The 142808-nt window shown below is 39.5% G+C and overlaps 3 protein-coding genes and 2 pseudogenes across 6 annotated transcripts; 3 read left to right on the forward strand and 2 right to left on the reverse strand.

Moving 5' to 3' along the window:
• The first annotated feature begins 1983 nt into the window (after nucleotides 1–1983).
• LOC139477694 (uncharacterized) lies at nucleotides 1984–2986 on the forward strand (annotated as a pseudogene).
• Nucleotides 2987–10797: 7811 nt separating this feature from the next.
• On the forward strand, nucleotides 10798–95588 carry LOC139477703 (prolyl 3-hydroxylase 2-like). 4 transcript variants are annotated; one of them, XM_071260083.1, is made up of 19 exons: nucleotides 10798–11302; nucleotides 22833–22985; nucleotides 53562–53733; nucleotides 55750–55875; nucleotides 56179–56312; nucleotides 60577–60669; nucleotides 62571–62762; nucleotides 65875–65931; nucleotides 67029–67188; nucleotides 69025–69109; nucleotides 69928–70006; nucleotides 73264–73501; nucleotides 74795–74901; nucleotides 76650–76745; nucleotides 77813–77926; nucleotides 79998–80148; nucleotides 82582–82696; nucleotides 83110–83182; nucleotides 88643–95588. In XM_071260083.1, the coding sequence occupies exons 1-19, from the start codon at nucleotides 10817–10819 to the stop codon at nucleotides 88865–88867; spliced, it is 2856 nt and encodes a 951-aa protein (XP_071116184.1). In that variant the 5' UTR covers nucleotides 10798–10816; the 3' UTR covers nucleotides 88868–95588. The 4 variants fall into 4 exon arrangements, with proteins under 4 accessions (XP_071116184.1, XP_071116186.1, XP_071116185.1 ...); XM_071260085.1 differs by lacking the exon at nucleotides 77813–77926; XM_071260084.1 differs by lacking the exon at nucleotides 76650–76745.
• A 4189-nt stretch (nucleotides 95589–99777) lies between these two features.
• Nucleotides 99778–103191, forward strand: LOC139477681 (uncharacterized). The gene is made up of 2 exons (XM_071260059.1): nucleotides 99778–100297; nucleotides 101039–103191. Exon 2 carries the CDS (start codon nucleotides 101109–101111, stop codon nucleotides 102015–102017), a length of 909 nt encoding a protein of 302 aa, XP_071116160.1. The 5' UTR covers nucleotides 99778–100297; nucleotides 101039–101108; the 3' UTR covers nucleotides 102018–103191.
• Nucleotides 103192–109753: 6562 nt separating this feature from the next.
• On the reverse strand, nucleotides 109754–110896 carry LOC139477657 (uncharacterized). The gene is made up of 2 exons (XM_071260034.1): nucleotides 110594–110896; nucleotides 109754–110359 (listed from the first exon to the last, which is right to left on the reverse strand). The coding sequence occupies exons 1-2, from the start codon at nucleotides 110894–110896 to the stop codon at nucleotides 109754–109756; spliced, it is 909 nt and encodes a 302-aa protein (XP_071116135.1).
• Nucleotides 110897–111042: 146 nt separating this feature from the next.
• LOC139477673 (uncharacterized) lies at nucleotides 111043–115314 on the reverse strand (annotated as a pseudogene).
• Nucleotides 115315–142808: the final 27494 nt, after the last annotated feature.

The raw sequence follows: 142808 nt of genomic DNA on the forward strand, positions 1-142808 counted from the left end.
TGGACCAAACAGAATCTAATCAGTTCGGAGAAGGGGGTCTGCAAACTGAATGGATTGGACCAAACAGAATCTGATCAGTATCGGAGAAGGGGGTCTGCAAACTGACTGGATTGGACCAGACAGAATCTAATCAGTTTCGAAAAAGGGGACGACCAAATGCACACCGGGACCAACCGAGTGGCCACTGTTCCAGTTATGGAGACTCGCTCTGTCACTTACGCACAGATTCTTCATCGTCGACGTGGTCGCTGGTGAGGTGATGGACCATGTCAGTCAGGTTTTGTAGGTAAAGTAATCACGCCATGTTGTGCAAGGTTCGTGACCATGGTACATGTACATACGTAAGGACACGTAAGGAGGTGTTAAAGGACATTTTGTGATAGCTCTGGGGACTAAGGGTCCTCCCCGGAGGGGGCTTATGGTGAGAGGGGATACGCCGAAGGTTTGCTGAATATATTAAACAGACAAAGGAGATGTAACTTCGGTGCACTTTGGAGTCATATTGAAACATTTAGATGTTTTGAATAAATGAAGTAATAAAGAAACTATTGAAGTGGTTTGCACAAAACAAGCATACCATAATGACACACATGTACCGGAATAATAAGCTTTTCCTTCAAGAGAGTTCATAAAAGTAATGTGTACTTGGATATCCTGTCCTACCCGACAGATACTAAAAATCCAATAGACAAACACGAAAAGTGTAGAAACCCAGCCACTTCGATCTATCTGCATAAGATCAGTTCCCGTGAAGATCCAGATTAGAATAGGTCTTTAGCAACCCATACTTGCCGTAAAAGGCGACTATGCTTGTCGTAAGAGGCGACTTACGGGCTCGCTGATTTGATTTGAGTTTTACAGACCGCCGTCATATAGCTGGAATATTGCTGAGTGTGGCGTTAAACTACAAACAAATTTTGAAGTAAATGTAACGAATGTGATTAAAAAGCCTTACGAAACGAAATAAACCCAAATGCATCTCCATTTGTAGTCGCCTTCAGTAAAGCTGGGTTTCAGTACACGCTGCCTGCACTATGACATATACACACCTTACATTAATTGTGGACTAGTCCAAAGAAGATTGTATGTTATTATTACTTTACTCTCTGTTGAAAAACATGTGAGTTATTTTGAAACATGTTGTTTTTTATATATTTCCTCTCAACACCCAGTAGATGCATGAAAGGGGAACTCTGTGCGTTTTCTGAAGTTCTTACTCTTTTGAAGAAAATAGTTGTGTTCATAGTCAGGCTATTGTTATCTAATGTTGTTGTTTCAATGCTCCGGAAAAAAATCGGAAATTGTGGGAAGAGAAGAAAGGTTTTCCAAACAAACGGAGGTGCATATGCTGTCTAAGTGTATGGTGATTCCGCAAATCAGTTATGGGGATAGATATTAGTATTTGGAGAGTTAGAATAAGACTTTTTTGTCCACGAGGTCGACGAGTCAGCGCTAGATACCCCGGTATAAAACTACTACTCTAAAAACAAACGTTTTCTAGAGACATGTTGAAGTGCTTGTTCCTAAACGCTAGTGTATATCTTACGTCACTGGTGCCTAATAATCACCACAGTTTGCCATACAACCAACACACACATGTGTATTCATAAATGCACACCCGTTTGTTCTTTTTCGCACCACATACAAGTTTTTAGTACAGACATGTTGAAGTGTTTGTTCCTGGACGCAAATGCATATTTTACGTCACTGGTGTAAAACAAGTTTGAGATACAAGATACACACACACGTATTTTTAAGTGTACATCCGTTTACAAAATTGCGTAAGTAGTATTGCAAAACTGAAGTGAAATTTTATTATATTAACTAGTGGAAAACACAATATCAGAGTTCACGCAGGTCTTGTTTGAATCTAGATTGGTATATAGGCCTACCTAGATTGTTGTTGTGTATATCCTTAATTTTCTAAACAACTGCAGGTTCACCTTCCGTCTTCAGTGAAGGCAGGTCTACTGTCATGTGGGTATGTCTCCCTTCACACAATATTTCCGATACAGAGAAGTCACTGTTTCTAATGACGATCTCTTGTCTGAAGAAGAATATTCTGTCAATCTCAAAGAACTTCAAGCTGAATGGGACAAGGCCAAACCAAGCAACACTCACATCAAGCTGCTTCTCCGGCACCTACGTCAGTACAGAAAAAGGTGGATGACTTCTCTACCAGACGGAACGATCCAGCCCATAATTGAGGCGTATCCCTGTGTCTCAGAAGGACAACATGTGAGTACTGAGAAGTGACAGAGGATAGGAACATGCTGTTGGTAGTCCACGATGTCTCCAAATATTATTATCAAAACACTGTACAGTTTCAGAGAACAATTGTAAACTTCATGTGCAAATGAAGGAATGGATTATATTCAATAGATTACCTGTAAAATGACTAGACTTTTGTCATTTCATACTCTGTTATTCATTCACAGGTGCTGTCGGAATTCTTTGCTAGGGTGTACCCAGAAAAGGAGGAGGAACAGGCCAGACAAGATGTCTGCCAGAAGGTGGAATGGCTCCTGCGGCATGTAGCGAATACAAAGAAGGCTAACGTGAGCACTCTTATTATCAGTTAAATAATGTCTTCTGAATAGCTTCACATATCAAAAGTACCATATATATGGAAAAGGCTGTGGCAGTCGAAAAAGGACGAGCTAAGAAGTCCAAGTCAATCATTAGTGTCCATAAGGTTCGTCTCTCAATCCCTCAAACAGTATGCTGAATAATAAGGTAGTCTGGGGCCTTGAGGATTTTTCTCCACATGTGGTTAAAGTATGCTGTGACCCCTTAAATTTTAGCTTTTAATGTTATGCTATATGGAAATGACCAACTGACTTTCATCCTTAGTTAAAGATCATATCATTTTTTTTAAATGCAGACGTTTTTACAATTTTATCAAAGCTTTTTATACCCAAACTTAAATCTAATGTTTAACTTTCAGGTTGATGGTGTGGCTTCTGTCAAAGAAGCATTTTTTTAATCCAAGGAATTCACCTCGCCACGCCTCATCATTGTCGTCAATAAGGACGACAACAGTTTCATGACAGCCTACATTGTGGTGGACAGGACGAAGATAGTTTGCCAAGCTGCATCTATCTTGGATGCAGCAGTTGTGCTACTGGAAGCGTATTATGTATTTGATCTGAGCTACCCAGACATATACACGCATGCGCTTGGATTGCTGCAGCAGTTTGTGGTGGGAGACGCCTACTGTGGACCTAAAGGAACAAAATGGTTCACTTTCGTGAAACGTCTCACCCAGGACTCACCCTAGTCTTACTGACTCAGTCATTGGTGTTTATCACTGAACATGTATTCTAACATAAACATGTATAAGTGTCTATAAAGTGTTGCAAGAGTATAAACATGTTTTTGTGTTTATTTATAAACGTCTCAATGTGCATTAAATTTTAAGCGGCCCTGTATCTACATAAACACGTATGTTTATATACACGTGAACGTGTCTATAAAGTGTTGCATCATCAGTGTTTATTTCTGTGTTTAAACAGAAACACTTGTTTTTAGAGTGCAGGGGGTACCCGGCTGGGACTTAGACTGTTGCTTTTGTCTATTACCCTTTTACTTGTCGCCGGAGATGTCGAGTCGAACCCCGGTCCCCTGAAACAACAACCTGAAGGTGTACAGACCAGACTTTCTTCTCGCAACGTCTCTGGTCAAGTAATTACCCCATCGAATTCTGACAGTGCATCCATTACCCTCATTGATCTCGCTATTACACTGACAACAATACCATCACAAATTGCTCGGCTCAATCAGAAAATAGACGATTTCATACAGGTCTAAGATGAAAGGTTATGCGATTTGGAAAAAGAAAATGACTTTTTTAAGAAGAAAGTGTTTGATTTGGAGACCAAGACGGATAATATGGAGGCCCAATCACGTGGAAATAATTTGATTTTTTCAAGGCATACCCGCCAAGAAAGGTGAGACTTGGGCAGAGAGTGAGAAGGCAGTTGGAGATTTTATGGCCTCAGCACTCCATCTTGACTCAGCTGATTCTATCAACATTGAAAGAGCACATGGATTACACTCAAAGTCAACAAACAGGCCCATAATAGTGAGCTTTTCTTTTTATAAGGATAAATCTCAGGTTTTCGATGTGGCAAGGAAAGAGTTAAAAATGAATAAGGACTTTAGAGTAGCTGATGATTTTACGCAGAGAGTTCGAAATATGCGATCAAAATTGTTTCCCTTCATGAAGCAGGCCAGAGACGATGGTAAAACTGCCTATCTGAGCTATGATAAGCTGGTGATCGAGGGATCTGTGTTTGTGTTGGATGAGGAAGAGGAGGGCCTCTGTAATGTGGGACAAAGACGTCCCTGGGTGTCACGCAGACAGCCTATCGCAGAAACAGCTTCAGTAGGGAGTGCTTATACCCAGGCCGAGAGAGACTAGGGATGCGGCCATGGCTACAGTCATAAATAGAGTACTACTAGTAAAAATCACCATGATGGGAAAAACGCTTGCTTTACATTCCTAGGTCATAGTTTTGTTGGTACTTCTGACAAGTGTACAAACATTACTACAAATGTTACCGGTACGTCAGGTACTGTTAATAATGTGATAGTTACAGTAGCAACAGATAGAGTACTTGACAGTACTACCAAGTCTCAGAACACAGAGTATCAATCTGACCCCAGTGTTTCAGCCAGGAATGGTCAAGCCGATGATGTACATGTGGACATCACAACTGGCATCTGTACTTGGAATATTCACGGCTTGAGATCAAAAGCTGAATGTTCTGATTTTACTTCATTTTGTAAAACGTTTGATATAATTTGTCTCTTGGAAACTATGATGATGCTATATCTTTGTTAAACAACAATTTCAGTAATTACAACATTTTCGAATGTAAGGCTAAGCGATCTGTAAACCGTTGTCGGTTCTCAGGTGGCATTTCCGTTTGTATTAAACATCACTTGTCACAATATTTTGAACGAGTTTCCTCCCTTTGGGATGACGCTCTGGTTTTCAGAATGAAGGATGAATTATCTCCCTTTCCAACATTTCTGGTTTACATCCACCCTGAGGATTCTCCTGTATATTCTTATGAGGAGGACAGTGGTGTAGACAAGTTAGAACGCCAGTTAATACATATTATCCATGATTATGGTGACTTGTGTAAATTCATCCTAAGTGGAGATTTTAATGCAAGGACTGGTCAGGAATTAGATTATTTGATAGATGATGAAATAGATTATCTACCTATTGATAACGAATAAACTTCCGATGAATTTTACCAACAACGATGTGTCAGTGATTTTCATATAAATAACTATGGTAGAGCCTTACTTGACCTGTGTAAGTTACTTGGGGTTCACATCGGTAATGGTAGGACAAAATCAGATAGTCCAGGCAATCTTACTTTCATTTCTCACACAGGAAGCAGTACTGTAGATTATTAAATTGTTTCATAGAGTTTATTTGAATCTATTACAGATATGTCAGTGGTTGAACGAACCAACTCAGAACACTTGCCTAGTGTCTGTCACTTCAAAGATTTTACTCCTTGTTCTTTTCAACAAAACGATAGTGTCAACGCTGCATCTGCCTCATTAACCCCTGTACCAAAATATAGACTTCCTCCTGATCCAGTTGTTTCCTACCACCTCCATCTCGGTAATACGTTAAGTGGAGAAATGTTTAATGAGTTTGCAGTTATTTTGATTGATAACCTTAACGCAGCAGTTACTAAGCTCATTATCAAGCGAGTGTCAGAATATGAAATCTAGAAAGTATTTATATCTCAACAACTTCAGAAATCATAAGTGTGATTTGAACCTGCACAAATATGTAACTGCAAAAGCAGAATTTAAAAAGATTTGTGAACGTAAGAAGAAACTGAATGACATAAAAGTGAATGAAGAAATTAAGTTAGCAGCGCATCATGAGATTGTAAAACGTTTTGGAAAATACTTAAAAAGTCGTTTCGTAAAAAATCACCAGACAGTTATATAACTCCTAATTTATGGCTTTCATATTTTCATAATTTATTGAATCCGATGTGCATGACGGCCAAAACAGAATTTGATCTATCAATATCTGATTTTTTAGATACTCATATGTGTGATGCATGTAATGATCTTCCATTCACGGAGGAATTGTTATCTGGTGAGATCACAGAACAAGAAGTGAGAGAAGCATTACAAAGTCTTAATAATGGTAAGGCGTCAGGCGTTGATGGAGTCCCACCAGAATTTTACAAAATATCAGGAGATTTTTTAATACCATATTTGTTGCTTTTATTCAATAAAATCCTTGATACGGGTATTTTCCCCGATGCACGGAATATTGGAATGATAATGTCTTTATACAAATCAGGAAATGTCAGTCAACCAAACAATTACAGAAGTATATCTCTTTTAAATGTCATGGGAAAACTATTTGCATTTATTATTGAAAAACGACTTAGAATTTGGCTTGAAATAAATGATATGACATCTGAAGCTCAAGCAGGGTATTCTACAGTTGACAATATCTTTGTTCTACAGTCACTTTGCTCCAAATATTTTATGTAAACCTAGAGGTCGTTTTTATTGCGCCTTTGTTGATTTCCGCAAAGCTTTTGATTACGTTGATAAAACCCTGCTGTACCTTTTGATCACTAGTAATGTCGTGGAAAACTGTCAATAGCTCTTAAGAATATGTATTCCTCATTCAACTCCTTGCTTTACTACTTCCAGTGGTGTTCGTCAAGGATGCATCTTCAGTCCAGTCTTATTCATCTTTTTTATAAACGAACTTGTTCTGAAATTTACAAAGAATGTCATCATGGTGTGTTTGTGACACAAGACATTATGCTACTGTTGTTCGCGGATGATGTTGCTCTGGTGGCCTACTATGTAGTAGGCTTGCAGAAACAGCTTAATGTATTGCAGTCCTTTTGTTTTAAGTGGGGTTTAGAAGTAAACCTTGACAAAACAAATGTTATTGTTTTTAGAAATGGTGGAATTGTATCGAAGCATGAAAATTGGATACATGGTGATAAACATTTAAAAGTTGCAAGTTATTATAAGTATTTAGGACTATTAATGTCCTCAAGATTAAATTGGTCCAAGGCTTGTAAGACATTAGCGCTACAGGCATCTAAGGCAATGTTTCCTATTTATAAATTATTCAAGGAAAATAAATATATCTCATTTTCAACAGCAAATTCGATATTTGATGGTAAAATTCTACCCATTTTGTTGTACGGCTCGGAAATATGGGGCATTAAATATTTTGAATCTATTGAGAAAGTTCACACTTTCTAGTATAAGCAGTTTTTATGCATTGGTAAATTTGCTTCAAATAAGGCAGTACTTGGTGAAACTGGTCGCTGTAGTATATACGTACATAGCCAGCTGCGTGTTGTTAAATATTGGATAAAATTATTAAAAATGGAAGCTCACAGGTACCCATTTCAATGTTACAAAATGCTAAAACAATTAGATGATGAAGGGAAAACGAATTGGGTGTCTGGTGTAAAAAGCATATTATTTGATACTGGATTTTCTTTTGTATGGATCTCACAAGACACCGGTAATGAAAACTATTTTTGCTCAAATTTAAACACAGATTATTAGACATATTTCAGCAAAACTGGCACCAACAAGTTTCCTCTTCACACTTTCTCAAGCATTATGCTGGTATTAAATCATTGTTTCAACCGGAAACATATTTAAGCATATTACAAGATAAAACTCAATTGAGAGCTATTTGTAAATTTAGAATATCTCTCTGTAACTTCCTTGACAATAAATATCGTAGAACCAAGGATAGTGATTTTGAAAATTATATATGTTCTAACTGTACCAACCAGGAGATTGAAGACGAGTTTCATGTTCTTTTTATATGTGAAAAATATAAAACGTTGAGATTAAAGTTTCTACCTAATTTAGATATTACACACAAAGACAAGCAATTGATGATCAATTTGTTGAATTCGAACAATGAAAAAGTTATTAAATCTTTAGCAATGTATTTGTAACATGTATTTAGACTCAGGTGACTATATTATACTATGATTAAGATCACGTTGATTTTTAACCACTAGGCTACCCGACCGCCCCCCAGTTATGGAAAAGGCTGAACAAGAATAAGAGGAAGTCCACAGTTAGTAAGATATATGAGTGAGTGAGTGAGTTTGGTTTTACGCCGCTTTTAGCAATATTCCAGCAATATCACGGCGGGGGAAACCAGAAATGGGCTTCACACATTGTACCCATGTCGGGAATCGAACCCGGGTCTTCGGCGTGACGAGCGAACGCTTTAACCACTAGGCTACCCGACCGCCCCAGTAATATATATCAATAAACATATATATTTAAAAAAAATAAAAATTAGTAAGTATTGTGTTTGATAAGTTAAGAGTTTTGAAAAAGAAATATAGGTGCGTTGATTCATTGTTCTCCTATTGTTATCTAATCTCCATGAGCAGCTGGTGAGCAAGCCAATTATGTAAAAGATTGAAACAAACAACAATTTTTCAAATGAAAGATAAACTGCCAGATGATGACCTTCCCGTACATTGGACAGTTACTATAGGACATAACAGAACTGTCCCAAGTGATCAAGACCCTGCAACTACTGGAGAAAACAGAACGAAACAAGCTGGCTCCGAACCTGCATGGCGCCCGACCCCCACCAGGAAAGATCTCCCGTGAACTGGAGCAACGTATCCGCAGACTCAGGGAACGTAGTAAGCCCGCTCCTTGATGCTGCTGGGTGACATGTATATGTGTGTGCGTGTGTGTGTGTGTGTGTGTGTTTGTATGTATGTATAATAAGATTATTTGGGGATCGAATCTTGTCATTCTGATCAAATGTCAATTATAAAGATTTTACATTGTGAGAAGTGTCAAATATGCGTTATCAATTTATATTATGTCATAATAAACTACTCGTCTAAAATTATTCCTTGTTTGTTGACAATGGCATTGCATGGATGAGTTCATTACGGTATAGGGGTGAAGGTTTTTGCACACGTATTGTCGCCCGCAGTTCCTCGGTGGATTGTAAACACGTGATAAAAACTCAAAGACGATGTATATCGCTAAGACAATGGATATTTCTTGAAATGCACACTTTGCAATTAATCAATATTTCGTGATTCTATTTTAAGTGGCGGGGACTACAATCCGAGCTTCAGCGTGTCTTTTAGTTAAATAGTGTAATTAACGCCGAGCGTAAATGTATAATACACCACGGTGGGTCATAACTCGGTCTTGTCGGTGAAAGGAAAAGAGACATTGGGGATACTAGTTGTGACATACTGTATGTGTTTGGTTATAAATACGGACATCGAGCATCTGTAAGTAGTATGATGTGTCGTCGGCGAGATTTGTTGCCTGATTCATAAATAACGGAAGTAGACATATCTTGAATATTCTATAAATTATTAATATTCTATCAATTTCAACATTTATTCCGCTTCCGATTTCCCGAGTTTACCCCAGAATGTTCTGTGTATGTTGGCCCGGAATTAAGTCCGTGATATGGGGCAATATGATTTGCAATATTGCACACATATATTTTTAACTATTAAAACGTGTCAATCAAACATCTATGGATTGGAGTAGATAAGTGGGGAAAATTACAGTCAGTCCTGCCAAATTACGTTAGAGAGTATATCTTCTTGTTGTGTGGGAGTAGTAAGGGTCAGGTAAAAGAGGGCTCTTTTGTATCAACGTGTACAGGAAACATGCCACGTTGACTTAGAAACCAATACCGGTTCCTCGCGGTTCCTATGTTATATCGCTCGTAGTTAATATGGTGATGCCACACCCTTTAGCAATTTCCGAGTTCCATTAATTTCAGAATTGTTTACCATACAATACAGCTTTTGTTTGATACTCGGCATTCTTTGGGAAATAGCAGCTGGTACAAATTCTAGAAATAGTAACAAAAACTTTGGGAGATCCCATGCCCCGGTGTTATAATAATTTGTTCCTTGTGGTTTCTGACATCGGTATGTGCATGTCACTCATTACGTTCTCACAATGTAGCTTGTTGCTTTGTGGATTGCTCATCCCACCTTCTCTCCCAGATCCTGTTCGGTTGTACATGGGCCAATATTGTGAACACGATGATGACGATGGACATGCCGACAAAACTGAAGAACTGTATATATGAACATATGTACTTATCTGTGAAAACAGGAAATACAATGTAAATACATCACATACATCCAATAACATGTAAATACATCAAATACAATGTAAATAAACCATATATATTAAAAATCGTTGTTATCGTTATCAAAATTAGAGGTGCCGTTTTCGCCCTACACATAGTAGCCGTTTTCGCCAGAGAAATCGGTGCACATTCAAAGCAAACGATTGAAAATTGAACCTGTGTATTTTAATCGCAGTAACTTTGATTGGAAAGCCACACGAATACCACTGAACAGAAATGAAGAGCATCTTGTGAAACGGCAGGGTGCACAACAGGTATGCATAAGGTTGGCTTATCCTCATCCCATTGAGATGATTATATAATTGACATTCTACAGTTTAACATGATATCCCACTCAGACACACACACTGGAATTGCAATTCCAAAAGCAACCCCTCCAAAAAAAACCCCCAAAAAACAAAACAACAACCCCCCCCCAAAAACAAAAACAAAAACACAAACTCCAAACAATTACCCATGTATGCTACGAGGCCGCTATGCCGAGGCGTAGCGCAATGTAGTATACAAACTCGCACAACAGACTTGCAGCTAAGTCTTGGTGGATCCTTTATTCGGTGGAAACACACGTGACTGTTCACCGGTTAGACGGTGAAGTTGCGGGAAGTTTCCAAAATGGCATCCCTTCGTGTCACGTACGCATCGGGGAAGGAGCGTCGTCTCAGCTGCAACATAAGTATGGCAAGGAAAATCATTTTTTTGATATTTTTGCCATTCATCCTAGCGACAGAGAAAACTGTGTATATCAAACCCAAGAAAACTTTTGCTACTCTGTACTCCACGGGTGTTGATGCCTACAATGACCAGACGTGGTTCTTGTGTGCGAGTTCCTTGGAAGACGCAATTAAAGATTACACGTTTTATAAAGATACTGTTATCGACTGTCGGATTCAGTGCAAAAAGAGTACAACGATTCGAGAAGTGACCCCAGAAATGGTGGAATTTTCTGTGTTTGAGAGAATAATAGAAAATTCCGATTGTATAAGAAGATGCAAAAGGCATAAGTTCGGTGACAGAATTTACCCAGACCCAAGGGATAGGATATTCTCTACATTCCAGAAGAGGAAACCATACGAATACTTGCAGTTTTGTTGGTTTCAGGTAATTATACATTTCTATATTTCTTTGGATATCTCCCCATTTCTTGTCACTAGAGATGTTTATCATGTTTATAATGCAGCTAGGGCTAGAAAGTCGCAGGTTTGCAATATTGTTACAAAATTTGGATAATAGTACTACTCTATTATGAAGGGTGGGTCACTACACTAGTGTAATCCAACAATATTGGTTTACACAGATTTCCTTAAGAGGATAATTTGTGTAACATTTAATCAATATTGTTGAAGATTACTGCTTTGTATCTCCAGGTTCACACAGGGTAGACTGGCCTTTTGTTTGTTTTGAATGGTGGTGGCATACAGAAGTTGGTTACATTTTATTGACTAATTTTTCGTGTTGCGTGGTGCACACCCTGTGTGTTATTTGTATAATATAGCATGATCATCACTGGTGATGTTTGTTTTCATGCTGTCAGGGCAAGAACAAGAAGTAAAGTAATTTGGAAACATTGATGAAGAAAAATGAAATGATCTTTGTCGTGGAATTAATAATGAAATGTAGGCATTTTCGTGGATTCACATCATTGGTGTTGACAACAAGTTTACACTTTTTTTACTTGTAACACAACTAGTAGCGTTGCTTATTCTAACGTGTGTTATCACCTATATAAACAAAAAGGTTATGTTGTAACAATTGATTGTCTTGCATAGAAGAAATCTACCAAGATTACTTAAAGAAATTTGAGTGGTTCTGTTAAGTGCCACATCAAATGAATGAAAATAAAAAGCATGTATCGTAATTACAACTGATAAAAGATATATGCATAATATTAGGCACTTGTCGTGTTTGAGGAGTTATTAATGTATCTGTGTGTCCTGTAAATCTGCTGCTATGGTAAGACACTTGTTCAATGTAACAAACTAATATTAAAAAAACAAACTAATTTAAAGGGGCACTGATCTAAAGCAATTCCCCGGGACTGGTTGTTGCCTTTGTTATTGTTTTTTCCCGTGAGTACCCGGATGATATAGCAGAAACCTAGACTAGTTCGCGACCTGTGCTGAGCAATTCGCAAGCGCATTTGTCACTTTTATTGATAGTATAAGGGCGTATGGTCACATTGATCAACAAAATGAAATACAGTTTTTGGAAAAAATAAGGAAATGTAGGTATCTTTGTGGGTAGCATTGGTCATGGTGACGAAATTTTGAAAAGTCACTTGCTTGGTAATTGTGCTATTTTCCTTTACACTATTTTGACTTGCAACACAAAGTAAATATTTCTCCTGAGCATTGCTTATTTTATCATGTTTATATTTTTACAGTCAAAATGTACAAAATTTTCACTAAGGAAATTTATTAAACGCCTCAATATTCAAATTGACTGAAAAATATGTCCATCTGTATTATGACAACGAATTCCAAACAATTTTATGTTTAAAATCATCACCAAGAGACTAAAAATGTTATGATGAAAAGTACATTTCCATATTCTTTGGCTTCTAATCCTACATAATAATCTATTGTGATCGTTAACACATTTTATAAATTGCCAGAGAGAATCACATTTTACAAATTGACTGTAATATATGCACGGTTACAAAGGAAAAGATTTGTGAAAACAACGTCTATCGCTCATTGAAGAACTTCCCAACCGAGACGTAGAGGAACAAGAATGAATCTGTCCATTGCTACAGCAAATGACGACAAATAAAATGCAAATATCATAATTACAACCTTCCAAATTTATGTGTATAATTTTAGGCAGCTTCCTTGTTCGAGGAATGAATCCGTGAATATTCACACAAAGGAACAATATCCCACAAGTCTGCAGCTGTACAAAGAAACTTACTGTCTCTGTAACGATCAAATATTTTTAAATATATATATCGTTTCAGGATATTATAACCCGTGTTCGTTTCTCAACTGATCACTAAGATTGTTTCAGGTGTTTCACATGGGTGTTAAGTCTCAAAGGTCGGCTGAGAAAGCCCATGTGACAACTATTTTCATAACGTCCACGGTTCCTAAAAAATCCATTGAGTTGGATAACGATAAGCAATCAATCAACGTGTTATCTGTTAACCCTTTGAACGAAGTATGTTGTTTTTACATCGGCACTTCGCGCCATGATATGAGTGTATTTCCTTTCTTTTAGTAAACCTAGACATGTAAACACTCGCTTTTGACATATCCATTGTGCAAGATAACAGTGATTAATCAATCAATGTATTTTCTTTTAATCCTTTGATGACTACGAACGATCCGTTGATTTACAAAAAGGTAAATCAACTGATCATTCATCTCAACACAACACACATTTCACCTCACTTCAAATCTTGATTTCGATTGAATAATTACCCTATACAAAATAAATGCCAAATGGGAACCTTTGTCAGGTGTTCTGAGTGGTGCTACCACTAATTGTACCTGTAATAAATTCATTGCCTGAGCATCAAGTGAATGACGACAAATACACACGTGTAGGGTTACACCAGAAAACGTGGATGACAGTACAAGGGATGACAAAGGAGTAATAATTGTATTATCAACGCAGTCAGAAATCCGAAAATACTTTCACTGCATGGATACTTTTTTTTCATCATTAAACTATAAAAATCAGGGGGATTTCCAAATGACGACATCCGATGAGCTATGCCATTCTTTTTGTCTGTTTGTCTAGGCTGAAGAAATTAATTAACATGAGCCCTTTGTCGAAATCTTTATAGATCATGGTTAACCAATCAGTGTTCAAAAATGAGTAAAACACATATTGCCCCCGAGTGTATTTAGCTGTCCTTGCAGACGGTAGCCCAGTCTTTTGTCACGCTCAGTTGCGTTGCGTAGCATTCGGGAACTCACAGGAAAAAACAATAACAAAGGCAACAACCAGTCCCGGGGAATTGCTTTAGATCAGTGTCCCTTTAAATTAGTTTGGTTTTTTAACATTAGTTTGTTACATTGAACAAGTGTCTTACCATAGCAGCAGATATGAAAAATTAGACATTATGGCTTGTGCCTTTTCTCAACTGGTCAGACAAGTTGTTTGTCTTGAATGTTTCAGACAGTGTCAAGTCTGATTGGTCAACTGAGATAGCACATGTTTATCGTACAATAAAACACTGCTGGAAGAATAAACCATGAGGGGCACAAAGAGAAAAAACATTGGGTGACATGGAAGACTCTAACTGTATATTAAACTTAGTTAAAATGAGAATGATATGTTTTGGGGCAAAAAGACTCTCTGGGAAATCATCTAAATTAACCTTCCTTGTTTACAAGTTATTGTTTAAAAGACAACCTACTTGGAAAGAGTAAACAAATAGATTACATATATCAAACGTTTTTTATATTCAGTTTGTGTCTGATACAAGTTTACAATAACCATGCAATGGAAAAACAGGGTTTTATTTAATGGTCTCAAAGTTGCCACACACATGTATATTTTGAATGTTATCGGTCTGTACACAGGATAGATAGATATCAAGGTATGAATTACAGAATTGGAGTCCCAATCAGTGTCCGTCACCTTATCTTCCACACAATCAGAACCTGATTTCACTGCAGGAATCTCTACTCTTTTCCCCCTCCGAACATCAGCAGTATTTTCCAGTAACAGGATCCGACACACCTCCACCATTCTGTTCATGTTGGAAGAAATGAATTATCATGCACACTTTGTAATATCGAAATCTTCACAGATCATGCGGTAACCAATAATTGTTCAGGCATTGAGTCAAAGTCTGTTTCCACTGTTCACATATGTCCTTGCACACTATCCCAGTCTCGTCATGCACAGTTGCCTCAACCAGCAAATCAACTCATGCAGCTGAATAAGGAGACTTAACATATAGTCCCACAAATAAAGTTTCCTTATTTAAAAATATATATCTACCAAATAAAAAGTAACATGCAACTGGAGCACCAGCTTCCCGAGGCTGGAATTAGGAGTTATATTTCAGCTGGACAAGCGAGTCTATGCATAGTCCAATCAAAATGGCGTAACGAAATCGACCGTCGGTTTGTCATCTGCTGTGCACATTTCGGTCGATTGCAGGATTTGCAAAAGATGTGTGCCGTCTTCACTGTGTCAAGTAGCATTGTGAGGATAATGAGGTACATTGATGATGCAAGGTATTTATGTACAGTTGAACACACCTTTCACTCAAATTCACAAGATGTTTCTCAGTAATTAATCCTTGATCAATCAGTGTCAACTCAGTTTATTGCCTATTACAGTGATTGACCGATTGGACTATCATGTAGGTACGATGTATTTACAGCAATCAGCACAAACAAAGCTTGTCAGTGTAGATAATCTTCATTGTGTTACAACTGCAGACAGAAACTGCTCAGTCCTAACTGTTGATCATGTCCGGTCAAAATTTAAGAATGTCCGGACAATACTTTTTAAAATGTCCGGACAGAAAAATTTAAATGTCCGGTAAGCAATATCTTAAACCGGACATTTGAGATTCACAATCGGACATGTCCGGCGCATATGACGGTTTCCGGACCCCTGGTGTCAACAGATATTTTCCAAATCTCTTAATGTTTTTAATCATGTTAATCAAGGTGGTCACATCATTTGATGCACTTCTCAAAGTAAGACCCGTTTTATTACAATATAGATTTTGATTATCGATAGATCGTCTTGACTGGGAACAGCTATTTTGTTTGAAGCAAATGCAAGTGATATGATAGATGGAATTTGATTGGTCAGTAGGAGGGACAAAGGAGGGAAATAACTCAGTTAACAGTCCCGTCCATCTCCCTCGTGATCAGTCATTAATGGGGCAGTATGTTGCCGGTTCTGTGTGTTTTTAAATCATGCAAGAAATATTTTTCGAGTGTGATGTTACACCTATAGTTCATGCCCGATTCAATTCTCAAACCAAAATACACAAATGGTGTTCAGAGTAGACTCGCTTCAGTCATGATTTTTTTTAGAGACAAATTGAAGAGAAAAATGTGTGTTTTTCTTATGGAAGAGGTATAAGATACCAATTGTCAGTTTGATTAGATTAGAAGCCAGTATTTATCAAAGCCAAGATTACAATATAAGTATGCCTCGGTCGTATGAAGCCAGTTACCCTCTTACTCAGAGTTCCATGCTGCCAGTCTAGTACCTCTGTCACATTGTCACATCTCAGATAGTCCATTCAAGTGTTTTTCATCTGTTTCATTTTGAGTCTACACATTTAGATAATAATATGTGGTAAACTTTCATTGAGAAAAGTTTGCATTAGACCTGTCTGTGTCAGAATAAGTGAGTTTGTTTACAAACAAGATAAAAGTCTGGTCACACGATAAGCCTACACACTGGAGCAGAAAACTTCTCTCGCAGAGTAATGTGAGCAGAATCGAGTAAGCTTTGGGGGTATAGGCTATTTACAAACAATGCTTCAGAACGGTTGACATACTGTCCCAATTTGATCATTATTTTCTTCAGAAACTTTACATATTGAATGATCCCATAAGCATCTTTTGTTTGTTTTTCTTTACTGGGGCCACGGGTGGCCCAGTTGCATCCCTTGAGCACACCAGAAACCTAAGATTGTGATTTCGAATCCCAGTTTGCCCCCATTATGTTTCTGGTAGTGCCAGCACCATACCCATGCTCGTGGGTTTCATCGAAGTGGTAAACGTCGCAGACCTGCATCATTTCTACCTTTCTTCCCACGTTAAGCTAACACGTTGTGATATTATTGGAATACTGTTCAAAGCAGTGTTAAACACAACTCACTCACTCTCTCTTCTTTACGCTCTGTTCAGATATATTATTCCAGAAGAATTCAACTATGACACAAGGATCTGTAATGTCTTATCGTCTGATAACTTGGCTCACTCTAAAGATATGAAGGTGGAAGAAATGCCAAATTTCTGTGCCCATCTAAATAAGAGTGGTGCATGAATTGATGATCAACATGATTAAACTACAAGATTGACAAAACCGACTTAACTAGCTCTGATCGCATGACAAAATTGTCAAATATGTTTTGAAGAACAAAATTATCCCCAACACTGTATATGCTGATATTCATTTTGCTTTAGTCTTGCAAGAGAGATTACTGACTTTCCTGTACAGCCAAAATGCCATTTCCACCAGATGCCCAGGATCTGACCACTTGATCATGCTGATTGGGTCAGGGTGTGACCCCTGCTGTGTTGCATGCTGGTTAGACAAAAGGACGAAGGGCTTGGTTCAAACTTTCCACTTCTGTCATATTTCTTCTATACACTGTTACAGTGTTTATTGAAAAGGGTGTTAGATTTTGATGGTTGTAATTTAAAAAAAGTGTAAGTGGTCACAGGTCAATAGTGGGTTAGGGGTATTGTAACCTGACAAGTGGACAGGAGATGAGTTTGAAGGCTGATGGTATATCTGGCTGAAGGAGTCATAGGCACGGTTTCAATATATATGTACCCTAGATATGTTTCAGTATACAGAAATGTACCCTAGCCCAAATCAGAATAATTGGACTGTACCCGGTACCCTAGGAAGGGGATGGGTCCATATTCCTGACCCCAAAACCAAACCAGGTTCATGCTGTAGATCCCTTTGACCTGATTAGGCAACAACATTTTTTTTATTTCATGGTTTATGGATTTCAAACTCATTTTAAAAGTGAGATAGACCAATTTAAAAAAAAAGTTTTAAAGATTTTTTACCTGAATTTTTTCCTAAAAAGTTAGGTAGGTATAATAAAAATATTCTGGAGTAACAAAATTAAAACAACTAAATTTTTCAAGAACATTTTATCATATCCCTGGCACTCAGCTTGTGCACAAATGGCAATATAACAATATTCAGGTCATGGGTGGAATTGCATGATAGATGCTGCTATTCAACACCAGCCAACCAGAAGATTACTGCTGTGACACCAAGTTCCCAGAGACTCTTGTGTGATAGATGAAGCCAACATTTATCAAGGAAATTATCTGCTTGTAAAACATCTTTGCAACTACATGTTTGGCTATACACTATTTGAAAGGTCTAATTAATCCTGTTGTTTATAAATATTTTCGGCAAATATAAGATTTCATAAAACCCAAATACCTATTTATTTTTTATTTTTCCTTAGTCGAACATTATTTTAAAAAGAATTACAAATAATATCTGTCATCAGCCATTTCCCGATGATAGTGACTGTCCGTTCACTAACATGATACCTCTGTTTTTGAAGCTTCGTATGAATAACACATGCCATGTCAGTATACATTTTTTCGCTGACATAATCTGCTACAAGGTTTGTGATTGGTCAAATTTAAGCCTGTGACCTAAGGCAGCCAATCTATTCTAATCACAGCAACTGCACTGTCCATGTGTATGATCATTCTCAGACGAAAGGTTTGGGTTAAATCACGTTATTATGAATGTTTTAAGTATGAAATTGAGATCTATATTAAAAATATGGAACTTCATGGATGCATGGTGCTAGGTTACGAGCTGTGACAAAGATTTCTTATGCATATATTTTGGCATTAAAGACATCGTGTCCGAGCCAAGAAATCAAGGCGACGAAAGCCGAGATGTCATTTGACTTGCATTCCACGCGATCTCAAGAAAACATGGTAATAATAACTAAGATGTCAGTTTGGCAACTTTTAGATATATTTTTGTTGGTTTCATTGCTTTATATGATATATTTAAAGATTTGCTTGAAACGTCTTTATTTTGCTGTTTGACATGTTCGATGAGGACCCGTTGTCAAAGTGTGTCTGAGAATTTTATTTTCAATAACATTGCGGGAAATAGTAAATAATTTTTTAATCTATTGATAAAAAATGATAAAATCAAGTGAAATAAGTATTTCAGACATTGTGAAATGTGATAGATTTAATAAATGAATGATATGACAAGTAGGTTAATAGAATTATAAACTATTTTGATGTGACTTGGACGGTCTACTCTGCGGTGTCTGGTTACTTGTGGCTTCTTGGCCGGTGTACCGGCCAACAGTGTTGAAAGAGTTAAACTGGTCACCACTGCGCTTTGCGTTGACAAGCTTTGATGGTATTAGAGAAGGATCCCAGTGAGAAATATCAGAGTGACTTCCCTTTGCTTTACGCTCGACAAGGAAATGAAATCTTTTTTTGTTTGAACTTTTTGACGAAAAGATCGGCAGTAATAGAAAAAGGGTAATTTTCATTTTTATGTTTTTTTTAACATTTGGACTTTGAAAGAGCAGGGCATCTATAAACCAAGAAATAAAAAAAATGTCGCCTTACTAGTGTGTGCTGGATAACGCTGTGCATTGCAAAAGATTGGAGTACTGTACGTATGTCACTGTGTTTGTTCTATTTTATATAGCATGCTGGAATGCATCGCGTACAACAGTATCACTGTTATAATCCAGAAACTGAAGAAAATCTTCAATGTTCAGAGTCAAAGACTGAAAGAATCGGTTAAGCTCACTGCGGAATGGACTCATCTGAGGCAACCGTTTTGTATTCTGATTTTACCTAGGGTACATTTCAGTATACAGAAAAGTACCTGGGGTGCATATCTGTAGTATCCTTGCTGACAATGTCCCCTATAGCATCAATATGCCTGACTTTGACCTTATGACAGAAGACACTGCCACTTGAGTTCTGTAACTATGCTTTTATCATGATCACACATAACTGTATGTTGCCAATATATCTGCTGATCTGCCTACATGACCAAGAAACTGAGTCAGTTATAGCCCTGAAGGGGTTGTTGTCCACACAGATACTACACATATGTACCCCAGGTACTTTTCTGTATGCAGAAATGTACCCTAACCAAAATCAGAATACAGAATGGTACCCTGGGATAAGTCTTTTTATCTCAAATTCGTGTTTGCAGGCAAATTTTTATGTATTTATATAGTGAGATGGTCAGGACGGGGTTGAGGTATCAGTACTTTCAAGATAAAGGTTCCTTTGAGGTAACAGGGTTCGACTGTACATGCTGTATGCAGGAATGTTTTGTCAGGGGAAAAGAATTTCTTCTTGTGCACATTATTGGATGTAGAGTACCAATCGGCAATGAGCTTATCGGCCAAATTTGATACCACTGACAGGTATCATCAGCTGATCATGCATCATTGATCTACTTGCAATAACTATTTTGTGCCAAACCTATATGCCACTCACGATATAAGTAAATATGCTTTAGTTTATTAAATAAGCTACAAAAGAGATAATCAGCCAGACTATGGACCCTGCCTGTTTTAAAAGTTGAATGTCTTGGATGGTCGAGCAGGTTTACATTATACCATTATACATCAATACAATAATTGCTTAATTCTTCCTGTTTTGCTGAATGATAATTTAGAGTTTTAAAAATGTTATACAGTAGAACACGGATATAACGAACACGGATATAGCGAACAAACGGATACAACGAACTGTTAAAAAGTCCCCGATTGATCTCCTATATACATGATATAATATCATATAAAATTTGCGTACATAACAAACTCTCTACAGCGAAATTAAGGGATACAGCGAACTGATATCTGATCACTGACAAGCCCATCTATCACGAATTAGTGACATGTATAGCGAGCTGAGAAATCTCACTCACTGTCAAGTGTCACTGACAATTGGCTGTGCGTAATCAGCGGCGAATCAACACAATGGCGGCAAATCAATAGGCGGTGACGGATCAACCTTGTTAAATTTGCATTGTGTTAATCTTACCTGTACATGATATATTGTCTGTAAAATATTATGTCTGTCATTGGAAAATCTGTGTTTTGTCTTATCCAAGATGGCAGACGTTTCCAAGCGAAAACGTGTATAACGAACAACGAATATAACAAACTGATTTCTCTGGTCCCTTGTAGTTCGTTATATCCATGTTCTACTGTATGTGACATTGCTATCAAATGAAAAGTTTTGTCTATTATCATAACTAATTCACATCCCTGGAAGGTATCAAAAGCATTCAAAGAATAGAGGGAATCATTCGGTTAAGTAATCAATCATAAAGTAAGTTATTGTCACAAGCTTTAGGATCACCTTCTTTTAGTATAATGAGATATGTGTGATATTAATATAATTTTATGATTGTTGCCCATATTTCAAATGGTGGAGGAAATCAATGACTGTCTTCTTGTTTTATTTACATTCATTTCTAGTCGTGATGTAGTGAAACTGAAGTATATTGAAACCATAAAAAGAATTATGTTGAAATTAAATAAAGAGAAAGTAAACTGATTTAAGCATGACTGTTATTTATATTTTATATGAATCTAGCAACTCTAGTCTTGTCAGACACTACTAATTTCTTTCTAAAGTTGTAAGAACAAGTGATACTCTATTCAAGTTTGCTAATAAATAATGCAAAGTTTCTTCAAGTAGAATGAAACATTATTTGCACGGTCTGTTAACGTGTGAAGAGTCTACTCAGTGTTTTCTTGTTGCGAATATTATGCTATTAGCAAGGTTAGTGAACATTATGCCCAACTTCTGACTACATCATATTTGCATGAAAAAGATCAACATTATTCTTCTGGGCTTCTGTGGAAGGGCCTTGTATGTTATTTCTGTTTGACCTCATTTGTACATACAATTGGTAGTTCACATGAACACACATTCAACCTCTTTATAATTGGACTGTTGTAACGAGATGCAGGTTTGGCTTGACCTCCAATAAACCATGTTTCAAAAAGCAAAAATAGCAGAATATAGGCAGTTGCACAACCGATGCAAATTCTTAGCATGTTGTGATACACACATTGTTTTAATCACTAACAGCATGTTTCACTTGTCAGCAAGAAGTCTATGAAGTATGTGTGCATGGTCAAAAGCTACTGCTACATTGTCAGAGTTGACGAAGCCATAGGTTCACACAGTGCTAAAAGCTTATGGAAGTGAATTCTTCCTTTCTCATTTCCATTTATGAACAGGTGGTATAACAAAGTGACATACTTCATGTTCTTTGAAAAGTCATTGTGTATTATAGTATGCGGAACAGCAATGTGGTTGCATATTGTTCTAGTTCCTGATCTACTCCAATTATTGCCAATTTTACTGTCAATGAAATAAATAAACTTTGATATTAAATTTTTGGAGCAGAGATTTCCTATTGCCCTGACTACTAGTAAATGCTTGTTATTTTGAAAAGGTTAGTTTTCTTTAGAATATTGGACTTCAGCATGATTAGGGTAAGCAGGGAGCTTAAAGTGTATTTTCATCGGTTACCAAAATGTCAGATGGAAATGTCTTATGTCTGCCATTAAGTTAATAATGTACAGCCCAGGTTTTGTGGAAACCACAAAATAGGAAAAACATTATTTGTTAGGCATGTGCCAACAATTGGAAAAAAAACCCACTATTTTGGTTCAAGTACAATTTATTTATTTACAATCTTCAGGCTACCCAAAGTATTGTGTAATATGGTATTTGGATGTCAGTGGTTACAACTAAGGTTGTGAACAAAAACTGTACTTAATGAAAGATTTGTCAAGGTTTAAAATTACAAATCATCTTTCCACTATTTTTGGTATCTATTGACCAGCAAATGATAAAAGCCATTTACTGGGCTGCCTCTTTGTCTTTGACTTGATATCTTCCTAAACTGTGTGGATATTTTTCAGTTGGATCGCCTCCAGGATGCTGCATCTGCTGCCTACACATTTTACCTGGTCAACCCTGACCATGAGGACATGATCAGCAACATCCGCTACTACAAGGATAAGGCTGGCATCCACGAGAACGACTTCCTTGATCTGGAACTCAGGCCATACAAGGTAGAAATACAGGCAATAACAGAGAGCTCAATGACATCTGGCGCTCCTCTATGATGCACATCCTGTGACATCCAGCTCACACCCTCATTATGCTACTGCTCCCAGTCTGCAGATCAACATGTGCAGGATAACACATGACTCAGAGGTTATGCTTGGGATTGTAAAACTATAGATAAGAGAGGCAAGAGATAGTAAGTCTTAATCCCAAGGCTCTTTTCTCGAGGGCTTACAATCCCAAGCATTTCCAGCATTTACAAAGCAGATTTTAATAAACTTCTCCTTCAATACACTGGGCCTCAGTTGCAGAAATGGTAGCAAGCTTATGAACAGTGTAATGCTATGTGGTGAAGAGGTTGAAGTCCCAGGGTCAGGGAAATATTTAAAGAAATATGAATGCAGGTATGACAGATTACTTTATTGGAGGAACAGGTTTGTAGGGACTATCAGGAGAAGAAGCCAATTACTGTTATGTTGATAAGGACTTATTTTTGCACAAATCAGATTGTTTGGAAAGGCCTTATCAAGCTAGTGTACAGGTTATTATAGGGCTAGGACTAGAGTATAATCTAATCTTGTTTCAAACTCTGATATGCAACATGCGAGGTGAGGTTATAGTGGTGCTGATCGTGTTAGGTAGGCCAAGCATGTACTGTTTTTACCTTCTCCAACTCAACCTCAGTAAATAGTCCGATAATATGTAATACTCATCACTTATTTTGCACCCCAAAGGTAACATTGTAGTGAGGGATCACTGTACTGAGAAAAGTCAGTATTTGAATGGCCTACAGGTACGATTTGTGTGAAAGTGCTTTCGTGTAAAGCCAGGTTTTCAGATTTTTAGCTCACCTTACTGAAAGTTACATGGTTTGGTTGTCCAGCATTCATCAGCGGTGTCATCTGTAAACCTCTTCTCAGAAACTACTTGACCTGTGAAGCTTCGACTTCACTGGTTTGTGGGGGGGAATTGATACATCAGTGCACCGCTGCATCGTGAGGTTAACTATGACGATGTGATACACGATACATTTTTTTCTGTATCGATACAAGACGATACACTTGCTGACAATGATATGACGGCACCTGAATTGTATCAAGGTTCGAATAAGAATTTCAGTAAAGCTTTCTGATCAGGAGGCAGAAGCCTTCAAACCCAGCATGCTGAAACCTGTGTCATGCCCAGTTCCTTCCTCAGAAAGTTCTCAACTCATGAGCATGATGAGAGATGCCTACTAGATTGGCTAGGTGACATGTGATGAGTCATGTATCGTCCATAATCATTATGGAAATTAATATACTGTCTTTGTTGACATGTTAAGCTGTTAACTACATATGCAAGTGAGCTGCAGTGCTGTGGCACTATTTTTCTGCTGTTTCTATTTTAGATGAGTCCAATATAATAAACTACTTTAAACACTGAATTACAGATTATCTGTCCGTCATGAATGCTGTTAGGCCCGAGCCAGAAGCTACTGTTCATTCGCTAGGGACAATGTCACAACTAATACATATTTCCGCGTAGCTTCTTGGTAATTCTCTATATATAGTCCACATGTTCATATTTCAGCTAGACCATTTACAATGAGCGACAGCTATTAACACTAGGGATGATGGTTGAATATGCAAGATTGTAAAATGAACAAGGTGGTCAAAAAGATTGTGTTGACACAAGGTGTTACTGATGCTAGTTACAGACTGAGACATGCTGCCTCAATGTGGGAGTGCCTTTCAGTAATACACAGGTCAACACCAGGCCCACTGGGAAATGGGGACCTTCATATGATGCTTTTGTGTTTGTCGTGTAGGACTATTGTGTTTCTTTTTGATGACTGATGTTTTTTTCTACTTCTGTGACCAGTTTATAGTGCAGGGGGATATAGTGGACACCTTATCTGTCTGTCCATCCGTCAGTCCGTCCGTTGGTCATTTCATTTCCGGAGTGTAACTGTTAAAACGTTATAGATATATCAAACAGGTCCTGAAGTTGTGCCTTTTGCTATTTACAGATTTTTGTCATTTTCGCTTTTTTCAATTTCCATGGAAACAATTTCTACTTAGTCTCATAAGGGTGCAGATTTCATCTCCGGAGCACAACTCAAAAAAACGTTCAATATGTTTCAACAAAACTTGGCAGATATATCAAGCAGATCCTGAAGTGGTCCTTTACTATTTGCAGATTTTGGGCATTTGTATTGATCTTGAGTTCCATGGAAACGATTTGGACTTAATCTCAAAAGGGTGGGGATAGAAGTCGTGTCCGGAACACAACCTGAAAACTAAAAAGCTATTCAACATTTTTCATCCAAACATGGTACATGTATTATTCAAGGGCTGAAGTAATGCCTTTTGCTATTTTGGAGTTTAAGAAATGTTCATTTTTCCTGTTTCCATAGCAACAAGTTTGACTTTGACTCTGTTCATAGTGGTGTGTTTGTCCGGGCCATATCTCTAATACTGATAGGTATTCTTTCTTGAAACTGCGCACACACAAAGACCAGGTTGAAACACAAATTTCTGATTCCCTATTACCATGATTACTTGGTATTGTTTTGATAGCTCAATAACTACTTTTGTATATGGAATGACAGATTAGATAGAAATTCTCTCATCAAGTTGGACTTTAAGTAACAGTCATATGATTTGTTCTTTCAAATTTTTGTCATTTTTACTTTGGGGATTTGTCATCCTCTGATGACTCATGCTTTTATTTATGATACATTGTACCTGTGTAAGGGAAGAAAGAGACATGTATGGATGCTTGAGTTCAGTTAAAGATTAGACATTTCTAACATCATCATACAGATTTCCCGGACAAATTAATCAAAGTAGTAAGATATAGAAATTGTGCAAGTAGTACACTTTCAGAATAATTGTTTTTTTTTCACTTTGTACTGTACTCCCAGATTGGTTTACAATTGCTTCAGAACCCTCTTGTGAGCACTACTTTGTTGTATTCACAAAGTGTCAGTCACAGAATGAGCTAGAGGTGGCTGAGAAGCCTGGTCTATTGCATGTAGATTTCTTGTTTATTCACCAGGAATTGTGGCTCTGGTTAAGATTTTTTGCTCACACAATGCTTTCAAGCTGCACTGATTTTATTGGAGGTGGCAGTTTTGCCCAAGTGTATGTTTTTTTAACCTTTATAATTTGGTACAGAAGTTCCTGGTTTCTCAAGAGGTTTCCCAAACTGTGTAATGTCTCTGTGAGATTATTTGTCAGTAGTTTGTTGTGTAAGGTGTGGCATGTGATTGATGTTGAATGTATTGTTTAATGTGTTTTGTTGGAGGAGTAACAATGAGTTAGAATTTCACACAGCCTGGCTATGAAGTACTTTTTCTGGTTTCATGTGTTTTTATTTCTCAGTGACATGTATTCTCAGGATTTCAGCTGAGACTGAGCAAGACTTTCCGTTTGTGATATACAGTCACCTGGCATAAAAAATAATTATGAGATTTTCATTGTCTTGTAACCTCACATTTCACTTTGCATTTCATGGTGCTGGCTTATATAACCCTGTAGCATGTCTAACTGTACCTGCAATGAAAATGTGATTTGATGATCTTTAGTTTTGTTTTAGTGTTTGGATAACTTCAAAATACCTGTCTTTGAAAGATCAGACAAGTGGAGTCTATGGCAGATTAAATTTTATGAAAGGTTTCTTTTATTTGAATGAACAAATTGCTCCAATCTGAAATCTACAATACATACAAAGTTACTCCTTCTTTCAGCTCTTGCTTAGAAATATTGCTGTATTTTATAGTTTTGGACATGATCGTTATGATGGGCAAGGTAGGGCATTTTAAACAGTTCATCTGGCATGGACATGCTTGGAGCATGCGGAGGATACTAGTTACATGGGACTGTTTCTCTAGATGAGTGTTCGGGAAACCCACTCTTCCACTCCCAGAAATAATGAATTACAGGTGTTCTTTTAGGTCTCTCAATGCATGTAATTAATCAAAGCACATTTTAATGGTGCTTTATCTTAGCAACAGCAACAGCTGTGTATGAAGACCTTGCAACATAATTTTTTCATTTACATGAAAGTGACATGAATAATTTCCGGCTGGAAGTTCATGTAACTGACATTCTTGTATGTGTATGTGTGTCAGTGTAACTCCGTACACCCTCTTCCCAAACAGGAAGCTGGCGTGACATGCAAACTCACCCCACCCCCACAGGATCCTGTCTACAACAACCCACAGCAATATGGGGCTGATAAGTGACCATGTGCAAAGTGTTGCCTATGTCAATACTAGATCAGCTGATTGGAAAGACACACTGTTGTATATATGATAAAAAGTCAATGTGTTGCTGTTAGAGAGTATGGATGGATCAATTTGAACACATGTAAAGAAAACATCTGCAGGCATAACTGCACTAGTAATTTCGAGGCGTGCTGTTAGTGCTGACTGCCTACTCTATACTGGGCGACATTTCTTTAATATTTGGTTTACGGATTTCAAACTCATTTAGTAAGGTAGGCCAGTTTAAAACAAAGTTTTCAAGAACATTTAATCATATCCCTGGCACTCAGCTTGTGCACAAACGGCAATATAACAATATTCATGTCATGGGTGGAAATGCATGAAAGATGCTGGTATTTTGGCAGCAGTGACGACATTTAGCTCTTTCAACACCAGCCAACCAGAAGATTACTGCTGTGACACCAAGTTCCCAGAGACTCTTGTGTGATAGATGAAGCCAACATTTATCAAGGAAATTATCTGCTTGTAAAATATCTTTTCTACTACATGTTTGGCTATACACTATTTGAAAGGTCTAATTAATCCTATTGTTTATAAATATGAAAGTTATGTGTATTACATTATTTAAATAATTCATTAACAACTTAATAAAGTTCATTTTAAATATAAATAATGTAAGCTAAAACATTCCTAACGTCCAGATTAAGGACCAATGAAGCGAAAATTTAACAATTTTCGGCAAATATAAGATTTCATAAAATCCACTTACCTATTTCTTTCTTTATTTTCATTTGTTTACGTAGTCGAACATTATTTTAAAAAGAAATACAATAGTATCTGTCATCAGCCATTTTCCGATCATAGTGGCTGTCAGCTTACTAACATGAGGAAATACCTCTGTTTTCAAAGCTTCGTATGAATAACAGGCTGCCATGTCAGTATATATATATTAAAAAACCTTGTATTGTTTCACTGACATTATCTGCTACAAGGTTCGTGATTGGTCAAATTTAAGCCTGTGACCTAAGGCAGCCAATCAAATTAAAGCTGTACTGTCCTCGTGTATGATAATTTTCAGACTTTGACGAAAGGTTTGGGTTAAATCATGTTATTCTGAACCTTTTAAGTATCATGGTATTACATTTATACTAAGTTATCTTATAATAATTAGATCTACATCAAGTGCTTTTATGAGTTATCATGGTGTAAAATTTATACACCATTTCATATAATTATAGTTTAGCAAGTAATAATTATCATCAGGTAAAATGCATATATAAAATATCAGTAGTTTCAGTTATAGCTTTTTAGATGGGATCTTGATACCTTAGGCTAGCAACCATCTAAAAAGCTATAACTGAAACTTGAGGTGAAATTCTCTCCGAATGGAGTCTGGAATGCTGCTGCCATACTCCCATGTGTTTCCTCTTTCCTGATCCTTCCATTTCACTCTGTAGTAGATTTTGCCGTTTGCTCTCTTGGAACTTACTATTGAGTGGATGTCTTCCGGATTGAAAACCTGAGGGATATCCTTGGTTTGATTACCTGATGTTGGACTTGGAGGTTGTACCTGGCTGTCGTCAGGCTGTTTTCTGGATTTGGGCTGGTGATGCTTACTATTCACTCCTCTTTTCCCTTTGTTTACCTTTTCATTTACCTTGGTTGGAGCACTAGGACCTGGTGTGGCATGATTTTCCTTCATTGTTGCCGTGGGACTGGTAGGTTTTTCTGTTGTACTTGAAACAGGGTTTTTCTTCTTTGTTGGGGTCTTTTGCTTTGGACTCTTGTTGCTGGAAGTACCTGCCTTTGTTTTGGAATTGACCTTCTTACCTTTCTGTTGTGGAGGGGATTGATCAGCCGCTTGGTAAGTTGAACTTGTTAATGGGGAATTGTTGCCGTCAAGCTGTGAATCATTGACTGGTTCCTCATTGTCATCCATGACTCCTGAATCTATGTTACTGGTGTCATTGAGGTATGGTTCTGGAGGATACTGTGGACGATCAGCAGGATCAAAATATGGCTTCAGACGGTTGGCATGGACCAGTGGTTTGTGTATTTTGTCGTCAGAACTTCGGCGCAGTTTGTAGGTATAATTTGGACCTGTATGGATGATATAATAGCTACCATACCACTTTTTGGTTAATTTGTTGGAAAGGCCTTTTTCAACTTTTTGACAGTAAAGCCGAACTCTTTGACCTGGGGCGAATTCTGGTTCTTTAGCCTTTCTATCATATTGTTCTGAATACACCTCCTTAGCCCGAGCAGTGTTTTCAGCTGCAATTGTTCTAGTGATTTCCAGCTCCTCAAGTAAATTTGAAAGATAACTTTTGTTATTGTGGCCTAAATTTTCTTTTGGAATTAATGCTACATCTTGTGGAGCTCTCATTTCTTGACCAAAAAGCATAACGTATGGGGATTTTTGTGTTGATGAATTTGGGGCCATCCGATAGGCCATCATGATGCCAGGAATAAAACGGGGCCAATCATTTTGAGACTTGTTACAATAGGCTCTTAGTGATTGATTGATGTAAGAGTTGAGCCTTTCTACACAGCTGTTTGTTTGAGGATGGTATGGGCTGGTATGGGTAAATTTAATTGCCAAGAGTTCACAAATTGCTTTGATAAGTTTTGACATGAAGTTCTGACCTCTGTCTGAAATTAAGGTCCTTGGAGCGCCATACCGACAAAATATTTCCCTGACGAGAACATGTGCTACTTCTTTGGCTTCTTGGGTCCGAAGTGGAAAGGCTTCACACCATCTGGATGATGCATCTGTGATAACCAAAATGTACTTGTGCTTATCTGGTGTTATTGGCAGGGGACCGAGAATGTCAACGTGCCATCGGGTGAAGACCTCTTCTACAGGTAGTGGACGAAGTGGTGCCTTCTTGCCATGGTAGTGCCTCTTGGTCTGTTGACATACCTCACATGTCTGGACATAAGTAGCAATATCGCTGTACATTTTGGGCCAGTAGTACTTAGGTCTCATGGTGTTGTGCATCCTTTCTTTCCCATGGTGGCAACCGCCAAACTCTGAGTCATGATAGGATTGCAGGACTTGATTTCTGAGGGTTCTTGGGACTGCCAGCTGTTTAATGAACTTGTCTGCATGGCCTTTCTGTCTTTGTGGAACGAATCTGTATAGGATGCCTTCATCAATTTCAAAAGTATTGGCTTCGATAAGAATCTTTTGACGATCCTTTTCATTTTGTGGAAGGACATCATCCTCTTTGTAGTGAAAGATTTGGATGAAATCTGGACAAATCCTTTGTAGGTGACGTAAATTTGGATGTTCTTTTATACTTACTTCAACCAATGCGTCTTGGGTAACATCAGCATTTGTAGCATGTAATGCTGCGACAACATTAACTGGTACTGACTGATAATCCTCTTCATATTCAAAGGTGACTGACCAATGTGTTGTCTGTGTGTCTGATTCTAAGTGATTGACAATAGGTGTGCAAATATCCTCAGTCTGAGTTGTCTGTGTGACTTGTGTGGATGAATGGGTGTTTGGCAAGATTGTGGTACTGCTAGTTGATTTGCTTTGCTGAGTTGAAGTTACTGAGAAGACTGTTTTCTCAGCATCTTCTTCTGTCTGATCATTACAGTTAATATTTTCCTCATATTCCCTACGTGAGAGAGCATCGGCATTCCCATTGGCTTTGCCGCTGCGGTGAACAATGTCAAAAGTGTAGGTAGAAAGTTCCAAAGACCATCGCCCTAACCTACCTTGATGGATTTCAGCCATTTCAATGCTATATGACCAGTGTAGACTGTGAATTTGGAATTTGCAAGGTATGGACGAAAGGATCTAATGGCTTCAACTAGAGCTAAGCCTTCCTTTTCTGTAATGCTCCAGTTCTTTTTGCTGCCATGTAGAGCTCTACCACCAAAAGTTATTGGATGTTCATTATTTTTCTCATCTTTTTGACTGAAAACAAAACCTATGCTCATATCACTGGCATCAGTTGCGAGAAGAAATTCTTTGTCAAAATTTGGATAAGCCAGAACAGGTGTATTACACATGGCATGTTTGAGTATGTTTGAGTGTGTTGAATGCCTGATCACACTCAAGTGACCATTGGAACTTTGGTTTCTTTCCTACTTCTGCCTCTGAATGCTTCTTTAGCAAGGCATTCAGTGGAAGCGCTATGTGAGCGTAATTTTTCACATACTTCCTGTAGAAGTTCGTGAGACCTAAGAAGGAGATTTGGGCACTGGAAAGGTTCTAATTGCTTCAATCTTTTTGTCATCAACTTGAACACCTCCACATGATAAAACATGACCCAGGAAAGAAACTTTGTCCGTTGCAAAATTGCATTTGGATGGCTTTAGTGTCAATTTTGCCTGTTTCAGATAGTAAAATACTTGCTCCAAATGTTGGAGATGCTCTTCAAAGTTTTTGCTGTAAATTATCAAATCATCAATGTAAATCAGCGCAACCTTAAAAAGCAATTTTCTTAGCACCTTGCTCATGAGCTGTTGAAAACAAAGTGGAGAATTTGTCAAACCTTGGGGTAAACGTTTGAACTGATAAAGGCCTTGATGGGTGATGAAAGCAGTTTTATGCTTTGAATCTTCATGTAATGGCACTTGGAAGAAGCCATTAGCAAGGTGTTAAGTTGAGAAGATCTTAGCTTGTGCATTGGCGATGTTATCAACAACATCATCAAAACAGGAAGAGGCCATGACATTGGTAAAGTGACAGAATTCAACTTTCTGTAGTCACAAACAAATCTATATGAGCCATCGCGTTTCTTGACTAGGATAATGGGAGCTGAATACATAGAAGTAGACTCCTCGATCAAATCATACTTCAGAAAATCATCTGTAAGCTCTTCAGTGACTTTTTGGAGATGAGGGGATTGGCGATATGGTCTACACTTAACGGGTGGGTGGTCGCCAGTGTCAATGATATGCTGGTGCAAGTCAGTCTTTCCTAAATCTGCAAGACCCGTTGAAAACATGTTTCTATTTTGTCCCAAAAATCTAAGTAGTCGGTGTCGTTGGTCTGGAGTCAGTTGTATCAAATCCTAACTCTTGTGCAATTTTAACATAATCCATGGTGTCATTGTCTCTGTTCTCATTGTCGGTGTTAACGGTACTGATGAATGGTTGGTCAGAGCCGATTTCAAAAACAGAGTCTTTATCAATGTAACTAAATTTGCCTACAACTGTACCCTTGTCAAGAACCTTTTCTTCTTGGGAGGGATTCATAAGCCTAAATGTAGCAGTTTTGCTTTTCACTTTGGAAAGAGTTCTACCACCTGCTACTTCAGAATGAGCAGTGAGGGAAGCAATGGGTTCAATGAGGATGAGGGAATCCTCTTTGGTCTCTGATAGTCTGACCTTGAAATGAATTTCACTCTGAGGGGGGATGTAAATCTGATCTATTGTTTTTGCTAATCCACTAATCTCTTGTACTGAATTGGCTATGAAATTGATATATTGCCTATCTGAGGTGCTGTTGTTAAGTATCAAGGAATGACAGCTATAATCTAAGACTGCATTATTGTCATCAAGGAAGTTTTCACCTAGTATCACTGCCTCTGGAAGTGTAGGCAGAATATGGAATCTTTGAGAAAATTCCTGATCCTCAATGACAAAATCTAACACAACTGAACCTAACACTTTGTGCAATTCGCCGCCAACACCTTTAACCTGTGGAAAGGGTGAGTTTCCAAGAGTAAGGTTTTCAAAAGCTGTGCTTAGAAAAGCAGACGAAATACAACAAATGGATGCCCCTGTATCTACTAAACAATTTGTTTTTGTGCCAAATTTTGCCTGAATTACACTTTTGGCAAGGGGCGTAACTAAAAACACTGTTGGAATTTCACTTTCAAAGTTACTTTCCATACCAGACTCCATATTTGCCATGACACCTATTAGTATGTACCGTACTAAATGAAAGAAAGACAAGTAATCAACAATGTAGTACTTACAATATTTGAAGACTTTTTCTTCCTTTGTTGGTGTCTTTGCAGGAGTTGGTTGTCTTTAATCCAGTGTTGAGGTCAGAGGTAGATGCAGCTTGCTTGTTATTCCATCAGATGATCATGGTTGGACATGTCCTCCAATGGTTTCTTGTAGCTGGTTGTAGTTAGTTCCTGGACTCCGTGGTTCCGAAAACGATGATTCTCCGCCAAATTATCATGGAACTGTTCTGGGTGAACAATACCTTCCAAATGACGTGCTGGTTTTCTTGGGGAATTAGTCAGCAAAGAGCCAGAGTCACAGGAGACTAATCACAATTTTATTTACAAGAACAATTAACAATTTACAATATACTTAGATAATAATTGAGGGTGCCACAGAGAGTCGGTACACACACTGGGCTGTGGGAGAGAGGTCTGCTTGGTAAGAGAGTCAAACCCCTTCTCTGCTAGAACTTGGCTACAGTATGTATTTAATGAAAGTTTGAACAATAGAAAGGAATGTGATTGGTTGATACACGATTGGTTGTGTCCTATGCTAAATGGATGGCTAGACAGAGGGGAATACTAAATCCTGTTAATCCTGTTGGACTGGCACTAATCTTGTTGACATATTTACTGGATGCTTTGAAAGAGATTAGGGTGTCACTATAGATGAGCTTGTGTGGGGGCTAATCCTTAATGCCCTATAGACGAGCTTGTATGGGGGCTAATCCTTAATGCACTATAGACGAGCTTGTATGGGGGCTAATCCTTAATGAGTCTTAATTGAAGTAATGTTATTCTAATATACCCCGGTAAGTGATGACAGATATACTTAAATAAATATCCTTTGTCTGGGAGATGGGATCTTGATACCTTAGGCTAGCAACCATCTAAAAAGCTATAACTGAAACTACTGATATTTTATATATGCATTTTACCTGATGATAATTATTACTTGCTAAACTATAATTATATGAAATGGTGTATAAATATTACACCATGATAACTCATAAAAGCACTTGATGTAGATCTAATTATTATAAGATAACTTAGTATAAATGTTATACCAGTTTTGTGAACCATATGCCAGCCTCTTGCATATACGAGTATGCAAATTGTTCATTAATCAACGTCAACACCGCCACGCGTTGTTATAAGCATGAAATAGCGATCTATATTAAAAATATGGAACTTCATGGATGCATAGTGCTTGGTTATGAGCTGTGACAAAGATTTCTTATGCATTTATTTTGGCATTAAAGACATCGTGTCTGATCCGAGAAATCGAGACGACGAAAGCCGAGATGTCATTTGACTTTCATTACCATGATTACTCACTATCGCAAGAAAAGATGAAAATAATAACTTGGATGTCAGTTTGGCAACTTTTGGAAATATATTTGTGTTGGTTTATTAGTTTGTATAATATATTTAAAGATTTGCTTGAAACGTTTTTATTTTTTTGTTTGGCATGTTCAATGAGGACATGAAGTGTGTCCGAGATTTGTATTTTCAAAAACATTGCGGGAAATAAAGATCTAGTGAATAATTTTTTAATCGAGGCTATTGATAAAAAATGATAAAATCAAATGGAATATGTATTTTAGACATTGGGAATTGTGATAGATTTAATAAATGAATGATATGACAAGTATGTTAATAATATTATAAACTATTTTGATGTAACTTGGCCGGTCTACCCTGCGGTGTCTGGTGATTCGTGGCTTCTTGGCCGGTGTACCGGCCAACAGTGTTGAAAGGGTTACACTGTTCACCACTGCGCTTTGCGTTGACAAGCTTTGAAGGTATTAGAGAAGGATCCCAGTGAGAAATATCAGAGTGACTTCCCTTTGCTTTACGCTCGACAAGGAAATGAAATCTTTTTTTGTTTGAACTTTTTGACGAAAAGATCATCTTCCCGAGGCAAGAAAGTTAGTTAACTGACTTTAAAAGTCCAGTTTCCACCCTTGCCGAACTAGGCTGGAATTCCTGGTCTCGATCGTAGTGCCACCAGTGGCTGTTACGAGTTATGTCCCTTCTATGCCTCTCCTGTGGACCAATCAGTTTCCACCTCTCATATCACTTGCATTTGCTTCAAACAAAATGGCGGCGCCCAGACAAGACGATCTGATCAACAATCATGATCTATATTGTGATAAAACGTGTCTTACATTGCAAAGTGCATCAAATCATGTGAGCACCTTGATTAAAAACTTGAAAAGATTTGGAAAATATCTGTTGACAATGAGTTGGTGGTGCACATGCCTAGCAAATACGGTTTACGAACCGGATTTCGATTTTGGTGCATGATTTTGATTGACTCGTTAGTCCAGCCAAAAGGTAACTCCATAATACCAGCCTAGTACGGCAATGGTGACTTTCATAGTCAATTAACTCTCTTACCTTGGGTAGATGCGAATTGATCGGCAGTAATAAAAAAAGGGTAATTTTCATTTGGACTTTGAAAGAGCGGTGAAAGATTGCATGTGATACTCATGCTTAAGTCAATATTGGCCAACATGATGTGTCCTTTAAAATTTCTATATTTATCCTGCTGATACATCAATTTGTGGTACTCACCAATCAGTGGTATTTTTTTATGACGTCAGTTCTCGTGCACCTCGCTCGGTTTTGCGCCCCCTAGCGGTTGTTTACATTTACAACTCGATTGTGACAGCTCCGAGTGAAAAATGTTCAGAATTGCATCTATTTGCGTAAGTACAGCTTTATAATTATGATAAACTAATTAAAACTAACCTTCTGCACGTAATGCACTTTTTGTACCATTATTAAAAATGAGATCTTAAAAAAATATTCAACTCGTAAGTTCAGCAAGAGAAACAGTAATGTGTATCACATGACTACTAAGGGGAATTCCTGCTCAATTTTAAAAACTATGGAAGCGGAGTGGGGCCACATCTTATATCGTTTATCGTGGTTTGTAGGATAATCCTGCGAGACGTAAACGACAGTACCAGCCTTATAGTCCAACACAACTGAAAGAAGCCTATCTGGAAGTAGTTGAACGAGGTTCATCTGTCTACAAAGCAGCCAGGAAGTACTCTGTGCCTGACCAGACTCTGAGGGACAGAACTGAAGGCATAACTTCCCTAGAATGTATGTCCTCTGGACCAGGCCCATTATTTTCCCAAGAAGAAGAAGCACGCCTTGTCGACCTTATAACATTATGGCCTCAGTAGGGTATGGATATACCAGGGCGCAGGTTATCTGTCTTGGAACTGACTATGCCATAAATCTCAAGATACGTAGTAATGATTCCAAATCACTATCACTACAGTGGTTTTATGGGTTGATGGGAAGATGGCTTGAACTGAAGTTGCAACGACCAAGGGGATTGTCTCAATTACGAGCCACTGCCACATCTGAGGAGAGCATTAACAAGTATTTTCCTCAACTTGAAGCAGTTCTTGACAAGTATGACCTAAAATCAAGTCCAAAGCTGATCTACAACCTCGATGAGAAGGTAATTAATCTCACACATTCTTCACCGCAAATCATTGGATCTGCAGACGAGGTTCCAATTGAAATCTACCCAGAGACATCCTCTACAGGAAAAAGGATCAGAAATTTCAGTTTCATGTCCTGACATTGTTGAACAGCCATCAGATTCAAGATTTTTTGAAGATCATCTACCTGTTGTTACCATTAAGAAATCGAAGCCAAGACGTTCTATCCATAAGGTCGTTGGTGGACAAGCAATTACTGAACCAGATATATCACGGCTTACTTCATCCAGTCCAAACAGTCAACAAACAAAAAAAGCAAGGCATCAAAGTCAACTGCGAAGCCAAAGACAACTAAAGTGACAACAGATACCATGACTAGCAAGTCTACAGGAGACAAGGATAAGCTGGACAGTATAAGGAAATCAGCTACATGTCCCACTGTTGTGTCATCCCAACAACCTGGACCATCTGGGATTGATAAGCTCCTTATCTCAAGCGACGATCAATCAGATTCTTAATCTATCAACGATATTGACGCCAAGTGTGTATGCGGAAAGTTTCAGCCAGATGAACTGAGGCGATGTCCTCATGTTGAGTTCACTAAGTGGGGACAGTGCATGCATGGGAATTTGTGAACACTGGATGCATTTAAAATACTGTTGTGACATCTCCTTTCTTCGCCGACATAATGTGTTTTTCTGTGCGTGTCTCGGTCTACCTTGCAGACATCAAGAAGAATAACGAAATTTGTGATGATTATGATCATAAACAGTAAATAATCTGAAAATTCGTGTTAAAGTGACAGTTATTTCATATTTCATAATTAAGTACAGAGTTATCTGTATTTTGTTACGTTTGGAAGTGCCTTGGGAAAATTACTTTCGATTCAAAAGCACTTTGACATTGTGGCATGTGCTAATCACATGTAGCTTGACCCGATGAACTTTACCACGGAAACATGTGACGTCACTACTAGTTGTGTAGAAATGGCCGCTATTGTACAGCAGCCGATACGGAGGCATTTGTGGACAAAATGATGTTTCCTTATTATTAAATTGTGTAATGGTGAGTGTTCTAAAGTTTTATTTCACATTTATTGCTTTTCGAAGTCAGCAGTTTGGTTTATCGTAATGCTTTTCTTAATACCAAGGAAACACGTGTCGCGAGGGTAATGCTTATAAATATTATGTTAACACAACTTTTTCTTGATGCACCTGTTCAAAATGCTCTCTACTGTGCTAACATGAACATACTATTGTAGATCGTCATCTGTCAGCATGGTTAGCCTGAGAGGAAAAAGGAAATGGTAAAATCATGAAGTCAAGTCAATTATATTTGTTGGCAATGAACACTTACCTGTAATCTTGAAGGACATTTTGAGGATACTATATTCTCCATGTTCTCTTGAACTTTGGTGTCAAAATAAGCAGCCCCTTGTTAGTGTTACTGAACTGAATAAGTTTTAAGAGACCTGCATAAGGTCAAGGTTACGGTACTGTTAAAGTTTTGTGTGCACCTTTGCTATAGTCTGGTATTGTGATGTTATAAATTCAAATGCTATATATTCATACCGCACTCTTCAAAGTTGGCATGGGACTAAGAAATAACTATACATAAATTGAAATTTAATTTCTGAATTGTTGATCTTGCAAGGGGAATGACTTAGGCCTTTATTTACCTGCAGACAAATTGAAAACTTTTGCATGTAATGGTTTTGTGATTTTAATACTTACGTGTAACACACACTCAAAAGTGTATTCTGCTCATCATAGCATGATAGGTGTTTACTGAAGGAGAATTAAACTTGGTACTTATCAAGCCCTAGCCGCATGGAAGTGGTAAGCATAGTTACACTTGTACCCAAGTTGACAACTAAAGATCAAGCTTGTGATTGGCTGTAATTGAGGGTAAAGATCATTGGACTGGATTCTAGTGACAGACATTCTTATTAAGGCAGCTAGAGATATGGGACTTGTAAAGTTGTGCTGTATTGTGCATGTGTTTTCCAGGACTGGAAGTGATGTCATGTAACTAGAAGCACATACTAACTTTCTAAATAAGGTAGCTAGAGGAATGATGCCTTCTTTTTTAAGGTAGCACTGCATAAGACTAAATACTAAATGCATACCAAACCAGATGTGATGGTGTTGAACTGAAAGTGCATTTCATATTCTTATTAAGCTTAGCTAGAGATGTTAGAAGATGAGAAATTACATGGGAGATTCATATTTAAGTATTGTGTTTTCAATGCAGGTGTTGCTACAGGAGTACTAGGTAGGTGTAGCTACAGGAGTACTAGGTAGGTGTAGCTACAGGAGTACTAGGTAGGTGTTGCTACAGGAGTACTAGGTAGGTGTAGCTACATGAGTACTAGGTAGGTGTAGCTACAGGAGTACTAGGTAGGTGTTGCTACATGAGTACTAGGTAGGTATAGCTACAGGAGTACTAGGTAGGTGTAGCTACATGAGTACTAGGTAGGTGTAGCTACATGAGTACTAGGTAGGTATAGCTACAGGAGTACTAGGTAGGTGTAGCTACATGAGTACTAGGTAGGTGTAGCTACATGAGTACTAGGTAGGTATAGCTACAGGAGTACTAGGTAGGTGTAGCTACATGAGTACTAGGTAGGTGTAGCGACAGGAGAACTAGGTAGGTGTAGTTACATGAGTACTAGGTAGGTGTTGCTACAGGAGTACTAGGTAGGTGTAGCGACAGGAGAACTAGGTAGTTGTAGCTACATGAGTACTAGGTAGGTATAGCGACAGGAGAACTAGGTAGGTGTAGCTACATGAGTACTAGGTAGGTGTAGCGACAGGAGAACTAGGTAGGTGTAGCTACAGGTGTACTAGGTAGGTATAGCGACAGGAGAACTAGGTAGGTGTAGCTACATGAGTACTAGGTAGGTATAGCGACAGGAGAACTAGGTAGGTGTAGCTACATGAGTACTAGGTAGGTATAGCGACAGGAGAACTAGGTAGGTGTAGCTACATGAGTACTAGGTAGGTATAGCGACAGGAGAACTAGGTAGGTGTAGCTACATGAGTACTAGGTAGGTATAGCGACAGAAGAACTAGGTAGGTGTAGCTACATGAGTACTAGGTAGGTATAGCGACAGGAGAACTAGGTAGGTGTAGCTACATGAGTACTAGGTAGGTATAGCGACAGGAGAACTAGGTAGGTGTAGCGACAGGAGTACTAGGTAGGTATAGCGACAGGAGAACTAGGTAGGTGTAGCTACATGAGTACTAGGTCGGTATAGCGACAGGAGTACTAGGTAGGTGTAGCTACAGGAGTACTAGGTAGGTGTAGCTACAGGAGTACTAGGTAGGTGTAGCTACATGAGTACTAGGTAGGTGTAGCTACATGAGTACTAGGTAGGTATAGCTACAGAAGTACTAGGTAGGTGTAGCTACAGGAGTACTAGGTAGGTATAGCTACAGAAGTACTAGGTAGGTGTAGCTACATGAGTACTAGGTAGGTGTTGCTACAGGAGTACTAGGTAGGTGTAGCGACAGGAGAACTAGGTAGGTGTAGCTACATGAGTACTAGGTAGGTATAGCTACAGGTGTACTAGGTAGGTGTAGCTACAGGAGTACTAGGTAGGTATAGCTACAGGTGTACTAGGTAGGTGTATCTACAGAAGTACTAGGTAGGTATAGCTACATGAGTACTAGGTAGTTGTAGCTACAGGAGTACTAGGTAGGTATAGCTACAGGTGTACTAGGTAGGTGTAGCTCCAGGTGTACTAGGTAGGTGTAGCTACAGAAGTACTAGGTTGGTGTAGCTACAGGAGTACTAGGTAGGTGTAGCTACAGAAGTACTAGGTAGGTGTAGCTACAGGAGTACTAGGTAGGTGTAGCTACAGAAGTACTAGGTAGGTGTAGCTACATGAGTAATAGATACGTGTAGCTACAGGGATACTAGGTAGGTGTAGCTATAAGTTATCAATTCTCCTGAAATAAGACTGAAATATACTAACAACAAAAGTTTCCATGACACCAATATTTTAGTGTATTTTTCATATAAGTAAAGTTTGGTTTTCAATATTGTAGTACATGTATGGAATCAAGTCACAAAAAACGCAACTGCCACAGAAAAGCATGCATTCCATGCAAAGGTTGACTTTTATGCAAGCCCCATGCATTTCACTACCCAAGAATGGGTATAAAACATGTGCATTAAAGGGATTCCATATGCATTGTTAAGCATCGTGCTGACAACAACCACTCAGAAAAATAACAAAAGTATGCATTTATTCAACATTTCGAAATACCACACCTGTCCGAAAATGAACGTCTGTGAGCCATTGGCATGCTTGAAGCAGGATCCAGTCAACGTGATGTTGCAAGACAATTTATAGTCCACAGAAACACCATTTGGTGTTTATGGCAAAGTTGGCAACAGACGAATGCAGTCAGAGACCATCCTGAGAGTGGCAGGCCACGCGTAACCAATAATCGACAAGACAACTGGATTCGAACACACCTATGAAATCGGTTCTAGCCAGCAACAGTGACTGCAAGAAGCATCCCTGGCCTTCAACGAATACCTTCACATACCGTACGTCTTCGCCTCAGATGTGAAGGGATTGTCATCAGAAAAAAACGCCAAACGTCCTATTTTAACAGGAGGGTAATGGCAGAGGGAAATATCAACAGACAGCGTCACCGCAACGAGATCATCGGCCCTGTTCTACCGTTTTTGCGTCGTCATGGCCCAGGCATTACCTTTCAACATGACAACACCCGGCCTCATATTGCTCGACTTGTTCAGGATTCTCTTCAACAAAACAATGTGAATGTCATTCCCTGGCCGGCTCGCTCCCCTGATTTCTCACCAATCGAACACATATGGGATGAGATGGATCGGCGCCTTCGACGTCAACCACGTGTTCCACAGACACTCCAGGAACTTCGAAATTGCATTAAATCTTATTCAATGTCACAGGAACTTTTGTTGTTTATTATATATTACACACAAGTATTTATACAGAATGCACTGTTATTCATCATGTTCATTGTAGCTCAGCTATAGCCTAGATTATCTTTATCATGCATGACATTCAAAGTGTGCAGTCTGTCGAAAACATTCAGATTTATGGAATGAAAACCATTACCTCAAGGCCATTATCCAGATGACTGCAAAACACAACACATTAGCTCAACAACAGTTTTCCAATGAGGGTCTGGACAAGTACAGGAGGCCTTCAGCTATTGGACAGACAGCTAGTCTGTGGACAAGTGAACATTTTTCGATTTCACCACCTGTGATGGTGGGTTGTTCAAGAGCAGTCAGCAAGAAATTTTATATAGGATAAATAGAAAAATGAATATTTGGGGAGGGTGAAGAACAAACTGATCGGTTATTACTGTTAAAATATTGATAATCATGATAATACCTGTGTAGTTATTTGCATGATAATAAATACCCTGGCATCCTTTAGGAAGTCATGAAAAACCTATGGGTCTCGTTCCACTTAACTGACACTCAGGCCACTATCGTTGGCAATAGAGGTACAAAATCATTCCTTCAACATATACATGTACATATAAATATGGATTCGATACAAAATATTTTTGCAATGGTTGCTCTAGGATGATCGTAACTCCTATACACTAACACAGATTTACGACTGTCGTAGCACTCCATAGCTTTGTGGAACAGGGCCATGGATATCATGGAATCATTCCATATGGAAGGAGTGAGTGTGTAGGTGGTGCTGGTTGTGGGTTGTAGTCAAAATGGCCTCATGTCAAAACGGCCATAAAAAAGTCAAAGTGGCCACAAACCCTGAGTCAAAAAGACCAGAACAAAACAGTCATAACAGCCACAGTCAAAAAGTCCATGGTAATAGTAAATGAATATCAAATGTGAGCAGGATGTCTACAAAGCATATATGTTAGATGTTTTTGTAATAATGTGATATATTCCAGTGCAGTTCACATGTTGTTTTAACCAATTTCAACAATTTACTTTGATCTCTGAGCTGCTTAACATATGAGCTTCAAACCATGGACTAAGGGTTTAATATGTGCAATCACTTGTGTGTGTGTGTGTGTGTATGTATATATATATATATATATATATATATATATATATATATATATATATATATATATATATATATATATATGCCCTTACTAAGCATTCACCTGATGAAGGCGCAAGAAGATCACATATTGATGTTCTCCCAACTTCTAAATGCCACCAAAGACTTCAATGTATATAATGCATTTAATGTGACACAATATTACCTTCTCTATTTTTTGAGGCCATTCTGACATGAGATTGTTTTGACGGGATCCCCTGGTTGTAATGGCATTGCAGGTGCTAATCCTGAGAATATCATCATTACATAGCCAGCATGTTAGGGCAAGCTGGGGGAAGAAAGGGTGGTGGCTGATGCATTCACCAGGGTATAGGATGTGAAGCCAAAGAACCTCCACGTGCCATAATCTCACATGTGTGCTTGTGTGTACATGTGTCAGGAAGAATTGTGGAGTAAAGTAGATCATGGATATGAGAGGATATGAAATGCATTGTGTTGATTGATCTCAGGAAAGGGTCTGACGAAGAACCCAAATACCATATTTAACGTAATAAGCGCCCAGGGCGCTCTCAAAATTAGAAAGAGGGAGCTCTTATTAGAATATTATTTTGGTGAAAAAAACAGAGTTGAAAGATACATTTCATGGTTTATGCTGACAGCCTGAAATGTTTATGTATGACAGATATACTTTTCCAGAATTTAATTGCCCATAATTGAGGGTGCATATAACAAACGAGTGCGTATTATACGCGAAAAATAAGTCTTGTGTACATTGATCAATCGGAAGGGGTGCCAATTGGGATTGTTCACTATCCAATATATTAGCAAATATCGCCATGGGCGCTTATTAGAGCGGGGCGCATACGGTAATGAAAGATGACACTCCAATGTGTGAAAATTTGGTTGATAGTAATAAATTGGTTTGAGAGATTCCTGTAGACATCAAAGTGATTGGGCTGTGATTGGTAGAAAAAAATGGACTTGGAATACCTGTTTGTCATTACCGGACTTTGACTCGAGTACCTGGTTTTTACTGACCTGTAAATGAACGCTACATTCTCCTTATGTTTCGACCACAGTTTTTTTGTATCAATTGCTTGTCAAAGCTCTCAGAAATAATTTCGAGGTTAGTTTACTGTAAGAGTTTAAAGAATGACCACATGAAAAAGATATGATTTCTGTTATCTAACTTCATTGGTGACTTTGGAAGACAAATACTGTATATTTGCTGTATGTTAAGAAGCTGAGATGCTTTAGTACCATATATCGCTGTGTATAAGGCAAGTTTTTCGTACCTTGAATTGAGGGGCTTTCAAGGGGGGTTGTCTTATACACAGGGTTGAAGAGTTTTGATGTTTTTTCCGCCAACACAAAGACATTACTGTGAGCACGTAACACCAAAAATACCATGTCAACAAATTTGTTATGAAGTACTCAAACTAATCATGTAATTACACTGTCTGGTTATAAAAAGAGTTCATTGTGTTTCTGGACTATCTATTTTATTAATTTTATTAAAAATTTAATTCAATATTGTTCATATTCATTTCGGCAAAATCAAATGTGCAGTGATTGGAAGATCACGCAACTCACTGTTATTTACAGCAACCCAGTCATATTACCGCTTTTGATGCCTTGAAATGAACTTTAGTGGATAGAGAATGGATATATATATCATAAATGCAAGTTGTATTACAGTCGTGCCCCGCTTATACGGACTTCAGATATCCGGAAACCTCGCTTCCCGGACGATTTTCATTCAAAACGAAATAATTACTATATAAATTTACCCGTATATCCGGAAATTCAGTTTCCGGAACCGGACGGTCATTTTCATACACAAAACACTGAAATGCACACAAAATTGTCTCACTTATCCGGACAATACATTTCCGCTGGAGGTAATCCTTCCGCTGGTGGTAATCCTTTGATTCGTGAGAAGTCAATTAACCAAGTGACACTGAGTTACGTTTGAGACGAGCTTGTTTATTGTACACACATGTAATCCTCTTCGATAAATATGGCGTCTGTGGAGGTCAGAGGTCCCCCAATCCTCCAGCTAAACAATCAAACAATCAAATTTCAAAAACAAACCAAATTCTTAGGACTTATTTTCGATGAACATCTCACCTGGGATGCTCACATCCAAAACCTAACAACTAAATGCAGTAAAGACCTAAACACCCTAAGATGCCTAACTGGCTCTAACTGGGGAGCCTCCAAAGATACTCTCCTCTCTCTCTACATATCCCTAATTAGATCAAAACTAGACTACGGCTGCGCCATATACAACACCCTAAACAACTCTCTATCTAAAAAACTTGACTCAATACAATATCAGGCTCTCAAACTCATTACACGCACCCAACATGGCACCTCCTACACCTCACTTCAGGCCTTAACAGGAGAAATGCCACTAAGTCTACGCAGGGAACAGCTAAGCTTAAATTTCTGGGCCGCGTCCCAATCAAACCCTCTCATCCAAAACTTAATAAACCAAAACCAAAACATCAGCCCCAAAAACCAAGCTCTAGCTCGTAAACACCCCTTACGTACCCCAATATCCCAAAGAATAACAAACTACCTAAATGAACACCAAATTAAAAATCTTAATCAAAACTGCAAACAATCAAATATCTTCACCCCTAAACTTAAAATACCCAAAATAGACACAACACTAGCTAGCCAAATAAATAAACAAACCGACCCAAACATAGCTAAAACTACCACACTAGCATACATACACAAAAATTGGCCAAATTGGTGTCACATTTACACGGACGGATCCTCAGATCCGACCTCCAAACACACGGGTTTCGGAGTCCATACCACACAACCAACTAAAACCACACAATCCTTCCGACTCCCAAATAACCAATCAATATTCACGGCCGAACTAATGGGCATGGCCTCAGCCCTCCACAATCAAGAATCCAAAAACAACCAAAAAATCCTAATACTTACCGACTCCCTAAGTGGACTACAAGCCCTCCAAAACAAAAATACCAAAAACCGACCTAAATTAATAAATCAAATACTTAAAAGCTCCAACGACCTAACAAAAGCAGGCAAACAAATAACCTTCTTGTGGATACCCGCCCACGTAGGAATATACGGTAATGAAAACGCCGATAAAGCAGCTAAACTATCCCTCAAAATCCCAGAAATAAGCTTAAACTTACCCATCTCAAAATCAGAAATTAAAAGTGCAAAAAAACAAAAAATCACAAAAAAATGGCATAACCTATATCTAAACTCAAATAGCCAAATCAAAAGAGTGCTCAGCAAACCACTAACCAAACCAAAAATTCTCCATCCATCCAAAAAAATCGACAGAGTAATCACTAAACTCCAAACAGGACACACCAACCTAAATAACCACCTAAAAAAAATTAAAAAACACACTACAGGTAACTGCCCACACTGCAAACAACCAGAAACCCCAGAACACGCACTCATCTACTGCACACACTACCTAACACATCGAACCGCATTACAAACCACCCTCAATCTAAACAAGGCTCTCACTCTAGAAGCAATACTAAACCCACAAAATAAACTAGAAAACTTCAAGGCCTTAGGCGTATTCTTAATAAAAACGGAACTAATAAAACGCATCTAAAACCATAATAACCTACCAAATCAAAATCACAAAAACAAACAATCATCCACCATACCCAGCTCCTTTAGTTCTCCTCCCCAACCCCATCGGCATCTATTCCAAATCTCAAAATTCCCAAATTCTATATAAGCAACCCCTAAAGCCCCCACTTGGGTTGCACAGACCACCCTCGCCCCTTTCGGAAACACATTAAATGGCCTGGCCGGGCCCGTGTGCGAAATACGCGTCAGTCGGAAAGCGCACGTTAAATCTCCAAAGTAAGTAAGTAAGTAAGGTCAGAGGTCAGAGGTGAAAGTTGAGCAAGTATGGCCTGTCAACCAGCGAAACGTAAGCGACACGCAGTTACAGCACGGGAAAAAAGAGAAATTTGTCTCTTTAAGGAAAAACACCCGTCAGCAAGTTTAGAAACCATCAGTAAGCATTATGGCACTGAATTTGGACATACCATAGGAAAATCAACAATTGGTGACATTTTAAAAGACAAACAGAAGTGGCTAAATGTCCCGGAAAATTCAAATGACTTATCACGATCCCGTGTAGCAAAACACCAGAAGATGGAAGATGCATTATTTCTTTGGTTGTGTGACATGACAAGTCGTAATGTGCCCGTTAATGATGAAATGCTGATAGAGAAAGCTCGCAACTTTGGTGGCAAAATGGACATTTCTGACTTTTCATATTCTCGTGGGTGGCTCACTCGATTCAAATCCAGACATAGTGTATCATGTAGGAAATTTCAAGGGGAGGCTGCTAGTGCGGACAAGGATGCCATTGTGAGAGGAAGGGAAGATCTTCAAAAAATACTACAAGAATACGAGGAGCAAGATATTTTTAACATTGATGAAACTGGGTTGTTTTTTAATTTGGGACCAAATCAGACACTTGCGTCCAAGCCTGTTAGCGGTACGAAGCGATCAAAGGAGCGTGTTAGTGTGGCTCTGTGTGCGAATGCCGACGGTTCTGTGCCTTCAGCTGAGCCGATCTCAGCTGAGGAATACGTAAACTGCGATGAGGAAGAGGTGACTGGCGAGTCCCTCAGTGATGTTGACATTTTGCAAGCCGTAACACAGCCGGAGCAAGATTCAGACGATGGGCAAGATGAGCAGCCCCTCCAACCCACTACAATCACTCACAAGGAAGCTCGTGTTTGTATAGAGACCTTGATTACCTATTACGAGAACACAGGCGATCTGGACAATTTGGAATTATTGCTTAAAATTCAAACCTCAAAATGTGGTCAAGTTCAAACTTCCATGACAGACTTTTTGAAACGTGTATGAATAAAGATTGAGTGGATGTACATATCAGTTTGTTCTGTCATCTGTCATGGGTTGCATAATTGAAGGGAAGTAACTCTTCCAGTGAGAGGCTGGTTTCAGTTATACGGAAATTCGTTTATACGGACGAATTGTGAAATGACGTAAGTGTCCGTATAAACGAGGCACGACTGTAGTTGTAGTTTGACTATCATATGTCAACAAAGTTTTCACGAGCGCGGGCCCATTGACGGTGATTGGTGAAATTGTTCCATACGAAAAACTATCCAGCGATCAGCTGCACCAAAGTGCTATTCTTATGGTTATTAATTTATTTCCAATATATATAGTAAAATACTACAATAATGGCATGATATTGGAATAAATTATTCCAAATAAAATAATAGTTTCAGATTCAATTCTTTCGATTTTTGTATCAAAATTCTTCAATTTATATTATTGGGTAATTATTACCAAATCACCAGTAGATTCCGAGAAATGTGTGTACAGCTGGATGCTACTTCAGGCTTAGTTTACGAGACAAGACGCACGGTAATCTAAATCCCTGCATATAAAATAATGCCAATCAAAACAGGAAATACAATTTAATCGGTAAATGATCATGTCTAGTGTTTTTTTTATCTCAAATTTTAAATTTGTATTGAAGAAGTTTAATTGTTATGATCTGTACGTTTCCCTGAATTTGTTGAAGCGAAATGATGTATTATTTTTTCTGCAGAAGACAAACACGTTTTTATTGCTAATGTAGGGATTGTGTATGCGCTGGTGACATGCTTCATTCCGATTCACTTTATAGACGGGGTATATAAATTAGCATTGGTTTTAGAGGCTTGTACAGAGAGGGGTCCTCTTATACATGGGGTGGCTTTATAGACAGCGATGTACGGTATTTGATTTGTTTTAAAGGCCTGTTATGGAAAGACTAATACAGTCTTCTTTAGTCCAGATACTAAATAATAATTATGACATGAAAATTTATGTGTTTTTAATTCATCTCAGAATATGAAAAAACATTGTTTCTTCATAAAAATAGATATGCTTGGTTTTCAGACATGGCATCACATACTTTGGATCGAGTGCAAAACAACAATGCTGATGCTTTTATCTCAAATTTCATATATTTATTGACCAAGTTTTGTTACTTGTTGGTTCACCTGAATTTGCTGAAAGGGTACGATGTAGGTTTTCACTGTGCATAATAATCAAAAACATTTTTTTCCAAAGTACTGAAAATCCTAGAGAGGGTGTTCAATTATGCTTGGATACACACCAAACACCATACAAATACAGTAAAAAGTGTTCCTTCTTCTTGCACATTGCTTGGGAACATTAAAGGGATTTCAGCAGGAATGTCTTCAACATGCATGTGGCAGAGTTGTTTGTAAAGAAATGTTAAATCAGATAGGACCACCTCTGTGGTCTAGTGGTAGAGCGTCCATGCGGAGAGTGGAAGGTTCGGAGTTTGAACTCCAGCCGCGTCATAATAAAAGACGTTAAGAGATGGTACTAGTTGCTACCCTGTCTGGCACTGGGCATTAAGGGGCTATAAACAAGGACTGGTCGGCTCGGGGTCAGTATACTGTGTCCGAGTGGGGTATTCATGTTAAACTGCAGCATGGTATCTCAGTGGGCAAGCACTATATATGAGCATCAGTCTGGACTAGTAAAAGCAGCTACTCACACATGTGCATGCACGTCGCTATATAAGTGTATTATTCTTGTTTGCTACGTTAAACCCCATTTCACCTCACCTTTAATCAGATTGTTTAATTCATATATTATAGTGAACATCAGATTTGAACATCCTTTCAAATAAATTATTTGTGAGAGAAGATTAAAAAAAAATGAAAATACATGTGGGTGATGAATCCAAACTTTTTAATTGAGTCCATATGTTTTTGTTTAGAAACACGTGTCCTTTCATCATGTTCATTATCCAATACAGTTGAAGAAACAACCATATTTCTTATCATGGTTTACATGCCTGTTTCAATGAGGATGCACAAGTGTTGAAGTGATTTTTGTGTCTAATTTCCAGTTGCAGATAGAAAATGATTGTTACAACTAGGGTTTCTGACTTTACTAAGTGGAAACCTGATATGGGTGGGAATTTGCGAACATTAAATAAAATCCCTTGGTTGTTATGTGTTTGATGAATACAAACAGTTCATTAAGGACATAATAATGTATTGTGATCTCTGACTGCCAGTGGGTAAGGTGTGGCCTTCTTCATTTTGGTCTAACTGACAGGAAGCTTGTCCAGTTCTATGAAAGCAAATTACTCCACTTCATTTAAGACTACTATAATACTAGAACCTTATCTCTTAAGTGTAACTTTACATAAGTTTAGAACAGCTCTTTCTCGATTTCGTTGAATCTCACATGATCTATTTATTGAAAAAGACAGATATGCAGGTATTGCAAGAGAACAAGGACTTTGTAGGATTTGTAAAACTGATTTTATTGAAGATGAATATCAATTTTTATGTGTATGTCCAGTGTATAATTATTTAAGAGCATTAAGTGCAAAATATCGAAGTAACTATGGTATTTCCACCACAACCCAAATGGTAACAAATTTTGTAAAGTAATGACATGAGAAACTATGAGAAATTTATCTATGTTTATTTAACATGCTATGAAACTAAGAAAATGTCAATCTCATTAAAATCAGACCTTAGTTCTCACTACCGCTAAACAAAGATCTGAAGACACCCCATTAAGGGGCATGTCAGAACGACCTTTCATCCGACCAATTAGTGCGTCACTTACCAGATCATGAAAGTGACAGTCGTATGATTTCTAATCATACAACCTTGAAAACACAGGGTATTCCGAACGATAGTTAGAGGTTTAACAACTGAATCCATAAATCTAGACCATCTATTAGCCATTCCGGAATGTTCTTTTGTTAAGGTTTCAAATTTGTAAACGGGAATTTGTCACAATATGTTTCGAAGCGTAGTTGCCAATTTGAAATTAGTGCCGTAAAGCACAAGAAAGCTGCCTTCTGATTGGTCACTCTATTGATCGGTTCGCACAGGGTCGGTCTGACGTGACCCGTAATGGGATGTCCTCAGATCTCTGTTTAGCGTAGCGAGAACTAAGGTCTGATTTTAATGAGATTGAGAAAATGTGCACATAGTCAAGGTGCATTTATTGAAGATGGAATATAAAAAACACTACAACTCGACAGAAAAGAATTGTTAGTCAAGCGGAAGAAAGATAACGACAAAAAATCAACGCTTCTTTTGATATTCCATCTTCAATGAGTGCACATTGATAAAATATATACATATATATGATGGGGTGCAAAGAACAAACGGAATATTTGCGAGGTCGAGTGCACATGCACAGTGGACAGGCAGCAAATATAATACCTTTTAAGTGCACATCTTGACACGTGTGTGCAGGAGGAAGAAATCAAATTCACAATTTTTGCATTTTTATGAAATGGACAAACTGAAAACAACTCTTAACAGAACAATATTTTAATGATAAATTTAATCCTACATTTAATCTTAAATTAAATATTGCATCAAAAGCGCGACCCATGAAGATGTGGGTTAGAATAGGTCTTCAGCAACCCATGCTTGCCGTAAGAAGCGACCATGCTTGTCATAAGAGGCGACTAACAGGATCGGGTGGTCAGACTCGCTGACTTGGTTGATGCATGTCATTGTATCCCAATTGCGTGGATTGATGCTCATGATGTCAATCACTGGATTGTCTGGTGTAGACTCGATTATTTACAGACCGCCATCATATAGCTTGAATATTGCTGAGTGCAGGGTTAAACAACAAACAAACAAATCAAAGGCGCAGATTTGTTGCCTCATAAGTGCACAATAGTCCTGTGCTGTCCCCTATAGGCTGCCATTCGGTAAAAAAATACAAAGTTGAAAAAAAGGACAAAAGTACGCAATTAATGTCAAATATTAGGAATAAAGAACTAAATGTTACTACTAAAGGTCAAAATACAAAACAAACTGACGAGGGTTAAACATACTAAGTTGAAATAAATGTCAAAAGTACGCAATATTAATAGTCAAATGTTACGAAAAGACGTCACAAGAAAAGAAAGAACAATGTGTACGAAAGAACGTCAGTGAGCACGAAAGGACGTTTTCTATAAAGAACGTCAGTGAGCACGAAAGGACTTTGACAATAAAGAATGCCAGATGGCGCTGCAATTTGTAAAACATTCCGAGTTTAATCGGCTTGTTCCGCCATGTACATGATAACTGCATGCTGAGGTGCGCAATGTATTATGTCATTCCTCGTGCACTCACCGTCTGACGTCACACATATATATATACATGTGTAATCCAACATCTGCCTAACATTAGTACAAGACTCATATGAAGGAATCTTTGAGATATGATTGAATGGATGCAAGATCATTTATTATCTACCCTAGTATGGATGCCATCTCAGCTACTATAGACCCAGAGACAACAACTTCTATCCCAGGTTTGCTCTGGAGCAGTTTCCGATCAGTCAAAAATGATGGTTATGTCTGAATGGTTTCAGCAACAAAAGTTTTTAATGACAAGCTCGACAAAGTCATCGAGGAAGTACAACAAGACAGTGGAAAGATTCCAAGTATCAACAGGTTCTGTGAGGATACATATTGTGACTAGGTCTATTTGTATTGCATTTGATATATTGATGGGTAAACTGTGACCTGACTAATGCTACTTTTCATTCACTTACTCACAAAATTGTATTTCTGATGTATTTGCATATAGATTAACAAGATAAAATTAGAGTATAAGAGTGATCTTTCATATGCAATTTAGACTAATGGGTCCAGTGAATGAGATGTCATTGAGAATTTATCTTTCTGGTCCACTGAACTAAAGAAATGGAATCAACGAGGCCTTTTGTGATTACACATGTACCAAGTAATAATAGTTAGTGACCTACTATACTCTGTGTGTACTAAAAGTTATTATTATGTTGTGACAAAAGTTTGCTTTTATATTTTACTGCCCAAATAAGTTTGTGGCCTATGTACCTTATGGGGATGTTATCATATGTCAGAAGTGAAGATGCTCTAGTGTGTTCAATCTCTATATGTATAATATCAGGGCTCGATATAGCTATTTAAACGTGCACCAGTGCAACCAATTATTGAAAACTGCAACCTAATATTTATGTCTTCATGCACCAACTGCATGTGATTTTTATTTTATATGTTTTCTGTCTAAATGAATAACATGAATACCCAACTCAGACACAGTATACTGAGTCCTTGTTTTAGCCCCTAAATGCTGAGTGCTAGACAGGGTAACAACAAGTACCATCCTTTAATGACTTTTAGTATGACATGGCCGGAGTTCGAGCCCCAGACGTACCGCGCTTCAGGTGGACGCTCTACCACTAGACCAATGAGGCAGTTCCCCCAATGTGTAAACATGTCATAAGGACACATAGAAATAATGCAATGAAATTTGTCAAGTCAAGATTGAAGATCCTCAAGTTCATAGTAGGAAGCAAAGAATCTTGATCTGATAACTTCAGACGCATTCACTGTACTTCTACTGTAAATGATTAGAAGTCATCCGTAGGGTAGGCCTTCCGTCTGAAGAGGTCATGCATGACCTACGTATGAGGTCAAGGCCACAGTGAATCGGATAAGTAAAATATAGTTGCTATTTTCACTAGAATTACTTGTTCTTCACATTTCTTTAATACCTATGCATGTTGTTGTTATGTAATATGATAAGTAATGCCAATATTATATCAGTAATGTTTCACTGTTAATGAGTAGATGCTATCTTTTGTTCAGTTCAGTGACCCCCACAGAGTGTGATGGTGTTGGTTGTTGAATGACATTAACAACTATCGCAAGATATTTAACTGGGTGGTTATGAGTTCAACTGAACACAATCTGGGGCAGCTAAGAATGTTTCCAATCTGACATAAACTTGATATGAAGTGGAGTGCTCATTTAATGTCCTACAAACGTGTCTGAGCGCTGACGCCCTTCAACAGTGATAATGTGTTGCATAGTTGTTCATCTTTTTCAGGAAGCATATGTCCGTGGGCTCATGTCCTACAACAGTGATGACTGGGAAGGGGTTAAAACCAACATGGAGGTGGCCATCACTGAATTTTACCATGAGGAGGAAAGGTGTCGCGTGGAGTGCGAGGCCATCTATGAGTCTGCTGTACCACAGGAGTTTGTCAGCGCTGTGGCAGGTACCTATCCATATTTCAGTTGATGTTTTGTGTGTTCTACCATATCAACTATAAAAAGTGATCCATCTGTCATATGAGTCATTACATGTTTGGGCTCTCACTATACTTCAGGCTTTTCACATAGGTGCTTTAAAATCTTTTGGATTGCGTGAAACCATGCATGCTCGTTCCTTTACTATATATGGCTGTGAGTGCTATGTGTATTCCATGTGTATAGGATTCTATTGTGTCATCTTTTTAGCTCACCTGACTGAAGTCAAGTGAGTGTGTGTTGTGGCACGTTTTCTTTAATCCTTTCATCCATCCGTACAGTTGTCCATCTATCATTAACTCCTCTGAAACTGCAAGGCCTATCTATTAAGCGGAAACTGAAGCCGATTCCAGGTATGGTGTCACTGAAATTGGTTTTAAATATCCCAGCCATGGAACATGAACCCTTATTTTTGAAATCCTAAAACTCATATTTTTTGGCATTTTTTTCAAAAGTAGTGAATTTGGCATATGTGTATTTAGAAGAAGGGCCAAACACATATCTGCAACATTTTTCACCTTTTCAGCATAAACATTTGTGTCACCAAAGTGAAATGCTCTCAGGGGCAGTGTTAGTCAAAGTAGGTGCAAAATTGGAAGTGCTTATCCACAACCCCATTCCACACCATCCTGCACCTAGTGGTTAAGGAGAAAATAGCGAAACAAGTTTGAGCAGGTCAAAGTTGTGCAAGTCAATGTTTTTGCTAATTTGTCTCTTGTTCTGGGTGTCTGGTGCACACTCTTCGCCCGAGAACATCCTACAGATGCTGTATTGGGGATAAGTCAGGGGATTTCACTTCCAATGTCCGACTTCTCAGCGGAGATAATCAGTCAAAGCTGGGCACAATATGGCTTGGCATTGTCATCTTGCAGTTCAAAATTTCTGCCGCTAATTCTAGCAAATGGAATGACAGGATGCAAAATTTAACATACCAGTCAGTCAAATGTCTATTCACAATAACCAAATCAGTTCCCACAACAGATGTTGACATTCTCCTTCCTGTTTTTGTACGGAATTCTCTACTGATAACAGGAGCAGATTTGAATCATTTGTAATTAATGTAATGAGACGATTTTGTCTAGATGTCATTTTATTTAGGCCTGCAACTCAACCCATTTGACGATTCATGTCCCACAGTCAAGAAACCAAACATTCAGTCAACTTGTGATGTTCCCCCTCTATCGTACCCACATTTCACCATTTTGACTGTTCATTGAGATACTGTCTTTGAGGCATTTGTAAGCGTGTGCTTAGCTCACACAGTTATGGGTGCACACACATTGGCTTCTATGTGCACGTGCATCACATGCTGTTCATGCATGATGTGAAACTTCATTGTGATTAGATGTTGCATTCAGGTGCAATGCCTCAAGACTGTAAATTTACATCTAAACGATAGCTATATTCAGATCATTAGTTCCATGTTGTTCATGCACAATGTGAAATTTCATCGTAAGTAGATGGTTCTTTGCCACCACATAAGGTTGAGTTACAGGGCCTTGTGGCTCTATTTGTGGCTCTATTTGTGGCTCTATTTGTAGCTCATGTGCCTAAGTCATGGCCTGTTTGTCCAGCATCTGTCAAGGTCAGCGTCAGCATGTCCACATCTTCTCAGAAACCTCTGGACAAATCAAGCTGAACCTTCACATGCTTATTTGCACCAAATATGAAACCTGATGTTCAAGAACTTTGAATCTGACATTACATTATTTAAGTTCAAAATGTAATGAAGTTTGTAGTTTTAGCTGAGCCCCACTAATAGGTTCCGTTTTTTGCGATATTTTCAATTTTGACCTTTATTTGACCTTTGGAACATACTCTTAAATTCACTCAAAATGCATTTCCTTGCATTGTAAACATCATCACCTCAGAAGCCACAACTTGGAGTATCACTACAAATGTGAGGGGAGACTGTATGATGCATGTGCTTCAGACTACTGTCTGTCCTGGAGGAGACTGTATGATGTATCTGTGCTGTGTTCCAGACCATTATCTGTCTGTCCTGGAGTGTCAGTACAACTGTGAGAGGAGACTGAGCAGGATATTCACTGATGAAATGGAAGACTATGTGGCTGACCACTTTCACTACCTGCAGTTTGCCTACTACAAGTGTAAGTTGGATGCTCATTGGCTGTATTGATAAAGATTGATGTGTCAAATGTGTTTCAGTCTTTGCTTCCATTGTGTCCAATAGGATGCCTCAGTACAGACCTGATTTCTCCAAGATAAACATATTAGAATTAGGTGTTTTGAGTAGGGACATAGTCTGCTCATCTTTTCCAAATGATCTTTGTGATGGACATATAGTTTCACGAGTGGAATGAAAATTAAAGTAAATTTCTTAGACATCCCATGATGTAACTGAAGACTGATAAAAAAAGCATTCCTCTCTCACATACATAACCATGTTCCAGTAAAGAATGATGAGAAATCCATGGAAGCAGCAGCAACGTTCCTCCTGTTTCAACCTGGTGATGAGACGATGCAGAAGAACAAGGGCTTCTATCTACAAAAGGGGTACGCAGAGAAGGACTTCCAGCCTAGAGAAGTGAGTGTATTTGTGTACTTAGTTGTCATTTGGGTTCCTGGCAGGTCACCTTTTCACAAACATACTGCTGCATCTTCCAGAGGCTAGGGAGTTAACTGACTATAAAAATTCAGGTTCCCCCGAGCCGAAACAAGGCTGGAATTATGGAGTTATATTTTCGCTGGACTAATGAGTCAATGCATAGTCCAATCAAAATAACGTAATGAAATCGACATACACGTTCGTCAACTGCTGTGAAGATTTTTTTAATCACATGTCCCACCAACTCGACGTCAAAAGATATTTTCCAAATCCCTTCATGTTTCTTATCAAGGTGCTTACGTGATCTGATGCACTTCGTGAAATAAAACTTGTTTTATTACGATATAGATCTTGATTATCGACTGGGCCCACCATTTTGTTTGAAGCAAATGCAAGTGCAAGTGGAATCCGATTGATCAATAGGGGGAACATAGTCATAGCCACTCTGGCGCTACGATTAAGCCCAGAAATTCGACAAGAGTTGAAACAGGACTTTCAGAGTCAGTAAACTCCCTTGCCTCTGGAAGATGATACTGTTGGTGCCACAAGAGCTATGATGGTCTTTGATGATCTATGATGTAAGGTCAGAGGGGTTATACAGCACATGATGAAGGTATTAGAATGTATACAGAAAAGCCACTTCAATTGTTATGAAGAAGTTTGTTATCCAAAAGAACTTGTCCTTGTTCGTTTTGATGTAGATTCAAACTTTTTTGTCAAGCAAGCGACAAGGGTGTAAGAATCTCATGTGAAACATTTGTAATAAAGAAGTTGGTTATCAATAAGAACTTGTCTTTGCTCATGACACATCCACTTCTAAATGTTTTTCAAAGAACTTATATTGCAAGTTAGCTCACCTGGCTGAAAGTCAAGTGAGCTTACATTGTGGTGCATTGCCCATCATCTGGTTGTCTTCCTGTTATGAACTTTCACTTTTTCAACATCTCCTTGATGAAAATTACTCGGGTTGTGGGGGCTGAAACTTTGATCTCCACTATGGTGTCTGAAATTGCTCACAAAATTTTTGGAATGCCATAGAGGCCATATTGAAAATAACTCTGCCATTTCTACATGTATTGTTATGAAAATGATATGAACAAAGTATGTGGGAGGGGAAGTAACATACAAATTCCTGCAAATATCCTACCTATATTACATCACTACCATAAATCCTGTATTTTGGCTGTCATCTTTAAAATCTTCTGATTTTCAACAGAAATCCTCCTCACTGATGGCTATCCATATACAGTTGTGCAGGAAATACTATCCTGTTGCCCAAAGGCTCTTGCACCAGCACAAGTCAGGAAATATCACTTCTTTCCTGTGAATTTATTTTTGTACATTTTGGTAGTTCGTCACACTGTATTAGTACTAGTCACTTTTAGTATCTTATTTACGGCTGAGTAGTTGTGGGATCTGGTGGTGTATTGTGGGACAGAATGGTGTCTCCTCCGCCGCTTTCGCCAGCTGCATGCAGAGTGTGGATTTTCAATATCACTGGAGATCCACACACATCCTTCTGGAAGGGCAAGATCCTCTGTGATCAGTTGAAGCTAGATGGTCTCAGTGTGTTTCCCAGCCCGGCGCTTCCTCAATGTTTTTGATCAGTTAATGCAGAATCAGCAAGATGACATGCTGACTTTGATAGAGACGTCTGACTACCATTTCAGAAGAAATGGCATCTATCAGGCAGCAGCAGACCCAGAAGTGAGGCCAAAGGGGGATTTAGGGTATTATGTCACTATCCACAGCGACACAGAAGAGTTTGCCAGACACAGTAGACCATTGGTCCTGGGTTCTCAATAAAATTTTGAAGTGACTGATTTGGGGATGCCCGCTTGACCAGTGCGGTTTCCATGCAGCAGGTGCATTAGTTGGATTCATGAACTTAAACCACCCACGCTCATTAGGACCTTGAATGCAGCATCTTTTTGTACCTTACGGCCACCACATGGTCATTGCACAGTCTTCACACCACCCTGGGTGGCAGTAGAGAATGTCAGTTCAGACCCTCAGCTTGCTTCAAACTAACAAAAGAGCCAGAGCTCGAAAAGTCTACTTGTCCGCTCATATTGATGAGTGGTAGCATGTGCAGGGCGAGAAAGAAGTGAACCAACACTCGTCCCATCGGGCGAGTACATATTACCGGTACAGTCATATCAATTCATCTCTGATCAAATTCAATAAAATACTGTATTTTCTTGAGTATAGTGCGCACGCAAGCATTATGTGCACCCTTGTAGGTGATTCAGTATTTTGGAAACAAATATGCGAGTATTACGCACAGAAAAAAATGACATCATATCCCTCCACCAAATTCATGCAGTTAAGCGATCAGGTGATAACAAACTTGCTCAATACACATTTGAGATAAAACATCACTAGACAATATTATGTACCGTTTAAAGTGTATTTCCTGTTCTGCTAGGCATTGTTTTATATGCATAGATTAAGATTACTGTGTGTATTTTCTCGTAAACTTAGCCGGAAACAGCAATCAGCTGAACACATTTTTAAAAATTATCCAATAATAAAACTTCAAAGAATTTTGATGCAAATGATTGGCAGAATTGTATCTGAAACTATTATTTTATCAGGAATAATATATTCCAATAACATTTCATTTTCGTTGCAGCTTTACCATATATATTTGAAATAAAAATAACCATAAGTGAAGCAGTTTTGTACAGCTGATTGCTATTGCTAGATATTTTTATGTATGGAACAATTTGACCAGTCACTGCCGGTGTCAAATATCCTCAAGCATCAGATCCAAAATCTTGACAGGTGATTGGGTTAAACAATAAGTTCAGAAATGAAAAAATTGGATGTCAAGGGAAAAGTAGGAAATAAGTTCATTGGTGTGAAAATGAACAAGTTATGAATTAACTTCAGTCAGCACAAGATCATGCGAAATGACTGAAGATATTTGTGAATTTTTACTTTATAAGGTTAATTGCAGAAAATGGTAATAATAACCGAGAATATGAAACTTTATAAATTTTATAAGGGCAAGTCAAAACATCGCAGGATGAGTATAGAATAATATCTACTTGCCCTGTAGGACAAGTTGTGTTTGAGAATATTTTTTTAGCCCTCTATGGCCGTACAGTGTTCATAGTGGCCATTGTGTGCCATTGTGCACCATTGTCCAACTAATTGCATGTAGTGTGAGGAAGGCCACGAATCAAAGGAGATTTACCACCTTATGGAAGACTTTCAACCTAAACCAGATGAACAGTTTGCACCTCAGGTGCTTCAATGCTCTGGCTGCCATGGCCCATTAACTTTGGCTCCCATGGCCAAGTTATGCAAAGGAAGTGATAAATCAAGCCAATGAAAATTTACATTAATATTGGGAGTAGAGATACGTTACCTTGGATCTACCAGATGCCCTTTTCCAAACCATCCGTCTAATGATGAAGCTAGATTTATAAAACAAATTATTTGGAAAAAATCTCTAATTTGTTCCTGTCAAGGTCATATCTTAAAGCTGTAATAGAGGGTCATTATATGGGAAGGACATATAACTTTCTGTTTTTAAGTAAGCTAGTATTAGACATGTGTTTCCAAAATTAAACCGGAAGTACTTGTTACTTTCTTGTTAATGTCGCAATATACGTTGCAACTAAGCCCAAGACTTTATGCTAGGCACAATTTGTCGGTACTTCCTATAGCTGTTCTTTGCAAGTTATCAAACTTCTGCATGGATTTGGTACAGATTTGGTATGACAGATGTATAGCCATTACTAGGTTATATAGCTGTTAGTAGTGGGCTCAACTGACATACATGTTCCTTTTTTACAATATTTTGAATTTTGACCATGACTGTGCTCTTAAATTCTTTCAAAATGAATATTTGGCTCTGTAAACCTTATTGGGAGCTGGATTTTTAGCATGCCTTTTTTCCCCTTTCCTTGGCTTCTTTAACTGTAGACATATTAAAGTGTGGTACAGTGCCGTGGCACTATTTTGCTCCAAGTTGCTTTGGTGTTAGTCCTGCACCATGACTGTGGATATTTTTTAGGTATTTTTTTTGCTAAAAGCCTAGGCAAGTCTAGATCAAACTAACCAAGTCTAGTTTGCTTGATTCCACATATGAAAACAGCAGAAGAGGAAAGGTCCTTTCAAAGAAAAAAAATTCTTTTAAAAACATGTTTTCATTGACTAAGCGTTAGTCATCTTAGGAGTCTCTGGTATCAGATAATCCACTTTCTTTAATGTCAGCTATTTATCATTTCAGCAAGCAGTTGTCTATCTGGAAAGGAAACATCAAATGGAGAGGATACTGGACTTCTCCCAAACAAATTATTTGAAGGATACAGGCGACTTGGTGGTAAGACTGAATATGCTGTACAGTGCCCATGCTGTGTTAAACACATTTACCAGTCAGATATGTGTGAAATATAAATATGCCCATTGGCAGGTAGATCTTGTGTGTCGGGCCTGTAGTTTCAAAGTTATATAGGTCCTTATGGCCTACAGTAAATTTATGTGTCTACCCTTTTTGTACACTTTGACAAACCATGTCAGGGGTCAAGTTCATCCTCAAAGTAATGGCATGAAAGAAAATACTCAAGAAACCTTTTCTTTAGGTGAATGTTGTTTGTTGTTTGATGCCTCAAGTAATTGAGTCTGGACTAGACAATCCAATGATTGATATCATGGGCATCAATATATAAAATTGCATCAACTAAGTCAGCGAGCCTGACCAGCTGATCCCATTAGTCACCTCTTACGACAAGCATAGACACCTCTTACGACAAGCATTGTCGCCTTCTATGGCATGCTTGGGGTGCTGAAGACCTATTCTACCCTGGATCTTCACAGGTCTGTATCACAAGTGATGACAGACTTGTGATGTCAGTAACAGGTCACTGTGATCTGCCTACAATGAGTTGTATGTGCTTATGTTTCATTGTTACTTTGATATTCCACCTTGGTGCACCATAATTGGTTAATTTTCAGGATATTCCTTTGGAATGCTTAAGTTCACTCTCGAGGTCAAACACTCAGAGTGTATTAAGTTTGAAATAACTCAAGAAATGTAGGAAAAAAATTGATACATATCCTTCGAGTGGGGCTTACATTTTGTTTTATAAAACTTTGAGTGACCTTCATTGAATTTCAGTGTCAAATACAAGAGGTCTGTAAAATCTGCTACTGCCACACTGCTGACACAAACGCTTCAACATGTAATGTAAGCCTGTGTCCCTGGAGTATCAGTAATGATGTAAAGAAGAAGGTGAAAACATTATAAAAATGGCTGCACAGACAGTAGGAATTGGCTTCATTATGAAGAAACTGAAAGCTTCATGTACTGTTGTATTTGTCAAAAATTTGACAGAAGTGGAAGGCTGAATTCTTTCAGAACTGGCTTGAAATTGTTTAGGCTCCGGGAAATAAAAGTTCATGAAAACAGTGAAAAACATAGGAGGTCTTAATGCCGTGAACTTGCTGAACTTTGTGCCAAAACAAATTCTTTACAATTACCAGTAGATCAGTCACTCATACTGACATACCTGCTATATATCCCTGGAAAATATTTCTGACATATGATTTGATTACATTGAAGGTCATGGTCACTCGATGTCAAATAAGCTTGGTTTGTGTACTTTATTGTGAAAACATATGGTTTGTAACGTAGTGGAAGACAACAGAACAAATGTCAACCATTTGAAATACTGGGTACTGAATGCGATTGTCTTAAAATCAAATATTACCGGGGAACTAAAGGGATAAAAAAAACTAGGTAAGATACATAACGATACAAATAAGAACACTTCTTCAGTGTATAAAGACTACAAATATTGGCCCTAGAGAACAAAATAAAGTGTGTTTGCTCGAACAAACAAAAATGCTAAGCTGATGATTTTAAGTTGACTTGTCCTAATTCAGTTTCTCACATGGGGCAAGGGCCATGATCTATGGGATATGTTTTAAACAGAATATGGTGAGTTGATATGAAGTGTTCATGTACCATGCACCCAAATAAATGAGTGTTTAATACCCTCCACAACAGAATCCATACCAAACATTTTTCAGTATTTATAATACATAAGCACTTTCTGTTATTGCTGTCTGAATTGTATGTCAAGGTCATTCGGAAATTGAAAGACTTGCGAGCTTGCTACAGTAACATATATTTTGTAACAAACACTGGATGTGCTTACAATTTATGGTTTTCGGGGCTGTGATTAAATGATCAATATCATTACATTGTATTATCCATCACAGAAGCCACTGGATGAAAGTGGAGTAAAGACTACAAATGAAGAGGAGAAGCACAATAGCTTCTGGATGAAACAGTACGAGAGAATTGGGCTGAAAATAGTTTCCCATGGAGACCAACTGAAGGGGGAAAAGCGGTTTGCAGCTGATGGCTTCTTAAGGAAGGAGCAGTGCCTTGAGCTCATCAGTCTAGTTCATGTGAGTAGTGTGTTGTTCTCTTCCTTGTCTAATTCATGTGAGTTGTGTGTTGTTCTCTTCCTTGTCTAGTTCATGTGAGTTGTGTGTTGTTCTCTTCCTTGTCTAGTTCATGTGAGTAGTGTGTTGTTCACTTCCTTGTCTAGTTCATGTGAGTAGTGTCACTTCCTTGTCTAGTTCATGTGAGTAGTGTGTTGTTCTCTTCCTTGTCTGGTTCATGTTAGTAGTGTGTTGTTCACTTCCTTGTCTGGTTCATGTGAGTAGTGTGTTGTTCACTTCCTTGTCTAGTTCATGTGAGTAGTGTGTTGTTCTCTTCCTTGTCTGGTTCATGTGAGTTGTGTGTTGTTCACTTCCTTGTCTGGTTCATGTGAGTAGTGTCACTTCCTTGTCTGGTTCATGTGAGTTGTGTGTTGTTCACTTCCTTGTCTGGTTCATGTGAGTAGTGTCACTTCCTTGTCTGGTTCATGTGAGTAGTGTCACTTCCTTGTCTGGTTCATGTTAGTCATGTGTTGTTCTCTTCCTTGTCTGGTTCATGTGAGTTGTGTGTTGTTCACTTCCTTGTCTAGTTCCTGTTAGTTGTCTGTTGTTCTCTTCCTTGTCTAGTTCATGTGAGTAGTGTCACTTCCTTGTCTAGTTCATATGAGTAGTGTGTTGCTAACTTCCTTGTCTAGTTCATGTGAGTAGTGTGTTGCTTACTTCCTTGTCTAGTTCATGTGAGTTGTGTGTTGTTCTCTTCCTTGTCTAGTTCATGTGAGTAGTGTGTTGTTCTCTTCCTTGTCTGGTTCATGTGAGTTGTGTGTTGTTCTCTTCCTTGTCTAGTTCATGTGAGTTGTGTGTTGTTCTCTTCCTTGTCTGGTTCATGTGAGTTGTGTCACTTCCTTGTCTGGTTCATGTTAGTCATGTGTTGTTCTCTTCCTTGTCTGGTTCATGTGAGTTGTGTGTTGTTCACTTCCTTGTCTAGTTCCTGTTAGTTGTCTGTTGTTCTCTTCCTTGTCTAGTTCATGTGAGTAGTGTCACTTCCTTGTCTAGTTCATATGAGTAGTGTGTTGCTAACTTCCTTGTCTAGTTCATGTGAGTAGTGTGTTGCTTACTTCCTTGTCTAGTTCATGTGAGTTGTGTGTTGTTCTCTTCCTTGTCTAGTTCATGTGAGTAGTGTGTTGTTCTCTTCCTTGTCTAGTTCATGTGAGTAGTGTGTTGCTCACTTCCTTGTCTAGTTCATGTGAGTTGTGTGTTGTTCTCTTCCTTGTCTAGTTCATGTGAGTAGTGTGTTGCTCACTTCCTTGTCGGGCTCATGTGAGTAGTTTGTTGCTCATTTCACTAGTAATGTTGTTTGCAGATAAAAGAAACAACAATTTGGGGGAAATATTGATGAGCGAAATGTTGATGAGCGAAATGTTGATTTATTTGTCCCTTGTTTAATGAAGCTTCGAATGTTTGAAGTCACCCACCCTGTTACAGTTCCTTAAGCAGAAATTCATCCAGTAGGCAGGGTTCATAGTGTGCTAGAAATTCAGCAGGTTGACATGGTTACGGTAGCCAGAGGCATAGCAGTGATTTTATCAACTTCTTATGGGACATTTCTCTACATCATTAGCAAATTTGTAAAATTTCTTTAAGACATTTTTTATGGAAATCTGTCAGTGTCCAAGATAATGTACTGTTCTGAAAAGATAGCATCGTCTTTTGTTTCATTTTTGCATTGGGCATTTCTCCCAAAGTGTAAGTGCTGTTATGAAACTGGAAGTGCAGAATGACTTTGTTGTGAAGATAGCTAGTGGCAGTCTTTTCTGTTTCTTTGTACTGCATTGGCCATGTGCTTCCTAAACCAAAAAAGGAGTTGATTAGACTAGAAGTGATGTCATCAGAGTAAAAATGAATTTGACCTCCTCGCTATTATAGATGCAGGCGAGTTACTTTAATCTTCCATGATGTTGTACAACAATGGTATATTTTTAGTATGGCCAGAAAAAACCCAGTAGTATTTAGTGGGGTGTGTGGCACACTTGTCATGTTGGTATGTTCATGCGAGGTCTGGTAAAAAAATTCTATGCCTGACTAACTTTCAACTGTGGAGCATAGCAAAGTGAACTTGTCAATATAGTACATTGTTTGACTAGTTGATTGCAAGTGTATTTGGTCTGTTGAGGCTGTTTGTATATTAGTGACAGCCAATTGAACATGATTGGGTCAAAATGGACACAGAAATGGAAAAGAACGAGTACAGAGCAGTCTTCAAGTTTTTGACTAAGAGAAAAATACCCACCAACAAATTCATGACGTCAAGTCACAAGTGTATGGGGATAAGTGCCCTAGATATTCCACTTTTGAACGTTGGGAAGCTATGTTTAAGGCTGGGAAAACAAGCCTTGATGGTGACCCTTGGTCTGGATGTCCCTCAACTTCCATCAATGAAGATTCAATGAAGGAGAAAGAGAAACTTATACTATCAGATAGACAGACGTATAACCATTGCTGAACTTAAGGAAGGCACAGGTCTAAGCCATGGATATAATGAAACTATTATTCATGAACATTTACAGATGAATAAGATATCTGCTCCTTGCTTGCCAAAGTTTCTAAATTCTGATCTTAAGGTAACAAAAAGTGACATTGCCAGAGAAAATTTTGAACTAATTGAGAAGAATTTCGTCAGTATGCAAAAGAAGATTAGTAATGTGTGATGAAACATGGGTCTACCATTATGATCCCGAGTCAAAACGTCAATTCATGGAATGGCACCATTCCACTTCTCCGGCACCTAAGAAATTTAAGTCTTCGAGATCAGTGAAGAAAATTATGGCCACTGTATTCTAGAATGCAAAGGGTATGATCCTTGTTGATTTCTTAGAAATTAAGAAGACGATGCCTACTATGCTGATTTGCTTCATTTCCTGAGAGATGACCCGCCCTCGAGCCACACGGGCTGACTAGACCTATTCGCCCTGGGTTCATGTCACATTCTGCAGATTTTAACAATTTGTCAACATATGTGCTGAAGGATTCCTAGTCTGGTTCTCCATATTGTAACAAAAGTGTGGACACAAGTTGACCCATGATTCCTCAACGATGATAAAAGTTTTATGATGAATACGAATCATACTTTTGCGTTTTTCAGAAAAAGAAAGCTAACAAGTATGGAGCCAAAGTGGTGACTATTACTGATGCGAAAGAGGTAACCATGACTTTAGAGTGCCCTTAGATTCAAGATGATATGCTATGTGCACAGTTAGATTCCGAACAATTCATATCTCAAACTCCTCTCTGCTTCATGATTCATTATCTCCTTATATGAAGTCCATGTGCCTGCTACATTAAGATTCTTGTCCCTCTGTTCCTGTTATCTTGTCCCTCTGTTCCTGTTGTCTCCAGATTGTTGTCTCTTTGTTCCCATCATCTCCAGATTCTTGTCCCTCTGTTCTCAGTCATCTCCAGATTCTTGTATCTCTGTTCCTGTTATCTCAGATTCTTGTCCCTCTGTTCCCGTTGTCTCCAGATTCTTGTATCTTTGTTCCCATTATCTCCAGATTCTTGTCCGTCTGTTCTCAGTCATCTCCAGATTCTTGTCCCTCTGTTCCCGTTATCTCCAGATTCTTGTCCCTCTGTTCCCCTTATCTCCAGATTCTTGTCCCTCTGTTCCCCTTATCTCCAGATTCTTGTCCCTCTGTTCCCCTTATCTCCAGATTCTTGTCCCTCTGTTCCCCTTATCTCCAGATTCTTGTCCCTCTGTTCCCTGTCATCTCCAGATTCTTGTCCCTCTGTTCTCCGTCATCTCCAGATTCTTGTCCTTCTGTTCCCGTTGTCTCTAGTTTCTTGTCTCTGTGTTTCTGTTACCATTAGATTCTTGTCCCTCTGTTCCTGTTGTCTCCAGATTCTTGTCGCTTTGTTCCCATCATCTCCAGATTCTTGTCCCTCTGTTCTCCGTGATCTCCAGATTCTTGTCCCTCTGTTCCCCGTCATCTCCAGATTCTTGTCCCTCTGTTCCCCGTCATCTCCAGATTCCTGTCCCTCTCTTCCCCGTCATCTCCAGATTCCTGTCCCTCTGTTCCCCGTCATCTCCAGATTCTTGTCCCTCTGTTTCCCGTCATCTCCAGATTCTTGTCTCTCTGTTCCCGTTATCTCTAGATTCTTGTCTCTCTGTTCCCCTTATCTCCAGATTCTTGTAACTCTGTTCCCCGTCATCTCCAGATTTTAACTCACTCATTCACTGTACCTGTTATCTCCAGATTCTTACACCTGTAAACCGATAATGTTGTTTAATTCTTTCTGTAGATGTTGGAGACAGAGGATTTGAACAATGAGGTCTCATTACGCTTCTTGCTTCGTATTTCCGAGACAACTCGCCACTACATAATGAAGTATTACAACTTGACAAGGTTGTTCTTCAAGCATACATCTATAGTGTGCTGGGGGCCTGAGGAAGGCCTTGACGGTAGGTATTATCATGACACTACTTAATAAATGTACTGGTCAGATTGGAAATTGTAACCATGAAAACCTCACCTTTCTTTCAGATGCAAGAATTGGAAACCAGTTTACTTTGTTTTCCAAAGTTTTGTTGTTCAGTAAACAAGAGAATCTCTACAATATTCAACGAAAATTTAGCGTGATTAGCAACCCTTTATCATGTTGATAGTGTTTGGTAACTTCGTATTGTCTTCATACTTCAAGCTGGATGCTTGTCACTCTAATTAAGCTGGATGGATAGGTCTTGTGTTCACCACATTCAGCCAGAGATTAAATAACAGTCAAAGCAGTGAAACACCTAATGTTCAAACTCACATAGGGTGTGTTGTTCCACCAGGACGACTGCACATGTGCCCAAGTCACCATAGCTGCTGTGGCTTAGAACTCCTTAAACATCCTCCATATTCACCAAATTTGGCACATTCAGATTTCAACCACTTCCCAAACTTGAAGAAAGAACTGTCTGGCAACATTATGCAAATGATGATGATGGTAATGATGTTATATATGATGTTATATTGAAAAATAATCAGCAACCAACTCCATCAACACAGTCCAACATAGTTAGGCTCAGAACTCCTCGCATTCTTGTAATATGTTGGCACACAAACCAAAGTCACAGTGATTGGGAAAGTTGTGCGCATTGCACAATTCACACTTAATTTTTATTAATGGTGCCATGTGTGTTTACACTAATCATTCATACAAATCTTTTGGCACAGCATTATTTGTGTCTTTGTCAATGATTGTTCTTGTTGAAGCATGTCAGTGATTGTTCTTGATTAAGTGTGTCAGTGATTGTTCTTGTTGAATTGTGTCAGTGGTTGTTACTGTTGAAGCGTGTCAGTGATTGTTCCTGTTGAAGTGTGTCATCTTCCTGTTGAAGCGTGTCACTGATTGTTCCTGTTGAAGCATGTCAGTGATTGTTCCTGTTGAAGTGTGTCATGTTCCTGTTGAAGTGTGTCATGTTCCTGTTGAAGCATGTCAGTGATTGTTCCTGTTGAAGTGTGTCATGTTCCTGTTGAAGTGTGTCAGTGATTGTTCCTGTTGAAGTGTGTCATGTTCCTGTCGAAGTGTGTCAGTGATTGTTCCTGTTGAAGTGTGTCATGTTCCTGTTGAAGTGTGTCAGTGATTTTTCCTGCTGAAGCATGTCAGTGATCGTTCCTGTTGAAGCATGTCAGTGATTGTTCCTGTTGAAGTGTGTCATGTTCCTGTTGAAGTGTGTCATGTTCCTGTTGAAGTGTGTCAGTGATTGTTCCTGTTGAAGTGTGTCATGTTCCTGTTGAAGCATGTCAGTGATTGTTCCTGCTGAAGCATGTCACTGAAGACCCGGGTTCGATTCCCAACATTTCTGGTATCCCCCGCCGTGATATTGCTGGAATATTGCTTAAAGAGGAGTAAAACCATACTTACTCACTCACTCCTGTTGAAGTTTGTCATGTCCCTGTTAATGTGTGTCATATTTCTGTTCAAATGGGTCATTGATCATTCCTGTTGAAGCGTGTCAGTGATTGTTCCTGTCAATGTGTGTTTGTTCCTGTTGAAGTGTGTCATGTTCATGTTGAAACGTGTCGGTGATTGCTTCTGTTAAAATATATCAGTGATTGTTCCTGTTGAAGCGTGTCTATGATTCTTACTGTTGAAGTGTGTAATTTTCCTGTAGAAATGTGTCAGTGATTGCTCCCGTTGAAATGTGTCAGTGATTGTTCCCGTTGAAATGTGTCAGTGATTGCTCCCGTTGAAATGTGTCAGTGATTGTTCCCGTTGAAATGTGTCCGTGATTGTTCTGTTCCTGTTGCAGCATCTTCCTTTGATGGGTGTATACCCCAGGAGGGTGGATCATGTGTAGACGAATTGCCGTCCAACATAGGAGATGAGGAATACATGTCAGTAGCTTTCTTTCTTCCTAGTTGACAACCTTGGTCAATGCATGGTCAAGGTGTTACTCAGTAAATGATGAGTGTCAAGAATGAGTTCTTTCCCCACTCAGTATATCATGTAATGAACAGAAAGGTGATTAATGGTTATTTGCAGCCATGTGAGACAGACTACTTGGAGGTTTTGTTGGAATTTGACTGCCATCGCTGCCACCCGTGATTTTTCTAATGACTAGTATGCCAGCCACAGACTTTGATTTTCTTTCAAAGTAACTTTTGTTGCCAACAGTTGTCAGCATTTAAAAAGTAGGTAGGGAAATCAGTTTATTATCAGACAATTTCTGTGACAGTTTTCACTAAATGAATACTGTTGATGAAGTTATGGATTCTGTCATGTAGTTTATGTAATCAAAGAAATGTGTAACGTTATCCTAATATAGGCTAAAAAAAATAATACTCTTGGTTCTCAGGCACTTCCGCACATTTCATTTTTATTTCCATTTTCAAAGAAATATAAAAATTCTAATACTTAACAATAATGCAATCCAGTATAGCACACAGTTACTTCCCTTTACATGCACACTGCTTTGTAAGTGGTCATGGCAGCAATAGGAGTTTGTATGCTTGTTTATGTAGGGAGGCCCTTTCCCAGGTTGATGGTTCACAACTGTTTGTTTGGGTGCATACTAGTTTGAACAAGCAAAAAAAAAAAAAGCACTGCCCGCCCTCACAATATTTTCAAAATTCATTGCCTGAGAACCAATTCTTTTATTTTGTTTAAGCCATATTTAGACATGATAGTCATGAAATCTTTATTTTCTCTCCAGTGGAGTGACATATCTCTCTGATATCCCTGCTGATGAAGGATCAAACATTTACTTCATGTCACCTGACAAGGAAACTGAGGTGGGTTACTTTGCTGCCCCTAGTTTATTACCATACACACCGAGGTGGGTTACCTTGCTGCACCCAGTCTGTTACCATGCACACCGAGGTGGGTTACCTTGCTGCACCCAGTCTGTTACCATACACACTGAGGTGGGTTACCTTGCTGCACCCAGTCTGTTACCATACACACTGAGGTGGGTTACCTTGCTGCACCCAGTCTGTTACCATACACGCCAAGGTGGGTTACCTTGCTGCACCCAGTCCATTACCATATACACCGAGGTGGGTTACCTTGCTGCACCCAGTCCGTTACCATGCACACTGAGGTGGGCTACCTTGCTGCACCCAGGCTGTTACCATACACACTGAGGTGGGTTACCTTGCTGCACCCAGTCTGTTACCATACACATAGAGGTGGGCTACCTTGCTGCAACCAGTCTGTTACCATGCACACTGAGGTGGGCTACCTTGCTGCACCCAGGCTGTTACCATACACACTGAGGTGGGTTACCTTGCTGCAACCAGTCTGTTACCATACACATAGAGGTGGGCTACCTTGCTGCACCCAGTCTGTTACCATACACATAGAGGTGGGTTACCTTGCTGCACCCAGTCCGTTACCATGCACACTGAGGTGGGCTACCTTGCTGCACCCAGGCTGTTACCATACACACTGAGGTGGGTTACCTTGCTGCAACCAGTCTGTTACCATACACATAGAGGTGGGCTACCTTGCTGCACCCAGTCTGTTACCATACACATAGAGGTGGGCTACCTTGCTGCAACCAGTCTGTTACCATGCACACTGAGGTGGGTTACCTTGCTGCACCCAGTCTGTTACCATACACATAGAGGTGGGCTACCTTGCTGCAACCAGTCTGTTACCATACACATAGAGGTGGGTTACCTTGCTGCACCCAGTCTGTTACCATGCACACTGAGGTGGGTTACCTTGCTGCAACCAGTCTGTTACCATGCACACTGAGGAGGGTTACCTTGCTGCAACCAGTCTGTTACCATGCACACCGAGGTGGGCTACCTTGCTGCACCCAGTCTGTTACCATGCACACTGAGGTGGGTTACCTTGCTGCAACCAGTCTGTTACCATGCACATAGAGGTGGGTTACCTTGCTGCACCCAGTCTGTTACCATGCACACTGAGGTGGGTTACCTTGCTGCAACCAGTCTGTTACCATGCACATAGAGGTGGGCTACCTTGCTGCACCCAGTCTGTTACCATACACATAGAGGTGGGCTACCTTGCTGCACCCAGTCTGTTACCATGCACATAGAGGTGGGTTACCTTGCTGCACCCAGTCTGTTACCATGCACACTGAGGTGGGCTACCTTGCTGCACCCAGTCTGTTACCATACACACTGAGGTGGGTTACCTTGCTGCACCCAGTCTGTTACCATACACATAGAGGTGGGTTACCTTGCTGCACCCAGTCTGTTACCATACACATAGAGGTGGGTTACCTTGCTGCACCCAGTCTGTTACCATACACATAGATGTGGGTTACCTTGCTGCACCCAGTCCGTTACCATACACATAGAGGTGGGTTACCTTGCTGCACCCAGTCTGTTACCATACACATAGAGGTGGGTTACCTTGCTGCACCCAGTCTGTTACCATGCACACTGAGGTGGGTTACCTTGCTGCAACCAGTCTGTTACCATGCACACTGAGGTGGGTTACCTTGCTGCAACCAGTCTGTTACCATACACATAGAGGTGGGCTACCTTGCTGCAACCAGTCTGTTACCATACACATAGAGGTGGGTTACCTTGCTGCACCCAGTCTGTTACCATGCACACTGAGGTGGGTTACCTTGCTGCAACCAGTCTGTTACCATACACATAGAGGTGGGCTACCTTGCTGCACCCAGTCCGTTACCAAACACCCGTTACTATACACACCGAGGTGGGATAGCTGGTTCCACTTAGTCCGTTACCATGCACCTGGTCGCCATCATATAGCTGGAATATTGCTGAGTGCGGTGTTAAACAACAAACAACAAACATGCACACTGATGTTGGTTCATTACCATGCGCCTCTGTATAGATACACCTTGGTGGGTTACCTTAAGGTAGCAGTTCACATTCTGTTTATCTGTTGGTTGAAGGTGGATTTGATAGAGATTCCTATACATGTATGCATTAGTTCAAGGCATGTTTGAAAAAGACTCACACCCTGTAGAGAGTGTTAAATTTGTAGACATACTAGTAAAATATAATTGGCATTTCCAGGAGGCATATAGAATTATTAACTGTAAAAATGAATATTGATTGATTTTTTTAAAATGGTGTGTTTAAGAATTGACTTTCACTTTGTGTGAGTTCATTGGAGCTTGTGACGACGTTCATACAATGTTTGTCCCTCACTCTATGAAGGTTCATACTCCAATGAACTCACACAAAGTGAAAGTCAATGCTTATAATTTTTATCACAATTTCTTACCTCAAAGGATATAGGCCTAGTTCTATACACAATTTTATTAAGTATGTGTGACTTCATGTTTACACTGACTGCCATACAACAACCAGCTGTATCGCGGAATAAAATAGTTCCTCAAACAGAGAGTTGATCGTATGTATGTACAACTTGCTCTTGAGAAATGTCAGTTAAGAACAACCTCAGTAAGTCACAATGGCAGTGTGTCATAATACATTTACATCAAGTATAAGACGTAAAAATGTCCAACACGATAAACGTGACGGGAGAGATTTCGGAAGTTGTTAATGAACCTGTGGCGGTTACATGTTTTACTCATCCTTGATCAATTGGCCGATCATTGAAAGGTGATTAAAGATGTATCAAATAGGCACTAAGGTAAATGCATAGATTTCTGTAGACTGTAACTGTCTGTCAAGACAGATCGACAGATGCAACAGTTTGGGTGTGCGCTTATTAGTTTTGTTCACTAGCATGGTCGTAGCGAGGATATTCATGAATGATCATGCAGTCAAACTCTCTGACGTTTTTCAATGTACACTAAAATACGGAGTTCAAGATTAAAGGGTCTAAATGATCAGAAAGAACGCTTCTGTATGTATTCATGCAAGGGAATTCCCAGGGGTTCCCCCTGGAATGTGGAACTAGTCGGTCAATGTTTACGTCATTTCTAGAACAAGGTCTTGTGAAAAACTTATGAACGTCATACACTTATGAACGAATTTGTGGTCATGTGACCGACTTCTCGTCCAATGGAAAAGCTGTATATCGTACGAACTTCAAAATATAAAATTATATAAATATGTCATTTCATATCCAGAGCAAAGTTGGAATAAAGTGTGGGCGGCTGGTTGCATTTGAGAGCAGTGACCATCATGGTGTCAGCATCCCGTACAGTGAGCAGCGATGTGCACTGGTCATCCGGTACACCACTGACCCCACCAAGGATGACCAGGCCTATGTTGAGACCATCAAGGCTCTGCACAAGATGGACAGGAAATACTTGCTGAGTGATATGAACTCCAAACAGCTCACCTTAGAAGATATGAAAAAAAGTGGTATGACAAAACGATTTGATTATTTGCCTTTTGGAATTGCAACTCCACTTTTAGTTCACCTAACTGAAAGTCAAATGTGCTAATGTATTTGCACTTTTCCTGCACTTCACTAGATAAGTGTAATAACTTAAACCCTGTTTCACCTCACTTCACTTGAATGTCTCAGATACTTTCTTTGAATATATGGAAAGTCCTTCCTTCATTGTATAAAGGATTATGGTTAATGTTTATGACAGGGATTTGTTGTACACTATTGGTGGTACATTTGCTGGACTCAGTAATATCTCTCTTTGTATGTATTTTATTGAGCTTTGCAATTCAGTACAAAAGAGGAATAGACATGTCTTAAGGTTATAGAGTCAAGTCCAAAGTTGTTAGTACGCAAATGTCGTCATTTAACAAATTGCCCTTGTATGTGTGGCATTATTATCCCCCCGGCATATAATGCGGTGGGGATATAGCGATCAGCCAGTCTGTCCGTCCCTCCGTCTGTCTGTCCGTCCGTCTGTCTGTCCGTCCGTCTGTCCGTCCGTCCGTCTTTCCTTTTCCGGGGCAGAATTCCAAAACCATTCAGTGTATTTGATCGAAACTTGGCAAAGCTATCAGGCACATACTGAAGTGGTGCCTTTTGATATTTTGGGATTTTTCTAATTTTTATTTTTTTCAATTTTTATGGAATGAAGTTGGACATAGATTCAATTGGGGATGGGGTTCGTTTCAGGGGCTGAATTCGAAAACCATTCAGTGTATTTGATCGAAACTTTGCAAAGCTATCAGGCACATACTGAAGTGGTGCCTTTTGATATTTATTTTTTACGGATTTTTATTTTTTACAATTTTTATGGAAAGAAGACCTAGACTCCATTGGGGAACGGGTTCGTTTCCGGGCCAGAATTCGAAAACCATTCAGTGGGTAAACAATGTATGCTTCTTAAAGAACATTCAACTGTTGACTCATTACATACAGAATTGCACATTTACTAGTGGTTACTTTACAGACAGCTGCTGGGGGGATATGTCATCTTTTTGATGACTCTTGTTTGATGTGTCACTTATACCAAGTTCTTTGATCAAACAATAAGTTGGCTGCTCACAATATTTTGGTCTATGTTTGAATGTGACTTCAACAATAGGGAAGTCACCTGTGGTTATATGACTAAAATTAAACTGTACTTATTCATTCTGTTTAGTAACCCTAGTGACGCTAGCAAACTGCATGACTTGACTGATTGCCAGTATATATCCTCTCACCTTCAAGATGTGTTTGTTTTAACAAAGCTGTCACCATTGCAGGGATCTCTATAACAAAGGAAGGTGCTGACATGAAGGGAGGGGAGCGAGTGATGGCCGATGGACTTGCCAAGGACGATGAGTGCCAGACACTGACCAACCTTGTCCTGGTAAGGTACCAACCAGGCTCTATCAAGAACATTGCCACAGCTGTGGTCAAGTGGTATATGATAATGCCATACACCATATTGTATTTCAAAAAAGAAACTATTGTCTGATTTAAAGAGCAATATGATTTTTCTCCTTGATATTTATATATTTTTTAAGTAGTTATGGTTCTTCCTGATTGGCAAGTTAATCTTCAGATATCAATGCTAGTTGTGAAAGGGCCCTAAATGTGAATGGCTTGGTCAAAATTACAAAGTAATAAATTACCTGTGCTGGTCTACAAAAAATGATGTCAAGATATTCTGTGTTGTTGGAACTATGATCAATCATCAAAATTGTGAGTTTATGTTGTCGCTAAGATTCTGTCATGTCAGATCCGTTTTCAACTTTTCTGAAATGACTTGATGGATTCAAGCTGAAATTGTGTGAGTAAGGTTTGTCGTTTGTTTATTGTTTAAAGCTGCACTAAGCAATCTTCCAGCTATATGACGGCAGTCTGTAAATATTGAGTATGGACCAGAAATCCAGTGATAGATGTCATGAGCATCGATCCACACAACTGAGATACAATGACATGCCTGAACCAAGTCAGCGATCCTGACCACCCAATCCTGTTTGTGGCCTCTTACGACAAGCATAGTTGCTTATTATGGCAAGCATGGGTTCCTGAAGACCTATTCTAACCAGGATCTTCACAGGTAGTTACTGTAAGGGGGTTCAAGTGTCTTTTCACGGCATCTAAATTGGACTTTCAATATTGCCACCAGGTAGCTATCTTTGATTTATAAAAAATATAGTAAAAAATCTTCTTCAAGCAGTCTTCGAAATAAAAACAATGGCCAGGAGGACCCACAAACTTCAGAAACTGCAGATGCTGACTGAACACTTCAGGCGCACATTTTTCCAAAAATTGCAGCTTATTGTGGCAGATAAATCAAAACGTAAATTTACTGCAGGCCAAAAGGACCGATACAAATTTGAATCAACGGGCTGATATATACAAAATCTACCTGCCAAGGTCCTATGGGCAGGCACTTTTTTCGAAGAACTGGGGATCTGATACTTGAGATGGGCATTATATGTAGTTCCATGTTTGTTTTAGGAAGCTTGACAGGAAATCAAATATGGCTTCTCAGAAATCTAGTAGGCCAATTCGATTTATTTTTGCGATATTCTATAGTTTGATCTAGATTTGAGGTAAGTTAGCAATCTTACTGTAAGCTGTCCCTTCTTATAGCTTTTCAGTTACTCAGCCATTTTTTGTTTAAAATGTAGTTAAATTTCGTATTTGTTTGATTTCTTATATGACTTCACATGTTCCACTTTTTTGCAGAATTTTATATACAGACCTTGCTTCTAAATTCTCTCAAAATGCATTTTTTGCTCTGTCCATGTTTGTCCACTGAGATTTCCAAACTGAGGTAGTTAAACTTTGGCATGTATGTTTCTCCTGATGATAAAAATGTTATTTTGTTCAAGTTATTTTAGAATTATGGTACTGGTATTCAGACCTTGGTATTTATGCAGAATATATGAAGATATTGCAGACAGCAATGTTTGTTAAGTAGCTATCTTTCTTGACATTTTAAAAACTGATGACTACATATCCAGGTGAGCTACAATGCCTGTGGTGATATATTCTTATCAACTACAGTGGGTAGGGACTTGGTATTGTGTATAAAGATGGTAAATAATATTGAGAAAGTAAGAAGCAGGATGTGCGATGATGTTCAGGGCTGTTGTATTTCAGACTCACGGTACAGAGGGGAGTGGCTATGAAGGGAATTCTTTCCCTCACACACCCCAGGAGAATTTTAAGGGCTTTACAATGATTGACGCGTGGGAGGTACATATATATGTTGGCATTGTAACTATATATCATTTGCCATCAGCACATAGCAAGGCTTTGAAAGTGGTGCAGGTTTCAGCTTAGAAGTGTCATTCAGCTGAAGGCTACATAGTGACTCTAAAACACTCCCATGTTTACTTAGTAACTTGTGTAAATCTGTATAGGGCTTATGTCACGTAGGATCATTAAATAGATTTTTTTAAGATTTTATTTCTGTTAATTTTTAAACAAGTCAGACGTCATTGGTATATTTGCCTAGATTATAAGATTATAAAAAAAATATTTTGTTTATTCATTAAGTAACAATATGAACCTGACATTTTGCAAAGTTTTTTTCATGTAATGTTTTTTCATTTTGCAGTATTTGACATGGGTTTTTGTGTGTGTTGAATTTGTGTTTTAACACTCTCATGATTGCTATGTAGTCTCACATCTAACTGCAATGTCATACAATCTTTCAAATAATTCATACAACTGCATAGTTTACCAATAGTAATTTTGATGTTTCATTGGATAGTTTACTACTGATCCTGTTTTCTTTATTGCTTTTGAAAATTGATTTGTAATAGCTGTGTGTATCAGGGTGTATATTTAATAGTAGTATCAATACATGCTGATTAGCTGTAAGGGTGTCTTTCAGAATTTGGATCATTTTGCATATTGGGTGGGGTTGAGTTGTTTCTTTTTCATAAACATTTAAATAACACTTATTGTTCTCATATGTTGCGCAATATAGAAAATGGATGTTGTTAAATTTTGTTTCTACTTCAAAAGCTCAAAGCATGGTCAGCTAAGCTGAAATTTGTGTGGCTGTAGGCTACACCTTGTTTTGTTTGGAGAGCATTTCTCTTTTGCTGCAACCCAGAATTTGTCCTTGTTGTTCAGTGCACCTGCTAGGCTGACCATACAGCTGTAGGCTTGAATGATATATATCTGTATTACTGTTAGCACAAGTATTGGCACTGTATTGGAGTACACCCTGATATGTGGTCTCAGCACACTCTCAGCTTTCCTTCACATCCTGTCTATATTGTCCTCTGCTTGTCATCTCTGCTGGCTTCTAGACGGGTGCTTTAGTCGGTGATGGGTACGAGCATCTTCCCACTAAGCCATCAGCTATCTCCCCTCACACAGAGCATGAGATGTTCCAAGGCCTCACAGTTTACCGTGCAGCAAAGGTTTGTATGTTGTCATGCCTGACCTGATGCCTTATATTTGTTGAGATGTCTAAGGTATCAATGATCTGACATGAAGAAAAGACATTAACAAAAACCCACATACTAGATTCCATTCCAGAGTACCGAACCCAGTGATAATAGTCTTTGCACAAGGTAGATTTGAGGACCGTGGATCAGAATGTTGTCAGAAAAGCGAGTAATTGTTAGCCATGTAACTGTGTAGAGATGTTGTAGGTCCCCTCAGATTCTTGTTGTCCAAGGCAATCTAGGAACTCTGATTTTTGTAAATATTCTGTTAAGTATATGGAGTCAGGGTGCCTGTTAGGTTAATATCATAGCTGAAATACTTTTGTTATTATAGGTATTCTTGTGACTGGTTCAACAGCTAGATTATCTAGGCTTAGAGGATCTCATTTTTATGGACAAATGGCAGTGATTAGGTGGGTCTTTTTGTATTGATTATTAACAAGAATTTGTACACAGGGGTTTTGGTCATATTTGTGATGTTCCAGTAGGGTTAGAAATCAATTGTTAGTTTCACTAATCAACAAACGTAAGCTGCATCAGAGTTGCCATCTAACTAAGAGTGGAAGACCACAAAGAAATGTTACAGTCTTTCCTGAAGTTTACTTGTCTTCTAATACATCGGATGTTCCAGTAAAACAGTCCGATTCCTGTGCCCTCTGGAATATGAACCAATTTTCAAGGGTATTTGTTTTCAAGAAACATTCATGATACAAATTTACTCTCAAGAGAAGGTAATACAGTGTGTAGGTCCAATCTATAGTGTGTAGGCCCCATCTATAGCCTGTACATCCCATCTATAGTAAGTCCAATCTACAGTGTGTAGATCCCATCTATAGTGTTAGGTCCCATCTATAGTGTGTAGGTCTCGCATCTATAGTGTGTAAGTCCCACATCTATAGTATGTGGGTCCCATCTATAGTGTGTAAGTCCTATCTATAGTGTGGAAGCAATCTCATTAAAATCAGATCTTAGTTCTCGCTACCGCTAAACAAAGCGCTTGTTTAGCGGTAGCGAGAACTAAGATCTGATTTTAATGAGATTGGTGTGGAAGTCACATCTATAGTGTGTTGGTCCCATCCATAGTGTGTAAGTCTCCCACCTATAGTGTGTAGGTCCCATCTGTAGTGTGTTGGTCCCATCTATAATGTTGGTCCCATCTATAGGGTGTTTGTCCCATCTATAGTGTTTAGGTCCCAACTATTATGTGTTGGCCTCACATCTATTGTGTGTACGTCTCATCTATAGTGTGGTGTGTTGGTCCCATCCAAATGTGTTGTGTTTGTCCCATCTACAGTGTGTTGGGCCCATCTATAGTATGTAAGTCCCATCTATTATGTGTTGGTCTCATCTATAGTATGTAAGTCCCATCTATTATGTGTTGGTCTCATCTATAGTATGTAAGTCCCATCTATTATGTGTTGGTCTCATCTATAGTGTGTAGGTCTCACATTTCTAGTGTGTAAGTCCCATCTATAGTGTGGAGGTCCCACATATAGTGTGTAAGTCCCATCTATAGTGTGTAAGTTCTATCTGTAGTGTGTTGGTCCAATCTATAGTGTGTTGGTCCCATCTATAGTGTGTAGGTGTCATATCTGTAGTGTGTAGGTCTCACATATATAGTGTGTAAGTCCCATCTATAGTGTCGAGGTCCCATCCATTGTGTGAAATTACTATCTATAGTGTGCAGGTCAGACATAAATAGTGTGTAGACCAGTGATCATCTATGTCTTGAAGTTTAAGACAGTGAGGAGCCAGCTCCATCACTAGTATAAAGTCATCTTCATTGTGTTGCTATCACTTTCACTGAGCACAATGTTTTACATACTCTAGACTCTCTAAACACAATATTAACCTTTGTAAGAGTAATATCTTCCTATTTTGTCCCATCAATTGAGTTATTATGCTTAAGTTGTCTTAATGATATGTTTTATCTTTCATTCGTTTAGATCTTGAAATGTTTAACAACTGTTTTCTGTTTGTGTGACAAGTGCCTCGTTTGCCACAACCATCCTCTTACTGTCATGTGATGCTCTCCCTTCCTCAGTTGGCCAACTCGGACAAAGTAAGCTATGCTGCCGTTGAGCTGTTTGTGAACCTGAGCGAGCGCAGTCGTCTGTTCACAGAGAAATACTTCAATGTCACAAAACCTCTGTACTTTGACTTCACACACCTTGTTTGTCGGTCAGCCATTGATGGTGAGTAGGACGTCACAACATAGCCTTTTCTTTCCAGTTATCCAGACAGAGATTCAAATGGGTGTCATACAAATTTGGACATATGGTTATATGAGGGAGACACAATTTTAAACTGCAATGATCTGAAAGGTTGGGGATAGGGGCCCAGTCTGACAGCTGAGGATAATCTCACTATGAAGGAAGTGCCTGAAGTTTATCCTTGTTTATATATTCAGATCATTTAAGAAAAATAATGACCCATGTTTTTTCCATGTTTCTTTGCGATGACCAGGGACACTGAGATATAGTGGTTGTGGCACCATATTTCCATGGCATCACAGTATCAAGGGTCATGTACACTATAAATTGCATGAAAGTCCATTACTGTCTTTTATAGGCAGGCATATGCATCACGTTTAGATAATTTAGCAGTTGAGTGATGGGCACAATTTTCCAAAGAAATATATTTCTGAAGAGCATGTATCCAAGTGGCACCTAACCAATGCATCTGGTTTGAGATCCTGTGTTAGTTGTTTGTGGACTCACTCTGGCTTATCCTGTCTGCCCAATATATTGTTCTTTGCACCCTTTACATGTGATTCCATGTATTACATATTGGACAGAACCATCTGTTATAAAGCATACCCACAATGTTTGCTTCTTGTACAAGTTCACACTCCTTGAACTTTTGAAAATTCTGGATTTTAGGCGTTGTGGTGAAACATGGAAAAATCAAGACGATATTTTTAGGTCAATATGTTTTACTGAATTTTAAGTTTTCAGTAAAAGGTAGGGATGGGGCTGATTCTGGAATTTTTTAATGTAATGCAAACACCTTTCTTGTTCAATCTGAGTTGATCCAAGACATTAGTATCCGTATGCATTGCTTTGCAGTGTCACACCCAACTTCTAGCCATTGACCATCAGAGCAGCATTGCTATTCTTGCACAGACTTTGTGGAGAAATGCAATTCATTTGCTTGAAGTGTCGTGATAAATATATGAAGTGTAGAACAAACAAAACTGCCAACACCCAATGTCAACAAAGTATTTAATAAGACCAAATGTATATCATGTTTATAGTGAGGGTCCTTTCACAATAAACCATGTTTAATCACTGGATTAGTTATGTTCAATATATGTTTCCAGTATAAACAAACTATACAACAGTTTACAGCGGTAACTGAAGCTTCAGTTGATGTATGTTACAACTTGCTGCACAGTTCCGTATGTAACACTGAAATAAAGTCATGGGATTCAAATGTTGTGTACAGCATCTTCGGCAACCTGCTGTATTAAGACTTGGAACCTGTTTTCATATCTCATCAGTAATGGTTGGTATAAGTCCAAGAAGATAGTGACCTTTGTTTTAGAATTGACCCAATAGATTCTGGACAAATGAGCTACTGCTTTTGTTACACATGACAATAACTGTATGTCAGAAGACATTGTACCAAATTTCTAATCTATTCTTCTGGGCTTCAAGTATCACCCAAAACAACAAATGAGAGTCAAAACTGTCTGCATTTCTTAGGGAATATATGAATCTGGGCTAGAATAATCCGTTCCTCCCCTCGTATTGACGAGTGGCAGCATTTGCAGGGTGAGAAAGAATTGAAGAAATGCTCGTCCTACCGAGCAAGTACATATATTTCAATTCATCTCTTAATTGTTTTCAATAAAAAATGCAAGATAATTTCAAACCTAAAATTTGTCTTCATCTCTCACTCTTTCTGAGTAATAACCATGAAATACATGTCGCTCATATCATAAATAGGCGACATACTTGGCAATTGACTGTTACAGAAATAAACAAGAAGTGCGTTTGCACAGCAGGAATTGAAACTAGTTTTTAAAGGGAGATAATTATATATATTATTTTTGTTGTAAGCAACTCAATTCTGACGCTCAAATGTCAAAGCGATAGTGAACAGCTGATGACTGATTTTGTGAAGGAAATGACTGACATATGGAAGTTTTTGATCGGGGATGGTGGGGTTAACAACAAAAGACATGATCAAATAGGCAACAAAAAGGAAAATTTCTCAAAAAACAGTATGACTGTGAAAAAAGAAAACGAAATGTGCAAGACACATCGTTGAGCAAGTTCAATGGGCGGGGAAGTATTTTGTACTGTCTGCCATAAATAATAACTGAGAAAACAAAACTTTAGTAAATATAACAGGACGCAGGACGCAGGACGAGTACAAAATAATATCTACTTGCCCTGCAGGACAAGTTGGGTTTGAGAAATTATTCAAGCCCTGAATGAAGATCTATGCAACTCTCAAGAAATAAGACCCAACTCGTGAACAAGTCCTCTTCAAAAACTGATTGTGGCACAGGGACTTGAAGTGGGTATTGAACTAGGTTTCATTAGCATCACCATTCAGGAAAGTTAGGACAATCTACTTTGTATTCCTGTAATATGTATCATGACCTGTGATTGTATCAGATGGTAACCTTGACCGGTCGGACCTGAGCCACCCGGTCCATGCTGACAACTGTATGCTGAAGCCTGATGGTTCCTGCCCCAAGGAGTTCCCTGCTTACATTCAGAGAGATTACAGGTAGGTCACTGACCTCTTCATTAAACGTAGACAGATTACAGGTAGGTCATTGACCTCTCCATTAAGCGTAGACAGATTAAAGGTAGGTCATTGACCTCTCCATTAAATGTAGACAGATTACAGGTAGGTCATTGACCTCTCCATTAGATGTAGACAGGTAGGTCATTCACATTTCTGTATATATAGACAGGAAGGTAAGGACAGGAAGGTAATTGTGGGAGATTTCTCCATGTATTAAGACAGGCTGGTGCATGTTTTATTAACTGTAATTAATTGTTGATGGCATGATTAGAATTACAATATTTGTTAGAGCTTCAGCATCTACAAATATTAATACCTATGTGTATGAAGGAACTGTAAACGCCAGGATAGCTCTGGGGTGCTTACATTGAGACGTGTTTGCTTCTTTTCAGTGCAATTCTTTACTTAAACCATGAGTTTGAGGGTGGGGAATTTTTCTTTGCCCACAAGAATAAATCTGCACAGGTATGTATTGAACTCATTCCTTGACTTCATGAATCTGTTTTTATCGAAAGATTGTCTTCAATTAAATATTATTCTTATGTCTTGAAAGATGTTGTCTAGTGTGATGTTGGAGTTCTTTACTTACTTGTAAATTTGTTTTATAAATATGTTGTTGTTACAAACTTTAATCATTGTTGTACGTATGGTATATTTGCAAATTTAACACTTGTTATGCTATGGTATGTATACAAGCATGCACAATTGTTATAATATGTCATAGTTACAAGCATAAACAATTGTTATAATATGGCATATTTGCAAGCATGCACAATTGTTATGATATGGCATATTTACAAGCAAAAACCGAATGTTATGAAATGGTATATTTACAAGCGTAAATTATTTTTATCATATGGTAGTTTTTAAAGCATAAACAATTGTATTGTTATCATATGGTATGTTTTCAAGCATAAACGATTGTTATAATATGGCATATTTTCAAGCATAAACAATTGTTATAGTATGGTATATTTACAAGCATAAACAATTATCATATGGTATGTTTACAAACAAAAACAGTTATACGGTATGTTTACAAGCATAAACGATTGTTATATATGTTTACAAGCAGAAACAAGTGTTATGATATGGTATGTTTACAAGCATAAACAAGTGTTATGATATGGTATGTTTACAAGCATAAACAATTTGTATAATATGGTATATTTACAAGCATAAACAATTGTTATAGTATGGTATATTTACAAGCATAAACAATTATCATATGGTATGTTTACAAGCATAAACAATTGCTAGAATAGGGGATATTCAGACCTGTCAGCCCTCCCGCAATTTGATGAAATCTCCCAGTCTCCCGTATCATGGACTATTTCTCCCGCAAAACAATATTCTTCATTATTTTAAAAATTAGCCTGTCTTGTCCCGTGAGTAAAAACAAAAAATGGGAAGTTTACATCCTGATCTGTCCAGTAGGCTCACGGATTGGGGGACCGTTATCACAGCCATCCGTAGGGGGACCCAGATGGGCCTTTGTCTTGTAATCAACTGGTAATTAAATTCATGTGGTGAATGATTAAACAATGTGAACTGTAAAGAAAACTCAGATAGTCCTAACAGGTACCTAAATAATCAGCCGAGTATTCATCACCTACTGAAATGAACTGTTGTCTTCATGTTCTTAGTGTGTTTATTCCTCCATAATTTAAGAACGTAGGTACATTTATGGCTGGTCCAGTTATACAAGTTGACTTAGATCTAATTGGTTATCAGATTTTTCAGAAACTTTGTTAAAACATCAACATACCTCAAAGTTACATCATTAAACTCTCGGAAATGGAAACAAAATAGGACATGCAAGCGCCATCTTCAAAAACAACACGATGCGTGATTGGTTGATTCAGTAGTCAAAATAACAATGCGTTACACGATCAGGCTTCCTCGTAGCTAGGGTATCAAAGTCAAAGTTTAAAGTGAAACTTATAAATAAACTTTTGACTGACATCGTGACGTGTGCACAGAAATATCAACATATAGAACTTTATCAAATTTCACGCGAATGTATCCTGTGATTATTTTACACGAGTGGCTAATAATTTGCTAGCATACCAGATCTGCAATCTAATTTGCATACAAGAGTACTAGTCAACCAATGAGATTAATACACGTCAAGGTCAGAAAGGTCAACAACGACAACGAGACTCATTTCATTCATAAATTGTAGTAAAACGTAATACAGTGATGCCTCGCTACAACGCTACCTTCGGGGTCCAAATAATTGATGAGCGTTATAGATGATGAGCGGTTTAATAAAGGTTGAGTTGTAGGTTGTAGATGACCAACAAAACAGTATACATGCTCTACCTAACACGATGTACGTTGCATGTTTCAGGGTTTCAAAAAAGATTAGAATAGAAGTTATTTATGATTCATAGTGTAGAAAAAGATTTATCGAGTATTAATATGCGCTTTAAAAAACAACAACACATTGTATCCCTTCAGGTGAATAAACGGGTAGATCGGCAACAAACTTGGTCAATAAAAATATGAAATTTGATATAAAACATCACTAGACATGATGATTTACCATTTAAAATGTATTTCCTGCTCTCTAAGGTATTCTTTTATATGCAGAGATTAAGATTACCGTGTGTATTTTCTTGTAAACTAAGCCGGAAATAGCAATCAGCTGTGCACACGTTTCCTCCCAATCTACCGGTGATTCAGTCAAAACATACCCAGTGATACCACTTTAAAGAAATTTGATGCATTGGTCGGAAGAAATTGTATCTGATATTATTATTTTATCAGGAATAATATATTCCAATATCATGTTATTTTAGTTGCAGCTTCCACCATATATGCTTAAAATTATAAGAACGACAAGTGTAGCACTTTGGTACAGATTGTATGCAGGATATTTTTTGACGTATGAAACGATTTTGACCAGTCACCGTAGGGACTTCCAGTGCTATATGTATTTTGATAGCAAAAACGTTATGTTGACATTTAATAGTCAAACTGCCTCAAATATGACTTTTAGCGAGTCATGGTACGGCTTTTATGATATGTGTATCCATTCTCTTCCAACTAAAGTTTGTTTCAAGGCGTCAATAGCGGTAATCTGACCGTGGTTGCTGTTGATAAAGGTGAGTTGTGCGATCTACCGGTCACTTCGCATACGAATTATTGTAAACATTATTATAGAATCTAATAATTGAATGAAATTTTAAATATAATTAAAATATGTATATTGCAACATTAGTCCAGATAAACAATGAACATTTTTTTTTAATTACCAGATATTATAATAATAGGACTAAATTGCGTACTTCGGTTCGGATTTGTTGACTGGTATTTCTGGTGTTGCGTGATCGCGGTGATCAGATGATAATGTTTTCTGAGATGGGGGAAAGCATTGTGTCATTGGAAAACTTGAGTTTATTGAAAATGATAGTAAATTTTGGGAGCCATGCTTTACCATGCGCTATAACCGAGTTAGCACTATATTGAAGGGCGCAATAACGAGGGAACACTGTAGTACTTCCAAATACGGCATGCATTTCTTGGAATGGAATAACGTGAACGTTTCTAGGAAATTTTAAAAGCGAAGTAATGGGACTATCAACAGACAAAGTACCGCAGACAGAAAACAAATTAAGGGCGATCATGTTGCGTCAGGATAAATGCACTTGATATTTCTTGTAACCAAAATCGTGCCAAACACTTAGGAAACCTGCATCATAACAAAGTCTGACAACTGGTTGGATTGGACCCCATGGTCAACTGGTCAAGCTACCGATAGTCAAATTTCAATTGCTGTTTGCGTTTATCTGAGATGATCTTTGAACGAAAGTGATATGGATAGATTGTGCTGGGTTTATTCTTGGAGGAGGAAATGCAAATGGAAATTAAGCAAGCTCTACGTATAAAAAGTTAATAATTATTTATTGTTTTAAAATATTTGGTTTTCTTAATAACAATGATAAAAATAAGAGTTGGAAATTATCTTATCTTCACTATTTTAAAAATCTCCCCCTTTGGAGGCAAATCTCCCACATTTTGAAGTCAAATCTCCCACATTGTCATGATGAGGGTTGACAGGTTGACAGTTGTCTGAATAATTACAAACATTAACAATTGTTATATGGTATTTTACAAAGTTAAACACTTGTTATGATATGGTATATTTACAAGCATAAACAATTGACATTATATGGTATATTACAAAGTTAAACAATCGTTATGATATCGCATATTTACAAGCAAAAACAATTATCATATGGTAGTTTGTAAAGCATAAGCAATTGTTATAATATGGCATATTTACAAACATAAACAATTTTTAGAATATGGCGTATTTACAAGCATAAACAATGGTCATTATGTGGTTTATTTAAGAATTGACCTTCACTTTGTGCGAGTTCATTGGAGTATGAACCTGCATAGAGGGCCAAACTGTATGAACGTCGGAGCTTGCGACGACGTTCATACAATGTTTGGCCCTCACTCTATGCAGGTTCATACTCCAATGAACTCACACAAAGTGAAAGTCAATTCTTATAATTTTTTATCACAATTTCTTTCCTCAAAGGACGTAGGCCAAGATCTAAACACAATTTATTTAGTACGTGTGACTTCATGTTTACACTGACAGCCAAACAACAACCAGCTATATTGCGGAATAAAATAGATCCCCCAAAAGAGAGGTGACATGAGCATATGGATGCAGAACTTGCTCTTCAGAAACATCTTACGCAACACGTGTGTTCATATAATATCCCCATTAGATGAGAAAGGTCTGTAATGAACTACCTCAGTAAGTCAGTCACAATGACAGCGTGTCGTAATACATTTACATCAAGTACAAGACGTCAAAATGGCCGACACGATAAAAGTGACGGGAGGATTTCCGAAGTTGTTAATGAACCTGTGGCGGTTACATGTGTTAGTCATAATTGATCAACTGACCGATTATTGAAAGGTGATTAAAGGTGCGTCAAAGACACCAAGGTAAATTCGTAGATTGCTGGAGACGGTCACTGTCAGCCTAGACACAGATCGAGTCGATACTGACGATAGTTTGGATGTGCATTTTTTCGTTTGTTCATTAGGATGGGCCGTAGCGAGGAAATTCGTGAACAATCGTGCAGTCAAGCTCTCTGACGTTTCTCAATGTATACTGAAATACTGAGACCAAGATAAAAGGTTCTAAATGATCAGAAATAATGCTAATGTATGTTTTCGTGCTAGGGAATTCCCAGGGGTTTCCCCAGGAATGTGGAAGTAGTCCGTCAGTGTTTACGTCATTTCAAGAACACGGTCTCGTGAAAAAAGTATGAACGTCAAATTGTGTCGTTCATACACTTATGAAGGTCCACTTCGCAGTCATGTGACTGACCTCTCGTCCAATGGAAAAGCTGTATATCGTGTTAACGTCAAATTAAAAAATTATTACAAATTTAAACAATTTGTTATAATATGGTATATTTACCAGCATAAACAATTGTTATAATATGGTATATTTACAAGCATTAACAATTATCATGTGGTATTTTTACAAGCATAAACAACTGTTAAAATATGGCATACTAACAATCATAAACAATTCTTATATTATATGTTTAAAAGCATATACAATTGTTTTGACTTGAGTTAACAAGCATAAACAATTGTCATAATATGGCATATTTACAAACATAAACAATTGTGGTAATATGGTATATTTACAAGCATAAACTGTGATAATATGGTATATTTACAAGCATAAACAATTGTGATAATATGGTATATTTACAAGCATAAACAATTGTGATAATATGGTATATTTACAAGCATAAACAATTGTGATAATATGGTCTGTTTACAAGCATAAACAATTGTGATAATATGGTATGTTTACAAGCAGAATGATAGATGGAAGAGACAAGGAAAAACATTTTCACTGTCTTTTTTCCTTCCCAGGTAAATGTTCATCCCAAGTGTGGGCGACTTGTCAGCTTTAATGCTGGTGAGTTTCATGGGGTTAAGGCAGTTGTCAAGGGTACCAGATGTGCATTAGCATTGTGGTTCACAACCAACCCACAGTTCAAGGAACTTGCACATCTACAAGCTCGCAAAATTTTGGCCACAAAGCGGAAGGAGAGAGAAGAAAAGAACCAGAAAGAATTGTCCAAGACTGAATTATAACCAATACTTTTTACAACTTGTTGTTATTTAAGAAGATGTTTTGATAATTATTCAAATGTTCACAGGTTATTATTTATGGAAGTCATTCTTCTGAATGCTCATATCATAATACTGAACATGTTTGGAAATTATTCACATATATGTCTCTTCATTCAACTGTACAAACCATCATGTTTTATTGTCTGAAAATTGTATGTACACCTGTCTTTGAATCTCCTTATCTTTTGTCATGTGGACCTGGATTCTTACTGTATCAGGTGAAATACTGGCCCAATTTCATGTGTGAGAGGTTTGGTCCTCCCACCCACATCACTAAAGACACAAAGCATCCAGCATTTACACCTTGGCATAATGAAACATAAGTTCACTAGACGTACAGGCCAAAAGGTTGTATGGGTCAGTATCTGACATATCTTTTACATGAGTATTTACATAACACCCTATATTTGTATATAAGGAAGTCAGGATCTGCTTTTAGGTGTTCTTTCAGACTATTTTACTCAAGATATAACGACAGGGATTTTTTTTCTGTTTGCCTTGACCGGTTGCAAATTCATAGATGTCTCTGACTGTGTCATGAAGTCTGTGTAAATGTTTGTACAGTCTAGGATTTCTTTTGTGCTGAAAGAGTCACATAGGCTTCTGGGCCATGTGTGTAACCCTTTTACTGAAATTGTAATTGAGAACGCCTTCTACATCTACCCAAGGCAAGAGAGTTAACTGACTTTAAAAGTCTAGTTTCCACCCTTGCCGAACTAGACTGGAATCCTGGCCTCAATCGTAGCGCCACCTGTGGCTATTACGAGTTATGTCCCTTCTATGCCTGTCATATGGACCAATCAGATTCCACCTCTCGTATCACTTGCATTTGCTTCAAACAAAATCGTGGCGCCCTGTCAAGACGATCTGATTGTCATAAAACGAGTCATACATCACCAATTGCATCAAATCACGTAAGCACCTTGATTAAAAACATTTGAAAATATTTGTTGACAACGAGTTGGCGGTGCACATGCTTTGCAAATCCTGCAATTGACTGAAATCAGCATGACAGTTTACAAACCGGATTTCAATTTCGTTGCATGATTTTGATTGGACTATGCATAGACTCATTAGTCCAGCCAAAATGTAACTCCATAATACCAGCCTATTTCGGCAAGGGTGGAAACTAGACTTTTCTAGTCAGTTAACTCATTGCCTCGGGAAGATGCGCCTTCTAATAAGGGGGACTGCTCAATGTGTTTGCTCCAACTTGAGCTCCACCACCACCACTGCCACAATTGGTTTTCTCAACCACAAGTATATGACAGATGAAAGAGACTTCCTACCCGGGTATACCTCCTCTATATTCCTATGTATATTTTTATGACATATAATTGGATAATATTGCAGGTAAAGGTCACTCAGTATGAGGGAGACGTCAGAATAGCTTGTGTGCAGGATAACTTGAGTATTTACGATCAAACTTAATATACATCATCTTAAAGGTGGGATTTTGATTATATCGAATCTTAGGTGACCTCTGTATAAGGTCAAGATCACAGGAGGTCATATTATTAAATAGTTCAAATTTCACCTTTGGATTCATTACAGATGTGAGCATTTTCCAATCACTTGGTGACGAACTCTAAATGATAGACCGTTCCAGCCCTGGCCAATAAGCCCTCGCCTTGTCTCCAACTTGTTGTTGATGTTAGAACGGTAGGGGACAGAGCGACAGGCACTCGCTAGTTGCTATGGTGTCACAGACGGTGTAATTTTATTTGCATGAGTGATGAATTTGGCTTGATACATTTGGTGCCAGTTGTTTGTCAAAAAGTGTTGAAAGTAGACTTATACAAATTTTGTGTTGGGACTCAGCTGTCAAAATGTATCTGGTGAATGTAAATGGAGCATATGTCCAATGTAAATCTTATCTGTCCCTGAGGAAGTGCATAACTTCAAGCTAGTCATGTCAGGAAGGGCACAGTGCTGTCAGTAATTTATTACACATCCATTGGCAGTTCAATTAAATTTTGTCTTTTCCTTTTGTTTTTAATGTTATGGAAACCATAAACACAAGCATATGTGCATATTGCAAATCATTTGGATATCTGTAAATAGATTGTCAACAGTCACATTTATTTCACATCTGATGCACTAATTATCCACGCAATGTCTTCTGCGTGGGGGTAATGAAATGGACATCGTCTGTTTGTGTACAATGTGGTTTCTGGAGCTGACCTTGACAACCTTACAATATTTCTTCAGCAAACTTGGTACATTGATAGGTCTTGTAGTGAACTGGTGCCTTTTGATAGTTTGGGATATTTTAAAAAAATATTTGGAAGCAGTATCTTCAAATATGTTTGATACTGGTGATCACTTTCAGCCTTATATTTTTTAGAGAAGAAATTTGCCTTATTGCAAGAGTCAACAAGCTGGGTTTTATACCAAGTGGATGTTGCACCATGAATTATTTTGTGTATATGTGCTTGCCATGTCCTGCAGTTAAATCATATGAATCTAACTTTGACATTACATCACCTAATTGATTGGAATAATGATTAATTACTTCATTAGATTATGATTTATATCATTACTTCAATGTTTACTTGAGGAATCTGTGTTATCACAAATGTCTTGACATCATTTACAGCAAGTCAGTTAAAATCACCATGACAGTTGTGTTATTATTTAACTAAAATGCATAACAATAAGTCTCCACTGCCACTGAATAACTTCTGAACACATATTTTATTCTCATGACAGAGGAATAAACTTTTATTTCAATCAGTCACAATATTCTGCCAATTCACTATTCTTCTCACTTATCAAACTATCCTCTTCCTTACTATCCTTGGATTGGGTGCTTCCCTTCACAGGAATTGGATCAAGGAACTAAATAATGGGTCCTGCCTCTTCATAGAAATGCTGAAATATTCAAACAATAATGTGAACTTATTTGAATTTAATTGAAATATGTTGCATGACAGAAAACCTTTGACAATGACTATATTTCCATGTTGATAAATTATTACTGCAGTAGTTTGCAATGTTAGGGAGGCCTATTGGGAAATTTGTCATTTTGAAATTAAAACATTTCAAGATCTGTGACAAAGTTAATACCTAAGAGAGTGGACAACAATTCCCACCAGAGTGTACCTTAATTTAAATAATGTTATGATTTCAATCTGCACTACCAAAGTGGGATCACATATTTTTTAAAAGTGTGTTAAGTATGTCGTCTTGTCCTGGAATAGAATATTGCTAACTCAATGCCCAAAACTGGCAAAAAGCAACAACCAATAATCATGAATCAAAACTGATTTTGTATTTACAAGCTTCTTCTAGTTTTGATTGACAGCATGGGGCGGTCTATTAACCTAATAACTGTCATATGTCCTAAGTGTGTCAAATGTCAAGGTCACTTCGGGGGTCATTCACTCCCATGACTTGTAGATAGTTGCATTCACAAAGTAGTGTGAGAATGATATGGAGACTTCATATAAGTTTGCAAGAAGTAATTTTCTAGAATGTGAGTGGATGATGTTGAAGGTTAAGGTCATTGTGAAGTAGCTGAAACCCCAAAGATTGTGTACACAATATCTTGAGCATTTATTTTTGGAATTTGAGACTTTATATATATATAACTTGATAGTTAATGGCTGAGATTGAAGGTCAAGGTCAATGAACCAGAATTGCTTATAACTTAACTTATAATATGTGTGTGTACAAATATGAGTATGTTGACTTTTGTCGCCTACACATAATTTCTTCCAGATATTTGTATTAATATACAGAAGTGTGACATGTTCCATGAGTTTAGAAGGAATGTGACATCCTTTGTTTCTGTACAGAGGCAGGTCATGTTCAGTTACATGATTACTGTGATATGTATGCCAAAGATATTTGTGTCAGATGTTGTATATGTTTTCACGGACTCATATCAAAGGTGCAGTGTACATGAATTGCTGTGTGCAAACCTTAGTTATGATTTGTGTTACCTTGAAGTCACCTGAACAAAATGTTAGCTATGTTTTGAATGTAACCATGGTTTGATGGTGTTAAGTTTGGGACTTTGGGAGCCACCTTCCTTCCCCATGGTTATGTTTTAAGATCAGATACAAAGTTTTTACATACCATTTGGCACAGATCCGTATTGATTATTGTTACTTTCAAACCATCTGAAAATTTCTTGTACTGCTTCAGTATAGCGGAAGAAGCAACAATGTGATGATCACTTACACAGTTCCTTAATTACTGCAAAATGTTCCATTTGTATTGGTTATAGATTATTTAGTCAGGATATGGTTGCCAAATTATGTATTAGATTGCATCATCAAACAATTGACCTGTCACTTAGAGATTTGAGACAAGATATACTTCCTATATTTATCCTTGTATTGTATTACCTGAGAGTTCCGTAGAGGTTCCTGTGTGCTTTCCTTGGTTAGCCTTAAATGTGCCAAATGCCTACTTTATACATATATTGTTCTTTAATTGTTATATAATCTTTATATCATACCCAATCTGTTGTTACACAGAAGCTTGCCAAACTCGATTTTGTCCTGACATTATGGAATTTATTTGTGTTTTTCCAACTGTTGGCAGCAGATAAACCCTGAGGATTATACAATATTAAGGATTATGGTTTTGCCTGAATTTGACTGCCGCAGCTGCTGTCGCACTTTCTTCTTTAACACGTTTTTGACATGCATATCTCCATTATATCCCTAGGAAAAAAGTGTGTTTAATGTAGGCCAATGAAACTTGAAACATGTCTTCCATAGGATGGAACCACGACTGGAAAAGGTTGTGAGTGACCTTTGTATAAGGTCACAGTGAAGGTCATTGGAAAGCATGTTTACTCTTTTGACTTAAATTATTGCTAAAGGTCAATGGAACTTCGTACAGGTCTTTTGGGAGGGACCAAGTTCACAGAATTTTGATAACAGATTAGAATAACCTTCTTTAGCATGTACCATATTTTCTTTGTTACAAGTAGGGGTCATATTCACTCTCAAGGTCATATGCTAAAATTGTATCTTTGAGGTGGTAAGATTTTGTGCAATTTTTATTGAAGGTGGAAGTCACTGAAATTGTCATTCTGAATGTAGATATACTTCTTTGTGTACTGTGAGATTTTACACATGTGGGGGCACGGGTGGCCCAGTCCTCTAAGGCGCCACAATTCGCAGTGCAGAGTTGTGTCCCTTGGGCATGCCAGAAACCTATGATTGTGGGTTCGAATTCCGGTTTACCCTGATTATGTTTCTAGATTTGTCAGCACCATACTTGTGCTCGTGGGTTTCACCGAAGTGGTAAACATCTGAGACCTGCATCACTTCGGACTTTCCTCCCACATTAAGCTGACACGCGGTGATATAACTGGAATACTGTTAAAAGCAGCGTTAAACACAACTCACACACTCACTCACTCTTACACATGTAGCATAATCAAGCATACAATTGGCCGGAATTGAGGGGTCTTACAGTTTTCAAGTCTTCTTGCATAGGGCACAGGTTTTCCAAAACCGGAAGTAAAGGCGACCATGGTGATGTAAACATTTTTAGAAGTTTCGAAACAGTGACTGTTTAACAAAAAATGCCAACCCATCACCCCAACTCCCCACCCCCCTAGAATAGTAATGGTGAGTCCCTAGAGAAGGACCTAGAAGCAAGTTTAACTGCATTTGACCACATGAGGTACACTTGTCAAAGATGGAGATAGGTAGTTATAGCAAAGTTTTGAAAAAGTAGGGATGGCAGTGCTCCTGTTTCTAATTGAGTCCTGGATGAAGGTTTGGTGGATGTCTGACTGTCAGAGACATAACTGCTGACTGCACTATTATATACATGTCTTACCTAGCTGTCTTACCTGGCTGCAGGGTGATACCTCTATCACTGGGTGCACTATTTCTATGTTACCAGAAGACCAGAGCTCAATATTTGCCAGTGATTTTGTCTGTCATGTCATGTATATTTGAGGCCATTATTCTTAGATAGGCTGGCTAAAACAACTCCATAAAACACTTTTGACATACATTAGAAACAAATAAATTTGTAGATTATGTACATGGCTAAACATTGTCCTGTAGAGGGAAAACAGATCAGAAGTCAAGTCGCCTGATGAGCCTACTGTGTAGATAAGGCTAGTTTATGCAGTCACCAGGTCATAATTCCTCAGTCACATTGTTTTGTCTGTCTTCATTGAGCAGATTAATAAGTTTAGATTTGGCGTATACTCAATGGTTTGTGAGTGTATGGTATCAACAGTACGCCCCAACTTTTCAGCTATTGGATTACAATTCTTATTTACTTTTTTGCAAAGCCAGAAGCATTTTTTGTCTGAAATATATATTTTATTGCCACACGTGTGTCTTCTCACATGTGATTTGTCCCAAAAGCATCTCATGAAGTTTTGTTATCCTAAACATACCATAGGATTTTGGAAAAATGTGTGAGGTGCCCTCAGTCCCACCACTATAAATGTTTCAAATGAAAATAGTTGTACAACAGTTTTCTATAAGTATCAACATGCTATATTATAGATATAGGCCATACAAACAAGAATTGATACTTCCGATTACCTGTATTTTTTCTGAATCTGTTTTCCAGTCAGTGAATATGTTTATATGTAACATTTATTTTTCGTGAATATGCATACATTTTTCACAGTTCTATTATAGCCGTTTATGCCAGAACACATTTGTAGAAAGCTCATAAATCAATTTCTTTATGTCTGTTTTGTGTTATATATTGATTGGGATTAGTCTTGTAATTATTTCAGGATTTGTCGGGTATATGATGCACCTTGGTCAGCGTAATTGAATTTTATAGGCCTGTGAACACAACTAAATTGTGGAACGTTTTTGCCTTTTGCTTAATCCTTGAATTTTAGGAAACAAGTGGAACTTGGAATCAAGCTGACAACAGTCAAAAACGGCCACAACTTTTTTCTTCAATTCAACACACTTTCATAAAAGCGACAAAACATTATATGTCAGAATTAAATGATCATACATTGCCAATGATATTTTGCGTTATGGTTTATGGATAAAACATGTTAACAGTTTTACTGAGATTGAGTTGTTTTGCTGAATAAACTCGCATGTGACACGCATTCCTCTTTTGCCCACAGATTAAAGTGTGGTGTTAATCACTGACAGAGGTGACTCAATTACACAAAGGATAGGACGGAAACACAGGCTACATACTGTTAAACACGAAGAAGTTTTTTACCTCGCGTCATCAGTCACTTGCAGTGCAACAGGCGGGAGAAAGTTATATAATATATTAACAAAAAGAAGGGTTTATGTAAATGCTTTGCCATTTTCGTTTGTAATCTATATATAAATTTGTTGCTATTTTCGATGGATCCTGTTTTCAAAGCCCGACTTGAAAACTTGAAGAATCGTCAGGGCGCGATGGTAGCCCCAGCCACAACAGCCGCAATACTTTATACCTCATTTACTATGTATAAACCACTACACTAGCAAAGCTTGACTTCCAGCTCTTTACCAGTCCATCTCCCTCAAATGCATAAACTAAACATTGGGAGACAAAAACTAAGGGCCAGGTAGGCTTGGAACCCACACCCTCAACCCTAAACCCCAACTGCCAATCAACTTCACTGCCGAGTTGATGTCCATCTAGTCAGCTCTGTAAAAAACAACCCCTAAAAACCAGATATTCCAAAACTGTAATGCTTATACACAGCTAACTGCATTCCAGTCCCCCCAAAACTCCCGCTATCAGCAGGGGTCCTCTTGCCAGCTCCCCGGTGTGTCACATCTGATTAATGACCACTAGCTATTCTGTAGCAGATGACATGTATGTGAGTCCAGAAAATAATTGTCTTCTTTTAAAATATTGATATTTGGTTATTTTAAACTACTTTCGAATCATTTAAATGTTCTGCAGATTAACAAAAGATATTGGTCAACTTGTAGATAACCCATTTAAATTTAAATTTATTGTGCGTAACACAATGGCCTTATTAATGCTTTCAAATGCAGGCAAGACATATTACAAAGTATAACTCTTTTGCCATGAAACATTTATCAAGTACAGTAGACATTGATGAATTATAAAAACAAATGTTCATAATTAACAAATCAAGTGTGTTTGTTTTACACGAAGCAGAAAAAGTATATAGTATATACTAACTGGATTCAACATTTGACCTAATAAGAAATATCTTTCAAGAGCTATAAGTGTGTTCATAAATCTGCAGGTGCAATGGACATCATGTTACTGCCCAGTACTACAATTGGTGCACATGGTCTTCTGGTGACATTCATGTAGATGTGATAAGTTCAGTTAAAACAAACTATATAGGAATAGTTTCATCTTGGTTTTCCTTTCATGTAAATACCATAGTCACCCCTATTTGTTCTAACTTTGATGGCATGAATAAACCATAAAACAAATAAGTACAAAGTAATAAATGTCATATTTGGGATAAAACTTTCTCTGTAAAGTGCAAATCCTAGTAATTTTTGGAGTTGACAATAATGGAACTTTGACAAATGGTACTCACAAACTTTGTGTACCACTCTGACATGTGTATATTGGCATGGGTACAACTTTGCAATATATTCGATATATGTTCAATATATTATAAAACCCACAAATTATAAAGTTTAAAATTTTACCCATCATATTATTCTCTAAAAGGTTTGAGGAACAATTTTATATGTCTACATTAGATTTTGAGGAAGTTATTGAGGCATATAATATCTCCTTTTAATAATCTGAAGTGGCAGTCAAACATAACAAATGTTATATTTGGGATAACACACTGAGAAGTACAGATTCTCAGGGATTCGAACCCACACTGCCAGAGTGAGGCACCAATCGCCAGCACACAAAGTCAGTGATCTAACCCACTCAGCCACCGAGCCTTCCACAATAATGAAAGTCTGACAACTGGTAGTCTAGATCACATACTTTGTGTACCCCTCTCACAAGTGTAAATTGGCTCTGCTCCCATGGCCAAAAGCTATGAACACACAATGCCATTTAGAAAGTGGTCAAATGTAACAAATGTTATATTTGGGATAACACTTTCTTTGCAAAGTACAGATTCTCTCTGGGGTTGAGTCCCGTCCAGGATTCGAACCCACACTGCCAGAGTGAGGCGCCTAATCACGAGCACACAAAATCAGCGATCTATCCCACCGAGGCCTAAACAAAAATGAAAGTCTGACAACTGGCCATGGGAGCCCTGCCAATTTACACTTTTCAGAGGGGTACACAAAGTATGTGATCTAGAATACCAGTTGACTACCAGTGTTATCCCAAATATAACATTTGTTACATTTGACCACTTTCTAAATGGAATTGTGTGTTCATGGCTAGTCTGTCTTACAGACCCTGATACATTTATATCAACTACAGCCCATGCAAGTCTATAATGTTTGGCAAGTCTAGATTACTGCAGTAGAGAATCACTGGGCTCCCTTTTTATTAGATTTTTATTTTCTGTATGATATGTTCATTTCAGAGACTATATGTTAGTCTAGTTCATGGCAGTCACACAGTTTTGAACATTATTTGTAGTGGCGAACATTTTGTAAATTTGCTCCAGAATAAATCCATTTTTCAATTTTTCTCCGAAAGAGCAAGTTGAACAGAATACATGTACTACTAAAACACTCTGCCTCACAGAACCTGAAGCTTATTAGTTTCCTTTCTGCCTTCCCCCAACTGAAATGCTATAGCCCTAAAACATGAAGCAAGTATAACATTTTCTGAAAGCTGAATCTCTCATCTCAGTGTGGCTCTTTTTCAATTTATTGGCGTTATTGGTTTCTATCAAAATTCTATATTGTCAGAGACTAAGGGTTAGTCTACTAACATACCTATGAGTAAGAGCCTAAACCAAAATTACCATCATTTGTAATGGCTAATAAATTGCCTAATTGGGTTTAAACCCGGTATGTATATAAATGCTTACCACATTGAACATAATTTAAATATTGGTCAAGGGATGTCAGTTTCCAGTGAATAGACACTTTATTAGTTATTACCTCCAAAACGTTTTTCAAAGAGTTGATTTAGTCACTGTAGCTAGTTTCACTGTTTTGTCTTGGAGTGTTATGTTTCAATCCTTGAGTGTCAACCTGGCCCATGCCATCAGTGCCCTAAAGTAAACAAACTCGGACCAGCTTGCCCATGCCTGCTTCACTGGAGCAGGGGAACAACTGATAAGATCATGGCTAAAGAGTATCAGATTCAGTGAGAGGGGGAATGCTGACAGTGAGTATGGGCTTGTGCCACTAAGTGTATAGACATTTATAGGTCTCAACTTTTTGTTGTTGTTCTGTTTAACTCTGTTGGATTATGCTGTGGGTCACGCTGACCATTTACAAACGGCAGTGTAATATTGTATTTATCCAGACCTAGCTTATGACGGGAATCTCAAATGAGGATTATAAAAGTTATAAACGGCAAGTAATAAATGAGATGCGAAACGAGCTCCTTTGTAATACCAACTTTCTGAAACTAGTGAATTTTTCATATTGACTCGTTTTCACTCGTTAGATGCCAGTACCTTTCTATACAGTTGGTGTGTTTACTTCCAAAATCATATAGTTAAAAACAAATTCGCGTCATAATAGAATAATAATGAGAATGATAACTAATACAAACGGATCCAATAATCAGTGAAGTTATGATTTAAGATATTTTATTCATGAACTGGTTATTTCGTTTGAAATTGTCTACTCTTGGAGTTTTTACCGACGTCCACGAATTCCGTCTAATTCCACTAATTTACCACGCCTATATTTTATGAACAAGTGCGCGGTTAACCGCAGAGAGGGCTGCTTGTAGTAAGGGAGACAACTTGCACCATAGCTCTTTCGCAACAACTGATGAAATACCACTGCAAACGCGTGTCTCATTTCTAAATTTAGAACCACAAAGTTGTACAAAGGGATAAATATGTCTCACGAGTGTCTGTTTTCTGGGGATGACGGTACATTTTCATTAATTGTTTTCTGCAGATGTTTGGAGTACAATAGTCTTGCTTTTAGGCACAACGCATATGAAAATAGTAACTGTTGTACTTCCGGAGTTTCAGCTTTGAATACTTTTATCGACTTGTCACATGTGAACGAAGACTGTCCTATATATCTCGGCGGCCAGGTAACGTTCACCAGACAGAATCTCTACAGACCGTATTGGCGGACACTAGTATCAACATGAAGACGTAAACACTATGACTGGATTGTAAAAACTGGCAATATATGAATGTCGAACTAGGACGACATATTTGATCATTTTACGGACGCATTTCAGTCATGATCTAGTGAGCTTGTGAACCACTGGACATTGACCGTGTCACCTACAGCAAACACTGTAATGTAGACCCAGGCGAACAGTAGTTGGCAAGAAGTAGAGATCATTTCTACACAACACGTTGTTGAACAGATTGTGGCGGTAAGTTGATTTTTACAGTCTACGATGAAACTATTTGACTTGTTTTGTATGTACGCCAGGTTTCTGCATTTGGGTCGTCATACATATCCGTGTATGTACCACAAGACATACCTGTGTATCACAAGACTAAACTGTGTATCACAGGACATATATGTGGACCGCCTCCGTGGTCTAGCGCTAGAGTGTCCGCCTTGAAAAAAAGGTCGGGGGTTCTATCACCGACCGCGTCATACCAAAAGACGGACAAGGACTGGTCGGGTCCGAATCTGTATACTGTATACTGTATACTGTGTATGTGTGGGGTGTTCATGTTACACTGCGTCATGGGGTCTATGTGGGCTAGTCTGGAAAAAAAAGGTCGGGGGTTCCATCACCGACCGCGTCATACCAAAAGACGGACAAGGACTGGTCGGGTCCGAATCTGTATACTGTGTATGTGTGGGGTGTTCATGTTACACCGCGGCATGGGGTCTATGTGGACTATGTGGACTAGTCCAGACTAGTGCATGCAGCCACACGCATAGGTGCATGCACGTCGCTATATAGTGCAATAATCTTGAACGTGACTAAACCCCATTTAACCTCACCTTACATTTATCGATGTATCACAAATCCAGTCTTTATGTACTAGAAGCGATATGTGTATAAAAAAAAAACATATCTGTGTATGTACCACCAAGCATATATATTTCTAATGAATATTTAGACTAAAACAAATTATGTCTTCATGTTTTATTGTAGATGATGCGACCAGTATGTTCTGTGAAGATGAAATGGATGGCAATATGTCATCCACCAGTTTACGTCCACGATGGCTTCAATGGATGTGGCCAGGCAGTTTTCGCGCCCGAAGCTGTCCTGTCGTCGCCTCTTCAAGTCCTGGTTCCAGACTGAGACATCTCAAACTGGCCATGATCAGCAATACGCACACCCTAATGAAGTGAGGAAGATGGGCTCGGCCACACCTGAGGACGGACTGATCCTAAGCCTCGATGAGGCTCCAGCGATATCGGAGGGCGTCATGAGAGGTGAGGGAGTGCAGATGGCAACCCCTAGCTTGCCCCGGCACCCCCGAGGCAGCAGTCCTTGCTGTGGGCGGCACAAAGGGAGATACAATATGATAGGTACTCAACCTCCTGGTGGTTCCTCAGCTCTGTGTAAACATACCGCTAACCTTGGAGACTTTGCCTTTGTCAGCATTGCGGACAAGGATACCGTTTATGACGATACTGTATCCCCACCATGTATCATGGATCTGATGAGTTTGCTAGTGGGGTTTGGTGTTACGTCCCAACCAGTTCCATATGCACCCCGGCCACACAGGCAGGACTGTGCAGGTGAGGTTTTCTGCAAGAACTTATTTCTCAAAGATAGAAGAGGTCAGTATTACTTGGTTATTTGTGACGAAAATCATGATCTTGACTTGAAAAGGCTTCGGTGCAAACTGAAAGCTCACAGAAATTTTTCCTTTGGGACCAAAGACGAAATGGCAGCCATCTTTCATGTTTCACCAGGCGGTCTGACGCCATTCGCCCTGATGCATAGAACTACATGTGATGTACGCGTTGTCATGACAATAGACCTCGCTACTAATCAAGAAGCTCTGTTGAACTTCCACCCACTTGATGCAAACCTAACCCTACCTGTAAGACTTGCCCAACTGATTCAATTTCTGGAACACTTCAGGTTTAACCTCGAGTTTGTTGATATGTCCTGCTAAACCTCATTTTTAGATATCAGAATGCAGACACGAGTGGTAATATGGTACATAATGAAAATAGGAGTGGTTCTATGCAGTGGAGGACAGTCCCTTCCTTTCAACACCAAAAGAAAGGCGAATATTTTATATGTGTTATCGTTCAGCTGAAGGGATGTAAATATATTAAATGAATTCCATTTTTATAAGACAAAAATTCATTTTATTTCACATGATAACTTTCACCAAAACGTAACTTGCAATAGTTGTACGAACCTCTATGGAAAATGCATAAAACGTGGAACACTATTTATTACCAGAACGTTTCAAAGCGTGTCAGTTGAATTATTGACACCTTATCTGCTGGTCTCAAACAATAGCCGTTGGTTTTGTAGTTTGATTTTATGTTTGACACAAAAACACCATGTCCCGTCTGACACGGGAAAACCGGACGAGGACATTCTGTCTCACTGTAGCTTGATGGAGCATGCCACGGGATGCCATTCCACAACTTCCAGGCTTCAGGAACATGATCAGTTGACCAACAGTGCAGGTGATCGTCCACGAAGCGGCCGACTGAGAGTGGTGTTCCGCAGACAAGATCGGTACGATGTGATGGTGACGTCACACCTACGCGATAGATGTACAACCACAACTGCCTGTATGGGACTCACAACAGACCAATTAGCGTTAAAAAGTTTGACCTAGGTTGCGAGGTACCATCTACACTGCCGTCGTCATTAAGGGGTCCACCGTTCAACTAGGCGTCATTACCGCACTCAGATATGGGCACAATATAATAAGAATTGGCAGAAGAGGAGGCAGTGAACAAAGATTTCATTTCTATTGCATGTTACTTTTACCACTTCAAATTCTCAAAGAAAACTTCACGTTTCTTTTGGAGTTGAGCTTATTACTAAAAGAAGTTTTTTTGTTTTTTTAGTTTAACGCCCCACTCAGCAATATTCCAGCTATATGACGGCGGTCTGCAAATAATCCAGTCTGGACCAGACAATCCAGTGATTGACATTATGAGCATCGATCCACGCAATTGTCCCAATAATATGTGTTATAGTTCCTCAACAGATTCATCAACAATAAGCAAATAAATAAGTCCAGTGTTAATGCTTGGTTCACTAATTATTTTGTTTTCATTTTTACCTTATGTACTGGGGATGGAGTATCGCTTTACGCCGCTTTTAGCAATATTGCATCAATATCATGGCGGGGGACACCAGAAATAAGCTTCACACATTGTACCCATGTCGGGAATCGAACCCGAATCTTCGGCGTGACGAACGAACGCTTTAACCTCTAGGCTCCCCGACCGCCCCCTTATGTACTATAACCGGGTTTGGAGATTAATCATAAAATAGTCATATAATAGCAACTCCTGTTTGTTAAACAGAGGGTTTTGACAAGAGTAAACATTCACTACTACGTTCGCCTTCACTCTCCAATTCCATTCATTTCCAGTTTCTTCAGTTCTTAAACTGTTAAATAAACGTCGCAAAGGTCACCAGGAAATACGCCTGATGAGATCTGCCCAGTGAGATATACGCAATCACTAAACGCATTAATGTCCGTTCTCTTCCGCGAGTTGTTCCAAACTGTTCGAAAACATCCGATCCAGCATGCCGATGTTATAGTACTGACAGTGGAAAATATGTTGCTGAATACACAAGGGAGTGGAAGTATGACGCTGAATACACAAGGAAGTGGAAGTATGTCGCTGAATACACAAGAGAGTGGAAGTATGACGCTGAATACACAAGGAAGTGGAAGTATGACGCTGAATACACAAGGAAGTGGAAGTATGACGCTTAATACACAAGGAAGTGGAAGTATGACGCTGAATACACAAGGGAGTGGAAGTATGTCGCTGAATACACAAGGGAGTGGAAGTATGTCGCTGAATACACAAGGAAGCGGGAAACATGTAGATGAATACACAAGGAAGTGGAAGTATGACGCTGAATACTCAAGGGGGCGGAAATATGTCACTGAATACAAAAGGGAGCGGGAAACATGTAGATGAATACACAAGGGAGCGGAAATATGTTGCTCAATACACAAGGGGGCGGAAATATGTTGCCGAATACACAAGGGGGCGGTAATATGTCACTGAATACACAAGGGAGCGGGAAACATGTAGATGAATACACAAGGCAGCGGGAAATATGTTGCTGAATACACAAGGAAGTGGAAGTATGACGCTGAATACTCAAGGGGGCGGAAATATGTCACTGAATACAAAAGGGAGCGGGAAACATGTAGCTGAATACACAAGGGAGCGGAAATATGTTGCTGAATACACAAGAGATCGGGAATACGTTACAGAATATACAAGGGAGTAGAAATATGTTGCTGAATACACAAGGAAGCGGGGTAATGTTCCTGAATACACAAGCGAGTGGAAATATGTTGCTGAATACACAAGGGATCGGGAATATGTTGCTGAATAAACAAAGGAATAAGAATATGTTGCTGAATACACATGGAGTAGACATCCGTTTAGTGAATAGACAAGGGAGTGGAAATATGATGCTGAATACACAAGGGAGCGGAAATATGTTACAGAATATACAAGGGAGTGGAAATATGTTGCTGAATACACAAGGCAGCGGGAATATGTTGCTGACTACAGAAGGGAATGGGAATATGTGGCTGAATACACAAGGGAACGGGAATACGTTACAAAATATACAAGGGAGTGGAAATATGTTACTGAATACACAAGGGAGAGGGATAATGTTACTGAATACACAAGGGAGAGGGATAATGTTACTGAATACACAAGAGAGTGGAAATATGTTGCTGAAAACACAACGGAGTGAGAATATGTTGCTGAATACACAAGGAAGTGGAAATATGTTGCTGAATACACTAGGGAGCGGGACTGTTGCTGAATAAACAAAGGAGCGGGAATATGTTCCCGAATACACAAGGGAGTGGAAATATGTGGCTGAATATAAAAGAGAGCGGGAATATGTTGCTGAATACACAATGGAGCTGAAATATGTTGCTGAATGCAAAAAGGAGCGGAAAAATGTTGCTGAATACACAAGGGAGCGGGCTTATGTTCCTGAATACACAAGCGATTCGAAATATGTTGCTGAATACACAAGGGAGCGGGAGACATGAAGCTGAATACACAAGCGAGTGGAAATATGTTGCTGAATACACAAGTGAGCGGGAATATGTTGCTGAATACACAAGGGAGCGGGAATACGTTACAGAATATACAAGGGAGTGGAAATATGTTGCTGAATACACAAGGGAGAGGGATAATGTTACTGAATACACAAGAGAGTGGAAATATGTTGCTGAATACACAAGGGAGTGAGAATATGTTGCTGAATACACAAAGAAGTGGAAATATGTTGCAGAATACACAAGGGAGCGGGACTGTTGCTGAATAAACAAAGGAATGGGAATATGTTGTTGAATACACATGGGAGTAGAAATACGTTTATTGAATAGACAAGGGAGCGGAAATATGTTGCTGAATACACAAGGGAGTGGAAGTATGTCGCTGAATACACAAGGAAGTGGAAGTATGTCGCTGAATACTCAAGGAAGTGGAAGTATGTCGCTGAATACACAAGGAAGTGAAAGTATGACGCTGAATACACAAGGAAGTGGAAGTATGACGCTGAATACACAAGGAAGTGGAAGTATGTCGCTGAATACACAAGAGAGTGGAAGTATGACGCTGAATACACAAGGAAGTGGAAGTATGACGCTTAATACACAAGGAAGTGGAAGTATGTCGCTGAATACACAAGGGAGTGGAAGTATGTCGCTGAATACACAAGGGAGTGGAAGTATGACGCTGAATACACAAGGAAGTGGAAGTATGTCGCTGAATACAAAAGGGAGCGGGAAACATGTAGCTGAATACACAAAGAAGTGGAAATATGTTGCTGAATACACAAGGGAGCGGGACTGTTGCTGAATAAACAAAGGAATGGGAATATGTTGCTGAATACACAAGGGAGTGAGAATATGTTGCTGAATACACAAAGAAGTGGAAATATGTTGCTGAATACACTAGGGAGCGAGACTGTTGCTGAATAAACAAAGGAATGGGAATATGTTGTTGAATACACATGGGTGTAGAAATACGTTTATTGAATAGACAAGGGAGCGGAAATATGTTGCTGAATACACAAGGGAGCGGGAATATGTTGCTGAATACACTAGAGAGCGGGAGTATGTTGCTGAATACACAATGGAGCGGAAATATGTTGCTGAATGAAAAAAGGAGCGGGAAAATGTTGCTGAATAGACAAGGGAGCGGGATAATGTTGCTGAATACACAAGCGAGTTGAAATATGTTGCTGAATACACAAGGGATCGGGAATATGTTGCTGAATAAACAAAGGAATCAGAATATGTTGCTGAATACACATGGGAGTAGACATACTTTTTAGTGAATAGACAGGGGAGTGGAAATATGATGCTGAATACACTGCTGAATACACAATATATATAACATATATGTTACTGAATACACAATAGAGAGGGAATATGTTGCTGTATACACAAGGAGCGGGATAATGTTGCTGAATACACAAGGGAGCGGGATAATGTTACTGAATACAGAAGAGAGTGGAAATATGTTCCTGAATACACGAGGGAGCTGGATACTGCTACTAAATGCACAAGGGAGTTGGAATATGTTGCTGAGTACACAAGGGAACGGGACTGTTGCTGAATACACAAGGGAATGGGAATATGTTCCTGCATACACAAGAGATTGTGCATATGATGCTGAATACACAAGGGAGTGGAAATATGTCGCTGAATAGACAAGGAAGTGGGAATATGTTGCTAAATACACAAGGGCGTGGAAATATGTTGCTGAATACACAAGTGAGCGGAAATATGTTACAGAATATAGCAGGGAGTGTAAATATGTTGCTGTATACACAAGGGAGCGGGAATATGTTACTTAATACAGAAGAGAGTGGAAATATGTTGCTGAATACACAAGGGAGCGGGATAAAGCTACTATATACACAAGAGAGCGGAAATATTTGGCTGAAAACACAAGTGAGCGGGAATATGTTGCTGAATAAACAAAGGAATGGGAATATGTTTCTGAATACACATGGGAGTAGAAATACGTTTATTGAATAGACAAGGGACGGGAAATATGATGCTGAATACACAAGGGAGTGGGAATATGTTACAGAATACACAAGGGAGTGGAAATATGTCGCTGAATACACAAGGGAAAGGGAATATGTTGCTGAATACACAAGGGAACGGGATAATGTTACTGAATAAACAAAGGAATGGGAATATGTTTCTGAATACACATGGGAGTAGAAATACGTTTATTGAATAGACAAGGGACGGGAAATATGATGCTGAATACACAAGGGAGTGGGAATATGTTACAGAATACACAAGGGAGTGGAAATATGTCGCTGAATACACAAGGGAAAGGGAATATGTTGCTGAATACACAAGGGAACGGGATAATGTTACTGAATACACAAGGGAGTGGGAATATGTTACTGAATACACAAGCGAGTAGAAATATGTTGCTGAATACACAAGGAAGCGGGAATACGTTACAGAATATACAAGGGAGTTGAAATATGTTACAGAATACACAAGGGAGAGGAAATATGTTCCCCAATACACAAGGGAGCGGAAATATGTTGCTGAATACACAAGGGAGTGGAAATATGTTGCTGAATAGACAAGGGAGTGGAAATATGATGCTGAATACACAAGGGAATGGAAATATGTAGCTGAATAGACAACATAGTTGAAATATGTTGCTGAGTTAATGTGATGTGGATCTTTCACGACTCTAAAGACAATAAACCTGTCACCGACTGTCAATCAAACACCATTATTGACCAATCAGAAAGTCCAAATTGATGCTGAATCCACTTTTTTGTCTGAACAACTTCAAGTATTTCAAAGTGCCGTAGTGATGAAATACTTAATATTGTTGATACATGATTCAACATTGCTATCTTGTAGAGTGTTGTGAGATGGCATGATGGGCAGATGTGAACGGACATATATTTACATACTGTTGTTTTCAAAAGGCACAATCATCAAATCACGGACATCGTTTGATGGAATCTGTAGAATGGTCCCATGTTATGTCTGAGGAAATAAGTCGTGAATTCCTAGTTACAGTTTATGCATCCCCTTGTTGTACTCCAAATACACAGGGCTGAATAATCCGGTGATCGGAGAAATAGTTACAGGAAAAAAGTTACGAACATTTTATTTCATGCACAATGTTTTATTGACATTGCACCGCATATAGCAATCACAGTATTTAGTTTAAAGTCCAAAGTTGCTTATGGAGATTGGACAACAGATTTATGACCTTCAGCGATGTCCAGGCATTGATTCTACAAATGTTTTTGAAGACGAACAAACTTCCTCTTCACCTTCTGGACAGGGATATTGCCGATGGCTTCTTGTATTAGGACAGTGTCCATGGTTGCATATTCTTTAGCATAATCCGTGACAGTACGTATTTCATCACTTCAAACACACACGGGCAAATAATCTATGACAGTAAATGTTTCATCATTTCAAACATATACAATGTGACCACACGTGACGGTATATTATATTTCATCACTTCAAACACTCAAGGGCGAATAATCCATGACAGTAAATGTTTCATCACTTCAAATATGTACGTTCTGATCCGAATCTTTCAGTACAAGTTTCATCACTCCAAACATACACCGGTGCAAAATCCATGACAGAAAATGTGTGATCACTTCAAACACACTGACTGATCAAACATGGCGGTTTATGTGTCATCACTTTAACAACACCCAAACTACCGAGCCTAACTCGGTTAGGACTCAGGAAGAGACTACATATATACGAGTATGTTACGAGCCCCATAGGTGTCCAATAGGAGTCCAATAGGAGTCTAATAGGAGTCTATTAAGAGTTGCATACGAACACAACGATCTCGATACGAGCTGTACGAGTTTGGTACGACTTTGGTACGAGGTGGCTACGAGCTGCTAAATAATTCGGCGGGAATTTGTCACATGATTTAACATGCAGGCTCGTATAGCTCGTATTAGACTCGGTCAACTCGGCAGTAAATTTTGCAGACGAGTTCTGTACGAGCACCACGAGGTCGCCACGGTAATACGAGTAGGACGAGTATGTTACAAGTTTGTTAAGAGTTTGTTAGGAGCTGTCTCGTCCAGACTAGATTATTTACAGACCGCCGTCATATAGCTTGAATATTGCTGAGTGCGGCGTTAAACAACAAACACACAAACAAAATGTTAGGAGTTGGCTGGCGGCCCGACTGTTTTGAGCAGTTCCAGAACTCTCGTAGATCAGTATGATGTATCCCGAGTAACCCCGAGTTTAGTACGACCTCGCTATGAACTCCATACGAGTACCCCCGAGTCAGTTCGGGTTCATACTCGGGACGCAACTCGGCAAAGTGTGAGAACCCCTTTAAAGTCATGATGAATATACTGCCCGCTGAACACGTCCGTCAGTGAACACACTATAAACGCAGTGCTATAACTGGAATACTGTTCAAAGTGGCGTTACACATTGTTAAAGTAAGTCTTAATCGTTGTGCCGAATGATATCATACCCGAGTCGTACCACCACAGACAAATGCACTACAGCTTGTTAATTTTTGTACATCAGTTTTGATTTAATGTCACTTGTTATTGCGAGTGTGAAGCTTCACTTCTTCTAACCTGTCCCACTGGCAACAATCATAGCTTAATTTATGCCTCATCCTGGCGAGCTTCACTATTATATCGTCTTCTGTAAACATAAATATTTGTCTTGAGCCATGGTAGAGTTGCCTGTTTTTGGAGAACGTTACTAGCGGCCATATCAGGTTCAAACCCCTTGCCTGACAGAACACTCTGTACATATGACAAGGGTCTATTGTTAACGTGCGAGAGGCCGCCTTGACCAGGCACTGCCCAGCTCAAAACAATACCTATCTTTGCATGCCTTGCGATATTGTCAACATATACCTCTTCATACTGAGATGGAATATGTTCCGCCACCTCCAGGCTTATGATCCAGTCATATATCGGAAGTCCGTACTGCGGCGCCGTCAGATCTAAAAACCGGACCACCCCACCACTCGTTTCCGGTCCATAGGGGGCGCCATCGAAAGCATCGTAGATAAGAAGTCGACGTGTGGAGTCTAGGTATTTCTTGTAGTCGCCTGGGCCATCCCCGAAACTTGCAACCGTTTGGTTTTGAAAGAATATTGACAGTTGCTCTGCTAGACTTTTGTCACATATATGTGACCCGCCTTCTGATCTACTTGTCTGTCTGCACCATCCACCCGCCGTAGACACCGAGGGCAGCAGCGTCTGCAGGGGAAATACAGATGAACACCACACAGTTAAAACTACGACTTACAACCACTAAGTCTTTAGTCGTACTTCTTAGACTACCCGTGCTTCTAAAACGTTCTACTTTTAAAAGTAAAATTACATAGTAACAATATTATTCGTTAAGGCACTTCGAACATACACCTGGCCAGTAAAATGTCCACACGAGGCGTATAAAAACATACTAGAGAAAACGAATATTTATACACGTACCCTGTTAAGTTTTGCATACAAGTCTATCATTTCACAGCTCATGGCTGCGATTTCTTGTTTGACCTTGTTAAGTGTTTTAGAGAGCTCATTTCTCTGTTTCCGGAACTTCTCAGCTGCCTGCACGGTGACGTGAATCTCAAAACCTCCCTCTCTGTCTGGTATTCTATGGATGCTTTGCTGAAGAAGGGACGACTTCATGACAATGACACCGATTACTCCTAGTACTGAGAGAACCATAACTAATGACATGAACCATTTCTGCCGAGCCATGGTGGGAATCAACCTGTAACGAAATGTAGACATAAATAGGAAGGTAACCAAATGTTGGATGTTATGTTAGATAAACAAATGCGTTGGTGGTAATGTCGGAAATGAAACAATATAGGCGAACATTATTTGAGTTACAAAGCGTTGACGATGTAACAGATGACAAGATGACGCAGCAAACACTACGTACCACTTCCCGGGCACCACACCTGACCATCCAACATACACGCCTGACAATCCAACATACACACACGACCATCCAACCTACGCCTGGCCTTTCTACACACACATGCCTGACCATCCAACATGCACACCTGACCATCGAACATACACACCTGACCATCCAACATACTCACCTGACCATCCAACATACTCACCTGACCATCCAACACACATGCCTGACCATCCAACATACTCACCTGACCATCCAACACACATGCCTGACCATCCAACATACACACCTGACCATCCAACACACATGCCTGACCATCCAACATACTCACCTGACCATCCAACACACACGCCTGGCCTTTCTACACACACACCCGACCATCCAACACACATGCCTGACCATCCAACATACACACCTAACCATCCAACACACATGCCTGACCATCCAACATACACACCTGACCATCCAACATACTCACCTGACCATCCAGCATACACACACGACCATCCAACACACATGCCTGACCATCCAACACACACGCCTAACCATCCAACATACACACCTGACCATCCAACACACATGCCTGACCATCCAACATACTCACCTGACCATCCAACACACACGCCTGGCCTTTCTACACACACACCCGACCATCCAACACACATGCCTGACCATCCAACATACACACCTAACCATCCAACACACATGCCTGACCATCCAACATACACACCTGACCATCCAACATACTCACCTGACCATCCAGCATACACACACGACCATCCAACCTACACCTGGCCTTTCTACACACACACGCCTAACCATCCAACATACTCACCTGACCATCCAACACACATGCCTGACCATCCAACATACTCACCTGACCATCCAACACACACGCCTGGCCTTTCTACACACACACCCGACCATCCAACACACATGCCTGACCATCCAACATACACACCTAACCATCCAACACACATGCCTGACCATCCAACATACACACCTGACCATCCAACATACTCACCTGACCATCCAGCATACACACACGACCATCCAACCTACACCTGGCCTTTCTACACACACACCCGACCATCCAACATACTCACCTGACCATCCAACACACACGCCTAATCATCCAACATACACACACGACCATCCAACACACATGCCTGACCATCCAACATACTCACCTGACCATCCAGCATACACACACGACCATCCAACCTACACCTGGCCTTTCTACACACACATCCGACCATCCAACATACTCACCTGACCATCCACCACACACACCTGACCATCCAACATGCACACCTAACCATCCAACACACACACCCGACCATCCAACACACACACGCCTGACCATCCAACATGCACACCTGACCATCCAACACACACGCCTGACCATCCAACATGCACACCTGACCATCCAACACACACGCCTGACCATCCAACATGCACACCTGACCATCCAACACACACGCCTAACCACCCAACAGACGCCTGACCACCCACCACACACACCTGACCATCCAACACACAAGCCTGACCATCCAACACACACACGCCTGACCATCCAACATACATGCCTGACCATCCAACATGCACACCTGACCATCCAACACACACGCCTGACCATCCAACACACATGCCTGACCATCCAACATACTCACCTGACCATCCAACATACTCACCTGGCCTTTCTACACACACACCCGACCATCCAACACACATGCCTGACCATCCAACACACACGCCTGACCATCCATCACACATGCCTGACCATCCAACACACATGCCTGACCATCCAACATACACACCTAACCATCCAACACACATGCCTGACCATCCAACATACACACCTGACCATCCAACATACTCACCTGACCATCCAGCATACACACACGACCATCCAACACACATGCCTGACCATCCAGCATACACACACGACCATCCAACCTACACCTGGCCTTTCTACACACACACCCGACCATCCAACATACTCACCTGACCATCCAACACACACGCCTAATCATCCAACATACACACGCGACCATCCAACACACATGCCTGACCATCCAACATACTCACCTGACCATCCAGCATACACACACGACCATCCAACCTACACCTGGCCTTTCTACACACACATCCGACCATCCAACATACTCACCTGACCATCCACCACACACGCCTGACCATCCAACATGCACACCTGACCATCCAACACACACGCCTGACCATCCAACATGCACACCTGACCATCCAACACACACGCCTGACCATCCAACATGCACACCTGACCATCCAACACACACGCCTAACCACCCAACAGACGCCTGACCACCCACCACACACACCTGACCATCCAACACACAAGCCTGACCATCCAACACACACACGCCTGACCATCCAACATACATGCCTGACCATCCAACATGCACACCTGACCATCCAACACACACGCCTGACCATCCAACACACACGCCTGACCATCCAACACACATGCCTGACCATCCAACATACATGCCTGACCATCCAACATACATGCCTGACCATCCAACACACATGCCTGACCATCCAACACACATGCCTGACCATCCAACACACATGCCTGACCATCCATCACACATGCCTGACCATCCAACACACATGCCTGACCATCCAACATGCACACCTAACCATCCAACACACATGCCTGACCATCCAACATACACACCTGACCATCCAACATACTCACCTGACCATCCAGCATACACACACGACCATCCAACCTACACCTGGCCTTTCTACACACACACGCCTAACCATCCAACATACTCACCTGACCATCCAACACACATGCCTGACCATCCAACATACTCACCTGACCATCCAACACACACGCCTGGCCTTTCTACACACACACCCGACCATCCAACACACATGCCTGACCATCCAACATACACACCTAACCATCCAACACACATGCCTGACCATCCAACATACACACCTGACCATCCAACATACTCACCTGACCATCCAGCATACACACACGACCATCCAACCTACACCTGGCCTTTCTACACACACACCCGACCATCCAACATACTCACCTGACCATCCAACACACACGCCTAATCATCCAACATACACACACGACCATCCAACACACATGCCTGACCATCCAACATACTCACCTGACCATCCAGCATACACACACGACCATCCAACCTACACCTGGCCTTTCTACACACACATCCGACCATCCAACATACTCACCTGACCATCCACCACACACACCTGACCATCCAACATGCACACCTAACCATCCAACACACACACCCGACCATCCAACACACACACGCCTGACCATCCAACATGCACACCTGACCATCCAACACACACGCCTGACCATCCAACATGCACACCTGACCATCCAACACACACGCCTGACCATCCAACATGCACACCTGACCATCCAACACACACGCCTAACCACCCAACAGACGCCTGACCACCCACCACACACACCTGACCATCCAACACACAAGCCTGACCATCCAACACACACACGCCTGACCATCCAACATACATGCCTGACCATCCAACATGCACACCTGACCATCCAACACACACGCCTGACCATCCAACACACATGCCTGACCATCCAACATACTCACCTGACCATCCAACATACTCACCTGGCCTTTCTACACACACACCCGACCATCCAACACACATGCCTGACCATCCAACACACACGCCTGACCATCCATCACACATGCCTGACCATCCAACACACATGCCTGACCATCCAACATACACACCTAACCATCCAACACACATGCCTGACCATCCAACATACACACCTGACCATCCAACATACTCACCTGACCATCCAGCATACACACACGACCATCCAACACACATGCCTGACCATCCAGCATACACACACGACCATCCAACCTACACCTGGCCTTTCTACACACACACCCGACCATCCAACATACTCACCTGACCATCCAACACACACGCCTAATCATCCAACATACACACGCGACCATCCAACACACATGCCTGACCATCCAACATACTCACCTGACCATCCAGCATACACACACGACCATCCAACCTACACCTGGCCTTTCTACACACACATCCGACCATCCAACATACTCACCTGACCATCCACCACACACGCCTGACCATCCAACATGCACACCTGACCATCCAACACACACGCCTGACCATCCAACATGCACACCTGACCATCCAACACACACGCCTGACCATCCAACATGCACACCTGACCATCCAACACACACGCCTAACCACCCAACAGACGCCTGACCACCCACCACACACACCTGACCATCCAACACACAAGCCTGACCATCCAACACACACACGCCTGACCATCCAACATACATGCCTGACCATCCAACATGCACACCTGACCATCCAACACACACGCCTGACCATCCAACACACACGCCTGACCATCCAACACACATGCCTGACCATCCAACATACATGCCTGACCATCCAACATACATGCCTGACCATCCAACACACATGCCTGACCATCCAACACACATGCCTGACCATCCAACACACATGCCTGACCATCCATCACACATGCCTGACCATCCAACACACATGCCTGACCATCCAACATGCACACCTGACCATCCAACACACATGCCTGACCATCCAACATACATGCCTGACCATCCAACATACATGCCTGACCATCCAACACACACGCCTGACCATCCAACACACACGCCTGACCATCCAACATACATGCCTGACCATCCAACATACATGCCTGACCATCCAACACACATGCCTGACCATCCAACATACATGCCTGACCATCCAACACACATGCCTGACCATCCAACATACATGCCTGACCATCCATCACACATGCCTGACCATCCAACATACATGCCTGACCATCCATCACACATGCCTGACCATCCAACACACACACGACCATCCAACACACATGCCTGACCATCCATCACACATGCCTGACCATCCAACACACATGCCTGACCATCCAACATACATGCCTGACCATCCAACACACATGCCTGACCTTTCTACATCCATGCCTGACGATCAAATATACACACACGACCATCCAACCATGGCCTGACCATCCAACATGCACACCTGACCATTCAACACACATGCCTGACCATCCAACACACCTGCCTGACCATCCAACATGCACGCCTGACCATCCAACACACATGTCTGACCATCCAGCATACATGCCTGACCATCCAACACACATGCCTGACCATCCAACATAGATGCCTGACCATCCAACACACATGCCTGACCATCCAGCATACACACACGATCGACCACCCAGCATACACACACGATCGACCATCCAACATACACATACCAACATCCACATACAACCGTTCAACATACACACACGACCATCCAACATACACACACGACCATCCAACAAACACACTACCATCCAACATACACGCAAACGACCTTCCAACATAAACACTACCATCCAACATACACACACACGACCATCCAACAAACACACTACCATCCAACAAACACACACCACCATCCAAAAGCCGCGGCACAACGTACACCTTTATATCTCCTGTTAACTAACTTTTCATTATATTCGTTGACGGATCACTAGAAATACGGTCCATTTCAATGCTTCCCCATGTACTAAATTAAGGATGATGATATTTAATAGGCAACTGACTTCAAACGCATTGTATCAACTTATTTTTCATGAACAATGTAATTGATTTCTATCTGTTTAAAGTTGAAAACTATGATATATATTACAATATATATTAGCGGGAACATAACTGTCGTGCAGTACTCGCTAAGATGCAGATATTCCGAGAAGATTTGGGCATACAGGACTATTTGACTACCGCTTTGTATTATACCCAATGTTTGCTTGGGATGAAATCTCCGGTAAAGACCGTTACAAGTTACACCGCCTTTGTCGATGTCACGTAACCAACCAATATTTATCGAGAGCCAACACTGTGAGCTTCAGACAATAAAAGAATCCATTGTTGTTGCCTTCAATCTTGCCTCATTTGTTGATTGCATGTTTGATCGACAAATGCAATTTTTTCATAATGTGTTAATATTTAATGCAACGTATTCACAGACTGTGCAGTTCGAAATGTACATGCCATATCCAAGTAGCGTTCAGCATGTAAAATGTGGGTTATGTGAGGTTCGGCGACGTCTCATTTGATACAGCTTTGTTTCTATAGTGTCACTGTGTTTATATCGACTCCACGGAACAGAACACGTTTTGGAACTGTTTTATAATATTTTCAGGACATGATCTGTTATAGCTGCTTGGAACTTCAACCATTTTTTTTTATCATTCATGCCAAATGGTCAAATCTATCTAATTTTGTCAGTAATAATTTATTATATCATTTGAATACATTGTCAATTTTACGAGTCGTGAAATAAAAGCGACAAAATCCTTTTTCTAATCTGAAGAAATATCTACTAAAAGCAGAGTACAAATACTATTGCGAGCAGGGATAGATCCAGGATGTATAAAAAGGGAGTAGGAGTGTGTGTCCACCTTGGCCTTTTGTAACTTCAAGGGCAGGGGCGGTCCAAACAAATAGCCTACCCCAAAAGGCACAAACACTATGTGTAAACCATTATTAGTAATGTTACTTTAACAACCGCATCGACATGTTATCATGGTAGGAATTGCGCATGCAAAATGTCATCAGATGTGAAAAAGGGGTGTTGGCATCCCCTCCACCCACCCCCAAGGTACTTGTAGATCTGTCAGAGATGTTCAGCATGAACTTTACGACTTTCTGAGGAAGTGTTCCTGCTGACACAACCTGATTGGGATGGCTCGAATACTCTCGTTGGAGCTCACCTATACTACTTCCGGGTATATATCTTCGGTGTCATTGTCCGGGAATGTGTGGTCGCTAGGAAGAAGGTCTATATTTCCCAGGTGGATATGGTTGCTAGAGAAGTTGTGGTCGCCAGATAGGAGATATACATGTATATTATCCAGGGTTGGTGTGATCACCAGGGAGGAGACATATATTAGCAAGGCATGGCTTTCGAAAAGAGAAGATATATATTCCCCATTGAGGGTGTGGTCGCCAGGAAGAAGATACATATTCGTTAGAGACGGAAATATATAATCTACAGCGAGGGTGTGGTCGCCAGATAGGAGATATATATTATCCAGGGAGGTTGTGGTCGCGAGATTGGAGACATATTCGCCAGGGAGGGTGTGGTCGCCAGATAGGAGATATATGTCTTCTCCAGGGAGGGTGTGGTCGCCAGATAGAAGATATATATTCTCCAGGGAGGTTGCGGTCGCCAGATAGGAGATATATATGTTCTCCATGGAGGGTGTGGTCGCCAGACAGGATACATGTATTCTCTAGGGAGGGTTAGGTCGCCAGATAGGAGACATACTCGCTAGAGAAGGTATGGTTGGCAGATAGGAGATATATATTCTTCAGGGAGGGTGTGGTCGCCAGACAGGAGATATGTATTCTCCAGGGAGGGTGTGGAAGCTAGATAGGAGACATATTCGCCAGGGAGGGTGTGGTCGCCAGATAGTAGATATATATTCTCCAGGGAGGGTGTGGTCGCCAGATAGGAGATATATATTCACCAGGGAGGGTTAGGTCGCCAGATAGGAGACATATTCGCCAGGGAGGGTGTGGTCGGCAGATAGGAATATGTCTTCTCCAGGGAGGGTGTGGTCGGCAGATAGGAGATATATATTCTCCAGGGAGGGTGTGGTCGCCAGATAGGAATATATATTCTCCAGGGAGAGTGTGGTCGCCAGATAGGAGACATATTCGTCAGGGAGGGTGTGGTCGCCAGATAGTAGATATATATTCTCCAGGGAGAGTGTGGTCGCCAGATAGGAGACATATTCGTCAGGGAGGGTGTGGTCGCTAGATAGTAGATATATATTCTCCAGGGAGAGTGTGGTCGCCAGATTGGAGACATATTCGCCAGGGAGGGTATGGTCGACAGATAGGAATATATATTCTCCAGGGAGAGTGTGGTCGCCAGATAGGAGACATATTCGCCAGGGAGGGTATGGTCGGCAGATAGGAATATATATTCTACAGGGAGGGCGTGATCGCCAGATAGGAGACATATTCGCCATGCTGTCGCCAGGTCGGAGATACATTTTGGCCAGGAAGGAGACGTGTATTTGTCAGGGAGGGTTTGCCCACCAGATAGGACACATTTGTTCATCGTGCAAGGTGTGGGCTACCGTAATGGACCGTCTTAAGTCATTTACATGATCTAGGTATATATTTTCTTGCCAGATTCTATTGAAAAAAATACGATGTCTTAGATGTTTGTAGTAACAGCAACTTAACAATGATTAATCACAACAAATACATGAATTGCAAACACAAAATTAAGATTCGAAGACATTCTGTTCATAACTGTCATAAACTTTTGCAATTGAATTATACGGTGAAATATTAAATAAATAACAAAATGCATGAAACGACAAAATAGGCATATGCTACCGGCCGTGCCTAAATATACATATTAGCAATGTTTTGCTCAATATTTTCACTCACAGTTTTTCTCACGTTAACAAGTTGTTCTTAAAATACGGAGACAGTCTTCTCCTTGGCTGCCGTTCACTGTGTATACTTTGATATTTGCTTCGAACAATCTACTTTCAGTGTGTGTCCAACAGAGTACACTCTCCTCCACCAGCAACCGAGGACATACTCCATCACAAGCCAGGGGCAAAGGGGCTACTAGCCATTTCCTGTGTCTATCTGATATTGCTGGATGGGAGCCTAGTTGTACCACCCACACTGACGGGGGTAGCAGCATCGTGATCGATGGACATACCTTAGTCAATCAATCTTCCCCGTCATCACGAGGCTCGCGTGCAGGTCTGCTTTGGGACATGTTAGTTTGTGTCTGTATTGGAAACTGATATGCATATCAGACATTACGATCTGTAACGATGTCATGATTTCAGTTGCCTCTCACTCTGCAAATTGTATATAGCAAATCCAGCTGATTGTACTACTTGTGTATTTTTATAAAAGACGACATTCAAATATATCAAGATCTTACTATCACTTTACATTTTATTTGCATACAAACTATTTACAGACGTACCTCAGATACAAAGTTTATATATCAATTATTCGTAGTTTTCAAAAAGCATTACCCATTCTGATGTTCATTTTGCCATTAACACTCCGTCACTGACACCATTGCTATGAATTATTTTGGCATGATAAATGTCAAGTTATTGAGGATGCTGTTTTCATGTGATCTTATTCGAATATTATGAACGCTAACATTGATATGCATTTCATCATTACCTGTATACGTACCAGTCCATGAAGCAAGAGTTATATTATATATCAAATTTAAACAAGGACAAAGTAAAGGACTAAAAAAAACAATTTGCAACTAAAACGAAACAAATCTTACCTGCGGCTTCTGACACATACCTCTGAACGCCGGGCTCTAAAATTAAACTTTTGTTTAAGTGGGTTTTCACAAGTTGATTTTCCGGCACACAGCCGTCCCACATAGTTGACCAGCGCGAGGACAACAATAACATTTGATAGACCTAAATGTCCAGACGTGATTTGGACGTTTGATCAAGAAACCTGAATAATTTTGTGTGAATCTCCCGGGCACAGAATTGAGAGTTCATACTAAGAGAGGTAACTCTAATCTTTGTTTACTAGCTCAAGTCACAATAAGTAAACAAAATGAGTTTATCGCAGTTTGTTTCCGATGGATTTTTTACGCGGCATAAACAAATGGCCGTAGCCTTGCATCTTACGTATCCCCTGGCACGATTCGCGAGGGGGGTTTAAAATATTTCGGAATTTTTCAAAACAAATCCTACTTCAAGCTGATGGGCCATGAAGTCTCGTCCAGGGTTATGTTCATTATGAAGGAGAGATAGTTGGTGTTTGAGTGTGGAGTAAACGGCGATACGTGACGACGACAGTGAGGACCCCTTGTTTCGTGTCACCATGGCCTGTTGACTGATCAGAGAATTACACCTGTTCCCGGACCTTAAGGGGATAGTATTGATTTGAGAGCAAAGATGTTATAGCTTGCCATACCATTTAAAACGCCCCTTTTTGCTTGGAGAGAATGTATTCCCACATTGTTTTGTAATGAATTTAATTAGCACGTGAATGTTTGAAATGGCTGTTATTACTGTTATTACTGCAACCCGTGTATTTGTGAGAATATGAACATATATTCTTATAAAATTCACACGTATAATATAATAAATATATTTACAGTTCGAAAGGTTATTTGTTGTCAAGCCACTCCAAAGTCATTTGCTTGCTTCTGGAATGCATAAGGAAACTGTACTTAGCTTTATTCAGCTATCACCACCACCGTCTCCACCATCCTCTCCACGTCATTCATGTGCGAGTTCCAATACCGGAACTTTACTTTGTGAGTTATGTGCACATTCAGTTTGGCGACAAAATGTAAAATACAATTATTCATTCAAAGACGATAGTGATTCTTAAACAATGTTTAGGAAACAACCGAAAAACGTTTAGGAAACATCAAGGTGTGGCATGTGCCACTTTCTAAGACCTGAAAGCACGGGACGTACGATGTCCCCCTGGGCATTATTCCATGAATCACCAACAGTGACACTGAGTTAGGATGTACTAATATAATATAACGTCACTTTACTAAGATTAAGCCATCAATTTAAATAATCTAGTAACAGACTTAAAACAAAATCACATTTCTCACTGAGAACTAAGGTGTCAAGGCAAAGTCTTCAGGAAGCTATTTCCTACCTTAAAGACTAACGGAATCAGAGCCCTAGTTACCATCTAGACCCACCCTAGTATCAATCACAGTACTAGATTGTAGATGGACCGTCCCTTTATGCAAATACAGTACTAGATTGTAGATGGACCGTCCCTACTTATGCAAATACAGTACTAGATTGTAGATAGACCGACCCAACTTGTGCAATCGCAGTAAACACGTCCCATTTTAATTCTGGAAACCCAATTTCGGTCAAAGGTGTTTACAAAATTCAACATGCTGTTTTCATGAATTCATACACAGGAACAAAAAATGAAAAGAAATTGTTTCGAAAACTCAAAATGTAAACTATGTCGCCCATTGCGAGAATATTTTCCTTTGCTCAAAACTGGTGTTTCTACAAGTGTCATGACACATAATTCAACTCACTTAAACTTTATTCAACTAAATAATAGCGTTATTAAAATATTTCCCCCACGGGCGAGAAATTGTTACTTTGCTTAAAACTCATGGGTTGTTGATTTTGCAAATACATGGAGGTGTTTCAACAAGCATCATGACATACTTCAAGTCCGTTTAACCTAATAACGTTATTAAAATACTTAACTCGTGGGAGAAAACGTTTGGTGCATGGTCCAGCAAATATATTCCTTTGTTCAAAATTTAACTTCTTTCGTGGTTATGCAGATGTGAAACTAAATGTATCATGACACATATTTCAAATAATTGTAACATTGTTCAACTATTAAAGTTTTTAGTCTTATTAAAATTGGCCGACTTCTTGGTTTTGCGAAAACACAAAGGTGTAAAGCAACTAAATTTTTAGCGCTTTAAAACTTGACATGCAAACAAAAATCATCCAAGATTAAAATATTATATATATATAACAAGTGTCACAGAATATACAGTTGATAAGTAACATCAATTCATGTATGAAGAACATAAACATAAAGTCATGTTTCAATGTTTTTACACAATAATTACATTTAAAAACATATCTTATTAAACGGGGTTGTCCGTGACACACCTACATAAATATCAATCTATTTACACAATAATTTTAAGCATGTCACTGAAACATTTACAAGCATGAAGCAGCTATGAGTCCTTCGCTTGGATGAGGTCGGCTGGCCTGAAAAGTGAAACAGAAGGCTTTCTGTTTGCTGCTCAGGGCCAGTCACATCCCACTCGAAACCGCCAATGTGTGATTTTGCATCAAAATGTTAATATGAAATGTAAATTATGTAGTGAATTTAATGAGACTGTCCAACACATTGTCAGTGGATGCCCAGCTTTGGCACAAACACAGTATCTTAATCGACATGATGGATTGACTCGATCATTTTGTTACCGTCTTCGCCATGCTTGTGGTTTTGACACAAAGGTCAATCCATGGTACGACCCGAAATATGTAGAGGGCGTCATGGAAAATGTTAAACACAAAATTCTTTGGAATAAGTCCGTATGCAGCCTGACACGTATCCAGGCCAACACACCTGATCTTGTCCTTTTTTGATACATCCAATGAAATTATTCATATTATTGAATTTGCTGTCCCTTATATCACCGTTGTGATTGACAAGATTCAGGAAAAACATTGTAAATATGCAAACCTCACGTTCGAAATGTCACGCTTGCATCCAAAGTACCAAGTTGTCCAACTCCCCATGTTCTCGCTGCCTTAGGTAAGGTACCTCCCAATCTGTTGACTGACATAGGGAGAGTACCCGGGTTTGCTACCAGGAATACAGTCCTTCTGACAATTTGGGTAATGCAGAAGGCTGCAGTGTTGGGGAGTCTTCACATTCTCCTAGAAGTCGTGGGTGGGTTTGACCAGGTAGCTTGTTTGCTGTGTTTTTCGGGTGTTTTTTTTATTGTTTGTTTGTTTTAAATGCGGCCGAGTAGGCCTGTTTTGAATAGATAAATGCCTAGTGCTTTATAGGTTTGTAAGTTATTGGAGGGGTTTAGTAGAGTTGCTTGTGCCATTTGGTTGTTGTAGTTTGGTTCGGATTCGGAATCTAAATCTGCAAGATGACAGACAAAATCCTGTCATAAAATGGCCGACTTCGACGGGCAGATTATGGTCACAGGTTCTATGTTTCAGAATAGGATAATATATTTGTTTAGATGGGGGAAGAACGTTTTCAAATGACGGAATATCTTTATATTATATATATCATATAGATCTTTCATTTCTTCAATGTCTGTATCACGTTCTTCAACGATGTGTTTATTTACAGTGCAATCATCTTTCAGTGCTCTAGTCTTTGCATTAAGATCAACCATAAGTAAAATATAATCTCTCTCCGCTTGCTTTTGCAAAATGGATTGTTCTACACGGAAATATATGTCATCTTTTGCATATTTAGAACCTTCTGGGGGTAGATACAATATTCCTAGATACAGGCCATTGTCAAAGTTAAATAATGACTTGGATATATAGAACCATTTAACTTATTTACAATAGTAATGAACAAGAGAAATATAGTCAGAGTATTTGCCACCAGACTTCCTTTGGAAACTGGTTCTATGATGTAAGTACAGCTGATAACCTTCAATGTCAAGATCATCAAAGGAATATGTTTTTGTTTCTTGCAAACCAATTTTAACAGCTTTATCGATTAGGGAGGTATATTAAGGATATTCTAATTTCCTTTTGAGTCCACACACATTGAGGCTTATAAACGTATGCATGTTTACAGTGTTGGGAGAATACTGATCATTAGATTTGTCTATATTGTTTATTACCTCATGTGTTATGCTGGAGCCATTCTGTAGTGGAGTAAGTTGGTTAATAATAGTTGATATATTATCAGGATTATAGTTCTGATAATGTGTCTCAGAGCAACAGGTTCACTCGTTAACATAAACATTGCAAATCATTGGTATGAGTAGGATTTGTTTGTGAAGACTGTAAAGTCTCTGGGTTGGCATTTCCATCAGAAATCCTATGTTTATATACAATATTCAATGTTGAATCATAGACAGTGTTACTTATACCAATGCTGTTTACAGTATTTACATTAGCTACCTTATCAGCAGTATGAAGAGCAGTACAATCCCTAGTAATAGAGTTCTCTTCCTCATCTACATGCACAGCATGAGGTACATCTACATTGTACAAGTCCTCGAGACCACAACCGTCGTGTCCCTATGGTCTAGAGTTAGATGTAGTGTTAGACCTGGTGCTGGAGACCCTGTATGGGGGTGGCACAGGCACATCCTTGAGTTTGTTCTCAATGTACAGTTTATCAACTGTTATGTGGGCTTTCTTGTTCTCTCTCCAAGCCTCCCTCGGTAGAGACCTAAGAACATCCTTCCTACTTCTGCTCACCTCCTCTGGGAGCTGCTCGGATATACTATAATCTTGTCCCTTGAGTTCCCTCCCAGCCGTCTTAACAGCATCCCTTTTCACAGTATAAAAAAAACCTGGCATGGTTTAACATGGTGTTAGGGGTTTTCTGTAGTTGTTGTTGCATTAGGTGTTTAAGAGGTCGCCTTCTGCATAGGCAATTTCGGCTGACCTGTCCCTCTTTGGGACTCCTGTGTGTGAGAAGGGTTCACATATCTATTGTGAGTTCGGTGTTCACATAATTTCAGTTTTGGCATTGATATGATTTCTATTTTCTTATATTGATATGATTTCATTTTTATTCTTGGCAGCTCTGTTTATATACGTTCCAGCAGCTGTCCATCACTCAGAAATAGAGATCTATGACAGATAGCGGATCTAACTGCAATTCTTGTTTTAACCTAGCCCGGGCTGGGGCATGGTCTTGACATTCTAGTAACAGGTGGTCAATGGTTTCAGCCTGATTGCAAGATGAACAAACCTTGTCATAGTGCTTTTCGTGACCAAGTCTGAGGCGTGAGATAGCAGTTTCAATTTCCCTTTCATTTGAGAATGAGTTTGGCTTTTGTTGGACCTTGGGTTGAATTTTGTATAGCCATCTGCCGATCTTACTTGCGTCCCATTGGGCTTGCCATCTTTTTGCTATGGAGGCTTTGATTTTGCTTTTTATCTCTAGTTTACTAAAGGGAATAGGCTGTATATCCGCTGTGTCTAGAGCTAGCTTCGCCAGTGAGTCTGCTTTTTCATTTCCATGAAATATCTATGTGAAAGGGGGTCCAACACAGCTCCACCTGTTGCCCTTGGTCCGATAGTTTTGTATATTCGTATAGAATATTGTTGACTGTGTTTGGCCTGGAGTTTCTCCCACTGATGGCCTGAAGTGCACTTAGCGAGTCTGATAGGACGACTGCCTTTGCTTCCGGGAGTTCCGGTATGAGTTTGAGTGCGTGATGAATTGCCTCCAATTTAGCCGTGAATACTGACTGACCATCAGGCAAGCGAACTGAATGTGCTTGTGGTTTGGAGCTGTGGATATGGATCCCGTAACCAGCACTGTTGTTGCTAGGATTCTTGGATCCATCAGTGTATATATGGGCCCAGCTGTCCCAGGTAGTTTGAATTTTAGTGATAGCTACTGATCGTAGTAGGGTTGGGTTTTCTCTTTAAGTGACTTCTGATGTTAAAGCAGTGTCAACTTTGGGAGTTTGTAAAGTCCATGGAGGGTGTAACCCTTTGTAGTGACTTTCTGGAGGCTGAATGTCATCGCAATTGTGACTTCGAATGAGTTCACGTACTAATGTCCCAGATGGCTTTAGTGAGGGATTTTTTCGAGCTAGGGCTTCAACTCGAGCCTTTTTGTCTTGCCATATCTTTTTAACCAAAGGGTTTGATGTTCGTCCCCAGAACGATAATATTGCCTGCTCTCTTCTTAGTTTCAATGGGAGTTCTCCCGTTTCTACTTGTAGTGCTTCTAGTGAGGTGCCTGTCGCTGCGCCTGTGGCCAGCATTAGGGCTTTGTATTGTTTTCTGTCTAGGCGCCTCAAGACAGTATTTGATGCTGAGTGAAAAGCCTCACAACCATAGTCAATTTTTGATCTGATAAGAGCTTTGCAGAGGTCCAGCTGAGTGTCCCTCGATGTGCCACAAGATGTGCCTGAAATTGCCCGTAATACGTTCAGGTCTTTTTGACATCTGTTTTCCACATATTCTATATGCTTGCGCCAAGTGAGGTGTTGATCAAGGATAACTCCAAGAAATATTGCAGATTTTTCGAATTTGATAGGTGTGCCTTTTATGGAGACACAGGGTATCATAGCATCTTTCCCCCGGCGTTTGAATAGAACTCCAACCGTGTTTTCACTTGAAAGGGTGAATCCCCATTTATTGCACCGTTGATCTACTCCGTCCAGGGCTGACTGGAGTTTTTTCTGATTTGTGAGATATCTCTGTGTTTTACCCATATTGCTCCGTCATCAGCGAACTTAGAAGTTTGGGTAGGAGAGTTGACATGACATTTTCTGTACTTACTTACTTACTTACTTACTTCGGAGTCCATACCACACAACCAACTAAAACCACACAATCCTTCCGACTCCCAAATAACCAATCAATATTCACGGCAGAACTAATGGGCATGGCCTCAGCCCTCCACAATCAAGAATCCAAAAACCACCAAAAAATCCTAATACTTACTGACTCCCTAAGTGGACTACAAGCCCTCCAAAACAAAAATACCAAAAACCGACCTAAATTAATAAATCAAATACTTAAAAGCTCCAACGACCTAACAAAAGCAGGCAAACAAATAACCTTCTTGTGGATACCCGCCCACGTAGGAATATACGGTAATGAAAACGCCGATAAAGCAGCTAAACTATCCCTCAAAATCCCAGAAATAAGCTTAAACTTACCCATCTCAAAATCAGAAATTAAAAGTGTAAACAAACAAAAAATCACAAAAAATGGCATAACCTATATCTAAACTCAAATAGCCAAATCAAAAGAGTGCTCAGCAAACCACTAACCAAACCAAAAATTCTCCATCCATCAAAACAAATCGACAGAGTAATCACTAAACTCCAAACAGGACACACCAACCTAAATAACCACCTAAATTTTTTTTAAAAACACACTACAGGTAACTGCCCACACTGCAAACAACCAGAAACCCCAGAACACGCACTCATCCACTGCACACACTACCTAACACATCGAACCGCATTACAAACCACCCTCAATCTAAACAAGGCTCTCACTCTAGAAGCAATACTAAACCCACAAAATAAACTAGAAAACTTCAAGGCCTTAGGCGTATTCTTAATAAAAACGGAACTAATAAAACGCATCTAAAACCATAATAACCTACCAAATCAAAATCACACAAACAAACAATCATCCACCATACCCAGCTCCCTTAGTTCTCCTCCCCAACCCCATCGGCATATATTCCAAATCTCAAAATTCCCAAATTCTATATAAGCAACCCCTAGAGCCCCCTCTTAGGTTGCACAGACCACCCTCGCCCCTTTCGGAAACACATTAAATGGCCTGGCCGGGCCCGTGTGCGAAATACGCATCAGTCGGAAAGCGCACGTTAAATCTCCAAAGTAAGTAAGTAAGTAAGTAAGTGAACATTTCATCCAGTTGTGTCACAGGTCCCGTACTGTACACAACCCTCCGCGCCAACCAAGCTCGGTTCGCTCACCAGCTTAAACTGCACGGTTGTCAATCACCCAGGCCCCTGGGACTGACAAATATGAACTTGGAAATGGAGATGGCGGACTTATGTCCAGAAATTACAATTGTTGAGAGTTCGCCCAACTCTCAAGAGAACCAGCCCAGTTCTCGAAAGGGTCAGCCCAACCCAAATGAAGGGAATCCCTTCACTCTGGTCACCAGAAAAACTGCCAAAAGAACAGCCAACTTGACTTATAGTCAAGCCACGCTAAATGTCCCTGACCGTTTTCAGGACAGATTCACGCTCTCAGGAACTAAAAACAAAGAAAATATCGATTATAGTGCCCTATGGGCTCAAGGCATGCTTAAACGCAAACAGCCTCAATCTAGCCCACCTAAGGCTAAAATGGTACAGAAAAGACAAAAAATGGTCTCATCAGAATCAAAGACACAGCAAAATAGAAGACCACAAACCAAATGGGAAAAAGTAGTCTTTAGCGCAGACTTCTCCCAAGATCTTAATAAGATCCTAACAGCTCAAGATATTGCCAAAGAGCTGAAGCACAAAAATATTAATCGAATAAATAAGTGTGGAAGAGGGTATGTTGTTGTCGGGGACAACCTCACAGAGTCAAATGATATGCCCAAAAGCATAAACGGGATCAAACTCAAATGGGATACCCCAAAGTGGCTTAGCAATGTCAGATGTGCGGTACATCTAGACAAAAAAATTAATGACGACGAGCTTTATCAAATTGTCTGTCAAGCTCAAAAGAAAGTCACCCAACCTACAATCCTGTCGGCATTCAGGATCAAATCAATGGGCACAAACAACACACGAGTAGTAATACTCACATTACTTGGACAGTCAGTCCCCGGCCACCTTAATCTAGGTGGTAAGGACATAGAAACCATGCCATACAGGAAAAGGCCAACCCAATGCACAACTGTATGCTCTATGGACATACGAAAACATCATGTAACCAGCCACCCAAGTGCAAAAACTGTTCCCGAGTTTCTTGCAAAGAAAACTGCAACACATGGTGTACAAACTGCAGGAAAGAGGGTCATTCATCCTTGGCGCCGAAATGTCCTAAACGCTTGCTCATCAGCAAACGTATAAATAAAATACCTACTCAGCAATCTGAATCCAAATCTATTCAACCCAATGAGGTCGAAAAAACCCAAGCGACTACTGATCATTCTGCTGAGCAAACAATCGAATCTGTGAGCACTGAGCAAACAATCGAATCTGTGAGCACTGATCCGCCTGCTCACAGGCACAAAGCCACTGCAAAACGCAAGGGGAAAAAGACCCAAGCTCCCCAATCAAACCCCATGCCTTCTAATCCTCAAACTGAGGAACACAGTAAACGAATCAGTCAGGCAAAGAAAACACCAGCTCATGGTAAACAAAAGACTCAGAACACAAACAAAGTTGTAGAGTTCATTGCAACGGCATTGATCCAAATTACAAGCAGAAAAATGAGTGTCAAAGCCAAAGCCACTTGCATCCTCAAACTGGCTTCCAAAATAATGAAATACAAAGGAACAAAGAAACAGTTCCTAAATAGGGTATGCCCTAAAACTCAATAAGCGCTCATCTATAAATTATCATGGACTTGCTTTTACTACATGACGAAGATTTCTCCACTACTGAGGAAACAATAGACACTACTCCAACTAAAACAAACCAAACTTCCCAACCAGCCAACACCCCAAACCTAAATAACCTCACCTTACTCCTAGCATATATGCATAGTCAAAACTCACCAAAAGCTAGTATGGAATCCTTCCACAAAGTAGCTTTCAATCTAAAATTAACCGATCTTCCCTTCTTCCTCTTTAACCTCCGTCTAAAAAAACTCACCGAATAAAATAAAAACTAAAAACTAAATCACCAATCACCCGAAACCAATAATGGAAGGACTAAATATTTTTCAGTGGAACGCCAACGGACTCACCTCCCACGGCCATGAACTAAAAACTAAATTTAAACTAAATAAAGGCCCTCACATTGCTTGTATACAGGAAACCAAATTCTCAAAAAAATCGAAATTCACACTACCTAACTACAACTCAGTTAGAACTGACAGAGCTAAACCGAAAACAAGAAGAGCCGCAGGAGGACTAATCATATTTATCAGGGAAGATATAAATTACGAAGAAATAAAAATAGACACGCCAAACCTAGAAGCCAACGGCATTAAAATCACATTAAATAACCGAAACATAAACATCATAAATATTTACCACTGGGCGGAACAAAAAGTCCAACCTGAGGATCTAAACAAACTACTCAAAATAAGCGATAAATCTACTATATTCCTAGGAGACTTTAACGCTCACCATCCTACATGGAGCATAGATGATAAAATAGATAATCATGGCAAATTAATCTCCGAATGGATAGAAACAAACGACCTAGTACTCCTTAATAGCAACCAACCCACGAGGTACGATAAGATAAACCAAAAAATGTCGGCTATCGACCTAACCATATGCACCGCAGATCTAGCCCAAAGCACTCAATGGGAAGTGCACGACGTCCCGCTAGGTAGCGACCACTTCCCCATAAACATAACCATAGGAAATACAAACGTACCAATCCAAACAGAAAACCAAGAACCAAAATTCCATTACAATAAAGCTAACTGGGACCAATTCCAAGATATCTGCAACGAAGCTAACTTAAACGAAATAGAAAATAATGATCCAGAAACCTATTGTAAAAACCTAACAGACTATATAATAAACGCAGCCAAAACCTCCATCCCCTTCAAAACATCTAAGACAGGCAAACCGACGGTACCATGGTGGAATGAGGAAATAGAACAGACCAGACGAAAACGTAAATCAGCCTTCAATAAAGCAAAACGCGACTACAAATATTTAAACATAGCCCACGAACTAAACCACCAGGTTCAAAAACTAGTCCAAATAGCCAAAAGTAGAGACTGGAAAAAATTCTGCGAAGGTATAAATAACCGTACAGATGCCAGAACGGTCTGGCGCAAAATCCACGCCATTAGAGGCTTAAAACGACATAAAAAAACCCCTAACATTAACAACTCAACCAACCCCGCCCAAAAAGCAAATAATCTCGCCAACCACTTTTCGGCCGTTGGCAGTAACAGCAACTTCAGCCAAAAATTCCAAGATAAACTTAAAACAGAAAACAAACCCACAAAAGAACCAAACAATAACAATCTAGAAATAAATCAACCCTACACAATGGAGGAGCTCCTCTACGTAATCCAAAACAGGAAAAAGGGCACAGCCCCAGGATTAGACCTAACCTCTTACCAAATAATTAAAAAACTCCCCCTAAAACTACTCCAGGCACTACTCAAACTATACAATCTCATCTACCTAAACGGACAGGTTCCTACTCCCTGGAAACAGGCCCTAGTCATACCAATCCCTAAACCTAATAAACCAGCTAATCAAGCTAACTCATATAGACCAATATCCCTAACTTCAAACTTATGTAAAGTAATGGAATCAATGGCTAAAAATAGATTACAACATTACCTAACCCAAAATAAAATCATTAACCCAGATCAAAGCGGTTTCACTCCTGGCCGCTCAACCCTAGATAACCTCGCCCGACTAGAACAAGATATTAAGACAGGACAACTAAATAAACAATATACCACAGGCATCTTCTTAGACTTCTCTAAAGCTTTCGACATGGTATGGCACGATGGGCTAATACAAAAACTTAAAAAAATAGGACTCAAAGGTCAGATAATAAACTACATCCAGGACTTCTTAAACAATCGTAAAATAACCGTGGGTATAGACCAAACTCTATCGGACCAATGTCCCCTAGAAAATGGCACTCCACAGGGCAGTATCCTCAGCCCCACCCTCTTCAATATAATGATAAACGATCTATTCGAGGATCTATCCCCTAAAGTAAACACATCAAAATTCGCGGATGATGGAGCCATCTGGATCCGCACTAAAAGCATGAAAATGACCAAAAATCTACTCCAAAAATCTCTTAATAAAACACAACAATGGGCTGACAAATGGGGCTTCTCCCTTAACACAGAAAAAACAACAGGAATAGTATTCAAACATAAAAACATGAAACCCGCCTCCCCAATCCTCCAGCTAAACAATCAAACAATCAAATTTCAAAAACAAACCAAATTCTTAGGACTTATTTTCGATGAACATCTCACCTGGGATGCTCACATCCAAAACCTAACAACTAAATGCAGTAAAGACCTAAACACCCTAAGATGCCTAACTGGCTCTAACTGGGGAGCCTCCAAAGATACTCTCCTCTCTCTCTACATATCCTTAATTAGATCAAAACTAGACTACGGCTGCGCCATATACAACACCCTAAACAACTCTCTATCTAAAAAACTTGACTCAATACAATATCAGGCTCTCAAACTCATTACACGCACCCAACATGGCACCTCCTACACCTCACTTCAGGCCTTAACAGGAGAAATGCCACTAAGTCTACGCAGGGAACAGCTAAGCTTAAATTTCTGGGCCGCGTCCGAATCAAACCCTCTCATCCAAAACTTAATAAACCAAAACATCAGCCCCAAAAACCAAGCTCTAGCTCGTAAACACCCCTTACTTACCCCAATATCCCAAAGAATAACAAACTACCTAAATGAACACCAAATTAAAAATCTTAAACAAAACTGCAAACAATCAAATATCTTCACCCCTAAACTTAAAATACCCAAAATAGACACAACACTAGCTAGCCAATTAAATAAACAAACCGACCCAAACATAGCTAAAACTACCACACTAGCATACATACACAAAAATTGGCCAAATTGGTGTCACATTTACACGGACGGATCCTCAGATCCGACCTCCAAACACACGGGTTTCGGAGCTTAAACTTACTCATCTCAAAATCAGAAATTAAAAGTGTAAACAAACAAAAAATCACAAAAAAATGGCATAACCTATATCTAAACTCAAATAGCCAAGTCAAAAGAGTGCTCAGCAAACCACTAACCAAACCAAAAATTCTCCATCCATCAAAAAAAATCGACAGAGTAATCACTAAACTCCAAACAGGACACACCAACCTAAATAACCACCTAAAAAAACTTAAAAAACACACTACAGGTAACTGCCCACACTGCAAACAACCAGAAACCCCAGAACACGCACTCATCCACTGCACACACTACCTAACACATCGAACCGCATTACAAACCACCCTCAATCTAAACAAGGCTCTCACTCTAGAAGCAATACTAAACCCACAAAATAAACTAGAAAACTTCAAGGCCTTAGGCGTATTCTTAATAAAAACGGAACTAATAAAACGCATCTAAAACCATAATAACCTACCAAATCAAAATCACACAAACAAACAATCATCCACCATACCCAGCTCCCTTAGTTCTCCTCCCCAACCCCATCGGCATATATTCCAAATCTCAAAATTCCCAAATTCTATATAAGCAACCCCTAGAGCCCCCTCTTAGGTTGCACAGACCACCCTCGCCCCTCTCGGAAACACATTAAATGGCCTGGCCGGGCCCGTGTGCGAAATACGCATCAGTCGGAAAGCGCACGTTAAATCTCCAAAGTAAGTAAGTAAGTAAGTTTTACTACAGTGGAACGCAAATGGCCTTAAGAGCCACGGCAATGAACTGACTGCACTCGTCAAAAAAAAGGTGATCAAGCCTCATGTCATTCTAATACAGGAGACTAAACTCAGTGAAAAAGCCAAATTCACACTACCTGGGTACACCCAATATAGAAAAGACAGAAAAAGACTTATGCCTGGCAACAAGGGAGGAGGACTAATCACCCTTGTCCACGACGGCTGTACCTCCAAGAATATTGAAGCAAACGTAGGAAACCTTGAAACCCAAGTAATCTCCCTAAAACTGGGAAATGGCAACGAATTACGCATAGCTAACATATATCACAGGGTTACCCATGAAACGAACATGGAAGAGCTAACAAGACTAGCTCAAATAGTAGGCAAAAATGGGATAATCCTTGGTGACTTTAATGCCCACAGCCCTCTTTGGGAAGACAGGAATGATTCATGCAAATACGGCAAAATGGTAGAGAAATGGGTTGAGGACGACAATCTCATAACTCTGAACAACGGCAGTCACACACGCTATGACCAAGTCCACAACACATGGAGTTCAACTGATCTTACAATTGCCACCAAACACCTCGCCTCACATTGCCAATGGCAAGTCCATGACGACACTTGGGGAAGCGATCACCTTCCTATACTCACCTACATAGGTAGCCCACCACAATTAGAGGAACAGCCCGATCCTCAGCCCACATGGGACTATGCAAAGGCTGACTGGCCTAAATTCAGGAAGGAATGTATATCATTCAAGTCCTCAGAAATTGCCTCGGTTGATCCTGATCTTTTTTGCAAAAATCTCACCTCAGCAATTATTGCCGCAGCTGAAAAATCAATTCCAAAAAAAGACCACAAAACTGGCAAAACGCCGGTTCCATGGTGGAACAGGGAAATAGCAAAAGCTAGGAGAGTGAGCAAGAAAGCCCTAAATAGGTCAAAAAGGGATAAATCAGCCTTTGCCCAAGTCCGAGCAGCCAGGACGAAAGTAAGACAACTCATAGACGATTCTAAAAAAGAGTCATGGCAGGCCTTCTGCAAATCCCTTAATGAGAAAACAAATGCTAAAACAGTCTGGAGCAAAATACACGCAATCAGGGGTAAGCGGAAACCCACAAAAATTCCCAAGTTAGCCAACGCCCATACAGTCAAAGAAAAGGCCAACATTCTAGCTGAGCACTTCTCATCTGTCAGCAGCAACACAAATTGCAGCGAAGAATTCAAACAGGAAAAAATGCTTATGCCTAAGATCTCAAAACGGCCGCAAAGCAAGCATCTGGTATACAATATACCATTTACTGTGACAGAGTTTGATGATGCTATACAACATAGAAAAGGCACAGCACCTGGTCTTGACACAACCAGTTACGAGATATTGAAAAACCTACCTGATCAAACCAAAGGCTTACTCACTGAGTTGTATAACACGATATGGTCCAAAGGAGAAGTCCCAAAAGCATGGAAACATGCTGCGGTTATCCCGCTGCTAAAGCAAGGGAAAGAAGAAGCCCTACCAAACTCTTATCGACCGATCTCACTCACCTCAAACATGTGCAAAGCCATGGAAGCCATGGTTACAAAAAGGCTCATGGATCATCTTGAAACTGGCAATCACATAAAACCTGACCAAAGTGGCTTCAGGAAGGGACACTCGTGTCTAGATTATATTCTAAGACTGGAAAATGAAATAAAAAAAGCCCAATTAAACAGACAATACCTAGCCGTAGTATTTCTGGACTTCAGCAAAGCCTTCGATATGGTATGGCATGACGGACTCCTCTCAAAACTATCACAAAATGGAGTTGAAGGGAACATGGCAAACTTCATAGACAGCTTCCTGCAAGACAGGTCGCTATCAGTTAAACTAGGGAACAATCGATCGGATCCTATGGCACTGGACAATGGCACGACACAAGGCAGCATCATAAGCCCAACCCTGTTTAATATCATGATCAATGATCTTTTTGACCATGTCAACTCTCCTACCCAAACTTCTAAGTTCGCTGATGACGGAGCAATATGGGTAAAACACAGAGATATCTCACAAATCAGAAAAAAACTCCAGTCAGCCCTGGACGGAGTAGATCAATGGTGCAAAAATGGGGATTCACCCTTTCAAGTGAAAAAACGGTTTGAGTTCTATTCAAACGCCGGGGGAAAGATGCTATGATACCCTGTGTCTCCATAAAAGGCAAACCTATCAAATTCGAAAAATCTGCAATATTTCTTGGAGTTATCCTTGATCAACACCTCACTTGGCGCAAGCATATAGAATATGTGGAAAACAGATGTCAAAAAGACCTGAACGTATTACGGGCAATTTCAGGCACATCTTGGGGCACATCGAGGGACACTCAGCTGGACCTCTACAAAGCTCTTATCAGATCAAAAATTGACTATGGTTGTGAGGCTTTTCACTCAGCATCAAATACTGTCTTGAGGCGCCTAGACAGAATACAATACAAAGCCCTAATGCTGGCCACAGGCGCAGCGACAGGCACCTCACTAGAAGCACTACAAGTAGAAACGGGAGAACTCCCATTGAAACTAAGAAGAGAGCAGGCAATATTATCGTTCTGGGGACGAACATCAAACCCTTTGGTTAAAAAGATATGGCAAGACAAAAAGGCTCGAGTTGAAGCCCTAGCTCGAAAAAATCCCTCACTAATGCCATCTGGGATATTAGTACGTGAACTCATTCGAAGTCACAATTGCGATGACATTCAGCCTCCAGAAAGTCACTACAAAGGGTTACACCCTCCCTGGACTTTACAAACTCCCAAAGTTGACACTACTTTAACATCAGAAGTCACTAAAAGAGAAAACCCAACCCTGGAGCTGTGTTGGATCCCCTCTCACATAGATATTCATGGAAATGAAAAAGCAGACTCACTGGCGAAGCTAGCTCTAGACAAAGCGGATATACAGCCTATTCCCTTTAGTAAACTAGAGATAAAAAGCAAAATCAAAGCCTCCATAGCAAAAAGATGGCAAGCCCAATGGGACGCAAGTAAGAACGGCAGATGGCTATACAAAATTCAACCCAAGGTCCAACAAAAGCCAAACTCATACTCAAATGAAAGGAAAATTGAAACTGCTATCTCACGCCTCAGACTTGGTCACAAAAAGCACTATGACAAGGTTTGTTCATCTTGCAATCAGGCTGAAACCATTGACCACCTGTTACTAGAATGTCAAGACCATGCCCCAGCCCGGGCTAGGTTAAAACAAGAATTGCAGTTAGATCCGCTATCTGTCATAGATCTCCTAAAGCCAAGAGATGCAATAGCGAAGGCCAAACTAACTCTATTTCTCAGAGATGGACAGCTGCTCGAACGTATATAAACAGAGCAGCCAAGAATAAAAATGAAATCATATCAATATAAAAAAAATAGAAATCATATCAATGCAAAAACAGAAATTATGTGAACACCGAAATCACAATAGATATGTGAACCCTTCTCACACACAGGAGTCCCAAAGAGGGACAGGTCAGCCGAAATTGCCTAGGCAGAAGGCGACCTCTTAAACACCTAATGCAACAACAACAGAACATTTCATGCACAATCATGGCAGGTTTGCAGCAGGTTGAGTTCATTACCAGTCAAAGAGGTACTCTCCAGGTCTCCTTTCAGGGATATCTCCACTACAAGAACAAAGTAAGACCAACTGGTACTCACTGGCGATGTACCGTTAAGACCTGCATTGGCAAATGTACAACAGTTGGAAATTTTGTCAGAAATTTCACTGTACACAACCACCCACCAGAAGACACCAGCAGAATCCAGTTTGTTGGCAGCTTAAGGAAGAGAGCAAGAGAAGAACCAACCACTGCCTTGCCTCTTGCCTCTTTAACAGGTTCAGGATGCATTGATTGACTCCATGAACCAGTCTCCCGATGTACCGAATGCTGACGAATTCAACGACTACATAGTCACAAACTGGGTGGATTATGAAGCCAGATTCCCTCTTTCACTGTGGAACCATCACCAGTCATTCGGCCCAAGTACCAACAATAACCTGGAGGGTTTCCACAGTCGGCTCAATGCATCACTGAATCATCATCATCCTAATCTCTACAGGTTCATCGAGATCATCAAGAAGATTGAGAAATCTGAGAAGACCAAGCTATCTCAGTTAGACCTAGGTGCAGCTCCACCGGCAAGAAAGCGTGTGTACAAGGAGATTGACAATCGACTTTCCAGACTGAAGGATCAGCTATCCCAGGGTGTCAAGACACCACTCCAGTTCTTGGATGCTGTTGGCAAACTTCTGAAGATGGATTAAGGTTGTGTCAGTGTGACAACCTCGATGTGAACTGTGATGTGAACTGTGAAATTAAGCATCTTGAGTAATTTCTTTTGTCTATAATAAGACAAGTCCATTTTCATGATAGGGGTTAATTACCTGATTAACATGTGCAACCAGGTATGACATTGTTGTTTTAAGGTGTCTCACAACTGGGCTGTCTTACTAATGGGAGGAGACCTCACTGTCCATCGCTGTCAAAATTGTTGTTTATGGTGACATAAACTTATGGCTCTGTATTTATGTTAACATTAACGTTATGGGGTACTGGCTGAAGCGAATCTGGCACAACCTCAGTGCCAACAGAACCACTTTGAGGTATTAGCTGCAGTCTACACGAGTCGAGAGAATCTGCTCATGTTGGTGACCGATGACTGTGTGGCCCTTTCAGTGAACAGTGTGTATTTTACTTAACTGTGAGTGTTCTGAAACAGATTTCATTATGTTTGATAAGCTGTTCTGACATCGAACGTATACAATTCTAATGGGGTATCGGCAGCCATTGTTGTATGCACCAATGCGTAGGCTGTCGATACATCGACGTTTTCAGAGGCAAGGTTTTTGTGTGAAAAGGCATGTTGAGTTTGAGGTATCAAATGGAATAATATACCAGAAATAAGCATTCTTCAGTGTCATTGTAGAATTATGCTCAATCCTGATCAAATGATTCCATATTTCAATCACAGTTGTTAGCCCATTATGACAATGTTAAAGGGGCACTGATCTAAAGCAATTCCTCGGGACTGGTGGTTGCCTTTGTTATTGTTTTTTCCCCGTCAGTACCCGGATGATACGCAACGCAACTGAGCGTGACAAGAGACTGGGCTACTGTCTGCAAGGACAGCTGAATAAACTTGGAGGCAATAATTGTTTTACTCATTTTTTAACACTGATTGGTTAACCGTGATCTATTAAGATTTCGACAAAGGGCTCATGTTAATTAATTTCTTCAGCCTAAACAAACAGACAAAAAGAAGCACATCGGATGTCGTCATTTGGAAATAGTTATATGATTGTTATAGTTTAATAATAAAAGAGTATCCATGCAGTGAAAGCATTTTCTGATTTCGGATTGCGTCGATAATACGATTACCACTCCTTTGTTGTCATCCACGTTTTCTCGTATACCCTACACTTGTGTATTTGTCGTCATTCACTTGGTGCTCAGTTAATGAATTTATTACAGGTAAAATTAGTGGTAGCACCGCTCAGAATACCTGACAAAGGTTTCCATTTGGCATTTATTGTGTCTGGGGTAATTATTCAATCTAAATTCAGGTTTGAAGTGAGGTGAAATGTGCATTATGTAATATGCATGTGGCAGCCCAGCAAGAGATAAATGATCAGTTGATTTACTTTTTTGTAAATCAACGGATCGTTCCTAGTCATCAAAGGGTTGACAGAAAATACTTTGATTGTTTAATCACTGTTATCTTGCACAGTGGATATGTCAAAAGTGAGTGTTTACATGTCCAGGTTTACTAAAACAAAGGGAATACACTCATATCATGGCGTGAAGTGCCGATGTAAAAACAACATACTTTGTTCAAAGGGTTAACCGATAATGTATTGATTGATTGCTCATTGTTATCATACTCAATAGATTTCTTTTAGGAACCGTGGACGTTATGAAAATAGTTGTCACGTGGGCTTTCTCAGCCGACCTTTGAGACTTGGCACCTATGTGAAACACCTGTAACAATCTAAGCGATCAGTTGAGAATCGAACACCGGTCCTACTAAATAATAGTGAATCTGCGAAGCAAATAAGATTTTATTCGAACTGACGAGGTTTCCGTAACGTAGGCTTTAAAGGATACAATATAAATTTGCTTATGGAACAAAAATAATGTTCTTTTATAGTGTCATATTCTGTATACTATTCCATAACTAATACTGAAACACGTTTTCCAAAGTTCATGCGTGGCCCCAGATGGTTCACTGAGTGTAAAACGTCCGGTACTATAGCGTCCGGGCAACGTCGGGGAGCATCTGGTGGGGGCGTCCGGGAGGTTTCATCAGGCGCCCGGAAACGTCCGGGAGGTTTCATCAGGCGTCTGGGAGTTTAAAATTACAGTGCAGTCAATAAAACATGTCTTTCTCAGTTTGGTAAACTCCCGGATATCATTTTGACTGAAAAATCTGTCCATTTCTTTAACAGATTGACTAAAACTGATCAAGACGATCAAAAGGGCCTATAAACATCACAATAGATTATATGTAGGATTAGAAGCCAAACAATATAGAAATGTACTTTTCATCGTAACATTTTCAGTCTCTTGGTGATGATATTAAACATAAAAATGTTTGGAATTAGTTATCATAATAATACAGATAGACACATTTTTCAGTCAATTTGTAAAATAACTGATTCAGAATATTCAGGCTTTTAATAAAATTCCTAAGTGAAAATTTTGCACATTTCTGACAGTAAAAAATATAAACACGATAAAATAAGCAATGCTCAGGAGAAATATTTACTTTGTGTTGCAAGTCAAAATAGTGTAAAGGAAAATCGCACAATTACCAAGCAAGTGACTTATCAAAAGTTCGTCACCATTACCGATGCTACACACAAAGATACCTACATTTCCTTATTATTTCCAAAACTGTATTTCATTTTGATGATAGATGTAACCATACGCCCTTATACTATCAATAAAAGTGACAAATGCGCTTACAAATTGCGCAGCACAGGTCGCGAACTAGTCTAGGTTTCTTCTATATCATCCGGGTACTCACGGGAAAAAAACAATTACAAGGGCAACAACCAGTCCCGGGGAATTGCTTTAGATCAGTGCCCCTTTAACGTGTCTCTTTTAGAAACCGAAATGTACATTTAGTTACTCATTTAGAAGACACAGCGTTTATAAAGAGTCTTTTGTAAATTGAGAATTTCATGACACACTTTTCATGTAAATAATTCACGGAATATTAAGACAGGTACAGTGGATTATTCAAATTATGTATGCACGCATTGTGATAACGGTGTTGTAGATGATGAACACCTTGTTATCTTCATTTGTCAAAATTGTCAGGAGCCACTTACTTACTTAGTTTTGGACCCGTGAAGATGCGGGGTAGAATCGGTCTTCAGAAACCCATGCTTGCCGTAATAGGCGACTATGGTTGGCGTAAGAGGTGACTAACGGGATCAGGCGGTCAGACTCGCTGACTTGGTTGATGCATGTCATCGTATCCCAATTGCGTGGATCGATGCTTATGATGTCAATCACTGCTTTGTCTGGTCCAGATTCGATTAGTTACAGACTGCCGTCATATAGTTGGAATATTGCTTAGTGTGGCTTTAAACAACAAACAAACAAACTAAGTTTGGGTTTAACGTGCACTTTCCGACATATGCGTATTTCGCGCACGGGCCCGCCAGGCCATTTAGTGACGTGGTCGAGAAGAGTATGTCTGAAAGGTAAGGCAACCTGGCGGGGCTTTATGGTCGCTTAAATAATTTTAGCGGAAATTTGGACTGTTGAAATGCGCCATGCTAATAAGGTGGGTGAACTAAAGGAGTTGTGTGGTTTTATAGATTAATAATTAATGTTATATTGGTAGCTTGTTTGCTGTATTTGTTGGTTTTTGTTTGTTTGTTTGTTGTTGTTGTTGTTGTTGTTTTAAATGCTGCCGAGTAGGCCTGTTTTGATTAGATAATGCATAGTGCTTTATATGTTTGTAAGACTAGTTATTTAAGGGGTTTTGTAGAGTTGCTAGTGTCATTTGGTTGTTGTAGCTTAGTGTGGATTTGAGTGTTGTTCTGTGTTGTTGGTAATGTGTGCAATGTAGTATAACGTGTTCAGGAGTTTCTATTTGGTTGCAATGTGGGCATTTACCGGTTTGATGTTTTTTTAATTTGGAGTAGGTGTGAGTTTTGTTTAGTGTGGCCTGTCGGTTCCTTTGGTTTTATGATAAATTTGGGGCTTTTTGAGTGGCTTTTGTAGCATGTGTTTCAGTTTGCAGTTTTGATTTCTGATAGTTGTTTTGCCACTTTTGGAAGATTTTTTCCTCTCTAATATTTTTAATTTCGTTTTTAGATATTGGAAGGTTGATGCTTACTTCTTCTAATTTTAGTGCTGATTTAGCTGCTTTGTCGGCGTGTTCGTGGGTTAGGAGCCAAATATCTAACATCTTTTATTGCTATTACTTGTCTCGTCTTGTCGTCTCTTGTGTGACACGTGTGTCTTGTCTTGTGTGTGTATTGTATTGTCTTGTGTGTCTTGTCTTAACTGTATTTGTCTCCTCGTCTCATGTGTGACACTTGTGTCTTAAAGTCTCGTGTGTGTTATCTTATTTTTTCTTTTGTGTCTTGTCTAGAGTGTGTTCTCTTGTGTATCTTGTCTTGTATTTTGTGGCTTCTCTTGTCTTGAGTGTCTTGTTTTGTTTATCTTGTCATGTCTTCTGAAACAAGGGTTTAGCTGCTTGGCTATGTTTTGTGTGGGCGCATGACGAGTACTCTGAAAACAACAATCCCTTGAGCATATTCACCCGTCACATCCTTGTCA

The sequence above is a fragment of the Haliotis cracherodii genome, unplaced genomic scaffold (assembly GCF_022045235.1).
Source record: "Haliotis cracherodii isolate W230 unplaced genomic scaffold, xgHalCrac1.p SCAF_34, whole genome shotgun sequence".
Taxonomy (NCBI): Eukaryota; Metazoa; Mollusca; class Gastropoda; order Lepetellida; family Haliotidae; genus Haliotis; species Haliotis cracherodii.

Coding starts and splice junctions, on each gene's coding strand:
- LOC139477681 (XM_071260059.1), top strand. CDS start 101,109: ATGGCTTCAATGGATGTGGCCAGGCAGTTTTCGCGCCCGAAGCTGTCC.
- LOC139477703 (XM_071260083.1), top strand. CDS start 10,817: ATGGCATCCCTTCGTGTCACGTACGCATCGGGGAAGGAGCGTCGTCTC. Junction 73,502..74,794: donor AGAAGATATGAAAAAAAGTG/GTATGACAAAAC, acceptor TCACCATTGCAG/GGATCTCTATAACAAAGGAA. Junction 74,902..76,649: donor CACTGACCAACCTTGTCCTG/GTAAGGTACCAA, acceptor GTTGTATTTCAG/ACTCACGGTACAGAGGGGAG.
- LOC139477657 (XM_071260034.1), bottom strand. CDS start 110,896: ATGTCTACATTTCGTTACAGGTTGATTCCCACCATGGCTCGGCAGAAA. Junction 110,360..110,593: donor TGTATGCAAAACTTAACAGG/GTACGTGTATAA, acceptor TTTCCCCTGCAG/ACGCTGCTGCCCTCGGTGTC.